Genomic DNA, 144,179 nt, shown 5'->3' with positions numbered 1-144,179 from the left:
GTGGATATCATCAGCTTCCTGAAGACCCTTTAGTAAAACAGATTATGAGAGTAACCAATTAAAAAAAAAAGAGAGAGAGTAACCAATTTAGGAGCTGTGCCTTTGGTTTTGAATACTGTAGAGTGGAAGGGCATGTTTGGGTTGATACAGGAACCATAGCTCATGACTAAACAATCACAGATGACTATATGTGATCCAGATACAAAGGAGGCTATTCCTAAGGGAATGACCAGCCCAGTTAACTGGATAAAAGCCCCTGTAGGGTGTGTTTACCCTGAGAGGGGGGACTTCTCAATTCCCCCTATCAATGCCAAATGGAATACCCCAGATGAAGCCGCTGACATGCTTCCTATGCAAAATACATGGAAATGACTTTAAGATGACTGAGAAATCTGCCTGCTGAATATGCCCATTACTCAGGTCATAGTAAATGCTGTGGTTAAGGATCCCCTTTCACACAGGCACCCCATATCACCTTACTGCTGCAAAATCAAAAAACACTCTGGGAAACCTTTGCAATTTGATGTCTCAGCTTTCTCTCATGGGTCTTAATAAAAACATTAGGTTAATTAACAGTAGAATAGGAAGAGGCCACAAAGTGGAAGCTTTTAAACAGTTATTAAGGAATAAGGTGAATAAAGCAAATATTGAAAGGAGCAAAACAAAGAGGAAACAGAGAAGAGTCCCAGGACTCATCCCTCAGGATGGAAATCTTTAGATGGTTATTAAGAACTGAGATGAATAAAACAGACTTTGACAGGGTTAAAGTAAAGACTTTAACACAGCACTCTCAAAGGTTTGGATGGCCAAAGGGACTCCATACTGGTCCCCCAACATTAAAGGGCCCAAAACAAGTCTACTTTATTTATCCCAGTTTGGAGAACTTTAAAAAAAATCCAGCAGGCAAAAATTACAATGAGAAACCTAACCAGCAATCATTTGAGGCAGTGTTTGGACAAAATAAGTTAAAGATTGACAAAAAGGCCAGGGTTCCTTGGCTCAAACTCTAGCTGGGAACCCAAAGTCTTCTGTACAAGAGTGGGTAAAATGGTTAGAGGGTGGAAAAGAGAAGTTTCTGGACTCATTCATACAGAACTCCTCTTAACTGTAATACTAAAACCCCTTGGTGATGCCCTGACTCAGGCTACAGTTAAGATTGAGAAAATATAAAAATGTAAGGATAGGGACACCTGGTTGGCTCAGTATATAAAGCATGTGACTCTTGATCTCAAGATCATGAGTTCAAGCCCCATTCTGGGTATAGAGCTTACTTAAAAAGAAGTAAAAAATTAAAAATGTAAGCATCAGGGCACCCGAGTGGCTCAGTTTGTTAAGCAACTACCTTCAGCTCAGGTCATGATCCTGGAGTCCTGGGATCGAGTACCACATCGGGCTCCCTGCTCAGCGGGGAGTCTGCTTCTCCCTCTGACTTTTCCCCTCTTGTGTACTCTCTCTCTCTCTCTCATTCTCTCCCTCTCAAATAAATAAATAAAATCTTTTTTTTTAAAGATTTTATTTATTTATTTGACAGAGATCACAAGTAGATGGAGAGGCAGGCAGAGAGAGGGAAGCAGGCTCCCTGCTGAGCAGAGAGCCTGATGCGGGACTCGATCCCAGGACCCTGAGATCATGACCTGAGCTGAAGGCAGCGGCTTAACCCACTGAGCCACCCAGGCGCCCAATAAATAAAATCTTATTTTAAAAATGTAAGTGTCAATAGGATCATAAAAGTTAGAATGTTTGAACAGGCTTTATGTAAAAACCCTTTGTCTCCTTTACCTAAATGTTTTTATGGGAATGGATATTATGTCTGGCTGGGGAAAACCTCCCCTATCTAGTATTACAAAACCAATGCCTGTCAGTGAAATCCTAATAGAGACTGGAGGTAAGACCATAGGAGTTGATGGAATTAAGGTAAAAGTTTATAGGAGAACTGGTATGTTTGAACAGGCCTTATGCAAAGTGGTTGCATCCCTTTTGCCTGATTGCATTGTGGGGATGGACATTACATCCTACTGGGGAGTGTTTCTCCTACCTAGTATTCCAAGACAGAACACATGCAAATCCACCCTTCAAGCAATATTAATGGGGCATGCTTCATAAGAACCAGTATGACTGCCTGAGTCCACACAGTATGGAATAGAAGATGGAATGCTGGGAGGGACAAATTCCCTGGGCCATAGGCCAAAGCAGAGCATAGACAGGGCTTACAACAAAAGCCCATGAGCACCTCCCAGTGACATCTATATGTCCTTTCATAGGAGTAAGCTAGAGACGGGACAGGCTGAAGGCAAGATTAGAATCAGTTCACTTTCTGGGATTAGTTTAGGTCCCTTAGCAAGGATCAGAAATGTCTCCCTTTTCCCATTTGAGACACAAGGAGGCAGCTCATGAAGCTGTCCATGAGTCCACTGCTGCCAGACACATGGAGTTTGTGTACCTTTTCTTTGTAAACTCAACGTCTCCTTCCTTAGGACCTTCAAGCCTCCAAGATGGCTGTTATTTTCCGACAAATCACTGTTAGGGGAAACAAACAAGAAGAAAATAAGCACACGATAGGAAATTTGTTAGATTCCAAGAGAGGTCCTGGGCTTACCCTAGACTCAATGTCCTGTAACATGTCCATCTCAACCCCCCAGTTCTGGAAAGTGCCACTCAACACTGGTATTCACAGTAATGACCCCAAGCTCATGAGAGGGTTTTAGTCATTAAACTAAACTACATTTTTTCCCCTTAATCCTATAAACTAAGGCAGTTCAGTGCCACACAATTCAGATGTCCTAGAAATGTGTTCAATAACAAAGACCAGAGGAAAAAATGAGTTTCTGCTCACCCCCAAGTTGCACCAATAGAAAGGGGAAAAAACAATGCTATGTAGCCTACCCCTATTATTTGTTTCTAGCAGCATTTCCTAAAATGGGTTATAAATAACCACAGTTCAAAGGGACGTTAAGAGACATAAATATGATCCATTGACTTTTGGAAATGCTAGGACAAATTTTAAAGGATTTCTTAACTGCAGGTCTTCTCAGATACTTCATTGTGAATCCACGATGTAAGGAAAGATTACCCCAAATGCATTGGCCAGGATGACGTACCAATGAACAGAGTTTGAAAAACTCTGGCTCACTCCATTGCCCATTTTCAGTCCCCACCCCTTCCACTAGGCCACACCCCCTGCCTCTTTTCCCAGAACTCAAGGGAAAATCTTGCATGGGGAAATGACACTCATGTGAAAGGAAAAAAAGAAGTCAAATGAGTTGATGAGAAGAGAGTGGGATTTTTGGTTAAGCCAGCCAGGAATGTGTAACGGCAACCGGTCACCTTGCTAGTGCCTCTTGGCTAGGCCCTGCTTCCTCTCCTGCATTACTCTAGAGGTAGAACTCCTATCAACCTGTTTTCAGTATGAAGAGCAATGCTGTGGTAGTTTGAGCACCAAGAGGCTGCATTTGTTCACATCAAAGTGTGCAATAGAACTGAACACCTGAACGTGAGGTGCCTTCCAGGAGGCCAGGTCCCCTGTCAATTGCTCTTTCATGTAAACTCTGTTGAAGAAGTTTATGAAATGCCTTCTTGCAAGTTTGTATAGTCATTATTAATACCCCTGTTGCCAACTTACATTCTGCTCCCATTGCTTGCCCAGCAGGGACAATAAACAAGAATGGGGACCTGGCACACTCAAAATTATACCTTGGGGCATCAGGTATAAAGAAGCATTGTCATGCTGGAGCCAAATCAGCAGTAATACCACCTCAACTTTTCTTCTAGGTGTTGATTTTTTTTCCTCCATGGAAGTCTGGCTCAGCTTAACGTTTTTCTTTAAACATCTCAACTCCGGCATTTATAATACCTGCTAAAATATACACTATTTGGTCAGAGAATCAGGAAAACTCATCTTTTAAGACAAAGAGAAAGCAAGCTCACTTATATATCTGACATAAACTATGCCGTCGACTTATTGTCATCCGTTTCCTTCTGATTCTCCAGAGACGCCTTTGCTATTCTTTGGCTTTAAAAAAAATTTTTTTTAAATATATTTTTCCCAGGCACACATTTCAGGAAGACCTCACCATCCTTACTGACAACCACATGACCGTACTATCGGCGGTTTTAAGTCTAGTACTCCATCGTGGGGACACCTCGCCTTCATCTACTATTAAGAGAAGCAACCGAGAAAGCATCAGCATTCTGAAGGCATAGAACCTGCGACAGAAAAACAGTGGAAGTGGCAAGAAGCTAACTTACCGATCTTACGTCTCTTTCTGAGGTTCCAGCCCTCAATTCCAGATACCTCCCAAACGCACATGGCTGTGCCCCCGGCGTTTCAAGCACAAAATGGCCACAGCTAAATTCCGATATCTCCATATCCCCACCCCAAACCTATTTCCCCTTCAATTCCTCATCTTATTAAATGCCACCAGCCAGAATCCTAGAAGTCATTTATGACCCTTACCCTCTTCCATCCACAACTCGTCCAGTCTCTCACCAAGTCCTGCAGCTGAACTTGGTAAATCTCTCTTGAATTTAGCCTTTACGCATATGCACGCTCATGAGTGCACATGGGTGCGGGCTCGTGCACGTGTGCGTGCGTGGGTGCGTACACGTACACGCATGCGCACATACCTCTCCCCACCCCTTTACCCCCCACCCCCCACCCCACCCCGTTACCCCCACCCCCACCAACCTGTCTCCCTGCTTCCAGTCTTCCTTCTCCTCCAAACAATTTCCCAACTGCGTCACAGAAGTTTCTTCCTAAACACCAGTCTTATCTTTTTACCACCCAGCTTCATACCTGTCAGGTATTGAAATCTTCCCCAGTGTAAAATCCACTTCTTTACCACAAACAGTACCTTGATAATCTGGACCCCACCTTTCCAGCCTCTCACTCCTCTTCCCCATAGGCAACACCTTGTTCTTCCCAACTACAGGAGAGCATCTTGGCCTATGGGTCTTTGCACATCCCACACCATTCCCTCTGCCTGGCTGGAATGCCCATCCCCACCTGGCCAGCCTGGAAAACTCTAACCCATCTTTCAAGCCTCTGCTGAAAAATAACCTGCTCTTCTAAGTCTCTTCTTACCCATTCTAACCCCACTCTCAGTTACAGTCTCCTTCTGTGTTTGTTTCCTATGGCATTCTAAGCACATCTCTGTGACAATATAACTTGTATGTTAGTCGTTGTTCACTCTTTCACCCACCCGATTGAGATTACCCCACTTTAGAAGCCTTGTTACCTACCACAGAGGCCTAAGACATAATGATGTTCGATATGCCCATCCTGTCTTCAATCTAGATTTATGTCTGCACTGTCCCTACTCATATGGCTGAAGTATCTGGCCATACTGAAGATCTGAGAATCAAATATTAACACATGCAAAGCACTTAGCACAGTGTCACTCTGCTGATCCACTTTTAGCTTGCTGTCAGAGAAAATCCTTGGCATTTCTCCTACATCCCTCATCCTGAATTTGGGCACTTGGCCCAAGAACAAAGCTTTACATTGATCCCTATTAAATTTCCTCTTGTTAGTTCCAGCCCATTGCTCCATGCTTTTGAAACCTTTCTGAATCTTGGTCTTGTCATTCCATCTATTAGTTATCGCTCCCAGTCTTGTATCATCTGAAGATCTTAGAAGCTTGCCATCTATTCTTGTCAAAAGCATTGATAAAAATGTCAAGACAGGCTTAATATTCACTGGGTGAAATATTGGGCAGCTATTAAAATGATACACGTGCAGATTCTATATATATACAAAAAGTAACATACCCCAAATGTGTAACTCTTAAAAACACAAAAATTGTACACACTATGATTGCAGCTATGTACAACTAGATATCCAAATGGATGACAATCTATAAAGACAATAAAGAAATGTAAAGGTTGACAATAATCATGAAAGTATCTAATATTTACTGAATGTTATGTCTAGACACTAGTACAAATGAGTTTTACATGAATTAACTCATTTAATCCTCACAACCATGCTATGAGGTAGGCATTATATTTTTTAATTTATTTTCAGCATAACAGTATTCATTGTTCTTTATATGGAAAACCCAAAAGACTCCACCCCCAAACTAGTAGAACTCATACAACAATTCAGCAATGTGGCAGGATACAAAGTCAATGTACAGAAATCAGTGGCTTTCTTATACACTAACAATAAAAATACAGAAAGGGAAATTAGAGAATTGATTCCATTTACTATAGCACCAAGGACCATAAGATACCTGGGAATCAACCTAACCAAAGAGGTAAAGGATTTGTACTCAAGGAACTACAGAACACTCATGAAAGAAATTGAAGAAGACACAAAAAGATGGAAGACCATTCCATGCTCTTGGATCAGAAGAATAAACATTGTTAAAATGTCTATACTGCCTAGAGCAATCTATGCTTTTAATGCCATTCCGATCAAAATTCCACTGGTATTTTTCAAAGAGCTGGACAAATAATCCAAAAATTTGTATGGAATCAGAAGAGACCCCGAATCACTAAGGAAATGTTGAAAAACAAAAATAAAACCGGGGGCATCACGTTACCTGATTTCAAGCTTTACTACAAAGCTGTGCTCACCAAGACAGCATGGTACTGGCATAAAAACAGACACACAGACCAGTGGAACAGAGTAGAGAGCCCAGATATGGACCCTCAACTCTATGGGCAAATAATCTTCAACAAAACAGGAAAAAATACAGTGGAAAAAAGACAGTCTCTTCAATAAATGGTGCTGGGAAAACTGGACAGCTATATGTAGAAGAATGAAACTCGACCGTTCTCTTACACCGTACATAAAAATAAACTCAAAATGGATAGGCATTATTATTATTACCCATTTTACACATAGATAAATTAGGGTACAAAGCAGTTACACAGGTTGTCTCCAGTCACACAGATTGTAAGTGGCAGAGTCAGGATTTCAATCCAGGCATACAAGCTGCAGTCTGTTCTTTTATCCCCGGATGCAGGTGTAAAACTTGTTTTGTGAAGTTATACAAAATTTGTGGAAAATTGAAATAATCACGAATATATACAAAGCCATAGCAGGTCGTAGCAGTGACAGAGCAGGTCACTTGGGACCTCCTCCTAAACCAACTCCATTCATTTGTGGCTATTCCTACTTAATCAGTAGAGATTTCTCTACCCAGCATTCAACCCATATTGTCCCATCTTATTGCATGGATACAAACTCAGTCCCCATCAAGGGTTCTTTATGTTTCCGGCCAGGTTTTAAATATTGTTGTTGATTGTCTCCTGATTTTCCCCCTATTTTAAGTTCATAGCCTTCCTGCTACTCTTATCACAGGAGGGTTCCAATTATTTGTACTTTCCTTAATACTTCTCCCATGGGTACTTCTTCCATCATCTTTAACAGATTTATTCAACAAACATGTATTCAGCAACTGCTATGTGCCAGCCAATGAGGATACTAAGAGGGTGTCCTTATCCTCAAGAAGTTCATAGTCTAATGAAGAATATGAGTAAACAATTAGAATAGCTGCCATTTTTATTAACATGGAATGAATTATTTGTTTCAGCAAAATAGTTGTCATTTTTAAAGCCTATGCCAAACACTGTGCCTAGTGCATCATATATGGTATCTTATGTAATGGGGAAAATTGGTTAAGCATGTGGGCTCCGGGACCAAAAGAGTCTGGTGCAAATCCTACCTTTGCCACTTCCTACCAGTGTGCCCACTCTTCGCTTTAGTTTCTCATCTAAAAAAAAAAAAAAAAAAAAAAAAAAAAGTAGCTATTTCATAGGGTTATTCCAAGAATCAAATATTACAAGACAAGCAAAGCACTTAGCATAGTGGCTGACACATAATAAGGGCACAGTAAATGTTAGTAATTAGTATTTATCCTTCTGATAAACTATGGCGTGGTGTGCATAAACAATAAATCTTGGAACACTAAGAAAATAAAATTAAATTTAAAAAAGCCATTTTAGAGATGAGGAAACTTGAAGTTTGAAGGTATTTAAGTTTTCCAATCAAATAGTTGATAAGGGCAGGAGTCTAAAATTTGCTCTTAGCCACTCCCCTATACTGTCGCTAAACTGTGATATACGCCTTTGTGGAATCAGGCTAAGGTACTGTGGGAGAACAAAAGAGGGACATCTAACCCAGCCTCATAATAGGTGGGCAAAGAAGGAGACAGGATGAAAGTGGAGGCTAGAAGTTGGGAGCGTGGCAGGAGCATTCCATCCAGAGTTAGAAGCTTAGGAAATGCATGATAGAATAAGAAATTGCAAGTCTGGGGAACTGCAGAATGGGCATGTGAAACCCAGGATGACATGACTGCTCGATCCCAGGACCCTGGGGTTATGACCTGAGTTGAAGGCACACACTAAACCACCTGAGCCACCCAGGCGCCCCTTACTGAATGTTTTCTATGCTCGAGGTCATTCAACTTCCAGACCCTGGTTTTTCAAACTACCTTTCCAATTTTCTGCAACTCCTTTCTGTTTTTCTGAACCACACCCACCCTGGCTTCTGCTCTCCAGCTACCAGCTAGCTGCTTGTGCCATTGCTGGCCTCCCATCTGTCCGGATTTCAGGTGGCCCCTGGCACATCCTGGTTGTGCCATCTTAGTAGAACCAGACTCCTGAGCCCCTTATCTTTCCCGTTTTTAATCATCTGCCTGGCTCTGTAATGCACTGAATTTCCTGGCCCTGACTTTTAGTCTCTCCTGGAAATTTGGATCCTGTGCTAAATCTGACTTGCCATATTCTGGTTCTTGTGCCAACCGGCCCCCTGCACTCCAGTCTCTCATCTTACTTTTGATTCCTCAAATGCTTCACCAGCTGGCACTTATCTTCATCAGATAAAAAGCAAATTTCTTCCTTCTAGGCTAGCCAGGTGATGCTGGAAAAATCATGGAAGTTACCTATGATGATAAAGAGAAGAGCCATGCCACTGGTTGAAAAGGGCCATGTGCATGTTGCCCAGACAGCCCTGAAAGAGACTCCATGAGAGTCAGACCAGAGCAGACAGAGCACAGCCTTCATCAAAATGACTAACCCCATGGTGCTGCCTACTGGCTGGGCAGTTGTCAAAGGGACTGGAGTCTTCTAGACTTTAATTCACTGAGAACAGTAATAGTAATAGCTAATAAGTATTCATTCATTTATTCAACAAGTATTATCCAGTGCCTATCACGTGCCAGGTACAGAGTAGCTGTATGTATCTGCCCTCCTAGAGTTTACATTCTAGTGAGGATGGACAGAAAATAAACATTTAAATGAAAAATTACTTCTTATAATTTTAGGGAGTTTTACATGTTACAAAGACTGTTAAATGAGACAGGATGCCTGGGTGGCTTAGTCGGTTAAGCATCTATCTGCCTTCAACTCAGGTCATCATCCCAGGGTCCTGGGATTGAGTCCTGCGTCAGGCTCCCTGCTCAGTGGGGAGCCTGCTTCTCCCTCTCCCTCTGCCTCTTCCTCTGCTCCTGCTCTCTCACTCTATCTCTCTCAAATAAATAAAAATCTTTTTAAAAAAGACAAAGAAAAAAAAAAGCGGTGGAGCTACTTTTGGTAGCGTGACCGAGGAAAGCTTCTTTGAGGAAGTGACATCTGAGCTGAGACTCCAGTTACGTTAGGGAGATGGTCATGCAAAGATATGGGGAAGACCACTTCCAGATAGAGGGAATCGTTAAAACATTTCCCACATACCCTCTAAGTGAACCCAAGAACAAATGCCTAAGCCTCTCAAAATATATTGTACCCCCAAAGCAACATATATGGAGGGCACATGGGTGGTTCAGTCAGTTGGGCATCTGACTCTTAATTTTGGCTCAGGTCATGATCTCAGGGTCGTGAAATTGAGCCCCGCATCAGGCTCCGTGCTCAGCAGGGAATCTGCTTCTCTCTCTCTCTCTCTCTCTCTCTCTCCTTCTTCCTCTGCCCCTCCCCCTGCTCATGCTGTCTTTCTCTAAAAAAGTTTATTTAAATGAATAATTTTTTTTAAAATTGAAACAACATATTTTGAGCCATAGAAAAAGGGCATCAAATCTTAAAAGTAACATTTCTTATGTTCTGCCCCTCATCTGCGTGCTTGAGAAATTGTTGATTTCTGCTACCCAGAGTTGGCTGCCTTTTATTGCTACCAGCACAGACTTCTGAATATGAGGTCAAAGAAACCCTAGACACTGAAAACATATCACTGCAAACTTACATATTTGGAGACTAGAAGAGGAAACAATAATTTGTAAAGCCATCTAATATAAAATAATACAGTGGTTTGGGGAGGTCAGATGGAATTGGATTTGAATTTTGGCTCAGCACTTACAGCTAGTGACCTCTGAATCTTTGTTTCCTCAGCCGCAACAATAAAGTTTTATAAGGATAATAATGATCATGTACGGAAAAGTGCTTAACATGTTTATAGATAGTAAGTTCTTGGTAATTGTTAGTTAACATAGTGTTTAAAATAATCTACACAGTGTGTTAGTTCGAGGATCCCTAAGCTCCTCTACTGAGCTTAGCACCCCCCTGGGCACTGTCAGAAGCATGAAAGAAGTATCAGAAATGGTAACTTGTTCACATTCACTCGACTAGCAAATGACATAGCTGAGATTTTAACCTAGAACAATCTAACCCAAGCCCCATATTCTTAACTACTCATTTACTGCCATTATGTAAGTAGGAAGGTGAAAAATCACATGGTCTCAAGATGAAAGAGAAAGTTTGGCAAAGGAAGGAGCCCTGGAAATAACTCTTAGAAAAGCATAGGCTCTGTGTAGACTGAGAAGAGAAAGAAGGTATTCCAGGTGGAAGGGGAAAGCCTAGGAGACAGAAAGGGTAACAAACAAATGAACCCACCTGATTGCATTGTGTGGGGAAAGAGACCAAAATAGTGTGACATCATCAGTCTCCCTGTTGGGACATAAATCTGACAGGCCCCTTATTAAACAGATTCCTTCACATTTTCTGTCTCTTTTTCTTGCCCTTCCTAGAGAATTAACTAACCTGCTCTTTGACCTCTTTCAGGCTCTTCGAAACCCTCCAGTCGCTCTTCTGGTCTGTCTTTGGCCTTTTAAATCTCTATGTCACCAATGTAAAAGCCAGACACGAGTTCACAGAGTTTGTGGGAGCTACCATGTTTGGGACATACAACGTCATCTCCCTAGTTGTGCTGCTGAACATGTTGATTGCCATGATGAACAACTCCTACCAGCTTATTGCCGTGAGTACCTTTGCTTTACAGGGGGATTGCTTCATTGCAGGAGTGGTCACATTGGCCCCAGAGCCCACTGGAAGCTCAACGAAGCAGTGTGTCTGCGTTGAGTATTTTCCATTAGCTTTCCCAGTTGTTAGAGTGAACTGTTTCTCTCGAAGGCAGCTTGGTTTGGAATCTGAGTCCATTGAATCTCAGTCATCTAGAAGAGGATGTTCTAGTTAATAGGACTTTCTGGTAGCCTCTTAAAAATATGTTTAAAACTCTGAATCCATTTTCTTGCCTTAGAAAGGAGAGCTTGGGAGGTATGGGCACAGTCTGGCCCCACTAATCTCCAGGGTGGATTGAGCTGATTGGATCCTTTGGCAAAAGGGTCTTCTTTCCCTCTTCACTGTAAACATGTTCCTCACAAAACTGAGCATTCCATTGCCAAAGACAAACTTCTCAGACAGAGACTGACTATTTTTTGATCAAGTATAGATGAGTAATTACAATCCACTATGCGACCCACTTTAGTAGAGTCAATCACTGAATCTTTTTTTGACCATCGTGCTACCATTTAGATCAGCAATATTACCCTAAACGAGAAATGGTGAAGGTATAGGACAAGGGATCAGCCCAGGCCCTGCTCTGGTTTTTGATGCCAAAGTAAGTATCAAACCTGAGTGTATTTTCTTATGATTTGCCTATCATATTTAGAAATGGAGTATTAGTAAAGGAGTTCTGGCTATCTGAGATCCTGTTTAGTTGAGAATCAGTGGATTTGGATGCTTAGTTCATATTAAGATAATAGATCAACCCCATGGGTCTATCTGTTGCTAAAAGTTTTTGCTCTAGCATGGAAGACAGATGAAAAGACCTGACTCCTCTCTTCCTTCATTGATATCATTTCTCAGATTTGGTCTGCAACTGAGGAATCATCTAACCTACAAAAAGCAGCTTAAATTATTGGTTATATAAATATAAGTACGCATATAAATATATACATAAATATACACACATTTTCACACACATAGGTACGCACACATATTATCCATATTTCTTACATATTCCTGGTGATAGTGAACATCTGTGATCCATTTTAATTAAGGACAGACCAAAGAGAAGTGGGTTTATGTTGTAGCAGGTGGCTTTTGAGTTATCTATTAGGAGAAATTTCCTAATCATAAAGAGCAATGCCATGTAGTCTTCTAGATGGGTTTGTAGAATATCTCTCACTGGACAGTTTAAAGAAATCAGAACATGAAAGTACCCATTAGGATGGTTTAGATTTTAGGTGCTTAGGTGCTGGTGTATAGTGAAAAAAGATATTAGGAGTTAGAAGACCAGGAACTCTAGTCCTAGTCCTGTTATTTGTAACTGTGACCTTGAATAACTTACTTTCCCTTTGTGGGCCTCATTTTCTTCATCCAAAAAGTGAGAGGGTTGAAATGGATTGTCTTTATTGAGATATAATTGACATATGGCATTGGGTAGGTTTAAGGTGTACAATGTGATGATTTGATACATATATATTGTGAAATGTTCATCATAATAACATTAGTGAACACATCCATAACCTCACATAAATGACCTTTTTTGGTGAGAACATTTAAGATAGCAACTTTCTTAGCAACTTTCAAGTGTACAATACAATATTGTTAACTAGAGTCACCACATAAGACATTAAGTTCCCAGAACTTATTCAGCTTCTAACTGTAAATTCATACCCTTTGACCAATATTCACCATTTCCTCCAACCCTCAGCCCCTGGCAACCTCCCTTCTACTCTCTCTCTGCTTTTGACTTTTTCGGATTCCACATATAAGTGAGATCAGATGATACTGGTTTTCTTCTGCTTTACTATTGGTCTTAGTATAATGCCCTCCAGTTTCCATCCCCCACAGGACTGTCTCCTTTCTCATGGTTGAGGAATATTCTGTTGTATATATACACAGCATATTTTCTTTATCCATTTGTCTGTCAAGAGACAATTAGATTGTTTCCATGTCTGGTCTGTTGTGAACAATGCCACAATGAACATGGGAGCGCAGATATTTCTTCAAGATGATGGTTGCATCTTCTTTGGTTATATACCCAGAAGTGGGACTGCTGGGACATATGGTATTTCTATTTTTAATTGTTTTGAGGAACCTCCATTCTGTTTTCCACAGGGGCTGCACCAATTTCCATTCCCACCGATAGTGCACCGGGGCTTCCTTTTCTTCACATTTGCACCACACTTGTTATCTCTTATCTTTTTGATAATAGCTCTTCTCTAACAGCTGTGACATGATAGCTCATGGTGGTTTTGACTTACATTTATTTCCCTGATGATTACTGATGCTGAACACATTTTCATGCACCAGCTGGTCAAGTCTGATGCAGTGGTCTTTAATATCCCTGCTGTCTCTGCCATCTTGTGAGTCTGGATGTCTAGATGAACAGGCTAAACTCACAAGGTCCCTTCTAGCTCTGAAATGCTGTTCATCTGCTGCTTTTGAAATGAGATATCACTCCATTTTATACTTCTCTCTCTCAGTAGTTTGAACCCAACCAGACTAAGAACTCTGGAATGATCTATGCTCACTCCAAGTCTGTCTGTATAAAGGGGACAGGCCTAAAATCTCAGGGGGTTATTTTTCCACCCCCATGCCTAGTATCCTGTTACCCTGACAAAGATGGCAATATTCATGCTGAGGCACTTGTCATTTTCTCCCTGGGTGTCTTGCAGCTGATCACTCCTAATGTAGTGGAAAACAAAAGAGATTTTCTTGTCACCTAATACAGGTCTGTGTTGTCTCCCACTGAGCTCAGTGACATTTTGCTAGGAAGGGTGGAAATGATCAACTCCGCTCCCTTGTCACCACCTGCTGGTAGCAAGTTGTGTTTTAATGTAACTGACTGTTGTACCTGAGGAAAACACCTTAGCTTGAAGAGAGCTTGGGAGCTGAGGGGTGAGGGTTTGCTGGAAGATGGCCTGAATAGGGTCTATACTATCTCATACCTACGGATTCATGGCCAACCCTTCTGAATACTACCTCCTACTTTGGGATCTTCTGGTAATGTGTCTTTATCATTTGGAACTGGATCCAGGGGGGTCCTGATATTGAGCAAACTGATTACAAAAACATCTGGATCTGTCTGAGCAGTAAAGACAAGCAAGCAGGTTTGATTCCACTTGCAACATCTCCACTTCTGTAGTCAATGTAGTGTGTAGAAGGGCCCTGATATGGAGGAAATGTCATAGGAAGGGAAGCCACTGAAGATAAGTCTCTCGTACTTCAAAAGGGATCAACAAGCTGACTCGGTCTAAGTGGAGGCTCAGTTGTTGACATGCTTTTACTGGGAATATATCTTGTGTACATCATAAGAGGGGGCTCAGGAGCACCGTTTAATAGCAATCCCTTGGAAGGTCAAGCTCCTTCTTGATGCTCTGCGCAGGGTACAGAGCTGCTGGTGGAGTAGAGATATGGCTCTTAAGAAATTCATATATCTAAGCCAGAGGAGGCTCCAAAGCAGTCATAGGTAGTCAGCTTCAAGATACAGGGAAGCAAGGATCACACCAGGCCTGCGCTCTGTGGTCCCAGCCAGCATCATCAGGCAAAAAGCAGGCCACATTTTATATTATTGTTTGTGATTAGCATTGATTTCCTCTTCTCTGTTTAGGCTTTTCTCTTCCTTAAGCTGCTTATTTCTCTCTGTAACACTTCTTTAAACACACCCACCTTGTCCCTGCTGTTCCCCATGTGTATGTGTCCAGTTCCATCAAGTGAAGCTGCCCTTGAGACCATTTTCATCAAATTCACCCTTAGGAAAACACAAGGTCAGAGGGACAGACAAGCCCCACAACATTCATTTACCTTAGGCCCTATTCCTACCTCCAACTCACCTATAAGGGGAATCTCTTTTCCCTGAGGCTGGTCCTCACAAAACATGAGGCTTGTAATGATCTGTGCGATATAGCCTCGTGTGGCAAGTTACTAAGAACCCTCGGTTTCTCTGGCTACCGTTCACTCTAAAGCTTAGATTAAGTAAATAGCAGTTGCCTCACTCAGCCACATCTGCTGTGAGGCTTGGGGAGAGCCCAAATACATAGAATTGATTATCTCCCCCGGGTGGCAGCATTTGGAGTCTCAGATAATGGATGAAGTCTCCAACAGCAAAAGAGAGCTATGCCCATGAAGACATTCATCAAAACAATCCCAGCATGGCAAAGACAATAAACAAGGCTGGAAAGGGCCATCGCACACCTGGGAGTGCCAAGGGGGGCAGTTGGTCTTCCCGCCCACCTCCAGTTACCCGGGACCAACCTCAGACTTTCAAAGCACAGAGAAGAGAAAAACTTGCACACTACATGGTGATTTGCAACCCTCTGACCAGGCAGATAACCAACTACTAATCACTGATAGGGCAACCAGTTGGGAAGACATTGAAATAGTTTCATGTCTGTTGGTAAATAGCTGCCACTCCAGCTGTTCCCTCTGGGATGCCCCTAGATCTCCTCACAATCCAGCAGGTGAAAGGTGATGCCTGGAACAGCAGGTATTTTGCACACTTCTGTTCCAGTGCTATTGCTGGCATACATTCTGATTGGTTGGTTTCTTTTTTTTATTGTTTTATTTATTGATTTGAGAAAGAGAGAGAGAGCACGAGCACAGCAGTGGGGAGAGGGAGAAGGAGGCTCCCTGTGGAGCACAGAGCTGGACATGGGGCTCGATGCCAGTACCCTGGGATCATGACCTGAGCTGAAGGCAGCCGCTTAACTGACTGAGCCACCCAGGAGCCCCTGATTGGTCAGTTTCTTAAACAGTCTGAATCTCACTGTAGTAGGCAGAATCCTAAAATGTTCCCCTAAGATCTCCTGCGCTAATCATCAGAGGACAGTGAATATGATGAGATGGCACATTTGTAATTACGTTGCATACGTGGCAAAAGAGATTTTACAGATGTAATTAAGGTTACTAATCAGGGAGATTATCCAGATGGGCCTAATCTAATCATATAAGTCCTTTAATAGCAGAGTTTTCTCCAGGTGGTAACAATAGAAGATGTTAGAGATTCGAAGTGTGAGGAGGGTTTCCTGTGCCATTGCTGGCTTGATGATGGAGGGAAACATGGGAAGAAATGCAGGTGGCCTCTAGGAAATGAGAGCAGCCCCCAGCTGACATCCTGCAACAAAGTGGTGACCTCAGTCCTACAACCATGAGGAAGTGAGTTCCGCCAACCATCTAAATGAACTTGGAAGCAGATTTTTCTCCGGAGCCTCGAGATAAGAGCTCAGCCATGCTTACTCTCTGATTTCAGCCTTGGGAAGACCAGTGTGACTGGAGTGGAGTTTACAGGTCAGAGAGAAGTAGGAGATGATTTCAGAGAGGTAATAAGGGTCAACAACAGGCTGAGTTGGGTCTGGGAGACCTTTGTAAAGACTTTGGCTTCTACCCTGAGTGAAGTAGGGAGCCATGCAAGGGTTTTGAGCAGAGGAAGTATATGATCTGACTTACACTTGAATAAGTATATGCTGACTGAGGGGCACCTGGGTGGCTCAGTCAGACTAGCATCTGCCTTTGGCTCAGGTCATGATCCCATGGTTCTGGGATCGAGCCCCGTGTTGGGCTTCCTGCTCAGCAGGGAGCCTGCTTCTCCCTCTGCCTGCCACTCCCCTGCTTGTGCGCGCGCTCTCTCTCAAATAAATAAGTAAAATATTTTTTAAAGGATATGCTGATTGAGAAAAGACAGAAATGGTGCAGCAACCAAGACAGAGATACCAATTATGAGATCACTGCATTAACCAAAACAGGAGCTGATGGTGGGAAGTCACCAGATTCTAGGAATATTCAAAGCTACATCGAATTCTGATGGATCAGATGTGGGGTATGAGCAAAACAGAGGAGTCCTGGATGATATCAAGACTTTGGGCTTGAGTAACTGGAAGGGTAGGGTATTCCCTTACTGCAATGGGGAAGAGTAGTAAAGGAGAAGGCTTAAGCCTGGGACAGAGATCCAGAGTTAGGTTTTAGACATGTGGAGTTGGAAATGGCTGTTAAACATCTGAGTGGAGATGTCAGGTAGGCAGTGGTCTACATGTCTAGCAGAGAGGTCCAGACTGGAAAGAAGAGATTTGAGAGTCACTATGTGAGAGTCACATTGAAAGCCATGGGACTCAGAATAATCACTAAGGGAGTGAGTGTGGATACAAAAGAGAAGAGATCCAAACGTGAGGAACTCGAGCATGTAGAAGTTGAAAAGACAGGATAGTCACCCAAGGTGATTGAGAAAGAACCACCAGAGAGGTAGGAGAAAATAAAGATAGTACACTATATTATAATACTTTATTATCCCCAGGATATGGATAACATATGCTAAAGAGTGGTAGAACCTGGATTTGAATTGAGGGAGTCTGACACCAGCACTCATTCATGGAAGGAACTGCCACCCCATCACATAGACCTTGAGGCCAGGAAGCACCTGAACTTCACTTTCACTGCCAAGTCCCCAGCACACTTTCTCATCTTCCCTAGCTATATGGCAACCCTGAACCACCAATCTACTTGTCCTATCAGTTCCGGTGACCAAAGATTTCATGAGCGTCAGAAAAATGGATACTTTATCTAACATACCTGTATCCCTCATCTTGCTCTCAAGAACTGCTTCTTAAGAAAACAGAACAAAACATAACCCTGCTAGCTTCCAGTCCCACAAAACAATCCAAACTATGGAAGCTATAAGTCTAAGGGATAGTAGAGCCTCTTTCCAGGTGAAGGAGCTGCTCGATTCAACCTGTAGAAATTTTATGACATTGGAGCAGAGCCATTTCAAATTTTAATAACTGTCTCTTTCCTTTGGGATACCCTCAAGCAACCTAGACATTGATTTTTCTCATTGTAACTTGTGCTTTTCCCTATTGCCAAATGATTCTCTGGAACCCGATCTGGGATTGTTAACTTTCACTAGCAAGAAAGCAGACATTCAGAACCACCGAGGATGTTTTAATAGTGCCCCCACTTTGGCTGATATGGAAACTATGAAGACCTGCTAATAATCCCAGATCAGTGAACAACTTACATTTCTTGGTAGGTTCTGAAAAATACACAAGGACTTGGTGCTCTAAGTGATATAAATGTAGACACAGTTGATGCATTTGGGGAGCTTAAAGTCTAGTTCAGAGAGAGAGGTCTGACATGGGTAAAATAATAATAGTAGTATTATCATGATTATATAGTAACAGTGATTACAGAGAAAATGGGCATAGGATAAGTCAGACTGCCTGAATTTGAAACCTGGACTATAGTGTGGTTTGAGGCAACTTGACCTCTTTCAGCCTCATATGACTTCTCTGTAAAAGGATGATAATTAAGGTTTTTTCTCTCCTTCTGACTCTCAGACCCATTCTGTTCATTTCCTTCTCTGCTTTGTATGAGCCTGCCCTTTGGCTTCTGGGTAGGTTTGACCAACCCAAAGGTAAAAAAAATAAAAAATTTTCAAAAAAAAGGGAGGAGCTTGGATATTTCTTCTGTATCCCAAGCCCCACTTTTTGTGGTACGACCAGCAGCAGCTGTATTTCCCATGGGGCTCACGTCCAACTACCACCAAGTATCCCCTTTCTCCTTGGCCCCAGCTTTTGCAAGGCATCCCCATCTTCACTCTAGCTCCCACCAGATACCCCATCTCTGGGCTCTGGTAATACCACTTACCACCTCTTCCAGTTGTCCTTCCAACTCTAGAGATAAGACGGGATTCCTATTGCTGCTGAGTTGATAACTCTCTGAGCTGTCTCACTGTCCTGTTTGGCTTCTTATTTCTTCCATCATCGATATACTAATCCCCGTTTTAAATTTTCTGCTTGAAAGACCTAGAGTGATTTCCATTTGTCTGGCTATAACCCAACCTATCCGTACCTCTCTGATCAGGTTGTTGTGGGGTTTATGAAAGACAGATGGGGCTGAGACTTGAAGGTCAAATTTGGAAAGACAGAAAAAGGCAGATAACTTTCAGATCTCATTTCTAGCAGGGAAATAGTTTGCACATCAGCAAGGATCAGCCTGGTATTGATTGAAAGCAACAAGGGTATAGGAGATGGCTTCTTTCTTTTCTGCCTCCTCTTCTTTGATTTCCCATGAAAATATCTTCAAATGGGGGGCACCTGTGTGGTTCAGTTGGTTAAGTGTCTGCCTTCAGCTGAGGTCATGATTCCAGGGTCCTGTGTCAAGCCCCAGGTCTGGCTCTCTGTTCAGTGGGGAGCCTGCTTCTCCCTCCCCCTCTGCATGCTGCTCCCCCTGCTTGTGTTCTCTCTCTCTCTCTCAAATAAATAAACAAAATATTCTTAAAAAGTTAAAGAAAATATCTTCAAATGGGAATAATGTCCTCCCTGTGCAAATAGGGACTATGCCCCAGCAATGAGGAGAAGCATGTAGGGGAAATCGTACCTCTAGGAGCTGGATGACCAAGTTAAGAGCCTGCCTTTAGGAAAATAATTTTAAAAGATGAGGTCTGCTCTTATGGCTTCTCACATCCCCACTCTGAGTCTTTATACTGCCATCCACCTGACTCAGCATAGCACCCCAGGCTAATTACCTTGCCTTATGTGGACCTTACCTCGGACAAGCCCTTTGACTCCACCTCTAGGCCTGAGCTGAGCTCTTTCTCAGTGCCATAAGGCTTGGAGAAGTCAGTAATAAGCATGCAATGAATATCTAGGATACCAACAGACTTAATTAATCTGATAGGCATTCAACTGTTTCCAATCTATTACCATTATAACTACCATCAATAATAACTACCATTTATGGAGCACTTATTATATGACAGACACAATACAAAGCACGTTTCATACATATTTTCTCATTAAATTTTTTACAACAACTTTGTGAGGTGGGTACTATTATTAACTCAATTTTATAGGTGAGGAAACTGAGGCCCAGAGCGCAAAGTGACTTACCCAAGGGCACACTCTTAATAATGGCACTGGCAGGTGTCTCTAATCCAAAGTTATCACAATACTATACACATCCCTTTCCCTGCCTGCATTCCAACCCCCCCAGACCTGGATGCACACTCCTCACCCCCAACTTTGGACTCCCTCAGCTTTATCCTTCTACTTGATTGACTGATTCAGACGATCTCCTGACTTCTAACCAGAGGGCTAGCCTCTAAGGAGTCTTTCCCTTGGTTCTAGAGACTCGGGGCCTTCCATTTCCCTGAGCTGCGATTCCCTGCCCTTCTCCCCCCTCCCCAAAACACACACACACACACACACACACACACACACACGTGCGCGCGTGTGCCCTGGCTCTCTTTTTCTCCTTCAGTGTGCCTGTGTGCACTTCGAACTTCCAGTTTCTTCCTAGCTCTGCCCTGAATACCACCTGCCTCCTCAGTGAACAATCACACAACCCACGTAAGATAATCACACCCACAAAGGGTAAAAAGTTCAGCGCTCTCAAGCTAATTTGCATGACAAGAATTCCTCCTTCAGCTTACACAAACTGCCTTGGCACCTCTCACGTGGTTGCTTCTCCTCCCCAAAAGCCTCTCTTGAAAGTCTGTCCTCACAAGCGAGCAGTCTTCAGGAAGTCTCAAGAAGAGGAGCATTCTCTCTGCTGATGCTGCAGGGGGCACCAAAGGCTGACTTTTCTGATCTCTGCATCTTGCCTGGGCCTGGCCTTCCCCCTGCTGGTCTAACACAGAGACAGATTCCTCTGTCGCTCCGCGTCAAGGCACACTCCTCGTTTTGTCGGCCAGCTGTCTGAGAGCCCGCATCTGCTGAGGACGAGAGCTCTCCACCTCAAAATGCTGAAGTTCTACTTCCAACAGCAGCAGCAGCAGCCTTCGATGCCTGCTGCTACCTAGTAATGATCTTGGTCACCGACAAAGAGGAGGTGGGGGCAAAAGGGAAGAAGGCAATGAAGGGAAGTGGCTTTCCTTCCTCGTGCTAAAAGGCAACCAGACAGGGCAGACGGCCACACTGCTCCTCTGCATCCCAGATTCTCCTGTCCTGGATGTTCAGCAAGAACATCTGTAGTTGTTGGGGTGACTCTTACCTTGGTGACTCAAACCAAACAAGACCAACTATGCAAGTGACAGGAAGGGCTTCATGCCCCAAGAATTCCTCTGTCCATCTGTGGGCTGATGTCCTTGACTCTTTCACCCATTCATTTAACAAAAAAAATCTCTCCTGGATGGATAAATGAATACATTTCACAAATATTTTTTAAGAGACTATACCATACTATACTACATTCTTGTTACTGGGGGCACATTAGGTGACAGGTGAACAGGACAGACACTTCTTCTCATGGGGTCTACAATCACGGAACCACAGTTTCAGATTTCTCTTTGCAATTTCATTTCTTCCTCGAAGAATGCCTTTAACCTTTTTAGGGTCATGGATTGCTTTGATCATCCGTTGAACATGGATAAGAAAAGAACAAAGGTGATCAAATTTAGCATAAAATCTCAGAGGATTCACAAACCTCCTCCTGCTGTCATCCAGAAATCCCTAACCTAAAGACCTGTCCCCAGTTAGCATGCAAATATGTGTTAAGCTATTAGGAGGTCACTTGTGACTCAGTGTAAATAAATCTGATCCCTTACTGAGATCAGGTTTGCACAGGGGGCCAAGCGAGTGAGACAGACCATGAGGGAATAGTGCCCAAAGACTGTGGAAGGGACACCAATAAGGAAAAGAGATTAGAGGCACTGAAGGAAAATGTCATCATCATCACAGTTTTGCAAAGGATCAGGTCTGTGCAACAGTCCCTAAGCCAAAGGTGTCTTCAGCCACTCTAAAATAACAACTATCAACGGATGATCTATGTCCATAAAAATGACCATGTTTGTATTTCCAGCGATTTCAGTGCTTAGCCTTGGGAAGAATTGCTCCTTGTGGAAGACCTCACCTCCCTAAGGATTGGTCAAAGGCTCATGGCCAAAGGGCATTGTTGGGACATAGGGTTCTTCTTGGATTCTGCTTGTTCCCATTACCATTGTTTTGGGCACCAAGAGTCAGTTGACTGGAAAGCTAAGTGGTACAAATAATCTGTAATTTCTGAGCAACTGAGGTTTAGAAACCAAACATGAGCTCGGAGTAATCACTATTAATAAGGCCTCTCTCTTCCGTGGTCATCGGCGCCCTGTGTTGTAGCCCAAATCCATGTAAGAGACAGCACAGGCCAGGAGGTGTCCTTTAGCTACAACACAGAAGTCACAATACCCAGAAGGAGGTAACAACCGCTGCATTACTCTTTCTTTCACTTGAGACCTGACAGCGAAGTTATATTACATCAGCTGTCAAAGTAAATTTGTTTTTGTTTGAAAGAGAAAAACAGAGGAGTTCTGGGAGTAAAACTGAAGAGAAAGGGTCATTGTATTTCTTTCTTATCCTTCTTTCTTCTGTCACAGGATTCTGCTGTTTTCTGTTTTCTTTCCCAGTTTCCCCTGGGGATTTGACCTTATATAGAAGTACCTGGGCCTTTAAAATTGTGAGCTCATCACAAAAGCTTTATGACAAATATTTATCTCTTAGCTGCTCTTAATAAATGTGGCAGTTCTGGAAGATCCCATAGTTAAAGAAAAGAAAGTATTCTGGATCCCCTAATTCATTAGAAAATCAACATTATTAAAGAAGGTTTAAACTATCAGAATTAGAATCCTCTCAACTAACTCCACCAAAATTCCCATTGGCCTTGCCCTAAAGATTCCTGGAGGTACAAAGAAGTTTCTAGCACCCAATAAATCTTCTGGGAGATTTTGCTACAGGGTTTTTCTCTTAATATCTCATCTCATACAGGAAATCTAATTAATGCGAGATACTTGATGCTGGAGTTCCTCCATCTTTAACCAGGATATGGGTGTCTGACACATAGTAGGCTCTCACTTAATATCTATTGAATAAATGAGCAAATTCGTGAATTCCTAATGCATGTGACAAAATATTTTAATGTGTGGAGACAGAGCAACTGACAAAGCTGACCAAAGCTAAGCTCCTTGTCCTTGAGTTCAGGGGTTGGCCAAATTTTTTCTAAAAAAGGACAAACAGTGCATATTTTAGGCTTTGTGGACTTTAAGATCTCTGTCACCACTATCCAATTCTGCTATTATAACACAAAAGAAGCATAAGAAATACAAAAACAAATGGGCATGACTGTGTGCCAATAAAACCTTATTTATGGGTGCAGAAACTTGAAATTCATAAAGTTTTTATGTTAAAAAAAATTACTCTTCTTTTGATCTCTTTTCAATCTCTTAGAAATGTAGCAACCCCTCTTAGTTCTCAAGCTGTTCTAAACCAAGTGGCAGGCCAGATTAGGCCTGCAGGCCATAGTTTGCTTACTGCTCTTCTAGTTGTTTCCATATGTATCACTCTTCTACCTTTGTAGACTGAGGGTCTATGAAGACAGGGGCTCTGCTTTAGGTTTTCTTTATATTCCCCTGCTGCTTAGTAACATGGAACCCATCTCAACACATACTTTTTCACTGACTGACGGGGAGAAGCTTGAGGACATTCCTGATCTATAGTTTGTCAACCATGTTAAAAAATGCATAATGTGGATTTATATCCATTACAAGGGTTTGGTGTTTGGAGATGAATACATTTCTATGGCAATGGGTGGAAGCATTAACTGACTGAAAAGAAATCTGCCTACATGATGGATTTCATAATTATAGTAACATAGTGCTTTATACTTCCCAAAGCATATTTGCATATATTGTCTTATTTGATCCTCATGAGCACTTTTGAGTGTAGGCAATATTATCTGCATGTTATGGATGAGGAAATAGGCTTCCAAAGGTTGAGACTTGACTGGGGCTACATGGCAAGCCCTTCCTTTCTTCCTTCTTTCCTTCCTTCCTACCTTCCTTCCTTCCTTTCTCTCTTTCTTTCTACAAGGACTTGAGAGGCTGCCGTCTGCAAGCAATTAGGTTAAGGTGAATGCAGGGCCCATGACTCCTCAGGGGATGTTAAGAAGCAATGCAGAAAATAGAAGTGTGCCCTGGCACCTGGGTGGCTCAGTGGATTAAGCATCTGCCTTAGGCACAGGTCATGATCCTGGCGTCCTGGGATTGAGCCCCATGTCCAGCTTCCTACTCAGCGGGGTAGGGGGGAGGCTGCTTCTCCCTCTGCTCCTCCCCAACCCACTCATACTCTCTCACTCAAATGAATAAATAACACCCCCCCAAGAAAAAGGAGGGTGGTCTAGAGAGCTCTGTAAGTCCTGTAAAGGACTGGTAACGTCCTGATAAGTGAGGCAGATGGAGACAGACAAGTAGATTTCCCACACCCACATGATCAGGCACACCTCTCTCTTCTGCCCAGTCTCAGAAATGGAAGGCCTGACTGAATTAATCCTGGTTATTTCTGAAAACTGCAGGGTGAGCTCAGCCAACCGCAGTTCTTGCCACCATCTGATTGCTTCTGTCCTCTGAAAGGAAAAGGTGCCCGTATTCACCAAATGAAAGATACAGGCAGGCAGAACAACCTGTGTCTCCTTTCAGTTTACATTTCTGGGGACCCCCAGAAAAGGTGACAGTTCAGTGAGCTTCTGGACCACCACATCTGCTGTGAACGGTGCTGCCAAAATTGTGCAGTGTACAACCTACATGGCTGAATGCAAGAGCTCTGCAAAGGGCTCTTCAGAAGCAGAAAAAGCTGAAGGAAACAAGTGGAAAAGAAACTTGGGTTGACAGAGGCCTGGCCAGGAATGTGGTGGGGTCTGTTTTCAAAATCTTTGAGCTTGATCAGCAGGCTCTGTCTCTGCACTTTTTGCAGATACCTTTCTGACACACAGGAATAAACTTGCTGCTTATTGCAAAATATCAATTGGTGCACTTCCCAAAGAGATGATACACCTTAGCATCTTAGTGGTTAAGAGCTTGGGTGCTAGGGGTGTCTGGGTGGCTCAGTCAGTTAAACCTCTGCTTTCAGCTCAGGTCATGATCTTGGGGTCCTGGGATTAAGCCCCACATCACTGGGCTCCTTCTTCAGTGGGGAGTCTGCTTCTCCCTCTCCCTCTGCTCCCCGCCTGCCCACTTGTGTGTGCACATGCACTCTCTCTCTTTCTGTCTCTCAAATAAATAAATATTTTTTTTAAAGAGCTTGGGTCCTAGCATCAACCCAGCCCAGATTGGAATTATGGTCCACCAGGATCTAGTGGTATGTCCTTAGACATGTTTCTTGACTTTGGTGAGGCTTATTTATAAGGAAATAGTAATAAAACCTACCTCAGTAGGGTACAGTGAAACCAATAAGATGATACGCTTGAAAAACCTTACTGATGCTGCCTTCACTGACATATTTGCCTTTGATTTCCAGCAAATTCCTTCTACAAACATCTGTCATAAGGGTGCCTGGGTGGCTCAGTCAGTTAAGCGTTCCACTGTTGGTTTGGGCTCAAGTCACGATCTCATGGTTGTGAGACTGAGTCCCACATCAGGCTCCATGCTGGGTGTGGAGTCTGCTTAATATTCTGTCTTTCTCCCTCTCCCTCTGCCCCCCTCCAGCTGCTTACAGGTTCTCTCTCTCTCTCTCTCAAAACAACAACAACAACAACAACAACAAAAATCTGTTGTAACCCAATCTGTGCCAGGCTCTAGAGCTGCAATAGTGAATAAGACAAAAGTCTCTAACCTCAGTGAACTTTTCTTCTAGTGGAGAGCCTAAGAATAATTAAATGGGGACAAGTCTGTTAAAGTGAGTTGTGATTGTTGGTATGAGAGAGCAGAGCAAGGTGCTGTGAAGAGAAGCCCAATCTAAATTGCTTGTTCAGGGCAAGTCTCCTTGAGGAAGTGATATTTAAGCTGAGAACTGACAGATAAGAATAAGTCAGCCCTATTTTCCTGACTAGGAAAAAGTACAATTAAAACATAAACAGAAAAAATATTTTCCCCAAATCCCTCCTCAAAAAAAAGGGGAGGTGCTTAGCAGGAGAGTGAGGAGCAGGGAATGAGGACACAAGAAAGTCACACTACCAGGAGCTTCTGATGTGGATTGGGTGTGGCCAGATGTTATGGATGTTTCCAGACATTATGCAACTGAATCCTTTTTGAACACTATTCCCATAGATAGTAAGTGAACCAAGTAAGTGGCCGATCTGAGTGGAAGCACAGGGTCAGAAGACTCAGATTCTAGATGTGCTTTACCACTAACTAGACATGTGACCCCCAAGAAGTAATTTCTCCTTCCAGACCTCATTCGCCACACACAGAATAACAACCAGTGTTCCACCAACTGCATGGGGTGGGTCTGAGAATCAAATGAGAAAATATGAAAAGTGCTTAGAAAAGCATAAAGCTCTAGACAGGTGGGAAGTTCTGGTGGTCTGATGTCCCTTTCCCAGGGGCAAGCTAAAACACTTAGCATTTTATTTTCTGGCCCGTTGTGTTTGAAACTGGCCAGAAATCACTTACATAGAGAAGACAGTGGCTCCAGAAAGCACTAACAGAGTCCCCATGCCAGGACAGCCAGCACCCCTTGTCAGGATGGAGGGTGGGACAATTCTTCCAGCAATGGAGCTTAGTAGTATCTGAGAGTCCAATTAGAGCTTATTTTCCTTGAGGTCCACTGGAGATATCACAAGAATAGTTGGGTTTGTTGTTGTTGTTGTTTTGCAGTGATAAACTGGAGGCCTAGAGAAAGAAACATGGTTTGTTTCCATATGAGCTACATATTTTATATTACCCAAAGGCTTGTACGGTGCCATTCCTCAACCAAAACTTACCTATGCTGGGGTGTCTGAGTGGCTCAGTGGGTTAAGCATCTTGATCTCAGCCCAGGTCTTGATCTCAGGGTGGTGAGTTCAGTGGAGTGTGGAGCCTACCAGAAACAAACAAACAAACAAACAAACAAAACAAAAAAACCCAGCAACAAAACAACAACAACAACAAACTTATCTATGCTTTGTTCTACTCTACTATGGCCCCACCTTCCTCACGTAACAACAGATAGTGGTCAGTGGTGTCCACTAGGAAAGAAACGCATCCTTAATTTCCAGCATCCAGTTACCCTGAGCCCCCTCTTGTTTCTTTCCCCCCACCATTTCACCCCCCACACACACCTTAGGGTAGGACAGGGAGGACAAGAAGAGGAAGATAATTGAAACTGGCAAGATGACAGCAGAGGAGGTAGTAAGAGATTGCTATCCCACTGGTTGATTTCACAAGAATGTAGGAACTTACAGCTGCCCAAATGTCATTCTGAATCTCCAGAGGTAGATGATTTCTTTGAAGGCAGCAGAGTGGGTGAGAGGTGGATCACAGAGGAGGGATTTCCAGTGACCCAGTGCTGTTACCAATTTGTTTGCTTCTTTCCCTGCCATATACCTTGGAATCAGAGAGAGAAACAGAATGACAGTCCACTGATTAGGACCTATCTTGTTTTACGAGTGTGCTTGTGTTCCATAGACTAAAGGGTCTTTAAATAAACCCCTGTGATGCTTGTGAGAACCTTGCAGTACCATTCTGGAAGGTGGAAAGTGGATCCTTCTGCAGTCTCAGGGACCTAGGACACCAGATCAATATGCAATTGTCCTTTTTTCCTGCCAGTTTTATTGTCCTCAGTACAGGAAGAATTTCCCTCCCTACATCCCGACAAGGGATGCTGGCCGTCATGGCATGGGGACTCTCTAATGCCTTCCTATTAGATAGGCAACACACATGGACCTTGAAGGCATTATGCTAAGTGAAATAAGTCAGGAAGAGAAAGACAAATACCGTCTGATCTCATTTATATGGGGAATCTTAAAAAAATAAAACTCAAAAAGAAAGCCTCATAGAAAAAGAGATCAGATTTGTGTTCACTGGAGTGGAAATTGGAGGAAGGTAGTCAAAAGGCACCAACTTCCAGTTCTAAAATAAGTAAGTACTGGGGATGTAATGTGCAACATGAAGACTAGAGTTAACACTACTGGTATATATTGGCCTGTGTGTGTGTGTGTATATGGTATGTGTGTATATATATGTATATATATATATGGTATATATTGAAAATTGCTAAGACAGTAGATGTAGCAAGTTCTTATCACAAGGAAGAAATTTTTTGTATCTTTATGCAGATATTAATTACACTTACTGTGGTAAACGTATGTAGGTCAAGTCATCATGTTGTAGGTCAACTCATCATGTTGTACACCTTAAACTCATAGGTGCTATGTGCCAATTATATCACAATAAAACCAAGAGAAAAAAATAATAATTCCACAGTGTTAAACATTATCAACCTCCCTCACCCCTGCCCAAAAGAAAACCCAGAGAGTACCAAGCCTCAGGGACCACCAAATATCCTCTCCGGCACCTTTCAGCTCTTTGGCTATATTGTGCACACATTAAGAAAGGCTAGGGGACACCTGGGTGGCAAAGTCAATTTAGGATCTTGCCTTCGACTCAGGTCATGATCCTGGGGTCCTGGGACTGAGCCCAGGATTAGGCTCCTTTCTCAGCGGGGAGCCTGCTTCTCCCTCTGCCTGCTGTTCCCCCTGCTTGTGCACTTTCTCTGTTTCTCTGACAAAGAAATAAATAAAATCTTAAAAAAAAAATAAAGAGTAGAGAGCTGCCTTTGTCCCTCGTCCCCCCACCCACCCTGTATTCCTTCCATAGAAGCCTGATAAGTCAGCTTTGCTCATTTTGCTGGGTGGCCTCATCACAGTTATCTTTGGGGTGTAAAGTTCCCACTGTCCTGTCAAGACAGGGATGGAAGGAGGGGTGGCCATGACAGTTATCTTTGGGGTGGACAAACTTCCTGCTGCCCTGTCAAGAGAAGGATGGAAGGAGGGGTGGCCATAGGAAGATAAGGAGGAGGCAGAGCTTCGGACTGCTGAGTACACCTGAACTAGCAGGTAGAATCCCAGAACCAGTGTTTCCAAAAGTGCGGTCAACCACCACCTGCATCCAAATCAGCCAAAGAAGCTTGCTAACAACGTAAATTCTGGATCCTCCCATCCCCGCAGCACCTTTAGTGTTTGTAGGTCTGAAGGGGGGCCCAGGAATCTGCATTTTGGCAAGCACCCCAGCCAAGTCTAATATTCACTGACGTTTGAGAACCGTTTCTGTCAGCAAATCCCAAGTAACTCATTTTACTTCAATGGCCATGCTCAACAGCTCTACTATTCCTCACTTTTCATAGTGTTGCCCTTTTCTGGAAAGTTCTTTCCCTCCACCTCTGCCTGCAGAAATCCTGCTGATCTCTCAAGGCCCCACTCAAATACATCCTCTTTTGTCGTGCCTTCCCTGCTTTCTGGCCCCCATTTGCAAACAGCTGGGACCACTCTGGAAGCACTGAGACAGGATAGTGTTTGCTCTCAGTAGTGGAATGTGAGGGGAGTTGAGAGCAGGAGACTGAAGCCAGAGCATGGGTGCTGAGGTTGAGCAGCTGAATTTGTGCTGGAAGCTAGGTAACCAGGAAAAGAGTAACACGCACCAAGCCCCAGAGTCGTCAGAGCAGTAGTCATTCCAACCACTTAGCAACAGAATGGAGGAGAGGGATTCACAGTGGTTTCCTGCCTGGGGAGAGGCTGAAGGAGGGGTGGGGAGGGACAGACACAATGGCCACCCACCAGACAACTGCATATGTTCAGCTGGGAGAAGGACATGTTTGTAACATCCAATGAGGAGGATCTTGCAGTTTGAGAAGGGTTAATTGGACTACTGAGGGGGCACCAGTCCTCGGGTCGGAGGGACACTGGGGACAATGGTTGGCAGTGAGCTGGCGCTGGAGAAAGGACTCTGTTTTATACCCTGATGTTTTGCTGCTGAGTTTGTGCCCTTGAACTGAGGTCGCTATGAGGGCTCTAAAGTAGAGAAACTGATATCAAAGTCACTCCCAGCAGGCCCCAGAGTGATGGGAACAGGGCCTTCTACCCACCCAGCCACCTTGGGGAAGAGAGGAAGACGGCCTATTCTTTAGAGATGGGAACTGGCACCCCTCTAGACCACCACACATGCGTAGTAAGCCAGAGGTCAGGATATGGAAGGGAATGACTATACTCACTGAGGGGACTTTCTCCACTCAGGACTTCCAAGAGACCTGGACTACTTCCATATTCTGAAGATTCCTGTATGTTTTTTTTTTAAACTGAATACAAACAAAAATGGAGTTACAAAAACCATGATATATTTTAAATACTTACATCTTTTTTAAAATGGCATTTTTAGCCCAGAGGCAAAACCACAATACAACGTATAGCATTGGGTGAGGTCCAGAAATCTGCATTTTTAACAAATGCCCCATATGCACACCAACCTTTGAGAAGCATGCCCTGAATTCTATCAGAAAAATAAAGCTCTCCAAGTGAGATAGGCTTCCCCTGAAATGCCAGGGAAGTGAATTCTCTCACTTCAGTTTGGGGTGTGTTGCTCTCCCCTTGCAGAGAAACAGAGCTGGGCTTCTGCCCAAATGAAGTAAGCAGCTACTAGTTAATGTAAAAAAATGCCAAAATATCCCCTTACCCGAAATCACCCTCCAACCAGCCTGCCATGGGGCCCAAGATTCCTGGGAGGAACTTTTCTCCTTAAAAATTATTATTAGCTCTGCTCTGTTGTGTCGATGCCTGCCACTCTCCCTTTGCATTATGTTATAAAGCTTTCCAATTTGCTAAGGCAAGATGGTTGCTGGCAGGAGATCTAAGAGAATGCGTAAGAATTTGTCAAAAGCTGGTAAGAAATGGGCCTCATGGTTTGACTGCAAGACAAATAACCTTGAGCTCGGATTAGTTGAGAAATATGAAATTGAAGAGACATGTGCATTTGACCTTGCTGTGGCCATGTGTCCAGAATCTGAGCTAGTCAACAACATTTAAGGGTATGTTCTCCAGTCACAGTACATCACACTGGGACAGTGAAAGGGAATAAAATAAGTAGAAGCCCTGGCCTGCTCTACAGGACCTGATAATCTCAGAGGCAATGCATGGCACACATGTGAACTAGAACACATATGTAAATCCATGTGTTATTAAAAGCACATTATGGGGGCACCTGGGTGGCTCAGTTGGTTAAACATCCGTCTTTGGCTCAGGTCATGATCCTGGAATCCCGCATGGGGCTCCCTGCTCAGCGGAGAGTCTGCTTCTGTCTCCTTTTGCCCTCCCCCCTGGCTCGTGCGCTCGCTCTCTTTCTCGCTCTCTCTCTCTCTTTCCCTCACTCGCTCTTGCTCTCAAATAAAATCTTTTAAAAAATTAAAAATAAGTAAATAAAAGCACATATGGTAGCACAGAAGTCCTGAAATTTGGGAAAGTATGGAAGAGGAAGAACTGCAGCCCATGGTTGTATCGACTTTTTGTTTGTGTTTTAAACACTAAGAAGTTATGCCCCTTTAAAAAAAAAAAACAGTTGTCTAAAATGCTGTGGGAAAAAAGACATTCGATCTCAACAAAGAATAGAGTCCTACAGTGGGCCAAGTGATAAACCATAGACATCTTTTTGAGATTATTAAGCTTATACAATCTTCTTATACAAAAGAACCCTCCCAGGGGCTGATCTCAGAGAATGTTCAAAAGTAATAGTTGAGCAGAAAGGGTAGGGCAGAAAGTAGAAAGCTTCGCCACCAAACATTGAAAATAACCAATGAAAAAGACAACGTCTGGTTTGTCCACCACACAAGGCGAAAGGCTAGCCCCGTGCAGATGCATAAAAACATTTGGGGCCTCATACATTCAGGGAGGTTTAGACTAATACAACTCCAAAAGCCACAGCTATAATCTTGCAATTCAAATTAGATCAAGGATTGAAAATAAAACAGATTTCTGCACTCCAAATCATCTTTTTGTCCCTGTTGTTCACTGCTACAGTCCTAGCATCTAAGGTCTATATATACTTGATAAATGAGTGAATATTTGAATGAATACTTACTAATCACTTCATGGCTCACATGGTTTAATCCTGCCAGGTGCTCTATTATTTCCAGATCTTCAGGTTTCGAGTTTTAATTCTGTACACTAATCATGTTCCGTGTGATATTCCTACCACCACTGTTGGACAGTCATCTCTCTCTACCCAACACCTAGCACATTGTCTGGAATATTCTGGAATCATTTCTCAACATAGGAACCAAAGAATGGAGGTTAGGTAGACCATGATTTAATACATGATAAATGAATGGAAAAGCACTATCAAGACAGAAATTTGCAGTAACCTCTCTGCTCAATTAATACATAGAAATTCCCAGCCTGAGCCCACCTGAGTACTAGGGGCAGGAAATGGTAGCAGTGGGCATCCTTTAGCTGTTTTCAAAATGCTTAGCCAAAATCATATCCTCCATCCAAATGGACTAGGGGCAATGAGGGACACCAGAAAGCTTCCCGAGCTCGTAAAGATGTCTATGGTTTATCACTTGGCCCACTGTATGACTCTACTCTTTGTTGAGATCAGATGTCTTTTTTCCCACAGCATTTTAGACAACTATTTTTTTTTAAAGGGACATAACTTCTTAGCATTTAAAACACAAACAAAAAGCTTAACTCACACAGGAATTAAAAAAAAAAAAAGAGCATTTCCAGATACTGGGGTACCTAGGCAAGTTTGAAAATGTGACTCAGTTCATCTGAGGAAATTCTTACTGAATAGCTACTTCATTTCAAGAGCTATGGAAACATTGTGCGGATGAAAGTTTGGCTATTTGGGGCTATCAAAATTTAAAATGAGGGGCGCCTGGGTGGCTCAGTGGGTTAAAGCCTCTGCCTTCGGCTTGGGTCATAATCCCGGGGTCCTGGGATCGAGCCCCACATCGGGCTCTCTGCCCTGCGGAGAGCCTGCTTCCCCCCTCTCTCTCTGCCTGCCTCTCCGCCTGCTTATGATCTCTGTCTGTCAAATAAATAAGTAAAATCTTTAAAAAAAGTTAAAATGAAAATTCAAGGTTTGTTTCTGGTGTTATGGGCTCAGCAATGTAGTGGAAAGAACCCCTGTCCTCCTCTACATGCCAGCTTGCCTACAGCACCTATGTCTCTCAAGGCAGGATTTCAGGGCAGTGATGGTTACTATACCTATAATTGTACACACATATATAAAATATATTATAGCATAATATATATTATATATAATATATGTATTATATATAATATATGTATTATATGTGTGTGTGCGTGCGCACATGCATGCATGTGTATGCACTTAATATACTGAAGCTTAGTCCTGGGTCTCATTAAGGGCATTCAAACGCTTTTCCAGCATACTCTCTTATGAATTTGGAGGAAAAAAATCTATACATCCTTTTATATTTTTTCAGGTTGACATCTAGATATGTCATCCTAAGTTTAAACCATTGCAAATGACACCATTTTTGGAATAGGGTAAATACTGACATTTAAAATAAAACTATCCGATCACTCATTTAAATGTATCCAATGGAATCTGAATCCCATAGTGATTTGTAACTCATAACCATGTATTTAAAAAGTAAATGGCAGGGTGCCTGGGTGGCTCAGTTTATTAAGCATCTTGCCTTCAGCTCAAGTCATGATCCCAGGGTCCTGGGATCTAGATCAGCATTGGGATCCCTGTTCAGCAGGGACCCTGCTTCTCCCTCTCCTGCTCCCCCTGCTTGTGCTCTCTTGCTGTCAAATAAATAAATAATATCTTTAAAAAATTAAAATTAAATGGCTAAAATCTTCTTTAAAGGCAAGAAGTTTACGTCATTCCTTTTCTCCTTGAATTCTTATTTCCATTCACATCCCCACAGGATTTTAACCTAATGCTATAAAATTTTTGTTCTAAATATTTTATTACTATCGATCACACTATAATAGTTCTTCATAACAAAACTATAAATTAAATTTTAATTTTTTATTTCCTGTGGCCAGAAGGTAATAAATGTTAAAGCATTTCCTTTGAATTAAGTTATGATTCCATGATTAGCAGTACAAAACAGCTGAAAAGAACACAAATATATTTACAAATTCTGATAAATAACAAGGACGTAAAAATACATTTTTACTAGAAATGAATTGCTTAAATATGTGAATAGGGTTTTCCTCTAACTAGTTATTATATCCGCAGAATATCCGTAGGAACAAAATTCAGCATCAACTATATTTTTATATTTTTATAAAATTAAATGCTAAGAAGCCTTTTCATATCAATAAGTATATGTGAATGTACAGTTTTATTATGCCATTGTCACTCAATTTTCTTGAACTCTGAGTTACATGCCAAAAAGTCATGTAATGATGTTTTGTAAAATAATATTTTAATAATCTATCATCTGACAACTTGATTAGGTTTGCCTTATATTTTATCAAAAGCAAGGAATTAAAAACCATATGACTTAGGAAAGGATTTGTTACTCAAGATTATAGTCATTCAGTCTCTCAATTTCTGGGAAGTGATACCATGTGGTAAGAAGCCCCTGAGACACCATCCCCCCGATCCCCACTTCCTAGTATTTGAACCCTTATACAATCTTTTCCCCTTGATTGTGGGCTAGCGACTCAATTCTAACACCTGGAACATGGCGAAGTGATGTCACTCACTCAGAGTCCTGAGAGTGGCTCTACGTTTAGCACAGTATCCGTTTAAGAATTCTCCCCCTTCTTCTCCCTCTGCTGCCCCCACTCCCTCTCTCTAAAATAAATAAATCTTGAAGGTATTTTCTAATTAAAGTGTGCACATTGTTTTTTGAACATAATGCTATTGCACACTCAACAGACAGCAGTATATTGTAAATGTAACTTTTATATGCACTACAACAAAATCCATTTGACTTGCCTTGTTGTGATATTTGCTCTACTGTGATGGGTCTGGAACAGAGACCACGATATCTCCAAGGTATGCTCTCTCTCTCTCTCTCTCTCTCTATATATATATATATATATATATATATATGAATTCACCTGTAAGAAAACAATGCAATAAAAATGGGTAAAGGATCTGAACAGACACTTCTTTGGGTGGCTCATCAGTTGAGGATCCGACTCTTGGTTCTGGCTCAGGTCATGATCTTATGGGTCTTGGGATGGAGCATCCCCCTTCCTCCATCCCCGCCCCGTTGGACTCCACACTCAGCAGGGAGTCTGCTTGGGGGTTCTCTCCCTTTGCCCCTTCTCTCTCTTTGAAATGAATCAATAAATCCTAAAAAAAAAAAAAAACCTGCCCACACCAATTCCATTCCTTAAAAATAACCGCTGTTGACAGTTTGGTATGTACCTGTCTAGAACATGTAAGCATGTCCTATAAAGGGTTCTTCAGGTGCATAAATGGCATCATTGTACACAATAGAGGCTTTATGTTGCTTTTTTCACTTCCAGGTCTTGGAGCTCTTACAGATATTTGGATCAGCGCATATGTACATACATATGTTCTATCTATAAAATGGTGATAGATCTACTATATTTGTAATAGCTATATTGAAAGCCATTTTGTGGACATAATATCATTTACTCAAGCAAGCTCCCACTGTTGGATATTTAGGTCACTGCTAGCTTTTTTGCTGACAAGCTACGGTGCTAACAACGAAAGACCCTGTGCATACCTCTTTTTGCAAATATAATGATCAGATAAACCACTCAAAGAAGGATTACTGGGTCCTGGGGTATGTGTAACTTGAATTTTTATACCTACTGACAGATTGCCCTCTAAAGAAGCAAGCCGAACTTTGAGAAGGAGGCATGGGTGCATTTTGCAGTTTCCCATTCCAAAGTCTTGAACTTCCCTTTCACAGGATCATGCCGATATTGAGTGGAAGTTTGCAAGGACAAAGCTCTGGATGAGTTACTTTGATGAAGGTGGCACCTTGCCACCTCCTTTCAACATCATCCCCAGTCCCAAGTCATTTCTCTACCTTGGTAACTGGTTTAACAACACCTTCTGCCCCAAAAGAGACCCTGATGGTAGACGGAGAAGGCACAACTTGAGAAGCTTCACGGTAAGGCTTTTTAAAATTCCATTTCTTTTTTAAAAAAACTATTTTCTAGCTTCCTCCCGGACTGCCCCCCACTTCATGACAGTCCCCATATTAAACAGCATAAAATCACTCCAACCTACAGAAGTGTGGGGGTTGTCAGGCAGGAGCTCCTGTGTTGTTTCCAGTCCTAATATTTAGAAATATATTTGAGTGGATGGGCTGCTGGGAGACCACTGATGTGAGCTCTCTGTCCTTTGTCAATTACAGGAACGCCATGCTGACAGCCTGATACAGAATCAACATTATCAGGTAAAGCTCATCCCAGGGACTAAACAAAATCGTTCTTGGTCAGTGGTGTGACCTTGGACAAGTCACTTAACCTTGCTGAGCCCCGGTTTCCTCATCTGTTAAACAGGGGTGCTATAACTTCACTCACAGGGTTGCGAGAATCGAATGATGAACATGTACGCATAATAGTGTGTGTGCGTGTGGGCGTGTGTGTCCTGGCATGTTTAGTGGTAGCTATCATCGTCACCCTTACTGACACAAAGTAGAGTGACCACGTGTGCGCCATTCCCAGGAGGCTAAGTAAAAAGAGGCCATCCCGAGATGGCCTGGGTGGCTCAGTCAATTGCGCTTCCGACTCTTGATTCAGGCTCAGGTCATGATGTCAGGGTCATGGGATCATGCCCCACACACCTGCACCAGGCTCTGTGATCAGTGGGGTGCCAGATTCATTTTGTCCCTCTCCCTCTTACCCTCCCCCACTCTCCCTCTAAAATAAATAAAATCTTTTTTTTTTTTTAAAGAGAGCATACCTGTAAAGGAGAAGTATGCATTGACTTTAAGAAAAATATCTGGATTATGTAATTAATAGACACTGAAATCAGCAGACTTTGTGACACCGAAGAGTGACTTTATCAATTCTACAAGAGAGAAGAACAACTCTCATCTCAGTGGGAGGGTTGTAGTTTAGTGTAGCCCCAAAGGGAGGTATTGGCCATGACTTTCCAAGGATTATTCCACTCTCATTATTCTATAAATGTGAATATGTGTTTGCCTTCTTTGTGGGCTGAAAGGTTTCTTGTTGGGTGAATTTGATTTTGCTGGCCTGCTCTGCCAACACATTTGGACACACAGTCACTTTTGGTTTAGCCAGCGCACTTAACTGGATTTTTGCGGAAAATGACTGGATCCCAGGAGGATTTCCTATTGCAAAGACAGTCTGAGCATGTTTTATTTCTTGACAGTGTTTCTTATTTTCCTGAGAGCCTGAGAAGAAAACTGAATGCCCCCCCCGCTTTTTTTAATTTCCAGGAAGTCATCAGGAATTTAGTCAAAAGATATGTGGCTGCTATGATAAGAAATTCCAAAACAAACGAGGGACTAACAGAAGAAAATTTTAAGGTAATTGAATCACGAAGTGGTTTAATTTCTCACTTCACATTTCTTAAGCATTATGTAATCTTCACAGCGTTTGAGGTTTCTGGCAATCGTTTGACTGCCTATAATACAGCAAAACCAGTTATGATTTTTATGTTCTCTTAGAATGGTCTGTCACTGGGGCACCTGGGTGGCTCAGTTGGTTAAGCGTCCAACTCTTGATTTCACCTCAGGTCATGGTCCCAGGGTAGTGAGATGGAGTCCTGAGTCAGGCTCTACGCTCAACAAAGACTCTGCTTGTCCCTCTCCTTCTGCCCCTCCCCCTGCCTGCTCATGTTCTCTCTTTCAAAAATAAAATAAAATAAAATAAAATAAAATAAAATAAAATAAAATAAAATAAAAGTAAGAATCGTCTCTCATTCAGTCAATGGAGAGATTTCATCAATGTCTGTCACCACAATCAGCTTTATGAACAAAAGAAATTTGCCTTATGCATCCTTTTCATATTCTGGGTGTCTCCCAGTATGGGAATTGAGGGCTCTAAGTGTTGTGACAAGGATGTGGGGTGAGGGGCAAGAAAGCAAAAGGAAGATGCCTGTAGATGTAAAGGCCTTCTTTACTTCAGAGATATAAGATGAAAACCAACTAAACCATTAATAAATCTAAGATTTAATAAACCCTACCATGAAACATAAAAATTTTCCTGATACTAGCATTAGTCTAAAATTGTGGTTCTCCATCAGGGCTACTTTTGTCCCCTAGGACACATTTGGCAATGTCTGGAGACATATTTCGTTGTCACACTGGATGTGGGTGCTAGTGGCATCTAGTGGGTGGAGACCAAAATTGCTACTAAACATTCTACAATGCACAGGACAGCCCCCCACAACTGAGATTATCCAGCTAACATGTCAAGTGATTGAGAAGCCCTACCTTAGAACACATTCATATTTTCTTTATTTTTTTAAGATTTTATTTATATATTTGTCAGAGAGAGAGAGAGCACAAGAGGCGTTGTGGGGGGGGCAGCAAGCAGAGCTGGCAGAGGGAGAAGCAGGCTCTCCCCTGTGCAGGGAGCCCAATGCTGGACTCAATCCTAGGACCCTGGGATGGTGACCTGAGCAAGTAAGGCAGACACTTAACCAACTGAGCCACCCACGTGTCCACACATGCATATTTTCTAAGGAACATTAAAAGGCCATTATCTAGGGTACCTGGGTGGTGCAGTTGGTTGAGGCTCTGATTCGTGGTTTTGGCTCAGGTCATGATCTTAGGGTCATGGGATCGAGCCCCGTGTCAGTCTCCACATTCAGTACAGTCTGCTTGGGTTTCTCTCTTCCTTTCCCTCTGCCCCTCCCTACTCCTCTCTCTCTCCCTCAAAAAAATATATAAATCTTTTTTTAAAAAAGGCCATTATCCTAAGCCATAGATGTAACTCATCTATTGAGGGCTTGCTATGTGCCAAGCACTCTACTGGGTGCTGGGGTACAGTGATGAGCAAGATATCACCAGCCCCCACTCTCGTGGAGTGACACACAGTAACAAGAAAAGGTGACAAATGACTGAGTATTGTGACAGGATAAACAAAGGGTGCTGTGGGACAGAGAGGAGGGACACTCAACTAGGATCTGGAGAGTCAGGGCAGCTTTTCAGAAGCTGTGTTTAAGCTGAGGTTTCTAAACAGAGAGAACAGCACGGGCAAAGGCCCAGAGGCATGAGAGAATATGTCCATGGAGGTGGACAGTAAAGAGCCCGAGGAAAGAGTGGGAAGAGCTCACATGGGCCCTTGAAAGACCTTGTAGTCCTTGGAATAGCATTTCTACTTTTACCCAAGGTCAGTGACAAGTTACTAAAGAGTTTTAAGCAGGGGAGCAATAGGATCCAACTTAAGCTTTTAAAAGGTGGTTTTTAAAGGAGCAATCTAGCATCTAGGCAGCCAGCTAAAGATAGAAGACATTTCCTGGGGATGCCTGGGTCAGTCAGTTAAGCGTCTGCCTTAACTGGCTCAGTCAGTTAAGCGTCTGCCTTCGGCTCAGGGTCCCGCATCAGCTTCTTTGCTCAGGTGGGGAGCCTGCTTCTCTCTCTGCCTGCCACTGCCCCCTGCTTGTACCCCCCCCCCCCGCCCCCGGCCAGCTGACAAATAAATAAATAAAATCTATGACGACATTTCCTGGGAACTTCAAAGAGCAGTCTCTAACCTGACACGTTCCACTTCCCTACTTCTATTCCTTAGGGTCCTAAAAGCTTTTCTGTCTTCCATAGTCTTCCTATATGCAGATATGCCTATGAGAGCTAGTACTTTATTTGCTTGTTAGCACTTTAGCAGGGACAAGTCTGTTGGTGTCCTCCTGATGAGGGCCGTCTGAAATCAACTTTGCCAACTGCACAATTTTTCCAATGGCCAGCCCTGCCCACAGAATTATTAGTATGTTTTTCTTGTGCTGGAATAACGTGAGATTTTGCTGGTAGTCTGTGTACTTTGTGATTTGCCATTAGGCAAAATCTGGGACATTCTGAAGGACACCCAATGAGCCTATTTTGAACTAAAGATCAAGCTTCTTAATGTGTCTTCTCTCTTGCCCTAGGAATTAAAGCAGGACATTTCCAGCTTTCGATATGAAGTACTTGACCTCTTAGGAAACAGGAAACACTCAAGGAGAAGCTTTTCCACGAGCAGCACTGAACTCTCTCAGAGGGATGACACCAATGATGGCTGTGGTGGAGCTCGGGCCAAATCCAAGAGTGTCTCTTTCAACTTGGGCTGCAAGAAAAAGGCCTGCCACGGGCCACCTCTCATCAGAACCATGCCAAGAGCCGGGGTTGCCCAAGGGAAGTCAAAAGCTGAGTCATCAAGTAAACGGTCCTTCATGGGTCCTTCTCTCAAGAAACTCGGTCTCTTGTTCTCCAAATTTAATGGTCATATGTCTGAACCCAGTTCAGAGCCAATGTACACCATTTCGGATGGCATCGCTCAGCAGCACTATATGTGGCAGGACATCAGATATTCTCAGATGGAGAAAGGGAAAGCAGGGGCCTGTTCTCAAAGTGAAATTAACCTCAGTGAGGTAGAATTAGGTGACGCCCGGGGTGCTGCTGAGAGCAGTGAATGCCCCCTAGCCTGTTCTAGCTCTCTCCACTGTGCATCCAGCATCTGCTCCTCAAATTCTAAACTTTTAGACTCCTCAGAGGATGTATTTGAAACTTGGGGAGAGGCTTGCGACCTGCTCATGCACAAATGGGGTGATGGACAGGAAGAACAAGTTACAACGCGGCTCTAAGTCTAAGCCCCTATCCCCTGTTGTGGAACACAAGAGAAAATTTGTAATTTCCTTGCTCTCAGAGGTGACACAGCATCTGATTCCTTCATTGCTCACCGCCCCCACCAGAAAGGAGAGTGAAACTCCCAGTATCTTCACTGTCTTTTATAGCCACATTTTCCACTTTTTTTGTTCTTGTTAGTATGATTATTATTATTGCTATTGTTTGCCTTTTTATGCCTATTAACATGAAGTCCATCTCACAACCAGCTGCAGGGGTGTTTGCCCCGAATCAGCAGAGGTGCAGTCGGGTGCTTTACCCTTTGGCTTTGCTTTTCTTCCCCTTGCTTCCTTGAAGCTCCAGGTGCCACTTTGCTACTGTTGCTGCCGCGCAGAGTCCTGACCTTTCACAGGATCTCATGCCATTTCCCCACGGGGCTGAGGGAGGTGCTCGGCAGTCCCCACCAGCTATCAGATGAGGCAAGCCAACCTGCCTATCGATGTCTGTCGCCCATTCCAGTTCAACAAACAGCATCAAAGGGAGACTGAACAGACTCCAAAGAATTGTCAGCTTGTGGTTTCTGGGTAGAACTGGCCTTTCTCGTTGTTTTTGTTTTTAAACACAATGATGTCTCCTTATCGTGGGGGCTGTTGAGTGTTTCGTTTCTAAAAGATGTGTTAGTTTCCCCACGTGTGCCAGTGAATATTTACCACGTAGTATGTGTCCTATCTAATAAGTTAGTGAATTCCTTTCCTGTGTTTGTGTGTTTCAGTTGACTTACTACCTTTTAAAATGTGATAGTATTGAGATTAGTATTTAGGATGTGTGCTGTTTTTAAGACCCTCCGCTGCACTCTAACCAGTAGTCGCTACATCTCATACATTGGCAAAAAAAAAATAATAATAATAATTAGCTGGTACATTTATAGGGACCTATCTACTGTCGATAGTTTTAGTCATCATTGCTATCAAAAGCATTTCTAAGGTGAAAGTCTGGGTTTGAAAATATTTTTTTTTATCAGAAAAATTACATCTTGCTGAGGTGTCAGAATCCAAAAAGAGCATCTTCATTTGAATTCATTGCATTCTGATGAAAAAACAATTTTAGGTCTAGATAACCTAATTCAGGTTGCAGTTTTAATATTCATTGCAGACAGCAGAATTGCATGCGTCAACTTATGTTAGATACATAACATAACCCTAGTGACTTCATGGAACCATAAACATGATCCAAATTCTGTCTCCAAAGAAAGCAGAATTTATAGATACAAATTCTTTTCCACAGCTGAAGAGTACCTCATCAAAATCTGAATGTTCAGGCTAAAAAATGAAGTCTATGATGCATATGGTCATCATTTTGACCCAATAACCAGTGAATGATAACCTGCTCACCAAGGGTGGGATTGATTTTTGGGTTTTTTTTTTTCCCTCTGATTTTTGTGGTTTTGTTTTTATTATTTTTTACCAACATTAGCACAGAGTTGTCCCCAATTCACACTCTAACATATGACCCAACCAGCCCTAGGTGTGGGTCCTAGAGAGTAAATTAATAGTGCATAGCTCAGAAAAGTAAGAAAGTTAAGTGTTTTTCTGTTCTCGTAAATGTTAACAGTAACAGAAATCCATCTAAATTCATGTGTGTACTTTCTGGTACAAGTAAAATGAAGCATTTTCAAAGAATGCATATATGCCTCCAAAATAGCTTGGGACAGTGTAGTTTCTGGGTTATTTGAATTGATTCCTATTTCCAGCTCTAGCTTGATACCTGATGGTCAAAACATTGCACATGAAGAGACAAATTGGTGGGGAGGGGAGAATCTGAGGGGATGTTGAATAAAGCTCGGATCCAAGGAAAAGTGATCAAGAGAATAAGTTGCATCAAAACCCATCTGATAAGAGATTGTCCCCAGATAATTCTTTGATCATAGCTGAAGTGATTATTTACTCAACTCCCAACTTCTCTACCGCTTCCCTAAGTGGGGCAATCATAAATGACCTTGATATCAATAACAGGTGATTTTCCAGAAGGAAGGTTTCTGAATTTACGGATTTGAATTTTCCAATTGTCAAATTTACTTTTGGTAATAAATAGCGCTTGGGCTACCTTCCTAATTCATACTGATAGCACCAAAAACCAATACATGGCCCTATGTCATCAAAAGAAAATGATACCTCTTTCTCACAAATACATGTACTTGTGATAACCTAAGTATAATTGTTCTGGCAGTCACTGTATCAATTTGTCAGAAGACAAGGGTAGCCATAGAGCCATGCTCCAAAATTTCTCTCAGTTACGTTCTGAGGAGAAAATATGTATAAATGATAGCAGCCAATTTCGATGACTAAAAGAAACCAGTGTCATATTTTATGGGCAGTACATTCCTTTTCAGATCTTTTCAGGGTTATTGTCTTTATGACTTGGGCTTACAACTGCACTAGGTACCTTGAGGCTTGGTTTTGATAGGGATTGAGGCCAGTGAGCTGTTAAAGCTGGATAGCTATCGCCTGCCGTAACTTCCATGTTGGTGACATAAATATTTTTATTCACTTTAACTCAGAAAAGTAGGAACTCTTAACATATAAATAGAAAGGAAAACAGATTTGTGTTCACCTCTGGACCTCTATAGACCCACCAGACCAGCTACTATTAAGAAAGGTATTTCAAATACAGTGCTTAAATGTCATCTGACCCCAGAGAAGGTATAAGCTGATGTGAGAGTGAATTTATGAGCAGAGAAAATTGGAGCTAAGAGAGTACCTTAGAGAGAAACCACTCTATCCCAACCTCTATTCCAACCTCTTATTTTACGAACAGGAAAAAAAAAGGCCCAGAGAAGAAGAATGACTTGCTCAAGTTCACAAAGCCAGCCAATAAATCCAAATCTACTAAGTCATACAGAAGCAAGACGTTTATTATTAAGCATATATATGATATAGTATATATAGGAGATGTGAAAATGGAATGGCCACTATACATATATTTTTGTCCATTTGCTCCAAAACTCAAGGCTGATATATTTAAATGTAAAGTGAAAAATGTACCCCGAAGTCAAATATAGTGATACATGGTGTAAGAATCATTTACTACTTGTACAAATATCTATACCATGGTTTACCTCCATTATAGCTGGCTTTCTTGTAACTTCTAGATACCTGTATTCGTTTGATTCCACCACAATTCCATCAGTGTGTCCCTGATAGTAAGGGTAGATCCCACAAAGAAAATGTCTGAATTATATTAGAAAATGACCATTGCTGAAGAATCCCTTCCACTTCCAACTTTAAGTCCAGTGGAGTACAAAGACAAAGGAAAGATTTCCAATTCAAAGTCACTGTTTTTTGAAGATGCCAAATTTTATAAGGGTATAAATGCTCCAAATTATATTTTTGTCCACTTACATCAGAATATTGCAGATTTCTCTCTGCCTCCCATAGTCATTTTTTATTCTGCTCTGACCTAATTTAGGCTATTTCAGCTAAGCTCAAAACATCTAAACATCTGCCTGCAATTTGATTAAAGAACTGGGAAAAAAGTAGGGCTTCTACCTTTTGAGTGACTTAAATCATTAACAAATACTTTTTCAATAAGAACTTTATAGTTGTTATAGCAGTCCAAAAGCTCTCCTGCAAATTTCATTGAATTTCAGTGATAAATATGAGCTGATACCTTAACCAGAAAATACCAATGACCATTTGATTTTCCTATTTATTAGGTCTTGTGAGTGAGACTCAAGTGGTGTTTTGACTAACAGTTTAAGTGGCCCAGACCTTGCTTGGTTTATTAAATCATCAGATAAAAATTACTTGAAGTTAGGCAGACATTCTTTCCTATTTAAAAGTACACAAGAAAAATTGACCATATTATTCTGGTAATCGAGTTTTCAAAACAGTGCTAACAAACATTGCTTGTATAGACATAGCCAATGTAAGTTGATGTAATTGTTCAGATCATTTAAGTAACTTCTTCATACCTATCTGTCAGCTCCCTCTAACCCCTGTGGCTTTGCCTAAAATCTATGGGCATTTTAGATTGTTTCTCTGGCTTATCTAGATAATTGTTCCAAATATCCACTTTGCTGGTGAAGAATTAGCCACTGGGAACCGAGTACAATTCAATGCGACCATTACTTTAGGAAAGAGAAATGCTATTTCTACTGGATTTCCAGCGACCTTTCCCAACACTTTGTATCCAACAGATATGAGTTTTGGCTTGCATTGCTTTTAGGGGTATGTTTGTAAAAGTGAGATCCTTATCTGTGTTACACACACATGCACATGCACACAATGAAAATTAATAGCATTTGATCGTTCTGGCCTTGGCCCTTCATCTTTTTGGGTAATTAATTAATCATTTTGAAGGGAGGGGGAATAGGAATAACTTCAATGGAAAGAAAATAACTTCAATGGAAAATAACTTCAATGGAAAGGTATGGTGAGGAGTTTCTAAAATAAATTGCCATGACAGTATCTGCTGTAGCACAACTGTTAAGACTGAAAGCTCTCAGAATTTTGTGTTTCTTTATTTTTTGAAGAAAAAATAAAGCACTTAGGCCAGAAGAAAAGGCCCTACCTGCAAAAATAAAAATGCATTTTGGTGAATAAAATTAAATCTGCATACCTTGGATTTATTGCATACTTGAGATATTATTATTCATACGCTGATATGTGGTCTAGGATTTCCACCTCTAATAGGCTGCATGGTGGTCCAGAGAAGAAGATTCCAGTAGGTGGTTTTGAGAGCTTTATTTTTAGAAAATGAAATAAATGTTCAGTAAGAAACAAAGGAGGGAATTGCTTGGGACAATACAGGCAGTAGGCCAGGCTGCTTGCTCTAGCATTTTTCAGCTCTGTATTTGTTTTATTCCTACTCTAGAGTGGACTTGTATCTTGTACTTGTTAGTATATTGGATCTGAGTTATGGTCTTTCATTTTTTAGACATACCATCAGTGCTTGTGGTATTTGAGAGAGATGCACATATCAAGAATGATCATGTTTAAATATAAAATTAAGCGGAATGCCCTTAATGCCAAAGCTAGCTTTCTTATCTGGTGTGAAAAGTTGTGAAGTTGTGCAGGGATTTCCTGTTACTACACAATGAAAGGCAATTTTTGTAGTAAATGGGACGATCCTATCACTTTCGACCATCGTAGTCAACCTTCATAAATCCGTAACTGTAACACACACCTACCCTACCCTCATTCTTCACCCTCAAAAAGAACAGCCTTTTTTACAAGCATCCAAACAACTTGATAGAATCAAAAAAGGTAAAAAGAGCCTGCAGTGTGAAGGTCATTTTCACCAATTTGCTGCCTATTTTGCCAAAATAACTTTAGGTCCATATTTGGTAAAAAGGTGGGTGATCAAGTGAAGTTCTACTTTTTCCGGTTCAAGTGCTAAGACCTAATAGACACTTTAATAGGCAAAAATATAAACAAAATGGTTTCTTGTGTGATTTGTAAAGTGACCTGAAACTGCTCTTTGAAAACCAGTTAAATTTTTTTTATCAACTTTATCGAGGAATGACCGGTATACAATTACTTGCATCCCCTTAAAATGTACAATTCGGTGAGTTTTTGCAGTTGTAGATAGCCCTGGAACGACCACCAACATAAAGATACAAAAATTTCCACCACACCCAGCATCCCTCTTCCTCTTTGCAGTGCAGTCTGAAATCTAGTCGTAAACCTGCTGACAACAGTGAGTGGCAGCCTTACTGAAATAAGTGCATACAAAGCCTCCCAAGGAGGAAACATTAAAGAGCACCATATTTAGTATACAACCTCCATTGATTTGGCAGCAACCATGAATTAACCCTTGAAACATTTGTGTTTAATTGTAAAACACATCCCAAGCGCCAATCGCTTGTCACAAACAAATCCAGAATTGGCTTCCCAAACCTTATTTGAGCCGTAAGAAATGACACTTTATGATGCAGAGGTTCTGACAACTAAGCTGTTAGCAGGAAGAAGCCACAATAAAGAAAAGCCCCAGCCTTTGTAGAAAAAGGGAGGGCGGTGAGGGTTGGACCCAGGAAGAGCTCTGGTAGCAGAACTAGGAGGTAGCTGTAAAGGGAGGAAGGCAGCAGCTAGATGAATTTTCAAGTCATTTGAAAGTCACATGTATTTCCTGTGTATGGTCTAGTTACAATTTAAGGTAAGGTTTTGTCCTTACCTTTTGACCTGGTGGTCACGCCTTACAGGACTTCTTTTATGACACATATTCAGTGATCAGTTTAAATAACCAAAGCAATGTAGCCTGTAGTCCAACAAGCACAGTGATAACTGTACGTAGTATACATGGACAGGAGAAGCAGAAATCTCAAGTACCTAACAGGATCATTAGAACCAATGACACTAAAATGAATGTCCTGTGAGCTCATGAGGAAACCTCTAAACCCAAAGGGGTTAACACATTAGTCTCTGGCTTTCTTAATGTTAAAGGGAATCCAATTGGATAAACTATTAGCTTTAAAATTTTTAACTGTTGAAACTGCTCCTGTAACAAAGCAAAAGTAAACCCACGTGTTTTCTTATTTCAACTGTAAAGGGGAAGACTTTCTCAAGGACATTTCAGTTAAGTATAAACAAACACATCCTTCTCAACTGAAAACATTTTGTCTTTTGCTTCTTGTAACATAGGAATGTACACCAGTGGTAGTATTCAAGAAAATACCAATATTTAAACCTTCCACACAATTATGTTTCAAGATTTCTCAAAAACAAGGTTGAAACTGAGGTTGAAACAATGAATGCAGTTTGGAACTCATATTTGACACAAGACAAAGAATAGTAAAACACACAGGTGGTGTTTAATTCACTTTTCTTAACCTAGTTTGACAGCCCCGCTCACACATCACCTTGCAGAAAATGTTTGCATCAAACTTAAGGTTAAAATTAGATATCCTCATTTAATTTTTCTCATGAAAAAGGGAAAAATCCAAATGTGTTTGTTTAAATGGCATTTTGGCTTTGCAGACTAACAATTTTAAAAGCTAAAACCTCCTTGAGGAACTTTACTTTCATTTGAATACTTTCTGTAAGAAGTGCAAAGTTGGTGTCATCTTTAAATGTGTTAAAAATATTGTACAATAAAATAATTTTGTGTATTTTTAGCTTCAGTATGAAGAAAAATAAAGTACTGAGTTTCTTCCCCCTGAAGTGTCTGGCTGCTCAGAATCAAGGTGTTTTGTTTCTCTGTTTTCCCATCATTTATAGCTAGCTATTATTAATGAACGTCTGTGAACAATGGACTTTACAGTAGAATTTAACCACCATACATTTAAGAGACCTCTGCAGTCCCACCCCATATAGTCTGAAAAGCAGATGACTGAGAATAAACATTAATATCATCCTTTTACCATTAGAGCTGTGACTATCAAATATTTAAAAACTGAATGAGCATTCATAAAGAACTTTGAGATAATGACATAAAAGGACTGAGACAGTTATAAAGCTCGAGTTTACACACTGAGCAACATTACAGGCCTTATCCTGAAAATTTCTTACTCTTTATGGAGTACCCAAAGTGTAATACGTGTTGTGCAGAACAGTTTGAATCTGCGGGCCAGCGAAAAGACACATAAACTGAGGTTAAGCTGGTTGTTATTAAACTAGTACATTTGGGCAATATTTCCTCACGTATCAGTTAATATTGTAAGTTTTGTTTTTGTTTTTTGTATTTTTTTTTGTAATGGGGCACCTGGGTAACTCAGTTGGTTAAGTCTCTGACTCTTGATTTAGGCTCAGGTCATGACCTCAGGATTGTGAGCTCAAGCCCTATGTAGGCTCCAGACTGGGCATGAAGCCTGCTTAAGATTCTTCCTCTCCCTCTGCCCCACCCCACTCATGCATGCAAGCACATTCTCGCTCTCAAAACAAAAACAAAAACAAAAAAACCTTTTTTAATAATAGACTTTTCAGCAATTACTTGTCCCTAATTAATTCAGGTTCGAAGTTTTATTGTTTTTATTTTACTAACACTAACTTTAGGCCACCAGAGAACTGGTTAGCATACCAGAATAGCTTAACTTTCAGCCAAATAACTTGCTTGCAAATCCTGGCCTAATTATTTAAAGTATGATTGGCTGTATAACATCTACACATTAGTTAGGAGAGTAAGGACAATTAAATAGGTAGTAACGTAGCTGAAAAAAATCTGCAACTGTCATATGCAATGAACTCCTACAACTCAGTAACAAAAACACAACAAATTTCAACATATCTCAAAAAGGAATAAGTACAACTGGCAAATAAGCACATGACAAAGTGCTGAACATAATCTGGGAAATGCAAAGTAAAATCATGAGAAAGAACTTGTTACACACTTACCTCAATGGCTAAAATCATAAAGACTGACGCTACCAAATGTTGACAGGGCTGAAAAACAAGTGGAACTCTCATACATTGCTGATGGGAGTATAAAATGTATACTCAACTTTGGAAAAATGTCCTGCAGTTCCATACAAAACTAAACATACACCTAAACTATAACCCAGCAATTCTATTCCAGAAAGAATGAAAACAAATGTTCAGAGGCTTCTACAAAAATGTTCATAGCAGCTTTATTCATATCTAAAACTGGGAATGGCTCAGGTGTCCATCGATAGAATGGATTAACAAATGATAGCACATCCATACAATGAAATGCTGCTCAGCAATAAACATGAACTACTGGCACACACAACATGAATGAATCCCGAATATATGTGCTGAAAAAAGTCTTACACAAGGGAGTGCATCCCCTGATTTATATATGTATATTTTGAAAAACTAATTTATGGGGGAAAAATCAGAAGGAACAGTGGTTGCCTAGGGGACAGTCTGGGGTGACAGAGACTGACTAAGAAGGAGCATGAGGGAATTTCCTGGGGTGATGTTATCTTGAAAAGGGCTTCAGTTTCACAGATGCAGGATTTATCAAAGTTCATTGCATCAAACATAAGATGTGTGCATTTCATTGCCCGCAAATATTACAACAAAAGAGAAGAAAGTGAACCTTTAACAAATACTCAATTCTAGTTAACAATATGCATGCTGAAATGTTTAGTAGGAGTTAAGTGTCCTGGAGTCTGCAATTTTTTTTGTAATGCATTAAAATACAAAGATTTATAGATGGATATGTGAAAAGCCAAGTAGATAAAACATTAATTGCAAAATCTAGATGGTGAATAAACAGATGCTCACTATGCAATTATTTCAACGTCTCTATATGTTTAAAATTTTTCATAATAAAATGTTGGAAAAAAAATAAGCAGTGAGTAAAGGAAAAGAACAAAGTTAACAAAAGCCAAATCTATACTGTGCTTCAAAACTAGGAGGGGGAAAACTTCTGAGGTAGTTGAAGCTATTTTGGCAGAGCGAAAGGAATGAAAGAAAATTAAAACAAAATTCAACTGCTGAAGCAGGCAAAACAAGTATAAAATTGGGCGGGGAGCTTGCTCTGGGGGGGGCTTGGTAGAGCCACCCATATGGTAGAACTTTTCTATTTTATTGTGGTAAGAACACTTACCATGAGAGTTACCCTTTTAACAGACTTTTAAGTGTGCAATGCAGAAGTGTTATCTATAGCCACAATGTTGTAGAGAAGATCTCTAGAACTTCATCTTGCATAAATGAAATTTATCCAGATAAAAGCTCACTTTGATCTGACTAATGTACCAGTAAGGAAAGAAGACATTAGTTTTTTTAAGTCTAGAACTTTAGTACCCTAGTACTAGGGTAGAATTTTTTTCTATAATTCTGCAAATGATTTGAAAAACCTGTTTTGTATAGTTTGGAAAAAGCCATAAAGTTTGCCAGAAAAGATCCACTACTTGATTAGGTGAAGGGACTGACCGCCTACAGAACACCAATAAACCAATACTATTAACCAGCAATGATTGCTAAGATAGATCTTAACATTTTTATTCATGAACTAGCCTGAATTTTCACAGGAAATGATGCAGTTAAACCTCAATATTGCTGAATCACTTCTCTCAGTGCCCCCTCACAAAAAATCTTGCCAGTGGCAAGGACCACCCACCAGAAAACCCCAAAATACAACAGCTGTTCAACAGTAAAGGAATTCCTGATTTCCAAGCTCCCCTCTGGCAGTCATAAGCAGTGAACTCAAAAAGTATTATTAGGGAAACAGTGAAACAGTAAAACCTGAAACAGTTCACTTACCTCAATTAGTTTCGACTACAAATGTGTATCATGGTTTAACAAAATTTAGTTTTACAGGTAGCTAGTGAATACTCTTGAGAATTACAGAGTTTGAAGAATCTGTTGCCAATACTATAGGCTTCTCCCAATCCCCAGATGTACCTTCTTATCTATGGACCTTATGTGATGGCTTCTCTAAAATTGTTTTTCAGCAATTAAGACAAAATTTTTTAAAACCCCAACTCTAACTTTGTAAACATTTATTCTCCATATTGCCAGTTGCAAACACAGGTTTTTTTTTAAACTATTAGGAAAATCTTCAAACACTAAAGTAGAGGGAATAGCATAATGAACCCAAGCTTCAACAAGTATTTAACAATTAACACACAGCTCATCTTTTGTCTATAAACCCTGCCTCCCAGATTTTGAGGTGATACCCAGATTTATCACTCTAAAGTGGTTTTAGTCCCACTGTAGTTACCTAAACTCAGGCCCATCCTTTCCTGAACCTGTTATCACCTCATGCACAGGGACCCCACACACAGCCCTGCAACTGCCTTTGATAACTGAAACAGAAGACAAGTGTTTTAATCAAGCTGCTCCAATTAAAACTTAACATTCTAGGTGACATGGGGGAAATAGGTTGTCTTTTGTTTTAGTAATTCTCCTAAATTTAGTTTTTGACAAATGGAAATAAAAATGGCTTCAAAGGTTTCATGCAAAGTGAACATTTGTCCCAGATTTAGAAAAAGTCTGTATTAAGTTGATGTACAGCCCTCCCTCAATGGGATATATATTTCATTATTCATAGAGATTTAGGTCTAAATTAAGTTCTTAAAGTCTGGTGTTCACCTAAGAAATGATTTGTTTCTACTTTTATTTTGAAAGCGAATTAAAAGGTTATGCCTTGATTATAGGTTCCAAAGGAAATTAAAGATGTTTGAAAAATTCATAACTCTTGAATTTCAATAGTAAAGCAGATTTAATATTTTCATTTGTTCTTAAACCAAGGCAGAAAACTGCAATTAATTTTGAAAATAAATGTACACAGCATAAAAAAGAATTCTAATTATTTTCCTTACTATGGAAATGATCCATCTTCTACCTTTGCTTTGGTGTAATCAGATCTATCTCAGGAAGGGAGTAGAAGTAAAGGGTCAAGAAGGAACCATAGTGCCTTTGCAGTAGAGGAAAGACAAGAAGTTTTTTTGTAACATTAAGGGCCCTAAAGAGGTAATATGTTAGGGGAAAAAAGGTCTACCATGTTTATACTATAGGTTGATTAAACACATTAAGTCTTAAGACTTTGTAATTACCAGAAAAACCACTTCCTTTTAACCTAGAAGCTACTTTCAAGAACAGCAGTACAGGTTACCCTCACCCTCTCAAATCCCAAAACAATAGGAGGGTCAGGGTACATGCTTGATTATTTCTTTGAGAAGAATGATTATAATATATCAACAAGCAGACTATACTTGGACGATTTTAACAGACCATAATACTGATTTCCACACTGGTGACAGTTAACAATTAGGTTGATCTAGTATATACTACTGATCTCTGGTTTTCTGGTTAATAACAAGTATCTCATTAAATCACTTAAATTAGTAATGGAAATCAAAGGAAAGCAGCAACCCACAAGCTTAAAATAAAAACAAATCAACTGGAAGCCTAAGGCAAACATGCTTGTCTCAAAACCACACAATTTCCAGAACCACATTCTCAAGATAGACTATAACCTTCCAAAACAATCCTTATGAGCTAATTAGTAAACCTTTGAGAGTTGCAGATACAGGAAAATTACTTGCTGTGAGTTATATATATTCCAGAAATGTCAGCATATTTGAAAAGTTCTGGAGACAGGTTGCTCCATGTTTTAAGCTTGACCAAAATAAACCTTTACTTAAAACATCAAACAATTTGTAGGCTGCACACACTGAGGATCCAGGAGGTCAGGAGAGAAGAAGCTAAAACAGTAATACAGAGAGTCAGGTTGTTACAAAGATCAGCACACTGTTGTCCTATCTTTCTTTACTAAAGTCTGATGTCAATTTGTACAGTAAGGACTTCTCAAGATGAAGGATGTAAAAACAAAACACAACCAGTTCCCTAACTATTAAGAAAGAGGAGTCTTAACTAGTACAAGGATTTAGAATTCATTAGTATCAATTATCTTGAGAACAGTACATTGAAGATAGGATATCTTCTTTAAAATGGATTCTCCTCCAGTACTTTAGGCTGCTAAGGCACCTGGAGCCTGGAGGTTCTCAATGGTTCTTTTTGCCAGGGTATAGCTGAAGGTGGGAAAAATGGACTAATTCACAAGCATAAATAACCTTTAAAGATGGCAATATAAATAAGTTTTGTGGCAACCAAAGAATACTTTTTCAATAGCTGTTTGTCAAGCGAGATACAGCAAAGCATTCATTATGAATAACCCCTTACAGGAGAACTGGTGAATACAAAGGATCTTGTGGTCTTTGGGTAGATAAAAGGGAAAAGATGAAATAGGTCTCACAGAAAGTCAGAGAAAAGATAAGGCAGGCCTACAGAGATGTAAGGTAAGTCTAAAAATAAAAACTAAAAGATACAACTATTGAAAGTATAGGACAATGAGAAAGTAAGTCTAGATTAAAGTTCCATAAGGGAGTTAAGATTAAAAGAACCCACACAAGCTAAAAAGGGACATATTCAAGGGAAAAGAACTAGAGCTGGTACTATGCATCATAACATCTTGAGACTGAATAACGTTTCAATGGGGACCCACCAGTTCATGCCATAAAAATCACATTTTTTTGCCACCAAAATAGCAGGGGAAAAACATTAGAACAATCAAGTATCTGGTACTCTTTATTACCATGAAAAAGAGAAGAAAACCCCACTCATTTTAGCAATTTTAAATGCTAATTTTTATTTACTGCTAACTGTGCAAAGGACAACAATTCAATACTGTGCAGTAAAACAGTTACATAAATCCAATATCAAAGAGCATATGGAATAAATCTAAAGCAGAGCACCATGTGCCTTCAAAACTGATTAATATCACAGAACATAACTCAGTTCAGACAATTCTTAAGAAACCCGAAAAACTCTCTCATTTAATATTTAGTTATCCAGAAGCAAATGTTCATTTTTTTATTTTCTAGAAAAAAGTCAAGTTATTCCAATTTTGCATGGTTTAATATGATGTGTGACATCTGAACCAAGGAAATAGTTTGTAGGATTTATTCCTTTTATCAACTGGAACCATCAGCTAATACAAAGTTGACAAGCTGGCTGACAGGAAAAGAGCTGATGAAATATGTTCAATATGGGGCTAACCTGTACATCCATCTCAATTTCTTTATCCACAACCCAAAGTAATATTCCTTTATTTAAAGTAGTATTTTAAATCAAAAGATAAAATAATCTTAAAGACAGATAAGATACAACAGTAATCACCCTAACCACCTAAATCACTTAAACACTAACATAAAATACTTTTTAAAAACTAAAACAGCAAAAAATGGCAGTGCAAGAGTACTTCATACTGCTCAATCTTACATATTCTGAGGTAGGTAATGAGAAGCTGAGGGAGGTGAAGCAATATAGCCAACTGGCCCAGGATTCATAGCACCATGAATTTGAGAAGAACCACCATACGCTGCACCAACTGGATGCCAAGGGGCAACATAGGGATAATCTGGCACAACAGGAAGACAGGAATCAAAACCTGGCAAAGGTGGTGGCCCATAGGGATCTGACATCATTGGATAATAGACTGCTCCATGAGGGACAGATGCAGGGTCAGCATTTGGAAAAGTACCTGAAACAAAGAATGCATAATATAGTACACACTTTATATACAAAGATTTACTAAAACATCAACATAAATGGATGTTCAGGTAAAAGTGAAACTTAGCACTAACTATAGGAAAGATCTGCAGCAAATGTGGCAAGAATACTTTTTTTTAATTAACTAATTAATTAATTAATTAGTTAGTTAGAGAGCGAAAGAGGTGGGGAAGGAGCAGAGACAGAGGGGAAGAACCTCAAGCAGGCTCCATGCCTAGCACGGAGCCCAACACAGGGTTCGATCTCTTTGACCCTGAGATCATGACCTGAGCAGAAATCAAGAGCTGGAAGCTTAGCCGGCTGAGCCATCCAGGCATCCCAGAGCACCTTTGATATGAACATTAAGGACTAAAGCAGGCTGCTAGAAGATTATATGAAAATTTTCTAATTATAAAAATTTAAATGTATGTGTGTGTATAATGGGTCAAATGCAGTCTACCTAGAGATAGCTATCTTTCTGGGATGATTTAGGTACCTACAGACTAAATACATACAAAAACATTCTCTAGAGTCCTTCTAGTCACTTAAGTTCTCATAAGGGTAATTCCCAATTAAGTCATCCAATAGTTTCCCCACTGTGACACATATTTTCCAAATAACCATTATGTATTACTTTAGCAATTAAAAACTCTGGTGTGTATACAATCTGGTCTATACTTGAAGGTTCTGAAGAGCATCCTAAAGACCAAACATTTAATGCTGAATGTCAGTAAGATCCTGGCAACGCTTTAATTTTACACCACTTTTGCTACCATGAGTCAGTTTTAGTGGAAACAGATGTAGTTCTGTCCTTGCTATAGTGACTATGTAAATATTAAAAAGGAGTCCTTCATTACCTGGGATTATGTAGATGAGCACACTCTGTGGAATGAAGACCGCCACTGTCTCATGGTTTACAATTAAAAATAGTTCTATAGGGGCGCCTGGGTGGCTCAGAGGGTTAAAGCCTCTGCCTTCAGCTCAGGTCATGAGCTCTCTGCTCAGCAGGGAGCCTGCTCCCCCGCCCTCTCTCTGCCTGTCTCTCTGCCTACGTGTGATCTCTCTGTCAAATAAATAAATATTTAAAAAAAAACCCAAATTACTTTAAAAAAATAGTTCTATAAAAGGTACATGGTACAAAAATGCAATGAAGGTTGACACTTTAATTTTTATTTACAATGGGCCATATCACATGAACACTAGGTGAACAGTAGGGCTAAGATCTGTAGTACTAATATTTCCAAACCATTAATAGGCTTCAAATAAAGGGAGAAACAGAAGGAAATTCACATTTTTCACGTGCACCAAGCACAGTATACTTCTATATACATATAATTTATCTCACTTAGTTCTTACAGCAACCCTGGCAAGTCAGATTATTTCCCATTTTACAGAAAATCAGGCTTAGGGAGGTAAGTAACTAGCTGAGATCATAAGCATTAAGCAGCAGTACTGGAATGTGAGCCAGATGTGGTTTGATTAGTCTACATAATTTTTTTCTACCTCCTGCCGATTCCTTCCAAGAAGGGCAGTCAAGATCCCATTCTAAACCCTGTAAAAATGCCTCTCCATCTATACTATATTGTTAACTCATACAGCAACCACCTTTATGGTCTGGCACAGTGGTCTCAAACTTTTTGGTCTCAAGATCCCTTTACACTCTTAAAAATTAAGGATCTCAAACAGCTTTTGTTTATGTGAGTTATTTCAATATTTACTGTATTAGGAATTAAACTGAGAAAGTTAAATTTATTAACTCCTATAAAAATAAGTTTATATTCCAAAACAAAAATATTGTGAGATAAGTGTCATTGTTTTATATTTGTGCAAATCTTGAATGTATGGCTTAATAGAAGACAACTGGATTCTCACATCTGCTTCTGTACTTAACCAATTGTGGTATGTTGTTTTGAAGTATATGATGAAAATATGGCCTCATACAGATATGCAGCTGGAAGAAATCTTTTAATAATCAGTCTTTTCAGATAATTAGATATTCTTTGATGCTACACCAAAACTAGGTGAGTGGTAGTTGCCAAAGTAAGTAGCAATGTGGACTTTTCATACTTTCTCAACATTGAAATCCACAGTTTACCTTATGCTTTGAATTTATCTTTTACAAAATTATACATAGGTAACACCATGCATTGGTAATTGGAAAAGTATTATTTTACTGTGGTACACAGATCTCCCAAATGTTAACACATTTTATTATACAATGTGAAAAACCATTCAGTAAAAGCCCCATCTTTTTTTTAAGCTTTTTATAAAGTGATCTCTCCACCCAACATGGGGCTTGAACTCACAAGCCTGAGATTAAGAGTTGCATGCTCTACTGACTGAGCTAGCCAAGCGCCCCAATAGCTCCATCTTATTAGAAAAGTACTGAGAAACTGTCAAGTTCATAGCAGCAGATATAAGTTTTCCAAAATTCTAATTTTTATTTGAAAGCTGAGATTTTTATCTTTGTTTTTTTCCAAGATTTACTTATTTGAGAGAGAGAGAAAGAGAGAGACTGTGGACAAGCATGCATGGATGGAGGGGTAGAGGGAGAGGGGAAAAAAGCAGACTCCCCGCTGAGCATGTAGCCCAAGATCCTGACCTAAGCTGAAATCAAGAGCCAAACGCTCAACTGACAGAGCCACCCAGGATCCCCAAGGAATTTTTATGTTTGACAACAAATACTACCGGTTGTTTTTTTCTTGAAGTGACAGGCTCATGTTATTTGAGAAAATGCCTACCAGATCCACAAGTCTAAATAACCCTAGTTTGTCTATCATTCAAGTAAAAATAGTCTTGCATGAAAAAAATTAGTTCAGCTCATTAGTCAACCTCACAAATTCTTTTAAGTTAATCATATTTCAGTATCTATGATACTTTAGGAATAGTCCCCATTTTGTCACACAGAATATTACATACAATTATTCAAAGATAAATATTTAGTAAAAATAAGAACGTTTTTGATTAAAACCAAAAGTTACTGACATCTTCATATCAGGACTGTATATGGTAGTGAAGGCACTGTTTAGTGACCCTCCCTTGATTTGTGCTTGGGTGGCAGCAGTTTTACTACTACTGATTTTTGAATCCTCAATGTAAAATGTGACAGTGAAGAGACAAATAAAATCTCTAAGATATGTGTAATATATGATGAATACTTTTGGCTTCATGGATCCCTTAAAAAGGTCTAAAGAACTCCAAGGGTCCACATACCATGCTTTAAAAAAACATGAGCCTAGTGGCGCCTGAGTGGCTCAGTCAGTTAAGTGTCCAACTCTTGATTTCGGCTCACGTCATCATCTCAGGGTCGTGATATTGAGCCCCGCATCAGGGTCTGCACTAAGCGCAGAGCCTGTTTAGGATTCTCTTCCTCCCTCTGTCCCTCCATCCCTGTTCACACTCACTCTCTAAAACAAACAAGAAAACATGGGTCTAGAATATGGACCAAATGAGATATCTGAAGGTTATTATTAAATTACACATAATAAAGTCCAATTGTCCTTCTTGCAGGCACTCTCATTACATACTCACCATTTGTTGATGCTTCCACCTGTGTGCCTTCTTGTCTCCCCACCTCACCATACAACTGAGGAACTGTCTGCTCTACCAGAGGAGATGGCTCAGAATAGACTGGATAATTCTCTACATGAAGATGCTGCTGCTGCTGCATCTGTGGCACATAGACCATGGAGTGCCAGTAGTTGTGGTGATAGCACTTGGGTGAGAAAGAAAGAAACACTTTATTATCTCTTTTCTTAAAGTAGTACAGAGTTCCTCACTTAAAAAAAAAAAAGTTGGGCTATGATTTTCAGGTACAGTAGCATTTTTGACCTAAAAGAACATTTGGAAAATCTATTCTCTACTACAACTTTAAGACCTTTTGCAGCATCTGTATCTCCTATTTGAATACATGAATTCTTTTAAGAAGGCATCCTAAGGAAATTACAGATATACACAATGATCTGTAAACCAAGATGTCTTTCCTAGCATTATTTTAAAAAACAAAATAGGGTGGAATATGTTACAGGGATGGAAGGTATAGCATAAGACATATATAACCCATGGTACTATAACAGCGTTGTATGGTGACAGATGCCTACATATATGATGAGCACAACATAGTGTATAGACTTATTAAATCACTACACTGTACACCTGAAACTAATATAACATTGTATGTTAACTAAAAAAATAAGAGTGAACCACCCAAATATTCAACAATAGGGAACTGGATGAATTATGACATACCCGTGATGGGATACAATACAGGCAATTAAAGAAATTATGTTGTTAAATAATTAAGGAAAAAATGCTCATATTGTTAACTTAAAAAAAATTACAGAGCCTAGTCAAATATTTTGTAAAAGAGATAAATAAGCTATAAGGAAATGTATCACAGTGTATAGTGGTTGTACATACGATTTCGATTTTCTTTATACTTTAGTTCACAAGTACTATAATGAATGCTATTACTTTTAATATAAAATGCCTCAGACATCTAATATGACTTATAATGTTTCCACATGTAATTGTAATAAACTAACATAACTGAAGGCGCAAGTAGTTTATATTTTCAATTCTTGAAACTGCATTTGGGAAATAGTCTCAAAGAACAAAAAACCTATTCACTATGCTTAATTTATAAATGTGTGCCAGTTGGAGAAGATAGTTTTCTGGAAATGAAATGCCCAACATTTTAGTGCAATCAGTGTCTGGGAATACGAACTAATCTAAGCATTATCCAGGAGTCTGTCTAGTTTACTATCATCTGCCAAATCTTAAAATCCATCATTGCATTTTAGGAATTATGCCATCTTGTTATATCAGAAGTCAGGTGTATTTCAGGGGGGAAATGACGTCTGAAAGAATAAAATAAAAGAGCTCTTACCTGAAATCAGAGACACTTTTCAGGGTATTAAGATATTTGACAGTACCCCACCCTTCTACAATTCAGGGGAGTGGTGAAAATCAATGTTTGGTAAATATCTATGAACACATAACTGCTTTAAAAATAATAGAGCCCTTTAAATATCTTTGAATCAGTCCAATTACTTTTCATATAACATGTAGAAACAACCATAAAAATGTTTCAGGCAAGACAAATGATCCATTTATTACTGAAACAGAAAAACACAGTGAAGGGTTGGCACATATATGATGCTAAATATGGAGGTCAATAAATGCTTAAGTTGTGTTGCTTAGAGCCCCCACTTGCCATAATTTAACAACTATTTTATAAGAGGAACTGAAGCACTGGGAGGGTCAAGTACAAAACTGATTTATATCATCTTCAGAATTATCTTCTAAAGACAACTTTTAGGCTCCTCACAGTGTTCGTGGCTTTTAAAGTTTGAGAGTCTGATTATCAAACCAGCTTACATTTTTAATCTAGAGTTTGTCAAAGCAATTTTATCATGACTTACCTGCAATCCCAGATTGAAATAGTACTGCAAAACTTTTGTATCTAAAATTAAAAATCTTAATTTTAAAAACTAGAAGACATAAGTAATTAGAACTACCACTTAAGAGCCTTTTTGAGTATTAGTTATAAATGTAGTCTTCCTGCATCAAGATCACCCTCAATTCTACCTTATAGTAAATGACCACTTACCTGCCACTACAGGTAAGAACATTTTCTGATGCAAGGTTTAATTACCAAATACATATTTTATTTCTAGTCTTAATATTGGGCAGAAATACTACTCTGCTAATATTTTAGAAAGAATCCAGTAAAGCCATTCTCTTGCTTATCTCAAGAGTAAAATCAAGACTTTATTCTCAAGACAAGCAATTTAGTACATAACCAATCATAATGGTCTTCTGTTAATGGAGCTACTACACAGTACAAACTCATGCTCTACTAATGCCATGATTAATGTTGCCTAATAATATAACTAGCACTGTATGAAACAATTCACCTCGCTTTTACTTAACATGACTAACATACCATACCACTAGAACTCCAAAAAGAGGAGGCAGTAAGAAAGGTAACTCAAAATAGTTTATATCCTAAGGTGATAAAAACTTCTCCATAGAACTTAACATATTTCACAATAAAAACTAGATGTATGGGAGAAGAGGGAATAATCATAGCATTCTAATTGTATCTCTAAATGTGTTTTTATTGATTGGCCTGGGATCTATACATTCTTCTAAGTAACTTGAGTCCCACTAACAAACTTCAAGTAAACCCCTCTTTCTTAATTGGAGACCTCTGATATGTAGAAATATATTTACTACCATTTTAAAACAATCAACTTTTATATTTTGAACCATTATGTGGGAGTATAAAGACTCCACAGTAAATAGGAGTATAGGAGTATAAAGGTTAAACTAAAGAATATCAAAAGATAATAGCAGGAAGCAAATTCACAAATGGCACAGTATTCCATTCCTTGGTGTGTGTATGTATGTTCACAGAGAATTTGTATACAAATGGCCATAGCAGTATTATTCATAGCAGCAAAAAGGAGAAAACAACCCAAATGTCCATCAACTAATAGATAATAAAATGTGGCATACCCATACAACGGAATATTATTCAGCTATAAGAAAGTACAGACACATGCTATAACATGGATGAACCTCGAAAATATCATGCTAAGTGAAAGAAGCCAGTCACAAAAGACCACATATTTCATGATTCATATATGCCAAATGTCCAGAATAGCCAAATCTTTAGACACACAAAGTAGAAGAGTGGTAGCCCAGGGGAATGAGTAATGACTGCTAATGGGTACTGGGTTTCTTTCTGGGGTGATGAAAATGTTCTAGAAATAGTGGTGATGATTGCACATATTTGTGAATATACTAAAAACCACTGAATTGTACACTTCAAATGGGTGGCTTTTATAGTATGTGAATTAGATCTCAAGCTGTTTTTAAAAAAGGAGCCAGAAAGGGACTATAAAAACTCAAAAACATCACTTTGAAATATAATGGAGGATATCATGAAAATAACCAGATTTTAACATAAAGATGGGAGGCTGGAGGGGGAAGAATTTGAGTAGATCACATGTCAGAAGATGTTTAGAAGTAAAATAATCAGGTGCAGAGTTCTTACAAAACTAGAAAGAGATAAGGGGCGCCTGGGTGGCTCAGTCGGTTGAACATCTACCTTTGGCTCAGGTCATGATTGCAGGGTCCTTGGATCAAGCCCTGCATTGGGCTCCCTGCTCTATCAGGGAGTCTACTTCTTCCTCTGTCCTCCCCGTGCTTGTACTCTCTCTTTCTCAAATAAATTTTTTTTTTAAAAAAGTAGAAAAAGATACAACTTTGGAAAAATGACCAGCAATTCCTTGTATAACTAAACACACACCTTTCTATGACCCATAAATTCCACTCCTAAGTACCGCCCAAAGGTAATGAAAACATAGGTTCATAAAGACTTTTTCTAAGAATATTCACAGCCTTATTCACAAAAGCCCTAAAATGTAAATACCCCAGATATCTACCAACAAAAGAATGAACATGAATTTTTTTTAATTATTTATTTGACAAAGATCACAAGTAGTCAGAGAAGCAGGCAGAGAGAGGAGGAAGTAGGCTCCCCGCTGAGCAGAGAGCCCGATGCGGGGCTCGATCCCAGGACCCTGGGATCATGACCTGAGCCGAAGGCAGAGGCTTTAACCCACTGAGCCACCCAGGCGCCCCTGAACAGGAATTTTTAAAGATTTTTTTTCTTATTTGGGGAGTGAATGGGTGGCTGAGTCCGTAAGTGTCTGCCTTCAGCTCAGGTCATGACCCCAGGGTCTTGGGATCAAGCCCTGCCTCAGGTTCCCTGCTCTGCAGGAAGACTGCTTCTCCCTCTCCCACTCCCCCAACCTGTGTTCCCTCTCTCGCTGTGTCTATCAAATAAGTAAATAAAAATAAAATCTTTTTTAAGTTTTTTTTTTTTAATTTGAGAGGGTGAGAGAGAGCATGAGCTGGGGGAGAGACAGAGGCAGGCTCCCCACTGAACAAGGAGCCCAACATAGAGCAGGACCCTGGGATCATGACCTGAGCCAAAGGCAGACGCTTAATGGACTGAGCCACTCAGGTGCTCCTAAATGGGAATTTTTATACAATGAAATACTGAGCAATAACAGCTAATGGACTACTGATACATGCAATGATATGGTAGAATACCAAAAATATGAGGCTGAGTTTAAGAAGCCTACCATAACAAGTATATACTGAATATTTATATGAAATTTCAAAACAAGTGAAACTGACCAAAAAAATCAAACAGTGAGTACCTCTTGAGGGTAAGTAGAGGCAGGGGTAGAAAAAGACTGGGAAGGGGCACGAGTTAACAGTGAGATAATGGTATTATTTTATATTTTGATGGGGATTTGGGTTACACAAAAGTGCATCTACTCATTTCTTAAAACGCAGCAAGTATACATTTAAGATCTGTACATTACAACTTTACATCAAAAGAAAAATATAAACTCCAAACTCTACTTAATGATGTGTATGCTGAAGGTTTTTTTAAAAATTATTTTTCTATTAACATATAATGTATTATTTGCCCCAGAGGTACAGGTCTGTGCATCATCAGGCTTACACATTTCACAGCACTCACTGGTGAATAGCACATGCCCTCCCCAAAGTCCATAACTCAGTCACCCTATCCCTAACCCCCACGCCCCAGCAACCCTGTTTGTTCGTGAGATTAAGAGTCTCTTATGGTTTGTTGATGTCTGCAATTTACTTTGGAATGCACCAAAATTGAAATGGATGACTTGATGGACAAGGAGATGGATGGAAGGAAAGACAGGCAGATCTGTGATAAAGCAAGTACAGTTAATGGATAGAATCTACGTGGTAAATACATGAATATTCATATTGAAATTCAAGTTTCATGTATAGTATATTTGAACATTTTCTTTTTTTAAAAGAATTTATTTATTTATTTATTTGAGAGAGAGAGAGAGAAAGAGAGGTAGTGAGAGAGCACGACGAGCATGGAAGAGAGGGAGAAGCAGGCTCCCCACTTAGCTGGGAACCTTACATGGGGCTCCATCCCAGGACCCCAGGATCATGACCTGAGGCAAAAGCAGACGTTTAACCTACTGAACCACCCAGGTGCCCCTGGTTTTTTCGAAATGAAATGTTGGGAAATGCAAAATCACCATTATGTGGTCACAGAGTAGATCTTGGGCAGGGATAGGTAAGTGAGAGAAGAGGAGTGAAGGGATTAGGGTTTAGATACTGGGTAAATCAGGCAGAAATGAAGCATTATAAAGCCAAGGAGTCAGTGTTTTGCCCAGCCTGGAAAGAAGAAAGGGAGATAAAAGATGAGGAATTTCATTAAAGATAGAGTTTGAAATGAAAGAAAAAAAGCCAAGTGAAAATGTCTACAAAGTAGCTAGGGGTAAGTAACAAATTTCAGAGGCCAGGACCAGATAGATTTACGAATCATGTATATAAAGATGATAATGAAGTTGTAAGGTAGAGAAAAAGAACAGCATGGAATTGAAGATTTTGGTTACTACGCAGGAGTTAAAAAATAAAAATAGAGAAGCAGCTAGAAAAATCTAGAGAATTTTACAGCAAAGAAGTATAAACAAGCTACAAACAACTTTCAGCTATAATTCTCTTGAGAGACAATGCCAAACTGAGGAGTAACAAAGAACTTCCAATGGAAAGCTACTTCTTCGTTTAATTAAACAAGACCACATGACTAATATATGAAGCAAATCAGACCCCCAATTCCTCAAAAAAAAAAACCCCACAAACTTCTCAAACTTCAAAATTCACTTGGAATCCTAAGTATCAACAGCTATAACAATTTCATACACTTATGGTAAGAATTTAAGAAATGGAGAAATTTTGGTATCAATTCCTGCTTTTCAAAAAAAAAAAAAAAAAGTAGTTGAGAGAACAAAGAGAAAATGTTCCAGACAGACCTGTAGCTATCCAAAAAACCATCCACTTCTTGACTATGGAGAAGTTTTTATCAGCTTTCAGTTCCTTCTTTTTTTAGTCATTTACCTGACATTATGCTCTCAGGTCAATTTCCATTTGGACCCTACCCCCAGTAGACAATGAGAGAGAGATATGCTCTAAAAAAAATTCAGACTAAATAACCCTCACACAAGTCTCAGAATCTCCTTACCTTGAGGCAGATCACTGCCACTTGGATCACAGGAATAAGGTGGAGGTGGTGGTGGTAAGTTTGAAGCCTCTCCCACCTCAAGAGGAGGAGGTGGAGGTGGTAAAGAACCAGCAGCAGCAGGAATAGGAGCAGAAAGGTATGGATAGGATGGTGAAGCAATCACTAAAAAAAAAAAAAAAAAAGTAGCAAATGCACAACTGTAACACCTTATAAGGAGTAGTTCATCTTCTACTTTTGTGTCCCCAATATGGTCAAACAATTCTAATTCTTATGGTTTGACTTAAAAATTTGGAAGGTGAATTGCCCATATTCTTAGACATGCCAGTTGAAACTGGGAGCTCCTTACAGGTTATTTTGAGTTAAAGTAATTACTTGAAATTAAAAGGAAAAAAAACTGGAAGTTGCACTTTTGACCATCAAGACTTTAAAAAAACATCAGCTAACAAGTACATAAATGAAATACCATTAAAGTAAAATTTTTACTTAGCATAACACAAAGTTAAGGATGTTTTCAGCCTTCTGCCATCCTTAGTCAAATCACAAGATGTAGAAGCTACTAAGAGAGACTAAGTTACACATATCACAGATTTAAGTAATCCTTGAAGGTTTCTACTTCATAGCATCACTGGAATATTGGGCATTCTAAACCATGACAGTTCTAATTCTAAGGACACACAGAATCTAACACAGGCTAGATGAAATATCTTATCCCTTTGACTTTGTATACCTGTGGCTATAGTAAAAACAATATTCATTCAGGAGTTTCGATTTTTGATGTAAGAAATTCAAATATAATTATGTTTAAATATGAATACATTCTTCCTCTATGAAGATAAAGGAAACTGTTCCAACATAGTAAAAATAAATATCTCCTATACACATACCAGATAAATTTGTTAGATTTGATGATACAACCATTCAATTCAATCATTTTAGCCAACTTAGACATTTAAGTACTGAATTTATTGTGTTACCTGCACTATAATTTTAACCCTGAGAAGTAGAGAAACCTTAGTCTCATTGTTCAATAAAGATTTAAGTTCAGAGTTGTAGAACACTTAAGTTTAGTACAGGAACAGTGTACATAAGCTCAATTTGTGATTCTGATAATTTAGCAAGGGGAATTTAAGGTCAAGTATTAGAAATAATCCTTGTTTTTAATCACCAACATAAATACTTACAATAGCCTTTATACAGTTACAGGCTAACAGCGATAGGGGATATCTTAGGGTGATTTAAAACTTGGATAAACAACTCTACACCTTGTCCAATCTCAGAAATGGGCACCAAAAAATGATTCTTACTGTATCTAAATTAAACAGTAAAATTTTAAAACATGCTCAACTGTTTTTGGAGTTTTGTCATGTATGTAGAAATCTCCAATTTCACAGATTTAGAAGAGGCATTTAATTTTTAGAATTTATTTCCAAATATTCAAAAGGCTTTATAAATTTGTTTTCTATAAAGTAATGGCTTTTCCAACAAAGCTCCAGTTATATTCCTTTTAAACTAGCATTCAAATCATACCATTAAAAAAAATAAATTAGGAATTACCTAAATATAGCAGAATGTGATTATGATCACTAGGAAAAAACCAACTACTAGATATGGATAGCTAAGTAAGTTCTCATGGGCCTGAGAGAATCCAGAGCAGAAGAAATTTGGAGATTATTTTATCTGAACTCACCTTCCCTGAAAATGCATATTATAGTACATCCCCGAAGAAAAAGCTTTTATAATTTCCAAATGCTCTAGACATACATGAGCATCTCATTTGTAAACTTAACAGGGCTCTATGGGTTTAACAGTTGGAATCTAAGGGATAGCTCCAAAACAATACAAACTTCCCTAAAATATTAACGGAAACAAACATAGTGCATTCAAAATGCTTATTTCCCCTGTTTATGAAGCTACAGTCTGTTTCAAGACGTTTCAAAAGAGCACATGAATATACAAAGTAAGGCGTGACTTCTCTACAGATCAAAGGGCTGGGTGGGGACTTAGGTGCAGTGAGGTGCAAAATTCAAGGGGCCACCAAAATAATGCCTCCAAAAAATCCATTATTAGTAAAATATCAAAATTCTAAAGAAAGACAGGATCCAAGCCTGCACTTGCATGATCCAAAGAGTTCCTCACTCAACTCACCCTAAGCCTGGCCCACAGACCCTGTCTTTATTTAAAATTTTGATCCTTTGTTCATCATGGATTTTTTTGGGGGGGGGATTACTCTTGGTTTTTAAAAAATTACATTAGGGGCACCTGGTTAAGCATCCAACTCTTTTTAAGATTTTATTTATTTATTTGAAAAAGAGAGAGCGAGCTTGCACACACACGCAGGGGGAGGAGCAGAGGGAGATGCAGACTCCCTGCTTAGCAGGGAGCCCACTATGTGGCTCAGTGCCAGGACTTCACGACCATGACTTGAGCCAAAGGCAGACAGTGGATAGAGCCACCCAGGCAACCCAAGCATCCAACTCTTGATATCCCTCAGGTGATCTCAGGGTTGTGAGATCGAGCCCCGCATTGGGCTCTGTGGTGGGCATGGAGACTGCTCAAAATTTTCTTTCTCCTTCTCCCTCTGTCCCCCTACTCCCTGACCTGGCTCCTATGTATATACATGTTCTAAGAAAAATAAAGTACATTAAAGTTTTATTTACCTTGATTACTGTGGTTTTTTGGCACTCTCTTAAATTTTCACTAGTCTTGGCCCTGACAAAAGCCTTGGGAACAGTTACCAAAGCTCAGTTAACAGTATTTAATGCCTATGAGGAGATTCATATTAAAGGCAATCATCACATCTAATCACCTGGCAGGTAAGTGACTTCATAATGGAGGATGGGTTGGGGCTGCCAGAGAGACACATGAATAACACAATGGGAAACATGAGCTGTTTCATCTAGAGGAGTGAAAGGAATGTTAAAGACCGATTAAATAGCAGCCATGACCTAGAAGAGTTACAGCTGAGGTTGATAAGTGACTCAAAGAACAAGTAAAATACATTTTTAGAAGTATCTACACAGAACACAACCTGGCATTTAAATGGTAAGCTTTCAAGGACTGCACAAATGAGGTACTCCAATGCTTGATTCACCTGTCATTTCATCTTATGCTCAGTAGACTCCAAAGCAGACATCTAATACTTTTCCTTGCAATTAGCACAAAGTAGTAAAACCAGGGTCTACAATAACATTTTCAGTGCAAACTTTCTATGCTCATTAATGAACATATATTGAATGTTTTTATTCCAGGAACTATGCTAAGCACTTAATTTTTAAATTATAAGTGAATCAGATACAGAAAGCAAATCACAACAAATTGTTTTAAGGTGGACACTATCCAATAGGCCAAGAAATAAAACTCTGCCAGTCACTACAGAAAACATCTTTGTGTCACAACCCTCCCTCCCACCGTAATTTAACCATTACCCTAACTTTCACAGTAATCACTCATTTGTGGTTTTAAGAGTTTTGTCCTCCAAATGTGCATCCCTAGGTAGCTTTTAAAAGTTGACGTCTTGAATCTTTTTTACTGTTGGTCTTTTCTCCATCTCTGTCATTTCCTTTCAGTTTTTCTTTTGAAAAATCTGGGCCTTTTGACCTATTGATTTTCCCACAGTCTTTAATTTTCCTGATTATATAGTCACAGTGTTTCAATATGTTCTTCTCTTATTTCTTGCAAATAGGCAGCTAGATCCAGGAGACTGGATCAGACTCAGGATTGATTTAACACATCTATAGATAATGTTTCTGCAATCTTCACAGCTAACTGCTATTTAATACCAATTCAGTAAGGACTGCAAAATAATTATATTCACTGATTAGACAGAACACTAATATACAGAAACTTCCCTTCATCTACTTGGTTACCCAGTGGTACAGTTCATATAGGTAGGCAGGACAAAGGCTTTATTCTTTCACTTTATTTTCCAGTTAGGAAAATGAACTGGCTTATTTCTCCTAAGGTGACCAATTTTTAAAATATCATTAAGAACTTTTAAATCCAATATATTTGATATGTTCCAGTCTGCTGTAATTATCATCGTTGAGACTCAAACTGCTCTATCTTTGGCCAATGGGAACCTCTTCAAGATGGCTCCTGAGTTCTTTTGACATGGCCCCAGGAGTCTAATAGCTTCTTCGCTCTCTGGTATGAGAAAATGATATAGGCTCATTGAACATTTCCTGCCCAGACCTGGAATCAGCAGCCATTTCTCCACAAAGCTGCTCGGTTTTTAAGTGAGAAATGTATTTCAAGACCACAAAATGAGTGCTAAGAATATTCATTGTTTCTAGGTCTTTTCAGTGGACAGAGCTGGGAAACATACACATATATTTAAAGATAAAACACTGGAAGTTATATTGATACTTCCAATTCAAATTTGAGACCATAAAAGCTTTTCTTTAGCCTTATTATATCCATATTACCTTTCTTCCATAGTTAGACTCCTGGTTTGCAAGGGCACAAGGAGATAAAATTAGAATATCCCATACTCATTTGTTTTAGGCGACATTACACAGTCTCAGAATAACAATCTGATTATCTAGATAAAAGAATCTCATGTAATTACTGAAAGGATTAAAAAAATGCTTGGCACATGGTCTCTCAACTCTATTTCAAAGAACAGCCATACAATATCTACATTGTCCAAACATAAGGTTATTGCTATTATACAGTGTATTCTCCACCTCTTAACCCTCATTGTCTTAACTCTTAAGGTAATTATACATTTAAAACTTACCATTAGGTCTTATGTTGATGCCTTTGTTTTGGTAATCTAAAAATCAACTCATTCTCTGGTACACTGATGTCCATCTAATACAACTTTCCGTGATAGTAGAAATATTCCGTATCTGTGCTGTCCAAGACACTAGCCACTGGCCACATGTGGCTTTAAGCACCTCGCATGTGGCTGGTGCAAGTGAGCAACTGAAGATTTTATTGAACTGTAATTAATTAAAACTTAAATTGTCACATGTGGCTAGTGATTACCTTGCTTGACAGCACAGTTTTAGTAGATTCTTCAGGAAGGGCTCAGGCAAGTAATGTTCTCTGAATTCTTACTGCCTTTTAGGCTTGAAAATCAGTTTTGGTTGGATATAAAATCTTTGTTTTACACATTCCGTATTTTAAATGTTACTCCATTTTCTTCTAGCATAAAGCACTGTTGTCAAAGTTTGATGATTATCATTTTATTTGTTTTATACTCCATACGTTCTTTTATCTAGATAATCAAAGGACCTTCTTTTTCTTTAAAGTCTGATCATTTTACTAGAATTATCTTGGCATTGGCTGTTCTGGGTCAATATTCTCAGGTATTCAGAATGTTGTTTCAGTATATAGTTTTATTTTAAAGTTTTTTAATTCCAGGAAACGTTTTCTGAATTATAGTTTTCAATATTTGTTCTTTTTCCTTACTTTGGTTTTCTTCTTCAGAGACTTCTATGACTGTTTGATCTCCTTTGCCTAACTTTAACAAGTCACTTTTGAATCTTTATCTTCTTTTTTTTCATTTTAGATTCCCCTCCTTCTTACATCTTTCTTTTAAAGCATTATCTGTTGTATATACTTGGTCACGTTTATAGTTTAGTCTTCGTACCTGAAATCACTTTCTGCCATTTTTAATGCTTTTCTGAGTTCTGTCACTTCATTTGAGTTTTTCTAATTCTGAGTCATTATTCTTTTTAAGATTTTTAATTCCAATTATTCTTTAATGTTTTATATTTTTTATATCTTTAGCTCATTCTGAAATAGTTATTAGTTTGTTTCACTGGCATATTTCTGACATGCTTTTATGGTCTATAGGGATATTCTTTTTTTGTTCTTAAAATATCTTTGTATAGGGTTTCATCTTAGTGCTTTTCCTTTGTTACGTGAAATTATTTTTCATGAACTTTAGAATGAGGTAGATACAGGGTAGTTTTGTTTTTGTGTAGCGTTCAAAAACATGGCTGCTTTCTTGGATTCCATAGTTCTATTCTCCTCTGCTTTGGTCTGGACATATCCTTTTCCCAATTCCAGTCGATTCTGATTCCACTCCCAGCATTTTCTCCCCAGTGAGGAGTACTATCCTAACAGGGAGCCCTGGCAGGTCACTTTTGAGGGTTCTTAGGGGCCGGATTGCTCCAAGCCCTTCAAGTCCCTTTACCATGTCCCCCAAACACTCACCTAGTACTGGTGAGGTCAAATCCCTTCCCAGTCTTAGCTGTTCCTTCCAAACTGGCTGCCCCACTTTCCAGTGAATTCTTATTAGCTTTTGGGGTTCTTCTGTTCTCAGGTCCTTCAGACAACCTCCCCGATGCTTCCGTCTTCTTGCTCCCACATAGACCCTGATAGCATGCGGGTCTTGTGACTGGTGATTTGTCCCTCCCTGCTTAAGTTTTGGAGTTTGTGGGGATACCTTGTCACCTAGTTCATTGTAAATGTTGTCCATAGGTTTTGGATTTGCTATTTCCATTTTTATTTGAGGACTCAGATTAAATAGCTATGCTGTTGTTGTCACCAGCTTTCCAGAATTCTGAGAATTCTAAATTATGTTAATTCACTGGAATTTCATGACCACTTCGTAAATTGGTACTCCAGTACCCCCAAGCTCATAAGAGAGAAAGGTTCAGTAACTTGTCCAAAATTATAGAGGTAGTGAGTTGTAAAACCAAAATTCTAACATAAGTTTCTTAAATTCTAGAGCCTATATTCTTTTTTACAACATTCATAGGAAAATGATGTATATGGCAATGTATTTTACAGCAAACTTTTCAGGAATTACTTCTGTGAAGCGTGAAACACCTCTACTTTAATTTCTGTATAATAAACTTAACTCACAGTTTAACTAGTAAAGTCCTCTAAATTTTCAGTAGGGTAGCAAAACAATAGCTACAAAATCATCTCAAAGCCAAATTTGCAAGAAAAAAATTAGAAACCCTGGCTCTCAAATCTCATGGATTCCTCAAATACAGAACATACTTTATTAAGTAGGTTAAACAAATTTAATACTAGAAATTAAAGTAATCCTATCTAATCACTAGAACTGTTGCATGTGCATGTTCATGAACAGGAGTTTTCCCAAACTAAGCAACCACTAATAACCTACCTGGCCTGCCTTGTATAGGTGGAGATACAAATAGAGGCTGTATAACATTCTGTGAGGAAACTGAAGTGGTACTACTAGTTTGATTAGCTGCTGCACAGTTAGGTAAAACTGAAGCTGGAACATTATTGGCACAGGAAGCTGCAATTGCTGAAGAATTTACCATCACCTGTAAGTATAGAAGAAAAATTTAGAAAAGTTTAGTGATTTCTCAAACACTGTTTCTTATCTGAACCTAAGTTTCAAGATACAGTATTTAGATAACTACAACACTGAGAAATCAATCTTTATGTAAAACCTATATAAGGTTATTTCCTTCAAAGACTACAAATTAACTTCAAGATCTTAATTTTTAAATGTATTTTTGTGAAAAAGTAATACATTAATATGATTCAAAGATCAAGTATAAAATTGTATACAATGAAATGTTTCCTTCCAACCCATATCTTCCCTCTGCCTAGTTCCCCTCCCCTCTCCCCAAACAGGTAACCTCTGGATTTCCTACATATTATCCAGAGATTTGTATGTTTGTTTTTACATGTGTATACATTTCCCCACACTAACACATACTTTTTTTTTTTTTTAACAGAAAAGATGCTTTGCTTTTTTATGTGTAAACTTCACGGGACTGCAATTTGTTTTTCTGATGAGGCCACAGCACCCAATACAGCACTGGGCACAGAGAGATGTTCACTACATAGTAACAGACACTTGAACATACTGTTCTCAATGCAATCTCCATTTTCTTACCACCCACTGCTGTGTGGCTGCTACCCATTCTAGTCCTCAGAAACTGCATTCAGTCACCAGTGGTCTTCATGGCAACAATTCCCAATACTCTCTTGCTAGTGCTTATGGTGCTTGACCTCTTGGTAACAACTGACACTTGACTACCCCTTGAAACATGCTCTTCCTGGGGTTCCCACAGTAATACATTCTCCTACTTTTCCTCTCTCCTTAACTATTCCTTCTCTAACCCTTTGCTAAAATTTGGTGATCTACAGGCTCTGTTCTGGATGCCCTTCTCAATCTCTTCCTTTCCCCAGGATTATCTTATTCACTTCCATGGTTTCAGCAACCTTTCTGACACTAGCTCCCTATTCTTTACATTTCAGTTTCAATACATGAAAGAGACTTGACCAGTAATTTGTATTAATTCACTTGTTACATAAGAGGTTCAGAACAGAAGGACTATCAGTAATCAAACACCAGCACATAGAACGGTGTCTGGAACACAGTAGATAATCAATTTGTTGAATTTTACTAATCACTGTGCCAGGCACCACAAAGCACAATAATACTTAAATATGATGAAGGACAAGGAGAACAAAAAGAAAAAAAGTCAGTTCCCCCCATTTGATTGCTTGGTAACACTATTAAGATTACCTTCTGGGGGTAGTTGTATGAGGTAACTGTGTCCTGAGGAGACATAGAACATGGTCTTCTGTCCTGAAGAGACTTTAATGAATACAGAAGTATAGTTAAATAAGGATAAATCAAGAAACATGCTTTGTTTCAACATCTTCTAAAATTACGTGAAAAGTGATCTGTCCTGAAAGTACTCAGATTTGGAAGCAACTACTGAGATAATGTCCCAAAAGGTATCACCCCAGTGCCTGATTTAGGTGACTATGCTATTTCCCATCAACAGAGAACCTGATCATATCCAATTCTAGTCCAATGTAGATACTAAAATGTAGTGGAAGATATAATTTGAACACTTTTTCAGTGGCCTTTCTTGCCTTAAAAGCTTCAAAATCAGTAGGACCAACAACAGTTTTACTAAACAAAAGCATTCCATCTAAAAATGTAGCTTGGGACAAGGGTGAATATCTGGTTATTCAGCTATATCCTATCTAAACAGGATGGAGTATAATCCGAACACTATGCCCTTCTGGCTCAAGGTCTTTGTGAAAGGAAGAATGATTTTAAAAGGCACAGTTATAGGGCACCTCAACCCCCTCAGTGGGTTGAGCCTCTGCCTTCGGCTCGGGTCGTGATCTCGGGGTCCTGGGATCGAGCCCCACGTTGGGCTCTCTGCTCAGCGGGGAGCCTGCTTCCCCCTCTCTCTCTCTGCCTACTTGTGATCTCTCTCTTTCTCTCTGTCAAATAAATAATTTTTTTAAAAAAATTAAAGAAAAAACTTATTTAAAGGCTCAGTTATTCTTGACAAATTGTCGTGACAACAAAAACAAAAACCTAGCAGCCGAAATTGGTTTAACAATGATAAGAGCACAGAGGGAATCAAGGGAAGTGATCACAGAAAACAAGAGGAATCATATGGATGATGAACCCAACTTACCATGGATTGCACTTTTCTAAAGTCAGTTTTCAAGTACAACCAAAGGCCCTGCTAAAAAGTAAACTTTGGCTTTGATTCAGAGGGCCCAATGTGAATGCTGAACAATTCTACAGAAAGATTTAGTTGAGAGTTGGGCATAGAAATAAACAGCAATAAATATCTGCAGGGTTTTTTTAGGAGGCTCTGTGCCTAGACATTAAGTCCTGCATGGTCCTCTCCCCACAGCATGCTGTGAAAAAAAATTACTTAGAAACTTGCTATAGATTTGGTGACTAGGGAGTGGGGAGTGGAGCATATCCTGAAGAGACTGGAAGCCAGTGGGGATGTATGATAAAGTTAAGTTCAAAACAAAAAGGAATATGTGACAAATGAAATTAAAGGGATAGAAAGAAATTAAGTATCAAAAAAAGAAAGAAGGAATTAAATATCTACTCTTGTCATCCTTAATGGTGAGATTTTTACTTGTTTTTTTCACTGGGGTGGCTATTTCAAGAAATGGCATAAAAAGCATACGACATGAGAATAGTAATGGCACAGTGAGAAGAAAAACTATTCTTCTGGAAGGGGTTAGGAAAGGGAAGGAGAAATAAGGAGAAGAGAGTTATGTATCATAGTTTTCTTCATTCCTAAGATGTACTGCCCAAATAGTGAAAATGAAAACTTAGTATGTAAGATTAACCATAAATAGAGAACAGAGGATTGTTATTCAAGCTTTTACAAATATTCCAGTTCTCCTGGGTACATGGTAAGTTGTTCTTCCCGGCCCCAACTAAAGTTAGGTGTGGCCATGTGACTTACTTGGTCAGTATGAGCAGAAATATTAAAAGCCAGTGTTCAATCACCCCATCTCTGGTCCTGAAAAGTGACTGAAAGTACACATGTCCATCGGCCTGGCCTGGATGCCCCGAGTAACTATGATGAATAAAAACCTGCTACCAACCTACATCAGACACAGAACATGAGCAAGAACAACTGTCCTGTGTTAAGCAGCTAAGATTGGGGGGACGGATGTTACTGCAGCATAACAGCTTGACTGAAACAGTAATTTAGTAATTATAAGTGGGATGCTACTCTAACAAAAACCTAACTTGAAAAGGAGATAATGACTTGTGTTTCTTAGGGGAGGTTTGGAAAACAATGTTAATTTTGTGTTTTGATTACTGTTGGCAGAGTTTAGCAACATTTTTTAAGACAAGATGTGTATAGAAAAGGAGTTTGTAGGCAAGAACGAAAGGGAATAGAGAATCCTTGAATATAGGGACTTACAAGGTTGAAGACACAGCTGCTTCAACCAAAGCTGTAAAATATAAAATGGGTAAGTACTTTGAACAATGAAGAGCAGTTAAAACTTGGCTTTGAAGCAAAAACCAAGTTGTTAAAATCTGATTGCATGAAGATATTTCAAATGCAACACCCACTGAATCCTTCCAATTGGACAAAATGGCTCATGGAAAAGCCTCCACCAAAAGTATGGCTCCTCCATCCCTGATAAGCTCAAGGTACTTGCAATCAAATAGAGACACAGGGATAAGAAAGCGAATTATAGCAAATCTAAGTAGTTTATCTATAAAGAAAGAATTGTCAGTATGGCTATTGGCATATGAAACTAAGAGGAATCATACAGAGAAGCAGAATAAATTAATCACGCAGCCAAAGAAACTATGAGCAGAACTAAAACCATCCAAATGAGATAAAATGACCCCTGGGCTCCCAATTTTCTCCAAGTAAGAAGCAGGCTGAGAGAGCTGCTGAGCTGCCAAGAAGGATTTTTCCCCAATGCTTGCTTCAAATATGACCAAGGAAAGAAGGGCCTTGCAGCAACCAACAGCCCCAGAAAACAATGAATCAGAGAGCCCCTCCAGAGAACAATCCCCATGCCTAGGCTGGGGCCCCCCACAGTGGCTGTCCATGATGTCACGATTGCTACGGCCATTAACTTTTTCTCCCATTCCCCCACCCCCTTCTGAACGGAAATTTTTACTGCCATTTTTCAGTCCCTGCTCCACGATTATAAACTGGGTATCTAGTGGTTAAATAACTCTGTGTCTTTGGTTTTAGTCAGCCACATCTGGACCCAATGCACAGAGTACTACACATTTCCCAGAAACCTTGGCCTTTAAGTTTAATTACACTGAATAAGAGTTTTGGGTTGCCTCCCTTGAGGTGGAAGCAAGTATTTTGCTTGTGGGAGGGAGTCTGAGTTCAATGTCGTGGTCCTTAGTACTGTTAAAATATTTCCAACTTTTTGACTTTCAGGCAATAGAAGTTAGATACTTCAGTGAAACATACTCTGGCTAATGAAAAAGAAAGTTACAGGTGTTATCTCCAGGTGGAAGCTCTAAGAGCCAGGGTGCCATTCACTACCTTTTGGTTCCTCCCTTGGCAACCATGAATGGAGCTTCTATCAGCCTGAGTCCCTGAGCAGAGCCCTCCTGTAGACCTCCACTGGACACAAAGCATAACCAAGAAACAAACTTTTGTTATATGAAGCAATGACTTATGGCCCATTCTTACCAAAAAATCATAATAAAATCCTCTTAAAAATCATCACTGCCAATGTCTGAATTTCCTCTTCTATCGACACATTAAGAGTATCATTAAATAGATTAATTTCAGGGTCTTAATTTCTTCATCTACAAAATGGGAATGAAGCCCTAACTACCTCATTAGACTATTCTAATTTAAATACATTTATATATATCACTCTTAGAACAGTGCCCTAGTACACAGTAGGCGATATAAGTGCTTGCCATTTTTATTAAATACCTACCAAGTTTGCTGTAGATTCAGTTGTGCTATAAACACCTGAAGTTTCATAGTCTGGTTCTAGAGAATATAGCCAAAGTGAAGTAAAAAATGAGCATTATTTTATAATTTAAAATTGTATAAACAATGATGAATGTCAGATTATATCTAGATCTCACTGACCTGAAGGATAAATATATTCTTCATGATATCTCCCTATAAAAAAAAGACAGACAGAAGAAGTGTTTATATAGGGCTTTTTAGCTCAGCAGAGCCAGATGGCCAGCACTTGCTTTTTCTCAAGTTTTATGGATATATATTCAGAACTAAAATGTATACGTCCTTGAAACAAGTGATCTGAACTTTCATACTAGTGATTAACAGATATTGAAGCCAGATACTGACTGTAAACAGGACAAATTTCTCCTTTGAAAATTCCCTCAGCTCTTAAGAGTTCAGGCAGAAGTGAAAAACCAGCTGTATCCAATTTTTCCAGTCAAGCAGTAGAGTATGGTGATTAAGTTCACAGGTTCTGGAGTTAGGGATGTCTACATTTGAATCCTGATTGATTTACACCACTTTAAGTGGGTTATTTATCTTTGTGCCTCAATTTCTGCCCTATAAATTAGGGATAATACTACTAAGATCATGGGGGGGGTGAAAACAACATAGTATGGTGCTTGATATATAGTAAATGGTGTCTATAAAGTAATTGAATATAACCCATATTATGCTTAGGTGGACATTAAAGGGGTATATCATGCCTCATCCATTTCTCAGCCTGTTTTAAGTAAATAACATATTTTAAAATTGGTTTGTTCTCAGGAGAGCTCAGTGGTCTAAAGTATTTTATCTAATACTACTATACCATTGAAATGTAGAGAAAGTTAATCATCAACTGGACAGCTTTCCACCAAATAAACCCCACAGGTCAAAACTGGATTTGATTCTTACACATGTCACTTATCAAACATATACATGCAACCACTCCAGACAGCAGGATTTAAGGTGAGAACAAAGATTTGGTTACTTTGAATACGGCACTACAGGTGAGCAGTACATCTGAAGGTACCCACCAAGCTAAAGGGAAAAGACAAAAGGGTCATGCTGAGTAAAAGAGCAGAGAATACACATCCTTGAGCACATGCATGCACATGCATGGGGACGAAGTCTTCACAGATCTTTCTTGTGCTGGATATTTTGTCCTCCATAAATTCCTAGAAATACCTATTTTCTTCTACATATGTAGAAAGAAAAAACATCACAAGAAAATAACCTGATTGTTACATCAAGCCAGTGAGACTGCCTCATATCTCCTTAATCCACCCAATTCCTCCAGAATTGCTTCAGTAGAATTGTCTGTCACTCATACATCATTTTACAGTAAAATGGTAAAAATAAGCACACCCCATGGTGAGGGGCAGTACAGCAATTGTTAAGGACATACACACAGGCAAACCAAATTCAAAATGATCTCTGCCAATCACAAAGGACCATATATTGCATGATTCCACTTAAATGAAATGTCTAAAATAGGCAAATCCATTAAGATAGAAAACAGACTTGTGGTTGCCTAGGGCTGGGGGGAGGGATGGAGTGGCTACTACTGAGTACAGAGTTTCCTTTTGGGGTGATAAAAATGTTCTAAAATTGATTGTGGTGATAGTCATGCAACTCTCTGACTATATTAAAATCACTGAACAGTACCCTTTTTAAACAGGTGAATTATACCATTATGTGGATTATATCTAAACAAAGTTGTTACAAAAAAGTTAAATCTCTGCCACTTACCAAAGGGTATGACTTCGACCCTGTCATTTGCCCTTTGAACCTCAATTTCCTCATATATGAACAAGGATTCCTCATATATAATTTCCTCATATATAAACAAGGACTCCTTAGAGGGATGCAGAATATTAAATTATAATATAGTTATTTAGTCCAGTGGATGACCAATCGGATAAAATAAAGAGTAATGTCCTAAGTCAGGTAGACTTCTTTGGACAACAAAATTATTTCATAGCAGTCTCATAAAATAGCAGCTAGTCACAGAAAAGTCCAAAGTAGTTCCATAAACAAACGGTCCTCACCATAACAATAATAAGGAATAGGTATTTTCCATACTAAAATCTCAACAAATCAAAACTCACTAGAAGAGCAGGAAGTAAGCTGTGACAATGTGGTGGCCTATAGAAATAGAAGTCGTCCTTCTGAGAAACTTCAAACATCTTGAAGAAGTATCCTCAAACACCTAGCAAGCTCTGAAACAAGAACTGATAACTCATTCAAAATGAGCTACCAGAACACTATTAGACCCCCTCAAACCAAAACTTTAAATCCTACTTCATAGCCCTGATGTACTAATCCCACAAGAATCACCTTTTAAAGAAACATTTAACTGTAACTGACTCACCACTGTCAGTCTGGCCACTGCCCTCCTCTGAATTCAAAGTCTGTTTGCCCGAGCTATGTCCTCGCCTTGCAACACAGTATCTCGAAGCAGCAGGAACCATTGTAGAGGGCCCTCCATGATTCTGTACCAAACACACACACATATACATGCAGTTCAGGAAAAAAAAGCTGTAAATATATCTTAATGTAATTTAGAATCAAAAAACGTGAGAAAATGATGAACAGAAAATATTAGTCCATACTATGTAAGGCAAGATTATTGGTCAACCTCTACCCCTTTTCTCTAGAAATAGCTTTAAAAAAGTTCTCCTCTTCCATCGTTAAAAGCTCCTAAGATAAAAATTCATGTCTTCCAGAAGTGCTTGATTTGGTGGTTTGTCAAAAAGCTAAAATTTATTCACACTGCCTTTAAAGAAAAAGAGAAAGCAAACAGCTTTTGAATAGAATTTTACCTACTTACAGGTAAAGGTGGATAAGCAGTTTCATCCCCTTCTTCAACTTCATAAAAGGTAATGGTTTCTTCCAAGCCCCTGGGCATCTGTCCACTCTCTGGGGCAAAGCTATACTGGCACTCCTTATTCATACAATGCATCTGGCGGTGACTACGTCGGAAGGAACTTAAGTATCAAGTAGTTCAGAGAAAAGGGGAAAATGATAAAATTTGGTGGTAACTTATTTCTAATTTCTAAGTAACAGTTCAAACATCTCAATGTTAACACTTTTTTTTTTAAAGATGTTATTTATTTGACATAGAGATCACAAGTAGGCAGAGAGGCAGGCAGACAGAGAGGGGGAAGCAGGCTCCCTGAGCAGAGAGCCTGATGCAGGGCTTGATCCCAAGACCCTGAGATCATGACCTGAGCCGAAGGCAGAGGCTTAACCCACTGAGCTACCCAGGTGCCCCAATGCTGACACCTTTAAAAAACTTAATCCATGTATTTGTTGTTCAGCAGTAAAGCCAAATTCACCCATTTTCTGATTTTCAACATTCAAAATTCACTTACCGAGATCTGTAAGAGAAGTTATCATAGCTCTGGCAACATCTTTTACCTGGGCCAGGGTAAAAACCAACTTTAGGGCCCTCCATGTTATGCCTGTTTATAAAGCGAGATGAATCCCTAAGAATGAAGGGAAAGGAAAACAAAACTCTTTATTCACTAGTGCTTAAGTCATCAATCCTTACACTTAAATAGAATTAACACACCTTTTTTAAAATGTCCTAATAGAAAGAGCTATGCTCTCCTCACTACTGGCATTAGGCCTATCCATTATTTATGGATACAGAACCATATACATGGAACTCAACTTGATAGCCCTAGCATGTCTGCATGTCTTCAACCATTCCATATTTCCTTAGACAGTGAGAATACAAATCTCCCAATAAATTCATTTGACAAAAATTTAAGTATACATTAGTTCCATACTCTATGCAGACATTACAAAAGGGAGCTAACCTGCTAAGATATTTCTAAATTGTACTGTAATTCTCTCTAGGAATTATTCACTAACAGAGATGTACATTATCTTGAAAGTCAGTTAAGCCTTACCTGGGCATCCCATATCCCCGACCTTGTCTCTGAGATGCATGCTGAGGATGAAAATGTTCATTAGACATAATACTGCCAGCTGTCTGTGGGTAGTGCATTGGAGGGTCATGCCCATAATGCATACTGTGCTGAAGCCTGGGTGGGAGGAGGGTGTCTCCCCTGCTGTAAGCCATAGTCATATAAACCTCTTTTCCTCTAACTTTTTTGAACATCTTCTTCCGTTGTTTCATGTCCATCTCTGACACAGCTTCCAGAGAAACAAAGAAGTAGCCAAATAAGCTTCATAACCAAGGCAAAAGATTCAGTCCTCCCCTCCCCCAAATGCCCAGATCTTTTTTTTTTTTTTTAAGAGAACAAACCAAATAAATACAGGGAGGGAATTTCTGTATTTAAAGATGTACTACTAGATCTTCCATTTGGAAGGGCAAAACCAGCAGGTAATTTCCATATCAATGGACATATCAGCACTATCTTTAATACAGGGAACTCTGATCATCAAAACATAGTCATTTAGTCACCTACATTACTTATTTTCTAAGAAATTATGCCTAATGATGTCACTGGCTGCTTCTGTGAGGTGTATTCCTAGTTCTTTGAGAAATCTTTTTGCTTGCAGTTTTAGAGTCTAAAATCTACCCCCCTCACCTTGAGGCACCTTTGGCAATGTCTAGAGACATTTCTGGTTGTTGCAACTGAGGGAAGGATGCTACCAGCAATTAGTGAATAGAGGCCAGGGATGCTAATCAACCTACAATGCACAAAATGCACAGGACAGCTCCCCACAACAAAGTTACTATCCATCCCAAAATGTCAGTAATGCCTAAGTTGAGAAACTCTAACTGAGAACAAGATTTATCTATGTTGTCTTTTTTTTTCTTTTTAAAGATATAATGTAAGTACAAGAAGAAGGATATAATAAAAACCTTCAGCATACAAACCCATTTCTGGGACATAGCCCCCGGAAATTTTCTGGTAACCTCTTCCTTTCCGACTGGGCATAGCATTCCAGGCAGGAACAGGTGTGACTTGAGTAACTGGTTTTAAGTTAGCCAGCGGAACCATGTGCCTTTAAGTTAAAGATACCACCATAAAGCCACTGCAACACAGACTTAATTCTCACTGGATATACATACCCTCACCCATCCCGCTTCATTTTCAAGTGTATTCTACTTAAACTTGTTGACACTAGCTATTCAAGAAAACCTAAGAGTAGTTTTAACAATTTCAAAGCCACTTGTAGCACATACCATGTTCCAAAGGAAATACTGTGACAGACTAGTCTACAAATATTTATTGCCTTTCCTTAGAAGAGGATTATATTTTCCCACCCCATTGAATTCAGGCTCAGCTATGTAACGCACTTTGGCCAATGAAACATAAGCAGATGCTTTAAGAACCAGCAAATGGTTAGTCATGTTCATTTCTTCCCTCTGATCATGGAAGACTGTGTCTAGATAAAGCCTTTGTTGGCCTGGGTCTCCCCTTTGTTTATGCACTATGAAATGCTAGAGGAGCAAAAAAGAACTTTATTGTTTTAAGCTACTGAGATTTTTTTGGTTATAAGGGCAGCATAACAAAGTTTAATGGTTCTTCAAGTGGACCAACAGCATCAGTATCACCTCGAAACTTGTCAGAAGTTCAAATTCTTGGGTCCTACCACAGACATACTGAAATCAGAAACTCTGGGGATAGAACTCATCAATCTGTTTTAATAAGCTCTCCAGATAATTCTGGGGGATGTTAAAGTTTGAGAATGACTAGATTAGTTTATCTTGGTATAGGCAGAGGCTCAGTTAGCAAGCTAGCTTTCCAATTAGTATGAACAGTTTTATACGAGAATTCTGTTGTATTTAATATCTCTAGTAAGTTGGCTAGGGCCTAGGGATTTGAAAACTTTTCATGTATGGGTGTATTGAGATTTCATACTTCAGCATGTGCTTTTAATTTAAGGTAAGTCATCTTAAGCTGGTACCAGATGTAACTGGATTTCTTCCTAGCATCCTGGTAATTCTCAATTTAATACTACAAAAAGGCATCAAGAGCCGAAGATTTTAGTAATTTAACAAACTATCGTATTCTTACTTTTCTGCCAATTCTTCAATGAAGACTGTTACAGAATTATTCTCATTTCCAACTTCCTGAATATGAGCATTGTAGTATCTTCCACCTGATTCCAAGCGAACCTGAAAGAAGGTAGGAGACAGTAAAAATACATCTAATCTTGAATCTATTGGCAGATATGTCTTTTACCAAACAAAAATACAACTTCTCCCCAACAGGAATTTAGTATCTACTTATTAAAGTGGTTGATAATCAACACTGACACCCAGTCTGATTTAAGGGAGGTGGCACATACTAGAAGATCTTTACATCTTTTTTTTAAAGACCCTTACATCTTCTCACAGAGGTTTGTAATTAAAATTTAAAACAAACATTAAAATTTTTTAGCATTATGTAAATGAGCTTTATTAAACTTATATTAATGACTAAAACCACAACCTTGGAAAACAAATTACTGAGTTTTTAAAAGACAAACTAACCTGACACTTGTCTCCCAGATAGTAATGTCTCCCAGCATACTCCATGTAATCAGACTTTTGAAGTTCTATTAAAAGAAAATGAAGATTCAAGCTCATCCGAACTGGTTCCTTTCCCATTTTACATCATTTAGTTTTCTAATTTACTTTTACCAGTGTTTTTGAAAATGCCACTACTATAACGTAAAATTGGAGGCAGGGGGGTTCCTAAAGGGTCATTCTCTTACACTTGATAAGGACATTTCTGTAGTCAATTTAAGGAGACCTACCCAAAATAGTTCTCTGCTATAAAACAGAGACAGGTGGAAACTAGGAGGCTATAATCTTAGTTGGTCAAACACCAGTAAAATACAATTTTAAGTAATACACCTCAATTAAAAAGAAAAAAGAAAAAAAAACACTACACAGCTACTTCAAAGCAACCTGTTATTTTTAACAACTTATTGTATTCCACAGGGTCTTAACCTCTTTATAGATTGTTAGATTGTTAACTATACCTAAGTGCACCAAGGTTCAAGAAGTTGAATATGAAAAATTAAAGGCTACCTTGAAAAGAGAGCTTTAAGGGCTAATTTCATCAACTTCTCTTAGAAGGAGATAACAATTACCTATTTCAAAAGTTGGCAAACTTTCTCTGTAAAGAGCAAGACAGTAAGTATTTCAACCTTTGTGGGCCATATGGACCCTGTCACAACTACTCAACTGTGCCATATATCTATTTATGGACAGTAAATTTGAATTTCATATAATTTTCATGTGTCACAATACACTGTTCTACATTTTTTTCTGCCATTTAAAAATATAAAACCATTTTTAGCTCACAGGTTCATACAAAAACAGATAGCAGGCTAGATTTAGTCTGTGGGCCATAGTTTGCAGACACCTGACCTATTCATTTATCAATGAGGAGAGTCTTAACATTTTAAATTTAAGATTATTTGCAGTTACAAGTTTCAGGTACTCTTAAAGTTACCTAAAAGTTATTTCCACACAGTCTTTGCAAAACTGAAAGTCATGGATAAACTTCAGATTCTGAAAGATCGCTTCCCACTTCTAAACCTATTTGTTTCCTCTTTTGGATTTAAAATCATGAGGATATATGGGGTGCCTAGATGGCTCAGTTAAGCAGCTGCCTTTGGCTCAGGTCATGATTTCAGGGTCCTGAGATCCAACCCGGAATATGGCTCCCTTCCCTGCTCAGCAGGGAGCCTGCTTCTCTGTCTCCCTTTATCCCTGCCCCCACCCCGCTCATGTTCTCTCTCTCAAATAAATAAAATCTGTTAAAAAAATAAAATAATGTGTCAAGTAAGCTAAAAAGTACCAGGCAACTTTTTTTTTTTTTATAATAGTACATTAAGAACATCTCATCAGAAGCAATATGCAAAATTTTCCCCTGGATCTGTCAAAGTACACTGTCGGTATTTCATTACCTTTTCTGCTGTCCAACCAAACATCAAATTCTACATTACGATAGATTTCTGGATCCAGGGCTTTGAGCACCTTATAGGGAAAGAGCATCTTTGATGGGCCTTCTGGAGACTAAAACAAAAATAATCATGCTACAAATTCACCATCCTTAGCTTTAGTGTTTCTTCTATGAAAAAAGAAAGTTCTTTTTTGAACTACATACATATGCCTCCTTTTTAATTAAAAAACTAAGTGCCGTTAAGTTTTATCGTGTATCTTAAAAATCAAGAGATTAAAGAAGCAATATGCAAATAATCTAAAAGGTTTTAGATGGAGGAAGGGAAATATTGTCTAAAGCAGCCAGCAACTCAGGATACAGCTCATATAAATCAGTGCAACACAGACAGATTAAAGATTCAATCAGGCTATTCAATAAATCTCATCTTGATATACAATACAGAGCTGCAAGTGTTTCTATACCTTAAAATCATCTGCAAAAATCTGAAAATTTCCTTTCATTTTGGTCAGAATCTATTACAACTTCCAAAGAAATTACCTTGTTCTTCTGCTTTCCTAGAATTTCACCATGTCCAATACTGTTACTCTTCCCAAATTACCAGCAACTGAGGCATACATAGAAAGTACTGTAATAGTATTTATTTAGCAAGCCTCAACCTAAAGGTCTGCTTGATTTTAGGCCTATAAAGATAGTAAACATTTTTCTTGTTTTTCTAACCAGGATTATTACCCATTTTCTTTGAATAGAATAGGACAAGCATATTCTTTAATGGCAAATAGAAACCTTAGCATCAGAAGACTGATTACAAACTAAGTATCTACTGGATTTGTAATTTTACTTGACTTTAACCTGAAAAACAGAAGTTTCTGAAAATTCTAAAGTGTTCAGCGTTTGCTCGCAAATAATCTATACAATTACATTAAGAATAAAAATTCAGAGAACATTAAGCACCTGTTTTACATTTTCAAATTAAAACTTCCACAAAGGCAAACCTGAACTCCACCCTCACACCATACAACTAGAATGGACCACCTGACCTTAATTTAAGTTATGATGCTACAAGCCAAGATTATGAAAATTCTTTGCCCTAGAAAATCTCAAACCTTTGCTTCTTCTGTTCCTTGATTGTACCCCTCTGGGATATTTTCAACGTTGCAGCAGGCACCCAGCTCTTCAGTCCTAATTGAAAAGATTTTTTAAAAAGATCTTTATATAAATGCAGTTTTTAAGTCTAATGACTATATCACCACCTAGCGGTCAAGTAGCTCAGGTCTAAAAATGAGGCAAATACTTTTTTACCCCAACAGTTACATTTATGCTTCCTTTTTCTAAGTATGTGCTACAATATACTTAGCAGATTATCTCCGATATTTCATACCTCCATCTCTTAAGATGATCCTTATGATTCTTACCTCCTGGAGTGCACATCAATGTATGATTCCCCTAACTCAAGTTTGCTTCTAACCAATAGATAGGCTATATGTTATTATAGAGCCTAATAATGTAGTGCCTGTACTGCTGGCCTCTCTCTTGCTGACTATAAGGAAGCAAACTATCATGTTCGCTAAGCCCATGCGGCAAGGAGCTGAGGGTTAGTTACCTATGGCTGACAGCCACAAAAAAATATAATAATAATAATAAATTCTCAGTTCTATAGCTGAAAGAACTAAATGCTGCTGCCAAGAACTATGTGAGCAGAAAAATGGATCCTTCTTCAGTCAAAACTCAAAATACGAAATCAATCCTGGCCAACAACCTCACTGAAGTTCTGTTGAGACCCGAAGCAGAAGACCCAACTAAACTATGCCCAGATTCCTAACCCATACAATTGTGAGATAACTGCATTAAATTGCAAAATCTATGGTAACACAATCACACAGCAATTCAGTAACTAATACATCTCACCTTTTTACTACTATAGTTTCCATAAAGCCTAAAATCCTTAGAACAAGTCATCAGTGAAGAATGAAGCAACTTCTACCCCTGCATTCCCAAGTAAGTTTTAAAAACCTCTCCTCTACCAAAAAAAGTGCAAGCCACAAACATCCAAGGAATAAAATTGCAAGCAAGACCAAAAAAGACAAGGTGACACCTGACTGGCACCAAGCCTATCTGAATTTCCTAGACAGAAGTAGGAATCAAGAAGAAATATAAGACAACACCTACTTTATTATCTCTAACACAAAATTTTTGACCAAATCTGTTAACAGCAATTTCCTCAGAGGCCACAAACTACCTTCCTAGTGAGTACCAAAGGCAGACACTTTGAAAACTCCTAAAACTTCCCTTAACCTGAGAGATTCTTTTCTATTAGTTCGATGTGTGTGTGTCAAGTAACCACTGTGAACCTCAGTTACCACAAAAATGATGGTACTGGTTTAGAACCAGTTTTTTCTTTAAGTATGGTCCACAGCCTACCTATATCAGAACACTTGGGGTGTACTTGTTTTTTTTTTTAAAGCAGATTCCTAAGCCCCACTGTGACCTCAAATTTTGTGAAAGTTAGCCTAAGAATCTGCCTTTCTAATAAGCACTATGAAGTATACCTCTGTATAGAACTGAAGTTTGAGAATCATGGGGTTAGGTAGTTCTAAAATCACTTCCAGCAATTAAAAGAACTGATTCTGACTTGGATCAAACCTCCAAAGCCTGAACATCTCAAAATACAACATGTCTTCTTAATAAAGTTTCTCTTCCCCCATCAAAAAATGTTTATCTAGATACATACGTGTGTGTAGTGTTTAAGTCATAAGCTTGTCAAGCCCCTTCTACTTTCAAATGGTGACGCACAGAAACAAACACTGGGTGTGGTACAAAAACAATGAATACTGTTATGTTGAAAATAAATTTTAAAAAATGATTTAAAAAAAATTAAAAAAAAACATGGTCATGTAGTTGACACACCCCCTTTCCCTGTATTACCTATCCTGAGTTGAACTCTTGTAGTCAATACTGACATCTTCACTGCCAGTCAGAGCATTGTTTCTGTTCTTTTTGGAACCACTTCGAAACAATTCAACTGCAGTCTTCAACTCTTCTTCATCCACAACAAACACATCTTTATAGAGAATTTCATACAATACAGCTAAAGGAAAAAAACAGCCAAAATTCTAATTGTCAAAGTAATATCTCTTTAAAACAATGTGAAAATAGCCATAAACCAGTATACAATTTCAATAGGTGCCAACAAAGTCTTAAAAGAGCCGTTTATGGTGGGTCCCTCAATTTATAGATGGGCAGAAAAACAAAAAATCATCTGAAATACAGCTAAGCATTTACAAAGCCTTCACATACCCTGACAAACAGCTGCACTTGACTGAAATTGTTTTGAGTATACTGAATCATAATGACCATTACTTGAATAGCAGAGTAGAATCTGAAGAAAAGAAAAACACAGAATTAAGTAAATGTTACATCTTACAACCATGAAATACTCGTAATTAAATTGCTAACCAGAAACTGATTAACTGTTTTTAAAAACATGTTTTTAGATTCCACAGATTAAGTGTTATCATACATTACTTGTCTCTCACTCATTTCACTTAACATAATGCATCAATTGTATCTCAATAGAGCTGAGGCAAAGTGATCTTTAAAATTTAAATACAGATAAGTGCAAGCTAGAACTCAAACGGATTTTCTTAAAACTGACTTTTAAATGCCAAGATTAAAATCACTACAAAGGCAACACTGTGAGCCTAAACCATATTCCTACTAATATACCAAATACTGATCTATAAATTAACAAAAAATGGGAACTTTTACAAACTGAGTAAATCAAGTCAAAAGACCAGCTTAACTTCAAAAAACGACTGGAGAAATTAGGTCAAATACCCAAATATTCTAAACTCAGACTATAGGGGGAGAGACTTAATTTACTCAAAATGTTATCCCCCGTACCAAGTAGCAATATATGAATACACCATGTAGGAGCAATACTGCTAGAGAAACTTCCTTAATGAATTAAGGCACTGAGATGGCTACAAAATGAGTTAATTTCTTTGATCTTTAATCTCTAGTTTTCCCAAACAATAATCCAAAGCCATGCTAACTAACCAAAGTATTTTAGTAAAAATGCTTCCAAGCTCTATATAATAAAATATGTTTGAATATCACCCAAACCTTTTAAAATTTTTGTTCAAAAATTCATCTTGTGTAAAGGATTAATACCTAGTGACTAAATCTATTTTATTTTGAAGCTACCTCTGGTACCAGGAGCCTAAGGTACCAAAGATGATTCTCTGTGTTCTATGGGATGATGTTGCCAGCAAGCTTCTTCGGCAGAAAACTACAAGCACCCTGTTTGCTGCCTTCCTACCTACTCTGGGCTAACTCCTTCTAATAATAAAGTTCTCTATCCCGGGTCTGTTATTCTTCCCCAGACTTTTTTTGGAAATCACAATTCCAAATCCATCAGTATAATTCATTTCAGAGTACTGAGGGCAAGCGTCAAGCTAAAGTAACACACACTAGAGTTTAGGTTATGAAGTTTCACATGCCCCAAGGGTTATTTGCCTTTAAGAGTTTATTAATCCGAAAGAACAGTAAACAAGATTTTGAGCAGAGAAGCCCTTTGTACCTCAGACTAGAAAAACTTGAAACTCCAACTAAGAAAGGTTAATAACTGGAGACAGTTGTTAAGGAGTAAAGGAATCCAGCTAACCAGAACTGAATAAACAAGGAGGAAAAAAACCCCAGAGATAATGATGTAATTTATTCATGTGGCGAGAAGTTCCACTTTGAGTGTAAGAGGTAAAACGAGACATGATGGCTTTTATGTTCCTGGTGGTATCTCAACATAAAATAATAGTTCTCTGATATATACTTATAGGTAGGTAGGTGGGATGTATGGCATTAACCTACGGAAAAAATGAGGTAGATCTGTAGTACTGATGAGGATAGGTGAAAAGAACAAGGAACAATATATTTAGTATGAGCCCATCTACATTAAAAAAAATAAATGCAAAGAGAATGATACAGGATACCCGCTCAAACTTAATAGTTATTTTGAAGCACAGGAGAATGAAAAGTAAAAATGGGGGCTTTTTATTCTACCTTTAAGTTTTGTTTTTAATAGAAGTACATCTATTCTTTCTAGATAAAGAGGCTAAGTGAAGATGGATGGCTACCTTCCAATGGTATTCACTTTGATACTGAATGACTATGTAAAATGCAAAGTCAATAATATTTACTGCTTTTAATGAAGTCATTTTTGAAAACTCAAATAATTCAGATATAAATCCTTAGAAGCCTGAACTGAGATACAGTAACCAAGTTTTAGAGAAAGCAAGGTGTCACACAAGTACCCTGCTGCCAAATGGCTTTTTCATAATTAAATTTCAAGATAAACAAACATACTTTATACACTTGCAAATCATACATGTATACACTATCCTGTGCATGCAAATGCCCAACTACCGGTATTGTATTTGTGTGCATGTACAGATTAGAATTATACATGATATTCTCATGGCTGCAAACACTCTAATTTGTATTCTTATGGTTCCCAATGGGTAAGGTTTTCCCCTTAGTTAGCTCAAATAATATCTCTGTAAAATATACAGGACTCACTTAAAAATGGAGCTATATAATTGTAGGAACTAGGTGTTAGGGATTATGGATGTTCACTATACAAGTCTTTTAATTTTTCTCTGTATGAAAATTTTCACAGAATAAAATGTCAGGGAAAAAAACTGAAGTGCAGGCTTAGAGTCCTGGTAAAGATCTAAATGTCTAGATCTCCTCTCTGGCAATGCTGTATACAATTGCTAAAATAACAAAAGCTACCACTCCTCCTTCTTCAAAGAATTTTGATTATGTCACACCCTTGCTTAAAAACTTTGAATGAGTGTTTAGGAGCAATTATACAGAATGTCTGAAATTTACTCCAAAATACACCAAAAATTAAGATGGACTGATGAATGGATAGAAAAGTGAAAAAAATAAGGATACTAAAAAGGTGGGAATTAGAATGCTCATTATAAAATTTTTTTAGCTTTTCTGTATTTTGTTAAATCTTTATAACAAAATATTGGGGAGAAAACTAAAACTATTCCAAAAAGCTAAATTCTTGGAATGGACTGCTCATTATGTAACTCTAGCCTATCTTCACACCATTGGCCTCGCCCCCACCCAACTACTGGAGTCCGAAAGCATCTGCTGCTTCCATGTCTTTGCAGAAGTCCTCTGAATAGACTGCCCTCCATACTTGTTGGATCCATTGTTTGATATTCCATTTAAATACCTCTACCACCATGAAACTTTCTGAACTCTCTGAAGCAGAGCAAAGGACTTTTTCTTCTATGCTCTTCATACATACTTCTATTTTAACACTTATCACTTCACTGTAAAATTAACTATTTGCATGTCTGCCTTCACAGTCCGTGAGGCCCTTAGAGAACAGGTATATTGTTTTCATTTTGGAGTCCCCAAAGCCCAGTGAGCTGCCTGGTACACTACAAGAGCTTAATGTTGCCAAACAAATTAGACGGTAGTACCACTAATAAAACAAGGTGCCCCAATTTATACTTATTTTCTAAGTTATCTCTTGCATTCTACTCTATTCCTAATGCCACTTGCCTGGTTCAGGTCTTTTGTCTAGATTACTTTAATATCCTAACAGTTCTCCCAGTGTCTAGTCTTGTCCTACTATCATCAAAACGTTGCCTCAATTATGGTCCATGGTGTGAAACAAGACTTGCAAAATGCAATTACTGTATAGTCTATACTCACTAATCAAATAATTGGGATAAAAGGCTTTTCTTAAAAACTTTTTGGAAGAAAAATTATATGCTGAAGAACAATCTATTTAACTGCCAAGAGTGCTCACCCAACAAAACAACCTCCTATTATTTTCCAAGTACCTTACTAGCCAGTAATAGCACACTGTCCTGCACTCAAGAAACTTTCAGAATAATGAGAACAGACATGAAAACAAATACAGTGTGATAAATACTGTAATTACTTGGGTGATGCTAGAGGAACACAGAGGAAATAACTCCAGAGGGAGTTAGGAAAGTTTCAAAGGAATTAACATTTGAGATACAAAGGAAAAGAAAAGAAAAAAAAAGCTATACTTTTTATAACTTTTTATAAACTTATTTTAAAGGAAAAGAAAAAAAAGTTATACTTATTGGACTATCTGAAATCATGGTATACAAGTTGTAGGACAGTGAAGATGAAAAGAGAGTTTGGGACCCCTTAGGGGACACTAAATGCCTAACTTCTGAGTTTGAACCTTACCTTCTAGTCAACAAGAAGCCAATTAGGGTTTGGGTGGGCTTTTTTTGGGGGGGAGGTTTAACCGATCTCAGGAGTGGTAAGATCAGGTCTGTTCAGAGGATGGCTAACAGAGAATGGAGAGGAAAAGGCTGGCAGTAGAGAAGCTTGGCATTTAGACTATGCTTTTTTCCCCATTAATTTGGTAACAAAGGATCATTTCTCACTATTTTGATAAGCCAGCAGCATCTATTTCTTTTATTTTAGTAAACATTCACTCATCTTCTTACCTTGTCTTCATAGCCATTATCTGTGACGTAAGTTGGAGGCTTTCCGGGATAGCGATAAAGAATGAAATCCCGACTACACGGGAAGAGAATATAAGTGGTTGAATAGAGACAATTTAATATATGCAGAGATAGTTATAAGAACAAGTATTTGGGCTTTTAAAGTGTCCACCTTATTCGTACAAAATAATCAAATGTTTAAGAGGCTAAATAATGTTAATTCAAAGTAGACCACTAACTGCCACTAAATTTCTATGGATTTTTAAAATGAACCTTAATGGGGGGGGTGGCTCAGTGGGTTAAGCCTCTGCCTTCAGCTCAGGTCATGATCTCAGGGTCCCGGGATTGAGCTCCGCATAGGGCTCTCTGCTCAGCAGGGAACCTGTTTCCACCCCCCACCTGACTCTCTGACTGCCTCTCTGCCTACTTGTGATCTCTGTCAAATAAATAAATAAAATCTTTTAAAAAATGAACCTTAATTTGGGGAAAGGAGGAGTAAAGAAGATAGACTACCAACTGTATGCATGTTTGTTGAGTGTTGGGGGCTCCCACTTATTTAAAGCATTGGCTGGCAAATTTTACTTGGTAAAAGATCAGATAATAAGCATTTCAGCTTCTGTAGGCCAATGGTTTACTCTGACTTTGTAGCATGAAAGCAGCCACAAACCATGATAAACAAGAACACATGACTGTTCCAATAAAAATTTACTTATGGACACTGAAATGAGTTTCATATAATTTTCACATGCCATGAAACATTATTCTACTTTTTAACAATTTTAAAACTTTTTATAAAAATTCTTAGCTCGAGGGCAATACATAAACAGAAAGAAGGCCAATTTAAAAGCTGGCCCTTGGGGCACCTGGGTGGCTCAGTGGATTAAAGCCTCTGCCTTCCGCTCAGGTCATGATCCCAGGGTTCTGAGATCAAGCCCCGTGTCAGGCTCTCTGCTCAGCAGGGAGTCTGCTTCCCTTCCTCTCTGCCTGCCTCTCTGCCTACTTGTGATCTCTGTCAAATAAATAAAATTTAAAAAAACAAATTTAAAAAAATAAAAGCTGGCCCTTGACTTAAAACCAACTGATTAGCTACCTGCCCAACGCCTCTTCTATATGACTTCTTGATGGATTTAGTGAGAAATGAGCAGGCTGCAAAACACTAACTTGAATGAGTACCATAATGAGAGGGTTTGGACTCTACCGCATATGCCAGCTCACTATCCTAAAAATTGTGAAGAAATCAACTTCTTCAAATGAACAAGATTCCCATGAGCCTCTAACCTACATTATAAAACTATTTTTCAAAACTGCACAGCTTCCAGAAATAGCCATTTCTGCTATTTTTTTAAAAAGATTTTATTTATTTGACAGAGAGACAGACAGAGAAGGAACACAAGCAGGGGGAGTGTGAGAGGGAGAAGCAGGCTTCAGGCCAAGCAGGAAGCCCAATGCAGGGGTCAATCCCAGGACCCTGGGATCGTGACCTGAGCTGAAGGCAGACGCTCAATTACCAAGCCAACCAGGCACCCCGACTTTTGCAGTTTTAAAGACCAAAGTGATGGAGCAATGTTTCTCAAAATGTTCAATTATTATGTCCTTAAAGAGTCTTCTTTTCATAATTTCCTTCTGAAATTTTAATACCACAGATAGACTGTGTATCTGTTTAGGTACTGTAACCCTTTGAACGCCCACAAAGCACTGCAGTATCTAATATCTTTTTGTCTTGAAGAACCAATTTCTACCCTCTTAGAAGCTATATTGCCCCAGTGAAGTCACATGCAAGAGGCATGAAGTTAAATACACAAGAATTCTAAGAAACATTCTGATTTCCTATAGGAACACCAGCAGTTCTTAAAGTCCTTTATTTCATTCAAATGGACACAAATGCTAGAGGCTCTCCACCTAAAAATTAACACCAATTAACTGTGCTTAGACCTCTTCATTCTACATATCATTACATTAAATCCAAATTTCCCAAATTGGAGAGACTTGAATAGAAACTTTACACACAATCACATATACACACTCAGTCTTTAAAAAACAGATTTAACTTACTTATAAATTAGAGAAAGAGCTCTTATTTCCAGCTGGCCAGCACTTTCCTAAACATAAACAGTACATAAATGTTTTAAAAACACTCTGTAGCTATGATATAAAAGTTTCTGCAAGTTCAATATTTGTTATTTTAGATGCTTAGCACTGTTTTAGATGAAGAATTTGTAGAACACACTATAACTTGCTTTGAGGTTTGGGAATATTGTTATTCATTAACATAAACTTATTCTGAAAAAAGGAGTCCTAAAGACCTTCTCAGTTAGCTATTAAGTAACAAGGACAGTTAATATAAGAGATTTAAAAGGCACAATGAAAATGGAATTAATGATAGGAATATGAAGTTAGCAGGGTACTTAGTAAATGCTAAGTCCAGAACTATGGAATTAGTCATATAAATTATTTTTAATTAAATATGCATCTATAGAGCTTACTTCTACATAAAAGGATTAATACAAATCAGGGGAACTTTTGAATAAAAAAATAATGACCTCCTTGTAACATTCATTACTATTCCTCCTCCCCCATTAAAGTGAAAAGGCTTAGGCTTGTCCTGTTTGCAAACAGTTTATGGATGATAAAATTGTTGACACACAATTCTCAATATTCAACACAAAACAACAGATCAATTGCCAGCCTCTAAACTTTTGCAAGAACTATTTGATTCAACACAGCTGGCTACTTAAGAATGTAGGTTGCATCTAGCTAAAGCGACACCGCTAAATGAATATTTAGATTTACTATTCCAAATACTCTGAAAAGATTAAACCCCCATATTTGATCTTACCTTGGGATCTCCCAACCGTTCCAGGTATTTCTCAAAAGATCCCTCCACATACTTCAAAAATAAAACAAACTTGACTTAACCAAATACATAGCATTACTAAAAATCTGATTATATTCTGCAATATTATCCTCCAATGGGTTTTTATTCAGCTCAATAATTATGGTATTAAATTAATATTCTGCACAGCACCTCAAGAAGATTTGCACATACATAAAAGTTGAGTGGAGAAAGGCTGAACTGTAAAACTATTTTAGGAAATGGTCATGGCTTATCCAGATACGAGTGCATTTCATCAAATATAACACCTTTGAGTTTCTTTTGAAATGCCAATTTAAGTTAACTTGACAATTTTCATAAATCATGCAAGCCCAATAATTTCAAGGATTTTAAATCTGATAGGAGGCATGCATTTGCAAAGCTAAACTGAGGAACTTTAAAGGGAATTTTATTAGTTTCAGAAAAGCCCAGGGCACAGGCGAACTTCTTAGGGTAACAGAAATCTTCTGTATCTTTATTGCAGTGGCAGTTGCATGACTATATATTGCCAAAACTGAAAGTGCTGAACTTAAAATGGTTAATTTTATTGTGTGTAAAATATGCCTCAATAAAAATAAAATTAAACCTGGGTAACAGAATATATGTCTATTTCCATGTACATATATCACTAGATAAAAGTTTTTTAAATTTTTCTTAATACCCTTTCAAACAGCCTGAGGTGTAACTGGCATAGAGCAAGCTGCTCATATTTAAACAGCACAAATACATTTTGCATATGTATGCACCCAAGAAACCATCATGACAACTGTGACAGTGAATAGATCCATCACCCCCTTAAGTTTCCTCGTGTCCCTCTGTAACTCCACTGACTGACCGCCACGCAACCACTGATCTACTTTCTATCACTAGAAACCGGCTTGCATTCTTCTAGAGTTTTATAAAAATGAAATCATACAGTATGTACTTTGAGGGAGGGTCTACCTTCTTTGGCATAATTATTTTGAGATTTATCCATCAAAGTTTTAAAATTTGACACAAATCTTTGTTACTCAAAATGTGGTTACTATTACTCGATCATGAACAAGGCAAGCATCACTTGGGAGCTTTGTTAAAATGCAGAAATCTTGGGCCCCAGCTCAGACCTACTGAATCAGAATCTGCACTTTAACAAGGTCTCCAGGTGATTTGTATGCACAAAAATACTTGAGATGCACTGTTTTACACCATGGTCTTGCATTTGAAGTAATTTCATGAATAATCCTTTCCCCAGATGTAGTAAAGACTGTAATTAACTCCTAGGTAATAAGCTTTAAAGTCAAGAAGCCTTCACAAAGTTTTAAAATTCACTGAAATCTGTTGAGAAAATTAAGAGTAAACCTCGAACAGCAGGCAAATACCCACAATATACAGTCAGAAAAAAACAAATAGTACTGGAAGGGCTAAGAATGTCTTTTTTTAAAGCCACACAAAAGGGCACACTACAAATCAGATCTTGATAAAACCTCATTCTGTTAACAAGAATTCAAATATTTCAAAATATTCAAAGATGTCTTCTACAAGTTGTTTTAAAGCCAATCATTAGTGGCAGAGCACCAATTATCAGTTTGTCACATAAAGATAAATGTTTAGAACCTAATTTGTTTTCTTATAATTGGGTTTTATAAGATTCTTCATATTGAGTGATGATTACTGTGTACAGAATTAAGAGTACAGAGGGGTTTTCCCATTTATACATACTTGGGAATACACATTTAAAAACATTAACATAGCCAAACTTTCTGTGAACTATGATTACTTGTTCCAGAAAACAGTGGTATGGATAATACAGAACCGTAGTCAAAATGTAACTTTTTAGGGCTTGCAAGATTATGGAGGGTATATGGGGAGTAGAGAGTGGGAGAGTAGAGAGTGGGAAGGATACAGATGAATTGTTTTTTAACTTTATGATTAGAGTACAGAACAATCGAATTCTGGAGGTAGTCCAGAAGCATGCTAGCTAGGGGGAAGGCAGCTGAAAATTAAATATTTGCCACTGAGAGGAGATTGCATGACATAATTTTCATTATGTAGATGGCTCAAAATTCACTTCCCATTTGCTACACACTCTACTAACATCTCTACCTTAGGTTATGTATTCTACTTACAGACTCAAAAGTATGTTGGTTTTCTCTCATATATGAGACACAAGCCTTCCTGATTTCCAAATGATGGACCTGGCTGCAAAACAACTAAAAAGAAGAGAAAGACCAGCTGTCAACAGTCATTGAAAATAGCTTTTAAATTAAAACGATGAACTGGGCACTAAGTCCCCCTTATTCAAAACATATGTAGGAAATTGGAAAATTAAGTCCTAACATTTCTAAAATCTTTTTGCCACCTTTAGTGGGGTTGGGAGAGAATGGTTGTCTTACCATCCCCACCCTTTATTCTAGTTCTTATGGGCATAACCTATAAATTTTTCCTTAGGCACTAAATTTAGAAAAGTAGGGGCTGCTTCTAAAGGATCAAGATTCATTTCAGTTTTCTATAATTCCATTCTTACATTCTAAACTGGCATTTAGAAAATAGAAAAAGACAGCAAAGGCAAAGCAATATATTTGGACTCATCAACAAAGGCATACACCAAGCTACTAAGTGGCAGGCAGGCCTGGACGTCTGTCTTTACTAGGAAAGAGAAAAGGGATTTTTTTTCTTTCCGTGTACTACAGGTCTTCTAGCTCCAGTACCATGCCACATGTCAAACCCTGAAAACTCAGTATGGGGAAGATATATTTGTTTTCCTTTTACCTGCTCCGAAATAGCCCGAAAGAGGCAAGAGGCATCCTTGGCAGTCAGCTTTCGAAACAGCCCTAAGCTGCCTAAATATTCATCCATTGATGCCTCATTCAGAGACTTCTGGCCGCAGTACTTTTTCCATCCTTTATGCATTTTGGCAGAGGTGGAGGTGGGGAGGGGGAAAAAGGAACACAAATGTGGCAAGAAAGAAAAAGCAGGATGCAGGTAGAAATGGGTAGCAGTGACAAGGGCTTGCTTATGCAGGTATCCGGAAAGCAGCCCAAAGTCTAGGGATGAGAAGGCAGTTGGAGTCAGCGCTGCAGAATCTTGGCACTTCTCAGGAGCAGAAGCAAAGGGCTGGCTTGCCCAGGACAAGTCGGGATCCTGTGAAAAGAAGAGGAAGAGCCGATGCTCCTAGGAATAGAGAACTGGACTTGAGAAGACATGGGAGAAGGCACTTGGGGAGCTACCTTGCTGGGGAAGGATGGGATTAACGCAATCAGCCCAAGGTTGAGAGAAATATGCACAAGCAGCTGAGCTTTGGGACCAAAAAAGAAGCCGAGCTTGCAGCTTAACTCAGGGCAACTGCTGCAGGAGGCTCCAACAGAACTGCAACAAGACTCAGGTGTATATGATGCAGCCTGGCCCACATTATATCGCTTTAAAATTTCTGCTGCAAATTTTCAACTACAGTCTCTGCCCAAGTTCCCTGCTCCCCTCAATGGAGATGAGAGAAAAAAATTATAAACCTAATTAACTAGTAAACTTCTGTATTAACATCTCCAAAAACTAAAAAAGTCCAGGGCCCGGGGCATCCTTGATCTATAGGGACAAAGATCACAGTTCAAAATAAAGTGCCAAAACAGTTTTCTGGGTATTTCAAGTACAGGGTTTTAAGTAATTTCATTTGGTTCTCCTAGATAATAATAACCCTCTGCTAGGATCACAGAAACTAAATGCATTAACTATACTAGGAAACAGATACAATTCTTAACTAATAGCCCCAAATTATTGTATAGCATTAACAAAAAGAGAAAATGCAAGAAGTGTTTCTTAAAAACTGGAAAAAATTAAAGTTTAAACTGAGCAGCATAAAAGAAAATGTCTTACCCACAAACTTTCTAACAGACTGCATTTAAAATGCTGTGGCACAGCATTAGAGGTGTTGAACATGGTAATATTTCCATGTATTATTAGGACAATTTTCTGGAAAAACTACTCTGGATTCTAAGAAAGCCAAAGAAAATACAGCTGTATTTTTAAGGTTCAAAAACAGGACTGATCGGGGCGCCTGGGTGGCTCAGTGGGCTAAGCTTCTGCCTTCGGCTCAGGCCATGATCTCAGGGTCTTGGGATCGAGCCCCGCATGGGGCTCTCTGCTCAGCAGGGAGCCGGCTTCCTCCTCTCTCTCTCTCTGCCTGCCTCTCTGTCTACTTGTGATCTCTGTCTGTCAAATAAATAAAATCTTAAAAAAAAAAAAAGGACTGATCACTTGCATTACTTGATGCCACTGTCAATGGCCTCCTTCTTATTTAAATGCCAAAAGCAAGTTCCTTTCTTACTTAAGTGTTGAAACAGATCAAAAGATGGCTTTGGAGAAGATGCAAAATTAACCTGCTTTGAAAATTGTTTTTCTTGTATCTGTGAATCCAGTAGTTATCATGACTGCCCCGCCTATTAGAAAAGGATCAATAATCTAATAATTTAGGAGTGAAATAAAAGCACGGTAAAAAATAAAAGAAAATCTTGACTTCCTCTAGCATATTAATTTGAAATTACCTTTTCTTAAAAAGAAACCAGAACACCAGGGAAATTATGCCTTTTGAAAAAGTCCTGAAACATGGTTTGGGAAGAGGGATCACCATCTTTTTCTAAGGCCCCAAATTCACTGAGAAAAATTAAAGGTTATAATGAAAAGGTTAACTCATTTTTGGCAGTTTTTTTGAGATAAGAAATGCCAATTCTTCATATTTATTGCTACTGAAACTAAAAATAAGCTACATAAAATTTAAATTAATACTAATCCACGTACTTCATTTTGATGAAGGAAATAAAAGGGAAAACTGGAAGAGGAAAAAAGAATGAGAAAAGTAATACAAGAAAGAACAGAAACAAAAGTCAGAGACAAAGGAAAGAAACAGAAGACAGAAAAATAGAGAAAAGAGACAGAAAAACCAACACAAATATGGTTAATGGATTATTGACAAAGGTTCAAGAGCAGTACAACAGAGAAAAGACAGTATTTTCATCAAATGGTGCTGTACAATCACATTCACACATAAATTACCTTTGCCCTATACTTCACATCTTATATTATAATTAAAATAGATCAAAGGCCTAAATGTAGACCAAAATTTCAAAACTTTGGAAGAAAGCATAGGAGAAAAATCTTCAAGACCTTGAGTTAGGCAAAGAGTTCTTAGATATAATAAAAAGAAAATGGGTAATTGGACTTTATTTAAAAAACAACAACATTCGCTCTGCAAATGGCACCGTTAGAAAATGAAAATGCAAGCCATAAACTGGAAGGAAATATTAATATAGCCCACATCTGACTAAAAAGTTCTTTTTAAAGATTTATTTGAGAGACAGAGCATGGTGGGGGAGGGAGAAGTAGACTCACTGCTGACCAGGGAGACAGATATGGGACTTGATCCCAGGTCCCTGGGATCATGACCTCAGATGGAGGCAGCTGCATAACTGACTGAGCCACCCAGGCCTGATTAAAAGCTTTGTATAAAAAATTAAAAAATAATTTTAAAAAACACAACTAAAAAAAATGCCTAAATGATTTGACTACACATTTTACCAAAGATATAGGAATGGCTAATCAACTAAAAAGATGTTCAACTTCACTAGTCATTAGAAAGGTGAAATATCAATACATACCGACTAGAATGGCTATAATAAATACAGACAGTAACAAGTGTCAACAAGGATGTGGAGAAACTGAAACCTAAGTAAAAGAATCTAGGTCCAAAAGGAGTTTGATTCCAAAAGATGTAAGATTCCATTTAAATGAAATATACCAAAAAGGCAAATCTACAGAGATAGAAAGCAGATTAAGAGCTGCCTGGGGTTGGGGTATGAATACATATTAACCGCAAACAAGCAAAGTATCATTTTTGGTGATAAAAAATGTTCTAAAACTGTGATGTTTGCATGTTTCTATATATTCACTAAAAATTATTAAGCACTCGGGGCACCTGGGTGGCTCAGGTCATGATCCCAGGGTCCTGTGATCAAGCCCCGCATCTGGGCTCTCTGCTCAGCAGGGAGCCTGCTTCCTTCTCTCTGCCTACCTCTCTGCCTACTTGTGATCTCTGTCAAATAAATAAATAAAATCTTAAAAAATTATTAAGCACTTAAAAGTGGTGATTTTTAACAGCTTTTTAGTTCATATACCATACAATTCAAAGTGATACATTTCAATAATTTTTAGTACATTTACAGAGCTGGTACCCATTGGAAATCAATTTCAGAATATTCTCATTACATTCAAATGAAACCAAACCCCATAACCATCAATATCTAATCCCCCATGCCCATCAACTCCAGGTAACCATCAATGTTGTGTCTCTCTATACTTGCCTATTCTAGACATTTCAATAAATGCAATCATACAATATATGGTCCTGTGTAGCTAGCTTCTTTCATTTAGCAGGCTTTAAAGGTTCACCCATGGGAAGCTCTTTCTGCCAATGGGTCCTCTCCCTGTACTTAAATAAAGCTACCTTTTTGCACTGAAAACAGAATTAAAAAAGGTTCACCCATGTTGTTGTAGCATGTATCAATAATTCAATCCTACAATTAAACTATATTTTATTTACCCATTCATCAATTAGTAGACATTTAAGTCGTTCCCACTTTTTGGCTTTTTATGACAAATGCTGTTATAAACATTCATGTGCAAATTTTTGTTTGGACAGGTTTCTATTCTTTTGGATAATACCTAGGAATGGAGTTGCTGGATCTATGTTTAACTATCTGAGCAACTGACAAGACTATCTTCCACAGTAGCTGCACCATTTTACAATCTCATCAGTAGTAATATGAGGGTTCCCATTTTGCTACATCCTGTCCATAATTACTGTCCATCTCTTGACTATAGCCATCCTAGCGGGTATCAAATGGTACCTCATTGTGGTTTTGTTTTGCATTTTCTTGATGACTAACAATGCTGAAAACCTTTCCTGTATCTATTGGCCATCTGTATATCTTTAATGAGATACCATAACACACATCTTATAATGACTACATTTAAAAAAAAACTTGTAATAACAAGTGTTGCCAAGCACTTAGAGCAACTGGAACTCTTCACATATTGCTGGTATGAATAAAATAGTACAGCCACTCCAAAAAAATTTGTTTAGTATTGTCTATAAACAGAGTTGCCACATAACCCATCAATCCCACTTCTAGTTATCTACCCAAAAGAAATGAAAACTTCAGCTCACACAAAAACCTGTGCATGAACGTTTATAGCACCTTTATTCATATTCATGACCCCCCCAACTGGAAACAATTCAAACATCCTTCAATTGGTAAATGAACTGGCACATCCATACAACAGAATACACCTCAGTAATTAAAAATGAGATATAAATACACAAAAGAACATACATGAATCTCAAAGGAATTGTATTTAGTGAAGATTCAAAAGGCTACATACTATATGACTACATTTATGACAAACTGGAAGAAAAGTAAAACAGATCAGTTGCTACCAGTGGCCAGGATTCTAGGAAAAGGTTGACTACAAAGGGTTGGAAGAAAGGGGATGTATGGGGGTGATGTAAGTAATTTTTATCTTCATTGTGGAAGTGGTTACACAATTATACATTTGTCAAGTTTTATAGAACTATACAAGAAAAATGCTCATTTTGCTGTATTTAAATTGAAAAATAAAAGAAAAAGCAGCAGAAAGAATTTAGAGTTGAGGAACTCACAGAATGGACAAGATTGAAGAGAAAAAAGGTAAGAAGATCAGAGGATCACTACTGGATGGCCAACATCTAACACAAGAGGCCCCCAAAAAGATAAAGTGGAGGGGAAGAAATGATGATGATAATGATGAAAAGAAAATACCAGGGGTGCATGGGTGGCTCAATCGGTTAAAACAGTTGCCTTCGCTTGATCCCATGGGTCCTGGGATGGAGCCACGCATCAGGCTCCCTGCTCAGCTGGGAGTCTGTTTCTCTCTCTGCCCCTGACCCCTGCCCATACTTGCTCTCTCACACGTGCGCTCTCTAACTGCAACAAATAAATAAAATCTTTAAAAAAAGAAAAAAAAAAGAAAATTCTAGCACTGCAGAATAGGAGTACCTATATTTAGCTTGAAAGGGTCCATGAAGTAACCAGAACAATAAAAGCAAAAAAGATGATCAACAATGCACATACCATTTCTGAAGTCAGGGATAAAGATTCTAAAGCTTTCAGAGATGAAAACTGGGTCATATACAAAAGATCACATATATGATAACAATAAACTTCTCAACAGAAGAACTAGAAGCTAGAAAAAAAATAAAGTTTATTATGTGAGGAAAACTATTTCCAACCTTGAACTCCATATCAAGCTATCAATCAGATGGGAACAGAAGTGTTTCCAAACATGAAAGATTAAAAAAATTACCATCCTTCCTCAGAAAGCTATGAAGGGTATTTGAAACCAAAATAGTGGTTAAACCACAAAAGGGGTGGGGCAGAGAGTCCTAGAAACAGAGATTCAATGCAAGAGAGAAGCAAAAGAACTTCTAGGATAAGGGTGAAGGGGAAATCCCAGGAGGGCAGACATTTGGCAGGACTACAGAATGAATGACCAGTTTACCTAAAAAGGTATGAGAACTCCAGCAGACATTCCAAAAATAAATTATAATTAAAGTTACAGATAACCTTATTTAAACATACTAGAAAAGATGTATACCTCTTTTGGAGAGTTTGGGAGTATTTTTATAGAAAATCGAGCAAATGAAAAAATTAAAAATGATGTAAATAGGGGCGCCTGGGTGGCTCAGCCGGTTAAGTCTCTGCCTTCGGCACACGTCATGCTCTCAGGGTCCTGAGATCCAGCCCCGGGGCTCTCTGCTCAGCAAAGAGCGTGCTTCCCTCGCTCTCTCTGCCTGCCTCTCTACTTGTGATCCCTCCCTCTGTCAAATAAATAAAATCTAAAAAAAATTTAAAAAATAAAAATAGGGATGTAATCAACGAACACTGACTACAGGACTCAGATGTGAATATTGTACTTAAGTAATCATGTCAACACTGTAAACAAATCTCACAAGAACTAAAATAAATTATTTTCTCTATTTAAAATTATCCATTAAAAAATAAATAAATAAAATCATCCACAGACTCCCTACTGTGAAAGAGGAATATAAAGTGTCTTCCTCCATACTAGCAAATCTATAGATGGTATTTAAATTAAAAAAAATGAAAACAAGTTTGAACATACTCACAAAACATAAAATGTATTATGGCAAACCACAGAAAGTTTATCAGAGATGGGAAGAAGTGGGACACAGAACTGTTATACACACTGTAGAACTAGTTAATATTTTATACTATTTATGTATATTATCTTAAGAAATAAATTTTTTTTAAAATATTAAGTGAAGAAACAATAGCATAATAAACTGGGAAAATGACAGAATTTTAGATTAGAGCTACAAGGGATCTATTTTACAAATGAAGAAACAAGTTTCAAATGACTATGAAATGTGTCCAAGTTTTCACATCCTATCAATAATAGTACAAGAACTATATATTGTCTGATTCTTACACAATTATTACAAAGAGGAATCACATACCAAAAAAGAAAAGATGAACAAAGGCTCAGGTGTTAAGTGCAAGTTATATTCCCCAAATCAGTACAATAGACTTTTCAAAAAAGACCTGCAGGACAATAGTAGACTTCATCCTGTGTATAATAGCTATTTCATATTATTTAATACTGTCCTTCACAGTATCTATTGCACTTGAAATCCAAATTGGCTTACTATTCTTCTATAGCAAATTACTTTAATCCTGTAAACCTCTAGAAAAGTGAAAGGGCTCCATAAAACAAATTACCCCATGCCCAGAGATTCTGACCTCTGGGGTGTGTCCCGAGACTGTGTATTTCTAACAAGTTCTCCGGTGATGCTGCTGCTGCTGGACCACGCTTTGGGAACTAGCATCCTCGAACGATGTTGTTTCACAAGTTATTAATAAGTGTCTCTAAAGAGTTCTGAGATGAAAAATTCAGCAAATACTGCACACTATAATCCAATCTTTGAGGTTCACAATGCCCATTAGCAATATTAAAGGCTCTAAGGAACCCTAAAATTACCTGCTTAACTTTTAACTGGCCTTTTCATGGGGGGGGTCTTTTTACAAAGACTTTCCAAATCTTTCTGATTTGGGAAAAGCCAGATTCAAAGTTAAGCAGGGAACTTTGAGCATTCAAGTTAATAAGCTGCTAATGCACAATAGCTATTCCTTCTAAATTGTTTCAAAGTTTGAAAAATGATGCTGCACAATTTTTTTTGTCATCTATACCTAAGGCTGCTGGAATAATTACGTTAAGATACCGAATGTTAAGTGTATAGTACAGAAGTGTACATATTGATTGCTGTTAGGGGCTACCTGACAAAACAATTCACTAAGAAATTCATTAATTAAAAAAAAAGGTAAGAACTAGAACAATTTCACCTAAATTCTGGAAATCAAGCCAAAGTTCAAATATAGCTCTGCAGAGGAGCTTTCCCCAACCCTGATAAGGCTTCTTTCACTTCTGAAAATGATAGAAAGAAAAATAATTGCCTTAAAAACTTTTAGGCACTGTACTCTGGGTACAGGTTTAAAAAAAAACAGATTGAAGAAAATAAAATTAACATTTGACTTACTATGAAATCAAAATGCTTTAATTTGATTACTACATTTTATATTAAAATTTAACCTGCAAATGTGACTTGTTTTAATTGCTAGAATTGTCTTATTTCTTCACTGATCACATAGGAAAATTCTCTATAGTACAACACATGAATACTATTAGTTTAAGTTCTGAGTTAACACTCCATGTTTTAACTAATTAAATGCAGTACATGCCTCAAAACTTTTTTTAAAGCATACAGTATGTGACATAGGTTTAGTTGTCAATGTATATAGGACAGGAGTTATTCGTTTGAGAGGCAACATGGTACCATGAAAAGAATATTATGAACTTGATTATGCTACTTTCTGAGTCTGTTTCCTCATCTATGAAAGGAGATATGCTGCATTTTTAAGCTCTTTCAGGTCTAAGGAACTATGATTCAATGGTGGATAACATATTTGGCCTCCCTTTAGATGGTCAAATTTGTGATCAACATTAACCATAAAAACAGACCCTAGGGGGATTAACCTATTATCCTGGCAAATTGTGGGGTTGACTAACCCACATAAAGATGAGTAAATCTTACCTTAGAAATGAAATACAGACCTAGATTTTTAAAGGCAATACGATTTATAACCATGTGTGGGGACAGATATTAACTAAACATTGTGGTAATCATTTTGCAATATATACATGTATTCAATATTATGTCATATACATTAGTTATATCAATTTTATCCAAAACTGGAAAAAATAAAAATGACAATCACATGTATGTAAAGACTTGTGGGAAACTGGTAAAATGCAATCAGTATTAAAAAAAACTTAGCACACAGGGGTGCCTAGCTTCCTTTGGCTCAGGTCATGATCCCAGTAGGGATGAGCCCACGTGCTCCCTGCTCAGGAGGAAGCCTGCTTCTCCCTCTCCCACTCCCCCTGCTTGTGTTACCTCTCTCACTGCGTCTCTCTCCGTCAAATAAAATCTTTTTAAAAACCCTAACATTAAATCATTTATTTCACTTATTTTTAGTACCAAAATAACATGGAACCAATTGGGGTAAAGAACTCAACCCTATAGGTCCTCTTTTTAAGGTTTTTCATTTCTGAAAAATGTGATGGCAAACATTTTGAAAACATTTTTAACAGCACACTGGCAACAGAACCTGTTGCCTTTTTTCATAGTAGACATTTAAACAAAATGAACAAAGCAGGATTCATAAGGGAAGGGAACACAATGGTTCCAAAACAAAATCTGGCCATTTGATTCTATTCACCCTCCCTCCTCAAGCTTTAGGAAAGAGACAATAAAGAATTGATTTCCCAGAGCAGTGATCCTTCAGATATGCAAAGTAAAAGAAACACTACCAGGACCCACTTGCTTTCATTTCCTACTCTTCCCACTTACATCTGAAGCACTCTGATCTAGATTTAAAAAAAAGTAATGCTTTGTTTAAAAATGAATCCTAATGGCACAGCAATACTAGGGGTTGGTTTATTATTCAAAATACAATTTCTGAACAGTCTACCAACATACAGGGGATTGAAGGAAAGGAGAATATAGACCAGAACACTCTTGTTTTGATGCACTTAAAATTCTAAATAATCTTTAATTCTCTAACTATAACCCCAGCTAGAGACGGACTATGAATTTGAATATGAAATTCAATGAAGACTTTGCTTTCTGTATCATTTAGGAGTATATACTGTGAATTCCAGGGAAATCTAAGTCTACTCCTACTTCCTTTTTTTAAGATTTTATTTGACAGAGATACAGCGAGAACAGGAACACAAGGAGGGAGAGTGGGAGAGAGAAGCAGGCCTTCTGCAGAGCAGGGAGCCCAATGTGGGTCTCAGATCACCCAAGCCAAAGGCAGCCGCTTAAAGACTGAGCCACCCAGGTGCCCCTCTACTCCTACTTCTTAAAAACTCTAACTGAGAAAATGCACTCTTTCGGTGACATTCTTTTAATTTTCAAACATGTCACATAACTGGTCTTGTGTCTTAGAAATCACCTATGAAGGAAATTATTAGCTTTACTAATTCACAAATGTGAAAACGGAGATTCAGAAAATTACTTGGGCCAAGGATTTAAGAATGTTTTTCACTCCTAAATTTGGAAAGTGTACTATCCACCCACTGCACACTGGCAGTGGAGAAATAACCAGTATGTTCTGTACAAAAGGAGAAATGAACAGTAAAAAAGATGCAATATATGGCCTCACCGACATCATTCCAACAGTGACTATCAGTTCAGCAAATTCATTAGAAACACACTTGACAGTTAACAAGGTACAGAACTGTACTGCTTTTCCAAATAGCCTCATCCAGTATATCCTAGAACTAGTACAAATGAAAAAAATTCCATTTAGTTCCATTTATCATTAGAAATAGTGCTACATAAGACATTATGGGTTATAGACAGTTAATAAATATTAAAATTTATTTCAAATTGTGTTTGGCAGGCGTTAAACTTGGTAAGTTTCTAATTTGTTATGTGATAAAACTGGGAATTGCTAAGCTTAAATGTATTTAATCAGAGGACTTCCTTATAAAGAAGTTTAGTACTTATCACCAGAGTACTAATGAACAATGAATGAGGAATGAAAATACTTAAATTTGCCATTCTGGAGATTCTTAACCTGGCGCCTCGAGGTACCTGGTAAAAACTCCCTGAAATTCACTGCAAAATATAAGTGTAAGAGAGAGAGGCATAGTTTTAAAAATTTTGAAGGGTTCTAAGACCCAAAGAGGGTTATACTACTGCCTTAAATAGGAGGACTATATAGCCATCAAAATAAAATGACTGTGTCAATCAAAATAAGTTTGGTCTGGCTGTGGTAAAAATTCATAAACACAGTAAAAAGCTAGAATTAAAATACCAAAATAGAGGGGTAGCTGGGTGGCTCAGTGGTTTAAGCCTCTGCCTTCAACTCAGGTCATGATCTCAGGGTCCTGGGATAGAGCCCCACATTGGGCTCTCTGCTCAGCAGGGAGCCTGCTTCCCCCTCTCTCTGCCTGCCTCTCTGCCTACTTGTGATGCCAGTCTGTCAAATAAATAAAAATAAAATCTTTTTTAAAAATACCAAAATAGATGGTATTTAATGATATAAAAGACCCTAAATATATTCTGAGAATCAATATTATCAGAGTCAAGGAGCACATATTCTTCAGGAAATTCCTGTTTGAAACACGCTAGGTTTGCTCACCTATATAGCCACCTACAAAATTATAATTTAAAGAACTATTCAGTATAAAGACTGTGCTAGAATATTCACATAAGGAATTAACCATTTAAGAAGGAGTTAAATTGTTGTTTGGTAGTTATCTTAAAAACCTTTCTCCAGTTTGTAAACGTGGAGATTCACAGACCTGTACCCCTGGGGGAAAAATATATATATATATATATGTTTATAAAAAATAAAATTATAAAAAAAAAAAAAAGAAAAACTGGGAAGGATTTGCAACTTGTATCACAAAGAGTTAATTTCCATTATATGTGGGAAATGGTTAGAAAGATACCGACTATCTAATAAATATGAGTAAAAGTGGTAAAATGACAGGTCATAAAAAGGAAATAAATGGCTTTTAAATCTATGAACAAATACCAAATTCTCTCATAATAAAATAAAGAAAACAAAATTCTCAAAGAAAAAAAAAAAAAACCTTTCTCCATGTAATCTTTTACTGGAAAACACTATAGCTATTGCTTTTAACAAACCTCTTGATTTTTAACATGTTTTACCAAAAATCCCCAATAGGTTCCCTTATTTGACAGACACTTAAAGACCATTAGGATATTACATACAATCAGTATTACTGTTTTAATGACAGTCCTATAAACATTTAAGACTACAAATTTCACCATACAATGTGATGGTCCCATCTTTCTTCTGAACAAGAGACATACTAGACTCTATATAATGACTGTATGCAAGATGACAGTGCTTCCTAAAGACCTAATCCCAATCAAGAAAATGAGAAAAAGTGCATTTATCATTTATGGAAAGCCTACTGTGCTACAGGCAGAGGATTCAATAAGTAAGACAGTTCCTCCTCAACTAGACTGTTCCTCCAGAGCAGGAATCAATGTCTTGAGTGCTGATACAAAAAGTAGATGCTTATTACACATTTATGTTACAAGACTAAGTGAGCAAATAAATGGACTCAAGATATTTAGAAAGTAAAGCTAAGAGAACCCGGTGATCAATCAGATATAATGGGTTAAAGATATAAGCCTAGAGGACTAAATGATAATATCATCAACACAGGCAAGGATTTCAGAAGGATGGAAGGAGAAATAGATTTTAGGTCAGGTAACTGGAAATACATTCAGGAGCTCAAATCAAAGGGTCAGGGAATATAGATAGGAGCATCAATGGTAGCTCCGAGAGTAATGAAAATAACAAGAAAAAAATATATATAAAGAGAACAGGACCAAAAGTAGAACCCAAAACAAGTATTTAGAGAAAAAAGAGCCAGTAAGTAACTTGCAACCAGGCAAACCATTTGGGAGAGTTTCTCCATGTGGATTTTGATTAGCATTCAGTATGCTTTTAGAAATAACAATGTAAAGACTGAAATATACCTGTGGTTATCATACAATCAAAATTTCTTGAAATAGTCCTGACTTTAAATATTGTCCTGTCACCATAAATGATGGAAGAAACACAGTGGAAATCAGCATTCTAGCAATTAAAATTCCCAGTCCATCACTTAAGTAGCATAAAACTTCCTTTTTGCATTATGCTGAGCTCAGTTTCCCCATCCACAAAATGGAAGAATAGTAACTACTTCATAAAGTTATTGTAAAAATTAAGTAACTTCGTACCTGTAAACTTTTTTTTTAATATTTTTTATTTATTTGAGAGAGCAAGTGAGAATGAGCACAAGCAGGGAGAGCACAAGGGAGAGCAGACTCCTGGCTGAACAGGGAGCTAGACAAGGGGCTCAATTTCAGGGCTCTGAGATCATGACCTGAGCCAAAGGTAGACCCTTAAATGACTGACCCACCCAGGAACCCCTAAACTGCTTTAAATAGTATGAGACATACTAAGCAAGTAACAAATGTTAATTATTTTTCATTCCCCACTCCCCCACAAAAACATAGTATTGTACAGCAGAAAAAACAGATTAGTATACCAACTATATGGACCACCCATTCCAAACCTTTTCCCCAAAATCAGTTTCGAGTAGTCTGCCCACACACTTCACTTCTTACACTGTATGCAGATTTTTGGTCTGAAAATTTTGCAATTTGAGCGAAATCAGACTGATTAACTGCTTATACCATAATAAAGGGCCAAGAAAAATGTCTACATTACTTGTAGTAATTAGACTTTTTTTTAGTCTTAGAAAACTCTTCCTCGATCTATCAAAGTGGTGGTACACGTTTTTATATTGCCCTTTTAATCTACATGATTTACCTTTAAAAGCAGAGTAGTACTCTCAGGTGTCTAAAATCAGACACTTGACAGTACTTTCAGATAATGACCCTTGAACAACACGGATTTGAACTGTGCAGGTCTACCTAAACAGACGTTTTTTATAATAAAGTACTATAACTGTATCTTCCTTGATTTTCTTTACATTTCCTTTTCTCTATACTTTATTAAGATTATAGTATATAATACACATAATATACAAAATATGTGTTAATTGACAGTCTATGTGATCAGTACGGCTTCCAGTCAACAGCAGGCTATTAGTCCAATCTTTTGGGAGTCGAAATGTATATGTGGATTTTCAACTATGCACAGGTTTTGCACCACTAACCCTCCACATTGTTCAAGAGTCAACTATACCTTTTAAGGTTCCAAAATCCCACATCAAGTTCATCAGTTGCACTATCTTACCTCCCACCAAATCCTTCTAGCTTTTTCCTCACAAATCATAAGCAGTCATCTGAACTCCCTACTTCCCAAGGTCATCCTATAACCTCACATCACTTTTCATGTCCTCCAGAATCAACTTTCTACTATTACTTGTCCAACTCTGAACCTATCCATGACACCACAATTTCTCAAAATACTCTTTTGCTTGATTATCCCTGGAAATTTGAATAACTCCAATAGAAAACTGCTAAATAAACTACATTCCACTTACCCACTGACTTCAAGAACCTGAAGCCCTGCCATGCAATGAAACCAAATAACTTCATTCAGAGCAAATATTCCAAATAGAATCTTGATTACCATTAATTTTTCCTAAGACCATTAGCAGGTATATTTGGCAATTAATTTATCTTAGCCTTCTTCCTCATCTATAAAAAGAATGGTTTGTACTAGGTATGTTTAAAATTCTCTTCCAACTCCAAAAATCTACAATTCCGTCTTAAAGTCTTCCTTTATTCAATCTAGTATCAATCCTACCCATGGAATTTTGCTAGATTCCAAAAACTGAGGAATCACAGGTTTCTAAGTCTAAGATAAGTTTATCAAACACCAAAGAAAAACCCAATTAAGTGTGAAATTCCTACTAAACAACTTCTAACAAATGAACAAAACTCTCCTTGGAAGGAAGTAACTAAATACTAGACAATTACGAAGAATCAAAAAGATTACAATATATATTATGGTGTGGTAGAGAGAGTATAAGACCGGGAGTCAAGAAGCTGCTTCTCCAGTGGAAGCTCTCTGTCAGAGGCTGATAGACAACTGCAAACTTCTGGCCTTCTTCATCTATGAAATGATGGGATTGCACTAGATGATCCCAAGAATTCCTGTCGAATCAAATTGATTCTGAGAGATCCCTGGGTTTTTAAGCTGAACAACTGATAAAAAGATTTCAGAGGTATATAGTTAAAGGGTATCATTACACACAATATCACTGACTTAAGTCTCTGCTAAATGAAATAATGGAGTCAGGGCTATATACTCTTGTAAGGAAACAGAGGATTTGCGGTCTCATACCACTTCACAGTTCCCTGATGTTTAAGCAGACCCTTTGTTTCTGATTCTGTGGTTAGTCCCTCACGACTTAAAAACCAAGTGATCAAATACATTTTAAGCCACAATTTTTCTCAAATTAGAGCATATAAAAGAGCCCAGGAAATTCTCTCCATATATTTGAAAAGGGCCTTTCCTATATAATATTAGCAATTAGACTAATGTACATTTATGATTCCGGTGCTGTGAATTCTCAACTATGCAAATGTAAATTACTCACTTGTTAGATTAGTCTCAGCAAAATTTTAATCCAAGCTGGCTTCCTCCTGCTACCCAGAGTATTTCTCAGCCACCACCTTCTACTACTAGTTAATAATTTAATATTAACCTAAGTAAAACACAATCAGGAAAATAAATCTATAGAAACATTATATAAAGCATCTCAAGTAAAATGCTTAGAATAGCCAACATTTTGGTATTATGGAAAGTATGTCTGTATAGTGAAAACTAATTTTAGAAGTACATAAATTATAAATTACTGTTACAATAAATGTTTCAGTACTGCTATGAGAAGGGGCCCTTAAAAATAACATCAAGTCCAATTAGCCTAAGTCCTTTTTGACTTATTCTTTTCAAACCAATAAAACTTTGATACAGAACAAGATTATTTTGTCATTTTCTATTTGCATTTTAGAGGAAAGAGAACAAATCTACTCCACTAAAATTTCTCCAAGTACCATAATCAACTGACTTGATATTTAATCTTGTTAACCTTTAATTAACCTTTTTAAGGTAAGTATTTAATGTTTTATTTCTCAGAACATAACTCATTTCTGCTTTTTTTAAAAAATTGGTTCTTTAAATTGTACAGCTAATGAACTTGACTCTCAAATGCCTTTACAAATTTGTTACTGCTTCTTTTTTTTTATTCTAAGGAACACCAAACTAATAACTATGTTTGAGGTTCTTATGAATGTTTCCAGATTTAACTCATCTTTTTTTTTGTGATTTCTAAATCAATTTGGGTTTCTAGAATAAAACCTGTGAACGCTCGCTACATATTTTAACTAAACTACAAAGTAAAAATCTACTGAATTTACTAAACGTCAGTAAGGATTTGGACCCAAAAGCTAACATTCACACCATTAAAATTTTCTATACATTCTATAGATGTGTAAGTTTATTAATTTATATTATCTGTAAATATATACTATATATTTAATTTGATTTAACCACATTCCATAGGTTGGATTTGGGGGGTGTTTTTAAAGTGTTCAGAGATTAGTGTTTATTTTTGTAATCCAACAACTTTATCCAAAAATGCAGAAAATTTTTCTGGCTGGCCAGGAGGAAAACATTTCAGTGTTGATAAGTCCATTGACTGTAACAGCCCAGGAAGCGTGCTAAAACAAAAGAAGAAAAATATTAGGTAACAAGGAGAAAATCCTGTAATTCATCTGCTGCCCACTTGATGACTGAATCTAACTTCCAAAAATATTGTGATGCTTCTCAAACTGTACATGTGAATTTTAATATAATTTTTTTTTAGGTATAGTTGACCCTTGAACAAGGTGGAGTTAACGGAACCAACCATCTGCGCAATTGAAAATCCATATACAACTTGCAAGGGCACCTGGGTGGCTCAGTCAGTTAAGCATCTATCTTCGGCTCAGGTCATGATCTGAGGATCCTGGGACGGAGCCCCATGTTGGGCTCCCAGCTTAGCAGGGATTCGGCGTCTCCTTCTCCCTCTACCCCTCCCGCCCACTCGTGCTCTCTCTCTCTCAAATAAATAAAAAATCTTTTTTTTTTAAAAGACTTTATCTATTTATTTGACAGACAGAGATCACAAGCAGGCAGAGAGGCAGGCAGAGAGAGAGGAGGAAGGAGGCTCCCTGCTGAGCAGAGAGCCCGATGCGGGGCTAGATCCCAGGACCCTGAGACCATGACCCGAGCCGAAGGCAGTGGCCCAACCCACTGAGCCACCCAGGCGCCCCTCAAATAAATAAAAAATCTTAAAAAAAAGAAAATCTATATACAACTTCTGACTCCCCCACACCTTAACTACAAATAGCCTACTATTGCACAGAAGCCTTACTGTTCACATAGTCAATTAACAAACATTTTGTACATTATGTTATGCATTGTAATTCTTAATACAGTAAGGTGGAGAAAAAACATTATGAAAATCATAAGGAAAGCACATTTACAGTACTGTACTGAAAAAACATCCGTGTATAAATGAACCCATGTCATTCAAATCTGTGTTGTTCGAGGGTCAACCATACATACAAAGATTAAAGCACTATGAATAGCACTATGTAGTACCTGCCAATACCAATTCAACAGATACTATATATCATGTCAACTGAAATATTACAGAAATATTATTTCATGAAAGATGTGATCACATGGCTCTTGAACATTTCTCAGGACTGGGCAGATATAAACCGAAGCAAAATTAATTTATAAAAACAGAATAAATGAAAACAAAAGTAACAGCTGCCAGACAAGAACAATAAGCTGGGGAGACTACTGGACCATGCATGAAGGTAGTAAATTACTGGCAAAGGAAAGTTATTTCACAATCATAAATCCATATATAATTAAGCAATATACAATCACCATGCATGTTGGAAGTAGATTCCAAACCATGACATCAAAGTATTACTTCAGAAATTTAAGTAAAGCAGCCACTTAAATTGTAGAACAAGATACACCGCTACCTAGCCTAGATTTGGGGGAATAAATAACAAACCTAAAATGAAAATACAACCAATTACTGATTTTTACAGCATTCATGTGTGTGACTTTCTTGAAATTAATATTAAGAAAAAGACTTCTAAAACTGTAGAAAATAAATTGGGAGACTTGTAGAGCTTCCTTTTCACCTTGAGTAAAGAATCAGGATGTTTCTGGTATCAGTGCTTTCTCCTTTTAAACGTACTGACATAAAATCAAAGCTGAATTAACATGTAGAATAAAAATACTCATTAAAAGTGTCTGAAAAAATTGACTTGCGTGCACCCTTTAGGAGGAGGAGTTTATTCTTCTTTTAAAAATGTTAAACCGTAACAGTCTCAACTACCCAAGGACAGCTATACCCATTATCTGAAGCCTACATAATGTTTACTACCGAGCTTCTCCAGATTCACAATACTTTTAATAATGGCTTCTGTGTTGCACAGCCACCCTGATATTTCCTCTCCTCCAATCTCATACAGGGATTAGGACACCAATAATTGTCCCTGAAACAATCAATGAACTTGCCTCCTCTCAATGAGAACAGGAATTGTCGGTTTTGTTCACCAATGCATGACAAGTACCTAGAATAATGCCTGGCACATCGCAGATGCTCAATAAATATTTAATGAAAGAAAAAGTATTTACTGAGTGCATAACAGACACACGCAGTGAAGTTAAAAGACAGGCTTTTTATGTTCTAGCCAGTTTAAGGTTTTTCACTTTAAAATTAATTTCAATTATTAAAACATAAAAATAAGTATTTTATAATACTTCTATGAGGTCTTTACTTTTTAAAACATCAAACTAGGATAGCTTTTAAAGTCAAATAATTGGGAATTACTGACCTGACCCTTTGGCAAGCTTCTAATGTCTCAAGAAGAATAGAAAACCAACCAGCAATTTTCTTCATCCTTCTACAGTGATGTTGATCAGTTCTTGTTGAATTTGAATATACTTCTAGAAAATAATACTCCTTACCATTGTAATTCCTCTGGCTTAAAATACTTTAATGGCTTCTCACTAAACACAGAATAAAATCACAACTCTTATGTGAGCTATCTCCACCCAGTCTCATCTTACACTATCTTCTCCCTTGCTTGCCATACTCCTGCCACACTTAACCTTCCCTCTGCTCCTCAAACAAAACAAACTCCAAGCTCCTTCCTAACTTAGGACCTTTGTAGTTGCTGCTGTTCCTTCTTCCTCTAGAGCTTCACATGATTAACTCTTGTCTTTTAGGTCTCAGCTCAAATGTCATTACTCAGTCATGCCTTCCCTGACCAATCTAGTTAACCTTCACTTCCAGATATCCCATCACCCTGCCTTATTTCCTTCACAACACATTTCACCACATGAAATTATCTTCCATCACTTATTTATGAGCAGTATTCTATCTCCCACCACTGGAACCTAAGTATCATGAAAGCAGGGGCTTTACCTCATGTTTATCACTGTATCTATAGCACTTAAAAACAATGCCTATGACATATTAGGTGTAGTTTAATTAATGAGTGAGTAAATTTCACTTAGGGATCCAAATGGATTTACTAAAGGCAAAACCTTAATTATAAAAAATAAGCAAATACCCTCTTCGAATAATGAAAATCTAATGAACTCAAAAATTATATTCTCACAGACTTGCACACCAGACGGAACTTACATACATGCATACACACAGAGATATTCACATGAAATGAAGCAGGCACAGACAGAGAAAGAAATATAACAGAGATCCCACTCACAGTGGAAGACAAATAAGAGGGCTTCACAGGTGAGAAAAATCAAAGTATATTTGATAAGCACAAGGTAAGAGGTTCAAAAGACAGACAGGTTAGGTAAGTGGATAAGAACAGCTAGGGAGGATTTAAGGTAAGAGGTCAAATTATCAGTCTGTAGTATACCTGCAGGTACAGTAGAAGAGATGCCCGTCTTTGTGCAGCTGCTTTGCCAATTCCAACTGATGATTGTTCATCAACTTTTCGTTTACAACCACTACAAGGGGCTTTCTTTTTTCCAGAGTCTCCAAACAGCTTCCCGCACCTAAGTCAAAATTGTTAATAGTTAAAAAAAAAAAAAAAACCAAGGTGCTCCACCAATCTTTATAATAGGTAGAAATGAAGATGATAAACTTAGCTGGCAGAACTACAAACCCGGCCTTTTAATTACACATTCAAATGACAGAAAAATGTAGTGATCAATTGCTCTATATTATGTGTTATAAACTTGACTTGAAAAATACATTCTTTACCACTGCCACAATATTATGACCTACGATTCAGTGCTTTGCCACTTGCCCTCCACTAGTATGCCCTGGGCATGAGCCTTGAATTCAATTAAGATTTAAGTTCAAGGGTGCCTGGGTGGCTCAGTGAGTTGAGCCTCTGCCTTAGGCGCAGGTCCATGATCTCAGGGTCCTAGGATTGAGCCCTGCATCGGGCTCTCTGCTCAGCCAGGAGCCTGCTTCCCGCTCTCTCTCTGCCTACTTGGATCTCTCTGTCAAACAAGTAAGTAAAATCTTTAAAAAAAAAAAAAGATTTAAGTTCAACGTACTATACGTGAAACTGTAACTGCACTTCTATTCAAACACAAGTGGAAAAAGCCAAATCTTCGATAGTGAGAGGCACCAAAAAGAGAAATTCTGACCATCCTTAAAAGTCTGCCTGTGAGGTACCATCCCCAAAATGTCAAGAATAAATCTCCATAAATGTGCATATATACAACATTTGGGTCAATTCAACTCTGAAATCAAAAACTCTTTAGGTATTTTAAATGGGAGTGACCAGGGCGCCTGGGTCACTCACTCACTTAAGGGACTGCCTTTGGCTTGTCTCAAGGCACAATCTTGGGGTCTAGGGATGGAGCCCTGCTTAGGGCTGCCTGGGCTCCCTACTCGGTGGAGAGTCTGCTTCTCCGTCTCTCCCTTTCCCCCACTCATGCTCATGCTCTGTCTCAAATAAAATCTTAATAAACAATAAAAAACTTTAAAAAGTAAATGGGAGTGAGGAGACAGATAAGTAGACCAACGTTTTTAGGTTGACTACTTTAGACTCCAACACCAGAATTTTATCTACTAACTTGACTGGACAAGTTAATCTGTGTCTGTTTCCTCATCTGTAAAACAGGAATACTAATAATACTCAGCTCATAAGTCTGGGAGGATTCAATAACTTATACACACAAAGCACATAGAATGGTACCAAGAACTGTTAAATATTACCCTATATGCTACCAATCACTAATGTGTTAGTAATGTTTATTTCTAATAACTTCTCCCCCTTCAAACTAAACCTCTTAAGAACCAGGACGCTTCCTCCCTCACTTACACCCAGCAATCGAAATCGCAATGATCCCCAAAAACAGTTCTTGTGAAGGTACTAGTAGTCTAACTAGATCAGGATGGTTTTTGAAGAGCAGGCAATGATTTACACAACATCTGGTTAAAGAATATTTTTGACTGCATTCATTTCATACATTTAAAATATAAAAAAAAATCTTTCAAAGCCAATTTCTCCATGTCCAATCCAACCAATTAGCTGGCTGAACATTCCTGCAATTTTAACCCCAAATATTATTGACAACTCTTTACGCACAAAGTTGGGTAAATTATTTTGCCCGTGTTTGGGGTTTCTTACTTTAAATTTGGTCTATGTTGTTAATTTTCTTTCCTTGTATCACCCAGAAATAATAAACTCTCTAATAATGTTCTCAATAGGTACATTCGAATAAGTATTATACTCAAAAGGGCTACAGTGCCTTACCCTAGCAATTTTACTTTACCTCAGAAAATTTCAAGTTTCTGTTTTTACTATCAAAACCCAAACCGTGGTACTCTAAGGCACTTTACCTGCGTGACTAATAACAAGATCCGCTTTCTGAAGATCTTCTTTCAATGAATCCTTATACCTGTAAACATCCAGAGCAAATGACTCAGTACTGAATGGTTCGGGTACCACCTTTCCTCTACCTATCTGAAGGACAAGTCGGTTGTAGCCCAGGCTCTTGAAGATCTGAAAAGGGGGAGAAAAAAGAAAAAAAGAAAAAGCGGGACTTTTAAACAAGCTACTGTAAAAACAACCCTAAAGTCGGTGTTCAGACCGGAGCGCGGGCCGCAAAATCTACCTGCAGCCAATCTTACTTTTCCAGAACGACGCTTTGCCCCCGTACCGGGCCCCAACAAGGTACCTCACAAGTCCTATCGGTAAGATTTACGCGACCCTGCTCACCAAGCTGTTGAGAGGACCGGCCACGCCACAGGCAGAAGACCAGGCGAGACCCTGAAAAAGGCGTCAGAAACTAGAGGGGAGACGAAGAAACGGCCCCAATCTGCCTCAGGTCTAAAGCTGCGCGAACCACCGGCCAGGAAGAGCCGCCGCAGCCGGAGGACGCCCGCCTCGAGAGCCCCTGAGGAGACCGCGAGGCGCGGGCTCGCCGGAGCGCGGCGAGTGTAGAGCGGCGACGGCGCGCTGACTGGGACCGGCCGGACTTAGCCGAGTCAGGCCGGGCCGGGATAGGCGGGGCCGAGCGCACGGAGGTGCCCGACACCGACCACGCGACCCCCAACCGGACGGAGGAACAGCTGGAGGGCGGCCCGGACCGGAGAAGCCCCACTTGAAGAGGCGGAGCAGCGGGAAGGAGGGGCGAAGCCCGAGGAAGGAGAGGCGGGGAGTCGGAAGGGAAAAGCCGGGGAAAGGAGGAGCCGGAGAAAGGACGGGGAGGAGCCGCCCAGAGGGCGGCGGGAAAGCGGGAAGAGAAGGCGGAAGACGCTGAGGAGAGGGAGAGCAGGAGGAGGGCCCAGCCGAGCGCAGGGCGGAGCCTGAAAAGGGGCGGCGAAGCCTGAAAAGGGGCGGCGGCACCTGAGGTAGAGCTGTGGGGTTTCTTCCCGAGAGCCGCGGTCAGGCAAGGTTACCGAGGCTAGTGGTAGGGCTAGCGGCGGCGAGCGGCGAAGGAAGCCGCCACGCGCCCGCACGCCCGCCTCCCCCACTCACTTGCAGAGTGTCGCGCGCCGAGACACGCGCAATGAGGTCGTCAAAGCTGGTGGTCCCTACAGTGACAAATACGCACTTCATCGCGCGGGTTCCCAGCCCCGACTCGCAAGGGCCGGATGTGACGTGGCGGGGGCCACGTGGGCGGCAGCGGCCGCGCTCAGTTGGGAAGACGGAAGTAGACCAGGGCGCCAGAGGGCGGTGGGAACTGGGGGGTGTGGCGCGGGGGCGGGGGTGGGGCCGAAGAGTGCCAATGGCCTACGTGTCACAAACTTGATGCGTGTGTGAGTTCGCCGGGCCGTTACAACAGTAAGGTGGCAGTTGACAGATTTACTTTTTTCCCAAAGGCAGTTAAGAAAAACGTTGAAACCTCACACCTAAGCCTGTGCTGGCCTCATTGCTTGGGTACCACAAATCTTCTGAATGATACAGGAGTTCGGGACTCTTTATTTGCTACCCTGTTTTGCCAATATTCGTTTGAGCTATGGTTTTACCTCGAGTCTGTAGAGAGCATGTGGGGGGAAAAAAGGCCTTTTCAAGATCGCTCATTAGCATAGGCTCTTCAAACTAGTTCTCAGGAAGTCAGAGAGCCCTACAGGGTCCCTTGGAAGCTGCAAGAAGTCGGTTGCCTTCATTAGCAAGCATTGTGTGTAAAATAGAGGCACTAGGGCCTGAAGCCTGCATCTATAATTCATTGAACCCATCCATTGAGCCCTTTAAAATGTAAAATCATGGTAAATTTAAATTATGATGAAATGTAAAGTTATATATTAGCATGAATAAATACTACAGATACATTATACTGCGTAGTCAAGTATCCTGGAGGTAATTTCTCAAGACTCCCCTTTTTTCTCCTACGATTACTAAAATGATTTATTTCATTCTGTTTTCTGTATTTCCTACTTAAAAATCTCACTTTGGTTCATATTTGTTTTCCCCTGCCTGATTATATACAGAAGGGAAGTTGTGAGAAGAAAATAAAGAGGAAAAGGATTAGAGGTGAATTAGGCCTAGAACATAAGCTGAAGAAAAAACCTCTAAATCTTGTAGCTTGAGTAATTGTCTTTTTGAGGAGCGATATGCTGCTATGCCTTTCTTGATAACGATTTTCATGAATTAATAATACGGTGAAACAAACTAGTCTCATAATAACAAATGTAGAAAGGTCATGGTTAAATAATAAAACATAAGCATAATCAAATTTTCTGCCCAATAAAAGAAATAAACTATGAATATTTATTGAAATATGAAGAGAAAATATTCCAAAACATTCTGTAATTCAGAAAGACCTTTACCTCTTGTTGTATCTGTGAAGTCTTTCCTATATCTAGAAGATATTAAATTAAAGGAGCACTGTTCTGATTAGCAGAGAGAAAATAAGCACACATATAAATTGAATATTCTTAAATTCCCAGAAAATCAGAAAATTGAATTTCTAATATTTTAAATGTGCTGGTCTTTAGTAAAGCATCTTCTTGCAGAAACTAATCCAGAAATGCTTTAAGGACCCAAGGTTACATAATTAATGTAAAATTTTGGCAAGTGAATCTTTTCTCTGTTTTGTCAGTGTTAAGTATAATACAAGAATGCATTTTATCTTGAGTGTGTTTTTCCTAAACGTACACAGGCTTACTGATCAAATAAGTTAACATTACCTGTAAAAACGTTTACAGTTATGAAAAATGTGTTTTCAGCTACATTAAGTCAGTATTCTGACAGACTTTATTTAAGCTGCAAATATGCTTTGTGGTATGCCAGCTTGAAGATAATTTTCAAGATCTTTAAACAACTTAAAATAGTGGACTGATATTAAATTGAGTTAATGAATGCATAATCATTGCACCACTAGATGCTCTTCAAGTAAAATAGAATATTGAAACATCGGTTTGAATTAAGCATAATTCCAGTATAATTTTTTATGTAATTTTGCATCTTATTTTGAAATGCTATAGGGAAGCTATATCTTGGAGTTGTATAATGTATTCACTTTTGCCACTTTGGGAAGTTATAAAAAGGATTTGTGTGGCTGTGGGAAGTTTTGTCACATGTATTCTTAAGCCCTGCTAGTCTGTAAAAATGTTTGTATATGCCATATAGTTCTGTTTTCCACCCTTCACTTTTCTCTTAAAATAGAAGTTAGTCTCTTTGGTCCAAAGCTATAATTAATATGGAGGCTCTCCAAAGAGTAGCAGTGACAATTATAATACTATATGTGCTTTCCTTTTTCAAGGAAAAAGAATAGTTTTTGCCTAAAGTAGATTTTTCATTTTCAGACCCTTTTATTTATTTATTTTTTAAGATTTTATTTATTTATTTGACAGAGACAGAGAGAGAGGGAATACAAGCAGGGGGAGTGGAGAGGGAGGAGCAGGCTTCCTGTCAAGCAGGGAGCCCAATGATGGGGGGCTTGATTCTGGGACCCTGGGACCATTACCTGAGCCAAAGGCAGATGCTTAACGCCTGAGCCCCCCAGGTGCCCCTTCAGACCCTTTTATACTATAAAAAATTACCAAGAACCTTGAAGAGCTTTTGTTTATGTGGATTATAATGTGCATTAAACTATTGATGTTTACCATATTCAGGATAAAAATGAGAAAATTTAAAAATATTTATTGATTCACTGGAAAGTAGCAATGATGAGCACATTGCATGTTAATGTAAATGACTTATTTTTTATGAAAATAGCTTTTTTTCCCCCAAAAAAATATTTTCATGGAAGGAATAGCATTGTTTACTATCTGGGCTAATGGAAGAAAGCCAGATCTTCAGATCTTTGTATCTACTTCTGCATTTAAACCACTGCATTGTACACATTATATAGCCTCTGGAGAACTCCACTGTATACTCATGAGAGGAAGAGAGTTAAAAAGACAGATAACATCTTAGTATTGTTATGGAAATCATTTTGACCTCACAGATTATCTAAAAGAATATGAGAGTATTAAAAAAAAAAGACAGAACTTAGAAAATGAATTTTATTTGCTTTGGCTTACAATACCTGAGTCCGAAATGCAACTCTGAAATATATTCAAATGTTTACAGTACCCCCTCAGTTTAGATGATCCTGCTTTCCTCATTTAGTAATTAATTCCTCTACCTACAATACAAAAGGTCATTCTTTACATGAAGTCTGCCTAGATAGCAGATATTCTGTGTTTCACAAGAATAATTTTGTATTATTTAAGTTACCTTTATTAGGTACTTGATTATTTAAAGGGGGAAAACCCCACTTAAACAATAAACACTTAAACAATAGTGTTACCTTCTGTGTTTGTTTTCAAATGCTTTATTTGTACAGGAACACCCCCGCCCCTTATGAGCTGTTTCTCTTTCCAGGATTTCGGTTACCCGACTCAATCTTCAGTCCAGAAACAGAAGATCTTCCTTCTGACTTCTTTCTTATCATCAGAAAGTCAACAGTAGCCTAACGCTGCATCACAATGCCTGCCTAGGTCAGTCACCTCGCTTCATCTCATCACATAGGTATTTTATCATCTCACATCATCACAAGTGTGGGTACAGTATGATATTTTGAAAGAGAGAGAGAAAGAGACCACATTCACATAACTTTTATTACAGTATACTGTTTAATTATATTTTATTATTAGTTATAATCTCTTGTACCTAATTTATAAATTAAAGTTTATCATATGTGTCTATAGGTATGAAAAACAGTATATATATAGGGTTTGGTACTATCTGCAGTTTCAGGCAGCCACTTGGGGGTCTTGGAATGCATTCCCTGTGAATAAGGGGAGGCTGCTGTGCTTTGTTTAAATAGGTAAGTTAGTATTGTTTTTTAGTCACTCATGATCCAGTCAAATGCACAGATCTCTTGTGACAACTCTTGGTTTTGCTTTCCCAAAATCAGTTCCTGAATTTCAAACAAATAATATTTTCAAGATATATTTTGTACCTAAACTTTTAGGTGTAAAATGACTAAGATTTCTCAGAGGGCCTTTGGAATCACAAAGATTTGCTCTGTCACCTTATAAAGAAAGATACTGGAAATAGCTAGGTTTGTTTAATGTGTTCCTACTATAAAGTTGCATGGGAAGAGTTGTTAGGGCAGAAAGTACACAGCTGTCCCTAAATTAAGATTTTCTGGTAAATATTATTAATATAAATATTTTAGAAATTGTATGATTTCTGGGAAGTCCCTGGTGATTTGTCAGTGCCCTTTCTGCCTAGAATACTGTTTTACCTTTGGGGATAACCCTCATCAAAACTCTGAAGAAATAATTATATACTGTACTCTAGTATAGAGTTTTGTCTCTCTCTTTTGAGGATTGGCAATATATAGAATTGGCAATAGTAATAAATTGACCACAGCCATTAAATCTCTTAATGTTCTTGTTTTACTCTAAAGCTTATCTGAAGGTTCTACTGTAAACTACAGGCCAGAATTTGCATCTTCAACAAAGAACAATCTCAGAACCTCATGGAAAGAGACCATACCAGGTGCATCACATGATTGCCACTCCGAAGAATATACTTCAGGGTTCAGGCTCCTGAGCTGAAATCATTTCGATAACTTTCAGACCATACCAGTGGACTGAGGCAAGATTTCCAGGGCTCATTTTAATCCAATGAAAGGCACAGATAGCATAGCACCAGATAACCAGGAAGGATATGCTAAACAATACCTAGTCTCCCATCAGATGCCTAGTAATCCTTTTTTTTTCTTTTTTTTTCTCTTTCAAAATATTTGAGAATTTTTCATCACATGAAACCCAGATATCCTGACATGGATTTTATTTTATTTATTTATTTTTTAATTTTATTTATTTGTTTAACAGACAGATTACAAGTAGGCAGAGAGGCAGGCAGAGAGAGAGAGGAGGAAGCAGGTTCCCTGCTGAGCAGAGAGCCCGATGTGGGGCTCAATCCCAGGACCCTGGGACCATGACCTGAGCCGAAGGCAGAGGCTTTAACCCACTGAGCCACCCAGGTGCCCCCTGACATAGATTTTAGAAAAAAAAAAATCATATATCCCTTCCCAGATAAACAAACAAACAAACAAACAAACATGGAACTGTTGTTGAGAATCTAAAGGAAATATGGAAAATAAGGTAGCATTAGTTACCCTATGATAAGTGTGGTCTCTTAATTATTTTATATAATGAAGAACTATTTGGTTTTTTAAGTAATTCAGGAATTACAATGAATGTATGCCATATCATTTTATTCATATTCTTTGTATATGCTTTGTTTCTGCTCTTGCTATTTTCTCTGCCTCTCCATCGTTATGGATAACTAATCCTTCAAGATTCAGCAGAGGTGTGATTTCCTCCAGGAAGCCTTTCTCTGAAGCCTTTCTCCGACCCTTGTAAGTTATGTCCATTATGTAAAATACTACTTTGCCTACCTCAGTCATAATTCTTGATGTTTAAATTACCTATATACTTTTTACTTCCTCTGGACTATAAAATCCTAAAAGGTAGAGACCACGTCTACCTCATCTCTGAATTCCCAGGATTCAGTGCTATCCCTGGAACTTAGACGATGCTCAATAAATGTTTATTGAGTGAAAGTTAAATTATTAGGGACCATGCTAGGTCCTGTGGGTATTAGAGGTAATTAAAACATAATTCCTCTTCTGTTCCAATAATAGAGTATTTGTTTTGTTCATTGGCTGACAAATGGTTTGTGGACTTTTAGAATTAAGAAACCATGGAATCCATTCTTTTTATCTTATGGACAAGAAACGGAGGTTCAAATAGATTGTAATTTTTTCCAGTATTGTAATAGCAGTGTAAAGGGTTAAACCCAACCTTCCAGATGTCTGGTAAGTGCTCTTCTATACTATGCTTAGTTATCCTTTAATGATGAGCCTACAACAATGAGATATGCATTATGATATAAAGCAATAACAGCAATATAATTTTTAAAGGAAGATAAATCAGAAGTCTTTCTTCTTAATCCTTTCAAACACAGCCCAGCATAGAATCTTTGAGCTGGCTAACATGTGTTTAGATTTCTTTAATTTTTCATCATTCCTGAAAGGTTTGTGTCTACCTTTTCTTTATTATTATGGTAAATATCTTATCAAAGCTGAGAAGTCACATATTATAAAACATTTGTTTTTAATCTCTGCTTTGTGGATCCATTGTATTCTTGAAAAGTTGCCAAAACTTGACTCTCCCTTTTTTCTTGCCCTTCCAAAATGTTATTGACATTGTCTTACTTTTAGGGGTACCAAAATAACTATTTCTTGGCTACACTGGTCAAATCTTGGATTAAAATTATACTATAATAGAGTCAATTTTTAAAGAACCATAAAGAAATGGGGTAGATAATTTTAAAGGGTAGGAGACCACGCCACCCCAAAAAATGCACTTTGACATAAGAATTATTTCAGATTGATGGCAACTGAAAAGCGGAAAGCAGAGAGAATAAAATGGAATAACCATTGCTAAAAGAGTTATTTAAAATGGAGCTGGGAGGACATTTAGATGGGGCTTATGCATATCTTCTGTCTCAAATTCTTGGAATTTTTGCTGAACTCAGCTAAAAGCCAAGGCATCTGCTATATGTTAAAATGGACATAATTGGACTTTCTGCCTAACACCAGCCTTAGCAACCAATCACATACAGATTAGTGTAATTGTAGAGAAACCAGCACCAATCACCTTTTCTTCAAAACAACTTATGTAAATCCCCTGTTTCCTCTTTAAAAACTCTAACCTCCTTTGTCTCTCTGGAGCATGCTTTCGATTTCAGGCAAATCTGTCTCCCGGATTGCAATTCCTAAAACCCCAAATAAACACACATATTTTATTTTGCAGCTTGCAGTTTTGTCTTTTTCTGACTGACAGAGCAGATACAAGAAAAAGTCTCTGCCTTCCCGTTTATGCCTAAAAGTAGCTGTACAGGTCTCCTCCCCTTTGTACCAGCAAGGACAGAAATTAACCACCAGAGACAATTTAACACCTTTATAAACCTGGAGTCAGCACTATAGGATCTACACAACAAACTGCTAATTCACCCTTATGGTGCATTAGTTCCCCTATATCTTTAACCTTCCTACAGTTTGCCACCCAGGAAACTAGTCTTTTTTCCTTTGTCTTGTCACTTCTATAAAAAGTGTCCTTTTGTTAAGATGCTATGTAAACTCAAGTTCTAACTACCCCTTTCGGTTACTCATCATTGAGTACTCCCATGTGTTATACATGATGCACATATTAGTAAACTTCTGTTAGTTTTTCTCATGTTAAACTGTGTTTTGCCAGTCTAATTTATAAGGCCCAAGGTAGAGACTCTAGAAAGGGAGAGGACAAAAAAGATCTTTTTCCTCTTCTATGGTTTATTAATCAATATTTTTATCTTAACAGTGTTTAAAAAATTCAGACTAGGCTGCCTAGTTCTTCAAGATCCTAGTGAGTAAAAGAAAGGACTTCATTTACCCAAGGGTGTACAAGGCAGCTGATAAAATCAGGATTCAATAATATATTTAAAAAGATATGAAAGAAAATAGGAAGAAACAGAAACAATGAGTTCAAATAAATCAGATCAAAGTGTTAGGCTAAGGTTAAAAAAACACTCTATGAATATAAAATTGGGGTTTTAATGGACTGTAATGAATGATTGGCTGACCACTACTTGAATTATCAGAGAAAAAAACCCCCTAATTTTTATTGAATGTTCCTAATGTGCCAAGCACTGTGGTAGACATATGACATGTCTGATCTCTTTTTATTAGGCTTAAATAGTAAGATTTTTTACAAATCTGATCTGTACATGAAATTACTACTCATAAAAATTACACTAGAAATCATATGAAAGCTACAATATTACTGGAATAATTAAAATGAACCTTTGTGAATTTCACCTCACATTCCTTCCCAGACTACAAAGACAAAGATCAAAAACCATGAAATTTTCTCTTTAAGTAAAATCCAATTGAGTATGGAACAAGTCACCTAAATGGAGCATTTAATTCTATTACAGTGACTACAAGACTAAGTTATACATCTCATTACCATGTATTTTCAGAAGCAGGAAAAGACATTTATGTGATTCTGATTATATGGGTATGTGCCTCCTGTGTGGATCAGTGATGTTAATTAACCCCTTGTTGTATAAAATTATCATAATCAGCTTAAGTACAAATGATACAATACTTGATTAAAGGAGACTGTACTGAGTAAAATGTAATTCCAGACATTGCTTAGAATCCATTGTATAAGAGGAGGCCAGTGTTTAGATGAACCAAAAGTGTTAAGGTTTTAATGTTTTTCAAGGACTCAGGTTTTGGGTTCCTGGGTGGCTTAGTGGGTTAAGCGTCTGCCTTTGGCTCAGGTCATGATCCCAGAGTCCTGTGATTGAGTCCCGTGTCAGGCTCCTTGCTCAGTGGGGAGGCTGTTTCTCTGCTTCTCCCCTAGCTCATGCTCTCTCTTTCTCTCTTTCTCTCTCTCTCGCTCACTCTGTCTCTCCTCAAATAAAGAAAATCTTAAAAGAAATCAAGTTTTCAAAAGGTCTAAATTATATTAGTTTTTATTTAATCTCTTTATCTAGTTATTGGTAACATATAGGAAAAACTACAGAACATAACATGCCATTGTTTATAAATGTCAGACATGGATATATCACTTATAAGAAATTCATTTAAAAATATTTATATAGGGGCACCTGGGTGGCTCAGTCACTTAAGTGCCTGCCTTTGGCTCAGATCATGATCCCAGGATCCTGGGATTGAGTCCAGCATCGAGGGTTCTTTCTCAGTGGGGGGACCTATTTTCCCTCTGCCTGATGCTCCCTCTGCTTGTGGAAAGAGAGTACTCTCTCTCTCTCTCTCTGACAAATAAATAAATAAAATCTTTTTAAAAAAATATTTATTGAGGGGCGCCTGGGTGGCTCAGTGGGTTAAGCCGCTGCCTTCGGCTCGGGTCATGATCTCAGGGTCCTGGGATCGAGCCCCGCATCGGGCTCTCTGCTCAGCAGGGGGCCTGCTTCCTCCTCTCTCTCTGCCTGCCTCTCTGCCTGCTTTGTGATCTCTCTCTGTCAAATAAATAAATAAAAAATCTTTAAAAAAAAAATATTTATTGAACACTTGCTATGTCCAAGTCCCTCTGCTACACACAGCTACACTAGACAGCTTAGAGTTTAGTGAAAACACACAAACATGCATACAGATATGTTTTTACAAATTGTGGTAAAACGCAATAAAAAACAGAGCAAGGCATGAGAGAATAACAGGAAGACTGGGGGTGGTGTGGAGACCTCCTTTAAATTCAATGGTCAGAGAAAATGTCTGCAGAAGTGACATTTAAGCTGAGACTTGAAAGATAAGGAGCCAAACAGGAGAAGATTGAGGGAATAACCTTCCAAGCAAAATTAATTGATTGTGGGCAGGTAATCAGAAAGGGTGCTTGTTTGAACAAAGAAATGAAAAAGGACAGTGTAATGTAGAGTGAAATAAACAAAGGAACCATTAGCATGCAGTGAGATTAGAGAGTTCAAATACCCTTGTAGGTTGTGGTAAAGATTTTTTTTTTAACATTTTCTTTATTTATTTGAGAGAGAGAGAGAGTGAGAGAGAGCATGAGAGGGGAGGTCAGAGGGAGAAGCAGACTCCCCATGGAGCTGGGAGCCTGATGCAGGACTAGATCCCCCGACTCCCGGATCATGACCTGAGCCAAAGGCAGTTGCCTAACCAACTGAGCCACCCAGGCACCCCGTGGTGAGGATTTTTATTTGTGTTCCTCCAGAACTGAGTAAGTGACAAATGTGCCACTGTATATATAAGAGGATTTTTACCTGTCTTAAGAATTGTGATTTTTCAATTAGAACATGTACACAATATATCTCAGAAGAATTAACTTAAGCCCAAAAATGCATTGTTCATAAGAATAACTCATCTTTAAACTAAATGTTTAATTTTACTAAATTGATATCTTGTATAGATTTTTTTTAAAAATAGCACAGCAAAAAAACAACAGTCCTCTATCCTATCCCTCTCCATTCCTGATTCTCACTCTTGAAGAGCAATAAAACAGTTTTAGCTGTTCCCTATAATTTTACTACCACGTTTTTATGTAATATTGCTATTTCTTGACTTTTCAGCTTTTCAGATAATATCTAGTAACTATTCAGCTTTTCAGATAATATCTAGTAACTATTATGAAAGGTGGCAGTTTGGCAGTACCCACAAACACACACTTCCCCTCCTTCCAAAAATTTTGGTGAAATCCATATTCAGCGATGATGTTCCTATGACTTTGTAAACATTATTCAGAGTTTAACCAAGTATTGAGTATGTTGTTACATTTCCTTTCCTCTAAAAATTTTGTTTTGACAAATTAATTTTTATTTGTGTAGGATTTTTTTATGCTTCTATCACTTACTCATCCCCAAATAGGTTTGTCCAAGAAATCTCCACATCTCCTTTCTCTGTGTTCAAATACATCAGGTTATCTATAACTTTCATTTTTAAAAAATTAAAGATGTCTGTGTTGGAGATTTTTGTCCTTCTGTTCCAATGTGAACTGGTTTAGTCTTTCTGAATAGCTTATCCCCACACCTTTATCCTGAAAATTCCTTTTGCCTTTCTCTTGTGTTGGACCCCATTTTATGGACTCTATGTTTCCCTCACTTTTGCTTTAACTCCCTCATTTTTGTGGACAGATACCCTCCAGTAATTTCTTGAGAAACACGGTACATTTTTGGAGCTCTTGAATGTCTGAAAACACTTTGTTCTAATCTGTTATCTGATTGTTAGTTCAAGTGATAGAGTTCTAGGTTGATGTATTAGGTGTTCTATTGCTGCTGTAGTAAATTATCCCAAACTCAGTGGCTGAAAACACAAATTTATTTTCTTTGGATTAGAAATCTGAATTCAGTTTCAGTGGGCTAAAGTCAAGGTGTTGGCAAGGTTGGTTCCTTCTAGAAGCTATAGAGGGGAATCTTTTTCTTTGTCTTTTCCAGTTTCTACAGGCCACCTGCATTCCTTGACTTGTAGCTCCTTCCTGTATCTTCTAAGCATATTATTCCAACCTCTGTTTCAGTTTTCACATCTCTTTTTCTTACTTTGATTTTCCTGACCCCTTTTTATAAGGACCTTTTTTATTATATTGGGCCTACCCAGAATCTGGGAAAATCACCCCATCTCAAGATCTTTAACTTAATCACATTTGCAAAATTCCTTTACCATGTTTTACCATGTAAGGTAACATAGTCACAGGTCCAAGAATTAGAATTAAGACATCTTTCTGGGAAGGCATTATTTATGCTACCACAGTTGGAAATTATTTTCCCTGAAAATTTATCTTCTTGATTCTGGGGTTACAGTTTAAAATTTTGTTCCTAATCTTATTTGTGATCCTTTGTATATGACCTGTCCCCCCTGCCAGAAGTTCTAAAATCTTATCTTTATTCCATCTTATGAAATTCCACTGTAATGTACATTACTGAAAATCATTTTCTCATTCACTGTTCTGGAAACTTGGTAGACCTTTTTAATCTGGATACTTGTGGTACTAAGAATTTCTCTTGTATTATTCCTTTAGTAATTTCCTCCCTTCTGCTTTTTCTGTATCGTCTTTCTGGAATTTCTGTTGGTCTAATTTGACCCTCCATTACTGAATTCTTGAATTGTCTCATCTTTATTCTATTTTCCACTTCTTTTTCTTTCTATTCTACTCTCTAGGAGAGCTCCTGAATTTTAAATTTTTATTCTTAGAATGATTTTAAAATCACTACAATAATATTTTAATTTCTAAAAGTTCTTTCTCATTCCTTGAAATTTCCATTTTACAGCATACTGTTCTTATATCTCAAATGTAGTATCTTCTCATATCTCTGAAAAATATTGATTATAGTTTTTTTGTTTCTTTTTGCTTTGACTTTTGTTACTTTTGTAGTTTTGGTTTCTGTGTTTAATTTTACAATTTTATTTAAAATCAATTAATTAGAGGCACCTGGGTGGCTCAGTTGGTTAGGTGTCTGCCTTTGGCTCAGGTCATGATCCTGGAGTCTCAGGACTGAGCCCCTCATCAGGCTCCCTGCTCAGTGGGGAGTCTGCTTCTCCTTCTGCTCCTCCCCTATACCCCCCCCACTCATGTTCTCTCTTTCTCTCACTCTCTCTCACAAATAAATAAATAAAAATCTTTAAAAAAATAAAAAATAAAATCAGTTAACATAGAGTGTATTATTAGTTTAGTGATTCATCATTCTTATGTAACACCCAGTGTTCATTCCATCAAGTGCCCTCCTTAATGCCCATCACCCTGATACCCCATTCCCCCATCCAGCTCCCCTCCAGCAACCCTCAGTTTGTTTCCTATTGTTAAGAGTCTCTTATGGTCTGTCTGTGTTTCATTTTAGAAACTTTCCTCAAATATTTAGGGATTTGGCTGCCCATAAATATTTAAGAGTGAGGCACAAAAAAGTTCTGCTCCATTGTTGGGACTTTTGAGTTCTTGAGTTTCAATGGGGAGTAAGTGGGCAGTCTTTTCAATGGGAGAATCCCAGATATCAGTGTCTGTAGGGCTTTATACTAGTGCTTAGTCAGCTTCTCCAGAATGCTCAGCTGACAATATCCCAAAAAAACCAAGCAGCAGAAAGGCAACCCCTGTTGCTGGAGGAGTTACTATTTAGTACATAGAGACTCCATCCTCATTTTCATTAAAGTTCACACCCCAGCCTTCAGCTATGCCTATTGTTTCGTAGACTAGAGCTTTTTTTCCCTAGAAAGTTGTCTCAATTACTCCAGAAAATAAAACTTGAATCTCTTGTTGGAATAGGTAAGGGGCTTTGAGAATCTATTTTTTTCCCCTAATATCTACTTTTGGTCAATTGTTAAGTCTCCTTTTTAAAACCCTCCCTTCATCCTGTACCTAAGCTGTACCTGTACCTAAGTGATGGGAAAAAAACCATCACTACCAGCCTTAGGTTTCAGCTTTCTCTAGTTTCTTTTTTTTTTTTTTAAAGATTTTATTTATTTATTCGACAGAGAGATATCACAAGTAGACAGAGAGGCAGGCAGAGAGAGAGAGAGAGAGAGAGAGAGAGAGAGGGAAGCAGGCTCCCTGCTGAGCAGAGAGCCCGATGCGGGACTCGATCCCAGGACCCTGAGATCATGACCTGAGCCGAAGGCAGCGGCTTAACCCACTGAGCCACCCAGGCGCCCAGCTTTCTCTAGTTTCTTAAATTAGCTTAGCACTCATTTCATCTAATGCTTTCCAACTCCATCTATCTGCTGTCATCTCCTCTCCTCTTCTCTTTGCCCTTCTCCATTTATACCCTTAAAAAATTCCTTTCTGTCATTTTAATGGTGCTTCATGATGCCACAAAGATAAATGCATGTGTCTCATCTGCCTTGTTTAACTGAAAGTCTTATAGCAAACACTGTATCAACAAATAAGACATTCCAAAGTTAATAACATTGAGGGTGGGAGATTAAGAGGCCCACTTTTGCAACAAAAAAGTAAAAATCTGTTTTGCAGAAACTGAAATAAGCAGTTCTATGATATGTAAGCCATATATATGACTATTCACTGCACTGTGAAAAAGTAAGTTCTGTTACTACAGAAAACTGAATTATATCAACTTTCAAACACTTACAACTATAGATAATTTAAGATAATACAGAAATATAAGACACACAGGCTTGTCTAGACAAATCAAAACCACAATGAGATACTACCTCACACCAGTCAGAATGGCTAAAATTAACAACTTGGGAAACAATAGATGTTGGCAAGGATGCAGAAAAAGGGAACCGTCTAACACTGTTGGTGGGAAAGCAAGCTGGTGCAGCCACTCTGGAAAACAGTACGGAGGTTCCTCAAAAAGTTAAAAATAGAGCTACTCTAGGACCCAGCAATTGTACTACTAGGTTATTATCCAAAGGATACAAAAATAGAGATTAGAAGTGCCACGTGTGCCCCAGCGTTTATAGCAACAACATCCACAGTAGCCAAAGTATGAAAAGAGCCCGGATATCCATTGATCTTTATCCATTCATCTGTCATTGGATATCCAGGCCCTTTCTATATATATAATGGAATATATATATTATAATGAAGTATTATAATATATATATAATGAAATATTATAATATATATAATGGAATATTACTTAGCCATCAAAAAGAATGAAATCTTGCCATTTGCAATGATGTGGAACCAGAAGGTATTATGCTAAGTGAAGTAAGTCAGTCAGAGAAAGACAAATGCCATATGATTTCACTCATATGTGGCATTTAAGAAACCAAACAGATGAACACAGGAGAAAGGAAGGGAAAATAAAGAGGGAGGCAAACCATAAGAGACTCTTAAATATAGAAAACAAACAGGGTTGCTGGAGGGGAGGTGGGTGGGGGGATGGGATAATTGGGTGATAGGCATTAAGGAGGGCAGTTGATGTAATAAACACTGGGTATTATATGCCGCTGGATGAATCACCAAATTCTACCCCTGAAACTAATGATATACTGTATATTAATTAAATTGAAATTAAATTTAAAAATTAAAAATAAATAAATAAATGGGAAAAAAGACATATTGGCTTGTCTAGTGTTTTTTGGATACAGAATCCCTTTTAATAAAAAACTACATTTAGATATTAACTGTCCTCATTAAGGAACTTCAAGAAGCATGCCATTTACTGACTAGAAGGACCAGCTCCTGACTGGAGTTTAATGTTGTGGATTTCATGAAATGGGTGATTTCAAGACACAATTTCAAAAAAATTATTCAGATAAATCTTAAGTATTAAAAAAAAAAGTCCCCCATTGGGCTTAAGCATGGAGCCTGCTTGTTCCTCTGCTTGTTCTGCCTGCTTTGCCTGTTGCCTCCCCTGCTTGGGCTCGCTCTCTCTCTCTGACAAATAAAAAAATTTTTTAAAAAGTCTGCATGATCCTTCTCTATACCAGCCCTGACCACACATCCTAGCTGTATGTAAATTTGGGAAAGGAGATGATGGTAAAGGAAAAGATGGGGGGATTGCACACAATAATAATAATCACTAAGATTTATTTACTTTTACTAAGTGCTTACTATGTAATGGTAACCACAGTAAACACTTTTTCATGAATCATCTTTTTTAAAAAATATATTTATTTGAGAGAAAGAGAACATGAGCGGGGGTGGGGGAGGAGCAGAGGGAAAGGGAGAGGGACAAGCAGACTCCCCACTGAGTGGGGAGCCCAACACAGGGCTCAATCCCAGAACCCTGAGATTATGACCTAAACTGAAATCAGATGGTTAACCGACTGAGCCACCCAGGTGCCCCTCATGAATTATCTCTTAGTAAATTGTTAGTGATTATTTGACAAATGAATTTAAACAGTTAAAAAGGAAGGACAGGGGCGCCTGGGTGACTCAGTCATTAAGCGTCTGTTTTCAGTTCAGGTCATGATCACAGGATGCTGGGATCGAGCCCAGCATCAGGCTCCCTGCTCTGCGGGAAGCCTGCTTCTCCCTCTCCCACTCCCCCTGCTTGTGTTCCCTCTCTGGCTGTCTCTTTCTGTCAAATAAATGAATGGAATTTTAAAAAAAAAAGGAAGGACAAATGAATGAGAAGGTGGATGAGGGAAGAATGCCACCAAAGATTCCATAATGTTTTCATTTCCTATTTCTCCCCCATTCCTCCCTTTCTCACATATACTCTAGACTGACTTATATTCATAGCATAATTTTGTATACTATCCCTACCTTTGTTGTTTTTTTAGTATGTTAATATTAAATAGTTTATCTTAGATACTTGAATTTGAAGCTTAATGATTTAGAACTTCAAGCAGGAGTTCTGGTTTAAATAGTTCACTGTTTTGCAAAATATACCAGGAAATATTTTTTAAGAGAAGATATGGAATAAAACAAGACAAGAAGAAAGAGTAACCTGCCAAGGCATTGCTATAACTTTTAAATCAGTTTTTATAAGTAACACAGTTGATGTTTCCAAGTGACCAAGTTTTTAGAAAACTTCTTGATAATAGGAACCTGTAGTGATTTAATATATATTCAGTCAAATTACCAAGAATGCATCGGTCTGAACATGTATAAAAGTGGCATAGGATCAAAGGAAATAATCTAGATAGAGGAAATGAGAATTTAAATAATAACTCTCCTGAAATGCCTGACTGGCTCAGTAGAGCATGCAACCCTTGATCTCGAGGTGGTGAGTTCAAGCTCCACACTGAGCATAGAGCTTAGTTTAAAAAAATAATAATTCTCCCAAAGACTAATAAGATATATTTGAGCCTGCAGATTATTTAAAGTTAAAAATCTTGCATTTTTAAGATTTTTTTTAAGAGTCTCTACACCCAAAGCAGGACCTGAACCCACAACCTCGAGATCAAGAGTCGCATGCTCCCACTGACTGAGCCAGTCAGGCATCCTGAAAGTTTTGCATTTTTTATTGTAAAAGAACAAAATAGATTTGTTTTTTACTTAATTGGTATGTATGGTACCTACTCTGTGTAAGAAGTTGTGATGGATATTATGGAAGAGAAGATATAAGAACGTCTTGTTTTATCAAGAAGGTCATAATTTAGTGTTCAAGATAAGACATATGCAAAATTACTACATATGGCATTATGTGACAAATGCCACTTGAATGACTAAAAGTATTTTGATTTTTTGTTTTGCCAAATTGCAATATAAATGGAATGAATTACGTAGTGAACTCCAAATATATGTTTCTTTGTATAATATTTATGTGGTGACCTTTGACAATGGTTGTAAAACATCATTAAAACCAGTTCAGGTAGGGCTCCGGGGTGGTTAGGTCAGTTGAGCATCTAACTTCAGCTGAGGTCATGATCTCAGAGTCCTGGGGAGCCCTGTGGTGAGCCCAGGGCAAGCTCCACATCTGCTTGTCCCTTTTCCTCTGCCTGTCCCTCTCTTAGTGCTCTCTCTCTCTCTTTCTCTCAAATAAATAAATAAAATCTAGAAAAAAATTAAAAAAAAAAAAACAGGTCAGGTACAAGTCCAGAAAAAGAGCTCCCAGCTATGGTACACTACGAGAAAAAAAAAAAAATACTTTTTTTTTTAAAGAGATACATATGTGTGTTTCTTTTAATGGAATATATATCCTATTGATTGTTTACTAGATTCCATTCAACCAAGTGCATTAAATATATATATTTCATTTACTTTTCACAATAGGTTGGTACTATTTTTATCCTGTTTTTCAAAAGAAGAAATAGGCTCAGAGAAACTAAGTAAGTTGTCCAAAGTTAAGTAGCTCATAAATGATGGAGTCAGGAGTTGAATCTCTTTCGCTCCTAATCTGCACTCTTAACCATTTGTCTCTGCTGTCTCTCTTAAGGAACATGCCAGTGGAGATATCTGGGAAATACTTAGATGTCTTAGTCTGGAGTTCAAGAGAAAGAGGCTAGAGATACAGATCTTGCAGTCATCAGCATGTATTATATTCTCAAATATAAGGAGACCTCAGTGAGAAGAAATGAAAAAGATTTTCTTGTCAGGGCAACTGGGTAGCTCAGTCTGTTAAGCGTCTGCCTTTGGTTCAGGTCATGATCTCAGGGTCCTGGGACCAAGCCCCATGTTGGACTCCCTGCTTAGCAGGAACTTGGCTTCTCCCTCTTCCTTTGCCCCTCCCTGTACGCCCCATGCACTCTCTCTCTGTCTCTCTCTCTCTAATAAATAAAATATTTTTAAAAAATTTTTCTTGTCAACCAGATTATAACAAGTTTTAGAGATAGAGATGAATGAGTCAAATATCTACTTGTAGCACTTAAAATTTCCCTTCAGTGAAATAACTATAGCTATATTATAAAAAATGTTAATTTGTTTTATTGATTTTTCTCCTCATATTTCATGAAATAACTAATTTTCCAGATGCATTTTTAACATTAGTGTCTGCATCATTACTAGAGTCTATTCTTGCCATCTGTTTTCCAGAGCTCAGTGTCCTCACTTCTAACATATGAATCTATTTGCATCATCTTACCATGAAGGAAATTTTATCCCAAGTCATAAATACACATTCACATAACATCACATTTGCAATTGTGATGTCATATTCTCAGTACTAACCACTACATTTGAACTAATATTTCTATTAAATTTGTATTGACTTTTTAAAAATTTTATTTATTTATTTGACAGAGAGAGATCACAAGTAGGCAGAGAGGCAGGGGGAGAGAGAGAAGGAGGAGGAAGCAGGCTCCCCAGCGAGCAGAAAGCCTGATGCGGGGCTCGATTCCAGGACCCTAGGGTCATGACCTGAGCCAAAGGTAGAGGCTTTAACCCACTGAGCCACCCAGGTGCCCCTGTCTTTTTTCTTAATGTAGGCATTTTTTGCTATAAACTTTCCTCTCAGGATTGCTTTTGCTGTATCCCATAAGTTTTGGTATGTTCTGGTTTTGTTTTAATTTATCACTTTCTGATTTCCCTTTTGATATCTTCTTTAACGCATTGGTTTTTCAGGAAAGAGTATGTTTTGTAATCACTACATATTTAATTTTTCAGTTTCTTCCTGTTATGGATTTCTAGTTTTATACCTTTGTAGTTAGAAAAGATACTTGATATGGTTTCGATCTTCTTAAATTTGTTAAGGCTTGCTTTGTGACCCAACATATGATCTGTGCTGGAGAATGTTCTGTGTAAGCTTGAGAAGAATGTGTATTCTGGTGCTGTTGGATGGAATGTTTAGTATAAGTCTGGTAGGCCCATTGGTCTATTGGTTATTCAAGTCCACTGTTTATTAAGTTTCTTCCTAGATGATCTGCCCAATGTTGAAAGTAACATACTGAAGTCCCCTACTATTATTGTAATGCTGTTTATTTCAAGCTGATCTCTTCATCACTATATAGTGACCTTCTTATTATCTCTTGTGACTTCCTTTGACTGAAAGTCTTATTTTATCTGATAAAAGTATAGTCCCTCCTGCTCTCTTTTGGTTATCATTTGCATGGAGTATCTTTCTCCATCCCATATCTATTACTTTAATTTTTTTTTAATTTTCCTAAAGATTTTGTTTATTTCTTTGACAGAGAGAGAGACAGCAAAAGAGGGAACACAAGGAGGGGGAGCAGGGAGAGGGAGAAGCAGGCTTCCTGCTGAGCAGGGAGCCCAATGTGGGACTCAACGCAGGACTCGATGGGGGATTTGATCCCAGGACCCTGGGATCATGACTTGAGCCGAAGGCAGACCCTTAACCACTGAGCCACCCAGGCTCCCCTCTATTACCTTTTATTTTTTTTTAATTTTTAAAAAATGTTGTATTTATTCATTTGATAGAGATCACAAGTAGGCAGAGAGGCACGCAGAGAGAGAGAGGAAGGGAAGGAGGCTTCCTGCCGAGCAGAGAGCCACCCAGGTGCCCCTTTTATTTTATTTTTTTGAAAGATTTTATTTATTTACCTTTTAAATCCAAAGCTTTATTATACTTCCTTTCCTGGCGTTTTTTTACTCATACATAAGGTACAAAAACTAGTATCCATTCAGCACAAATCATAAAATAGACATCTAATAAATGCTTGCTAAAAGTAGCAGAATTTACCCACCTAGAATAGGATTGTTCTGTGTATACCTACAAATGTTAGCTTTTAGTTAGAGAATATCCACCAGATGGCAACCTCATCTGCATGTGAAACATGATGTGCAATCCTCTGCAACCCATTACAAGTCCCTTGAGCCAAATGTTCCCAGATTAATGGCTGATTTCTATAGTGATCCCAGTAAATGAATACTAGGTAGTCACTTGGCAGTGGGGGATGTGCAGAGTTGCATAGAGCATCCCAACTGTGAAATACTTCTAGTGACATTCTTTTATCATTAATATTGAAAACAAAAATAATAGTAGCTATTTCCATGTTGCCTTCTAAACATATTTCTAATTTGAAGCTAAAGGGAACCATATTTATTTCTCTAACGTACGAAGCTGCAGACAGGATTATTTCTTCCTGAATCACAAGTTATTCTAGTTGGATTCCTTGTACTTAATGGCAGTCTGTAGCTAGCTGGTTTATTGTTTGATATGCAAACCGTCTTCCTTCTTTCTAAACCTGATAGTATGCAGAGAGTACTGCTGGGGATATTTAATATGTCCCTTATTGTTTTCTGTTTATCAACAACCTGCCCTGAGGTACTAATTAGATAGAAGATACTGCATAGACTTAGCAAATACTGTTGTGTTTTTCCATACAAATAAATCTGTGACCAAGGTGAAGGTTGTTGCTGTGTTGGTTACATGTGCTGCAAATCTCTGGAAATATGCGCGATGGTAGATATAGTACAAAAAGGGAAAAAAGCTGATTCATTGAAATTTTTAGTCCTGAGTAGCTGGAATTCTAATTGCAAATGACATTTCATTAATAAATCCTTTTCAAAAGTGGCATATTTCACCTACATTAAAGTACAGCTGTGTAAGACATCTGTTTGAATTAAATATCTCTACCACCTAACAGATTGCTTTTTTCTTATGGCTGTAATTGACTTTATTTTGCATTTGTGTATTTCCAAAGTACATATTTGAAAAATATGCTTTTTTCTCAGTCTTCTGGGTACTATTAATAACTTTATTGAGGCATATTTTACATACCATATAACTCACCCAGCTCAAGTGTACAATTCAATGATTTTTAGTAAATTTTAAGTTTCCTGTGTATTTTTCCCGTGTGCATTTTTGAAATAGCATAGCTGTACCTAGATGCAGCTCCTCATTACATGACAAAGTATGCTGCATTTTGGCAGCGCAGCTATCTTTGGTTTCTAATATGCCTGCTTTTAGATATTGTTTACTTAAATGAAGTTCAGAAAATCTGGGGTGCCTGGGTGTCTCAGTCATTAAGCGTCTGCCTTCGGCTCAGGTCATAATCCCAGGGTCCTGGGATCAAGCCCTACATCAGGCTCCCTGCTCAGTGGGAAGCCTGATTCTCCCTCTCCCACTCCCCCTGCTTGTGTTCCCTCTCTCTCTCTCTCTCTCTGTCAAATGAATAAATAAAATCTTTTAAAAAAAGAAAATCTGACTCTTGTGTGTCTGAAGTTTTGTTAGTATCAGTGTCTCAGTCCCCCATCTTCTAGATTAGGTAGGGACATATTTACATCACATTACAGATGAATTTTGGAATTTTGACTTCATTGTCATATAATACTAACAAATCTATCCTTCAGTATGACCCAGACCACTGGAGGTAGTGACTATTATTTTAATTTAATACATGTGTAATACATTACAGTAACACATTTTACAGCACATAGAAAACTATTCTTGCTCTTAAAGGACTTTTTTTAAAGATTCTTTTTTTAAAGGTTCTATTTACTTATTTGACACAGACAGTGAGAGAGCACAAGCAGGGGAAGTGGCAGAGGGAGAGAGAGAAGCAGGCTCCCTGCTTGATCTCATGACTTGAGCCGAAGGCAGCCGCCCAACTGACTAAGCCACCCAGGCACCCCTTCTCTTAAAGGATTTAAAAGTAGTTAAAAAATTGATCTATGTATAAAGAGCCCTCCGGAAAGATCATTAAGACCTCATTCATATTTTCCCTTTCTTTCCTAATTTTTCTTTCTCATCCCTCAGACATATGACTTTCTGTTCTCTTATTCTGCCATCTAGATTTGCCCACATGGCTCCAAGTTCAAATCACATCAGTGAAGAGTACATAAAAGCTGATGTCCATCTTCTATTAAATATTAGTTCCCTTCTTCATATGTTTGGGTTAAAGGCTATATTGTGAAACGATAGAAAAAGCTCCAGGTCAATATTACTATTGTTTCTTGCACTGATGGTCACCAAGAACTGATGTCTCCTTCAGTTAGAAGAGTTTCTTTGACCTTAATGGAAGAAATTTTCCCATATTTGAATAATTTGAATAATTGAATAATTCCCGAGTTTGAGGAATTTATGCCAATGTACATAGTAACTAAAAAGCTGAACAAATTATAAAAAACAGCCATTTCAACACTGGAAATTGACCCAAGGATACAACAAAGTGAGACATTCTGAACTTTGGGGTGCCTGGGTGGCTCAGTGGGTTAAAGCCTCTGCCTTCAGCTCAGGTCATGATCTCAGGGTCCTGGGATTGAGCCCCACATCGGGCTCTCTGCTCGGTAGGGAGCCTACTTCACCCCCTTTCTCTGCCTGCCTCTCTGCCTACTTGTGATCTCTCTCTCTCTGTGTCAAATAAATAAAACCTTAAAAAAAAGAAATTCTGAACTTTGAGTAAGAAGAGAGCAAGTCTATATGGTATTCTTAGCTTTTGAATCAATAAATTGAATAAAGAATTCTGGTCACTAAGATCACCCTCACCAGTGTAGGTAGACATCATCCAATCCACTGGATGGAGGGCCCAAAAGGCAGAAGGGCAAATTTGCTCAGCTTGAGCTGGAACTTTTGTCTTCATCCCTCAGACATTGGCATTCCCGGTTCTTGGTCCTTCAGACTAAAACTTGGATTTACATTATTGTTTCCCAGGATTTTGGGTTTGGATTTGAGCTATGCCATTGGTTTTCCAGGACCTCTATCTTGCAGACAGCAGACTGTGGGACTTCTTAGCCTCCATGATTATGTGAGTAACCCTTCATAATACATCACTTCCTATATATATCTTTCTATATATCCTATTTGTTCTGTTTCTCTGGAGAATCCTGACTAATACACTGGGCTTACTTCAATTTCCTACTCACCAACACCACCCCCTGCTATTGGCACAGTAGTTGAACCAAGGTAAGGCAGGCTGTAAAATAAAACCCAGCAGCTTTGCTGCTGCTGCTGCTGTAAAGAACTCACTTGATTTAGAGCAACAATGGTTCAAGTAGTGATCTCAGTGGCAAGCAGATAAGAAGGCCTGAGAGCCTGAGATTACAGGACTGTTTGGGGCAGGCAATGGACTAGCAGTGGACATAACAGGGAACTCCAGCAAGTGAGACAGCCATAGGGGACTTGATAAGCTATCCACATATCCTGTGTGCATTTCCACAGATCCCTGGAATTCGGCACCTTTGTGAATATACAGAGGAAAAGCAAGTGAGACCAACAGAAGGTAAAAGCTGGAGCAAATGTGGGGTGCCTGGGTGGCTTAGTCAGTTGGGTGTCTGCCTTCAGCTTGGGTCATGATCCCAGGGTCCTGGGATGGAGCTCCGCATCAGGCTCCCTGCTTGGCCAGGAGCCTGCTTCCCCCTTTCCCTCTGCTACTCCCCCTACTTGTTTTCTCTCTGTCAAATAAATAAAATCATTAAAAAAAAAAAAGCTGGAGCAGATGTGACAGCAATTTAAAGTATGCATATGCTCCCCAATCAGATAATGGCTACATAGTGGCTTGAGTTGTTTGAAGCAACCTCTAGCTAAACACTGGGCAAGGTATACATGCACCCCTAGGGAGCTAGTTTTTGAAAATAAAACAAAGGGAAAAAAATCTGGGCAGAGACATCAGTAGCTATACATTGTAGTAGAGACAGAGATCATAAACTTAGTTCAGGTAAGTTAGTAAAGAAACAAGCAAACAATAAAAATAACAAACATCAGAAGGCAAATCAATTCAGAGCTGTTAAAATATATTATCTAAAATGTCTGATATTTTAAGACATGTAAATTAACAAAAAAGTATAGAAATTGATTCAGCAATTTAAATTCTCCCCCCCTTCAAAAAAAAAAAGCCCAGGCCCATGTGGCTTCTGTGGTATATTTGATCAAATATTTAAAGAAAAAAACTCAATACCAATCCTTTATAGACACTTTCAAAAGCAGAAGAGGGAATGCTTCCCAACTTCTACGAAGCCAGCATTACTCTGATACCAAAGACATCAGAAGAAAAGAAAACTATAGACTGATACTCTTTGTGAATACACATGCAAAAATTCTTAATAAGTATTAACATACTAAATTCAGGACCACATTAAAAGGATTATAAAGCATGGCAAAGTGAGATTTGTTCCAGAAATGCAAGTTGGCATAATAATAAAAAAAA

The 144,179-nt window shown here is 38.4% G+C and overlaps 2 protein-coding genes across 2 annotated transcripts in view; one reads left to right on the top strand and one right to left on the bottom strand.

The window, feature by feature from the left end:
* Window positions 1-44,475, top strand: part of TRPC5 (transient receptor potential cation channel subfamily C member 5) — a 249,785-nt gene extending 205,310 nt beyond the window's left edge. The window contains exons 7-11 of the mRNA XM_032837092.1: window positions 10,993-11,188; window positions 35,796-35,999; window positions 36,246-36,287; window positions 37,296-37,385; window positions 39,947-44,475. Of these exons, the coding sequence (XP_032692983.1) occupies window positions 10,993-11,188; window positions 35,796-35,999; window positions 36,246-36,287; window positions 37,296-37,385; window positions 39,947-40,639 (1,225 nt within the window). The 3' untranslated portion in view covers window positions 40,640-44,475. The remainder of the gene's footprint in view (window positions 1-10,992; window positions 11,189-35,795; window positions 36,000-36,245; window positions 36,288-37,295; window positions 37,386-39,946) is intronic.
* A 9,171-nt stretch (window positions 44,476-53,646) lies between these two features.
* Window positions 53,647-120,430, bottom strand: ALG13 (ALG13 UDP-N-acetylglucosaminyltransferase subunit). The gene is given in 29 exon segments (XM_032837062.1): window positions 53,647-54,566; window positions 58,106-58,289; window positions 59,998-60,038; window positions 64,677-64,838; window positions 71,764-71,929; window positions 73,147-73,218; window positions 76,427-76,507; window positions 76,833-76,888; window positions 76,991-77,023; window positions 79,221-79,341; window positions 79,680-79,836; window positions 80,224-80,337; window positions 80,767-81,013; window positions 81,705-81,832; window positions 82,849-82,949; window positions 83,307-83,371; window positions 84,734-84,842; window positions 85,833-85,908; window positions 87,652-87,814; window positions 88,024-88,105; window positions 92,238-92,310; window positions 94,287-94,333; window positions 95,071-95,121; window positions 97,212-97,295; window positions 97,855-98,198; window positions 98,201-98,226; window positions 117,224-117,362; window positions 119,167-119,329; window positions 120,308-120,430. Coding segments are annotated over 29 exon segments (3,432 nt in total). The 5' UTR covers window positions 120,389-120,430; the 3' UTR covers window positions 53,647-54,300.
* Between the last annotated feature and the right edge of the window lie 23,749 nt (window positions 120,431-144,179).

The sequence above is a fragment of the Lontra canadensis genome, unplaced genomic scaffold (genome assembly GCF_010015895.1).
Source record: "Lontra canadensis isolate GAN:19392208 unplaced genomic scaffold, GSC_riverotter_1.0 scaffold96, whole genome shotgun sequence".
NCBI lineage: Eukaryota > Metazoa > Chordata > Mammalia > Carnivora > Mustelidae > Lontra > Lontra canadensis.
This window is presented reverse-complemented; position numbering and strand designations above follow the sequence as displayed.